This window comes from Phaseolus vulgaris, chromosome 2 (genome assembly GCF_000499845.2).
Source record: "Phaseolus vulgaris cultivar G19833 chromosome 2, P. vulgaris v2.0, whole genome shotgun sequence".
Classification (NCBI taxonomy): Eukaryota; Viridiplantae; Streptophyta; class Magnoliopsida; order Fabales; family Fabaceae; genus Phaseolus; species Phaseolus vulgaris.
The window spans coordinates 17,481,423-17,625,601 of NC_023758.2; the positions used below are offsets into that span (position 1 = coordinate 17,481,423).

The 144,179-nt window shown below is 34.6% G+C and overlaps 8 protein-coding genes across 13 annotated transcripts; 4 read left to right on the forward strand and 4 right to left on the reverse strand.

Moving 5' to 3' along the window:
- Nucleotides 1-1,127: 1,127 nt before the first annotated feature.
- LOC137809120 (uncharacterized) lies at nt 1,128-1,905 on the forward strand. The gene is made up of 2 exons (XM_068610259.1): nt 1,128-1,380; nt 1,523-1,905. Exons 1-2 carry the CDS (start codon nt 1,128-1,130, stop codon nt 1,903-1,905), a joined length of 636 nt encoding a protein of 211 aa, XP_068466360.1.
- Nucleotides 1,906-2,136: 231 nt separating this feature from the next.
- Nucleotides 2,137-2,661, forward strand: LOC137809121 (uncharacterized). Its single transcript, XM_068610260.1, has one exon. The coding sequence runs from the start codon at nt 2,137-2,139 to the stop codon at nt 2,659-2,661; it is 525 nt and encodes a 174-aa protein (XP_068466361.1).
- A 6,784-nt stretch (nt 2,662-9,445) lies between these two features.
- LOC137810827 (uncharacterized) lies at nt 9,446-10,887 on the forward strand. The gene is made up of 2 exons (XM_068612289.1): nt 9,446-9,879; nt 10,392-10,887. The coding sequence occupies exons 1-2, from the start codon at nt 9,507-9,509 to the stop codon at nt 10,511-10,513; spliced, it is 495 nt and encodes a 164-aa protein (XP_068468390.1). The 5' UTR covers nt 9,446-9,506; the 3' UTR covers nt 10,514-10,887.
- An 18,606-nt stretch (nt 10,888-29,493) lies between these two features.
- LOC137810828 (serine carboxypeptidase-like 50) lies at nt 29,494-31,268 on the reverse strand. Its single transcript, XM_068612290.1, has one exon. The coding sequence runs from the start codon at nt 30,992-30,994 to the stop codon at nt 29,675-29,677; it is 1,320 nt and encodes a 439-aa protein (XP_068468391.1). The 5' UTR covers nt 30,995-31,268; the 3' UTR covers nt 29,494-29,674.
- Nucleotides 31,269-32,928: 1,660 nt separating this feature from the next.
- LOC137810829 (uncharacterized) lies at nt 32,929-36,740 on the reverse strand. 2 transcript variants are annotated; one of them, XR_011080974.1, is made up of 4 exons: nt 36,308-36,740; nt 35,837-36,208; nt 33,601-35,272; nt 32,929-33,415 (listed from the first exon to the last, which is right to left on the reverse strand). XR_011080974.1 is itself a non-coding variant. In XM_068612291.1 (3 exons), exons 1-3 carry the CDS (start codon nt 36,515-36,517, stop codon nt 33,695-33,697), a joined length of 2,160 nt encoding a protein of 719 aa, XP_068468392.1. In that variant the 5' UTR covers nt 36,518-36,651; the 3' UTR covers nt 32,929-33,694. The 2 variants fall into 2 exon arrangements, 1 of the variants encoding a protein (XP_068468392.1); XM_068612291.1 differs by having other exon boundaries at nt 32,929-35,272; nt 36,308-36,651.
- Nucleotides 36,741-48,786: 12,046 nt separating this feature from the next.
- LOC137810830 (probable UDP-glucosyl transferase 73B6) lies at nt 48,787-50,438 on the reverse strand. Its single transcript, XM_068612292.1, has one exon. It carries the CDS (start codon nt 50,360-50,362, stop codon nt 48,944-48,946), a length of 1,419 nt encoding a protein of 472 aa, XP_068468393.1. The 5' UTR covers nt 50,363-50,438; the 3' UTR covers nt 48,787-48,943.
- An 8,885-nt stretch (nt 50,439-59,323) lies between these two features.
- On the forward strand, nt 59,324-88,667 carry LOC137810831 (uncharacterized). Of its 2 annotated transcripts, none has more exons than XM_068612293.1 (26): nt 59,324-59,864; nt 60,480-60,592; nt 60,708-60,834; nt 61,447-61,545; nt 61,622-61,690; nt 61,803-61,937; nt 62,012-62,080; nt 62,960-63,009; nt 63,137-63,296; nt 68,184-68,348; nt 68,780-68,864; nt 69,350-69,583; nt 69,690-69,784; nt 69,905-69,947; nt 70,479-70,630; nt 73,237-73,347; nt 74,155-74,223; nt 74,331-74,474; nt 74,944-75,018; nt 75,110-75,286; nt 75,401-75,486; nt 81,913-81,967; nt 87,000-87,125; nt 87,255-87,368; nt 88,131-88,247; nt 88,335-88,667. In XM_068612293.1, exons 1-26 carry the CDS (start codon nt 59,748-59,750, stop codon nt 88,398-88,400), a joined length of 2,853 nt encoding a protein of 950 aa, XP_068468394.1. In that variant the 5' UTR covers nt 59,324-59,747; the 3' UTR covers nt 88,401-88,667. The 2 variants fall into 2 exon arrangements, with proteins under 2 accessions (XP_068468394.1, XP_068468395.1); XM_068612294.1 differs by having other exon boundaries at nt 59,523-59,864; nt 60,713-60,834.
- A 1,439-nt stretch (nt 88,668-90,106) lies between these two features.
- Nucleotides 90,107-96,500, reverse strand: LOC137810832 (SEC12-like protein 2). 4 transcript variants are annotated; one of them, XM_068612297.1, is made up of 11 exons: nt 96,077-96,500; nt 95,643-95,743; nt 94,409-94,562; nt 93,687-93,778; nt 93,439-93,538; nt 92,156-92,231; nt 91,959-92,079; nt 91,680-91,796; nt 91,183-91,247; nt 90,334-90,415; nt 90,107-90,216 (listed from the first exon to the last, which is right to left on the reverse strand). In XM_068612297.1, the coding sequence occupies exons 1-10, from the start codon at nt 96,395-96,397 to the stop codon at nt 90,336-90,338; spliced, it is 1,227 nt and encodes a 408-aa protein (XP_068468398.1). In that variant the 5' UTR covers nt 96,398-96,500; the 3' UTR covers nt 90,107-90,216; nt 90,334-90,335. The 4 variants fall into 4 exon arrangements, with proteins under 4 accessions (XP_068468398.1, XP_068468396.1, XP_068468399.1 ...); XM_068612295.1 differs by having other exon boundaries at nt 90,334-90,418; XM_068612298.1 differs by having other exon boundaries at nt 90,334-90,418; nt 95,651-95,743; nt 96,077-96,446.
- Nucleotides 96,501-144,179: the final 47,679 nt, after the last annotated feature.

Here is a 144,179-nt window from a genome sequence, read left to right on the forward strand (position 1 = left end):
TTCTATGGTATGGTCGTGATGGCGGAAGGATAGGCATTATCGGAAGATGAGGAGGCAGCGAGTGAATCGTCTCCCGCTGCCGTCATCGTCGTGTCTCATACAGCTGTTGAAGCCGCTGCTTCCTATGTTAACCATGAAGAAATAAAGTTACCAAATTAACCCAACAAAGGATTTTTTTCAATTTTTTGTATTGTATTTTCTGGGTGGGATGCTGACATTTTTATGAAGATAGAGGAGAACAAATGGAAACTTGCAAGCTTTGACGACTACAATTGTACTACCAGACAATCAAGAAGATTGAGGAGGCCGAATGGTCGAAAAGGCTGAAATGACTCTTTTAAATTCTGCACAATCCGTAAACCTATAATTAAGTCAGGATTTGTCGTAAACCATAATTAAGACATGATTTGGTCCTCTGTTGGACCCACGAACAGGCTCACAACAACTAAGATCCATCCAAAAAGTATAAATATCATAGGAGACCCAGCGTCAAAAGTAATTTTTCACTCTCAACTCACCTGCACCTTGTACTCGGAATAACTTAGTCGTTGGAGTGCTTTGCAGGTCCCCCCCTCCCCTGCCCACTCATCTCGATGAAAGGAAGAACTGACAGAAGACCATTGTACCTAGAGGTCATGAAGACGAGAAAATGAAGACAGAAAGAGGTACTCTAGGAGGAACCCAACCTTGTAAGAACATTTTGGCGCCCACCGTGGGGCTGGGAAGAAACCCTTTAAAGTGTCCACATGGTAACAACAAGGAACATGACAAGCAATGACAGGAATTCGCAAGCAGGAGAGACTAGCCAACCTGACCCAATGGTGTTGATTTTACAAATGAAGAAGGAGATGGAGATGTTGAAGAAGAAAAACGAGGAAGAAATCCAAGGGATGAAAAGGAAGAATGAAGAAGAGATAATGGCATTGAAGAGGGAAAATGCTCGAATGAAGCAGAAACTTAATGGAGGTCCAGCAGTCCAAGAGATTATAGAAGGGGAGCGTCCCCTAACCAAAAACACCCATCCGAGAACTGAGGAGGCCGGGAGTTCTTATCAAGAGAATACTCGGTCGGTATCAACCAACACCTTGGGAACGACACCTTAGAGGAGTCCTTTTGTGGAAGCTATCATGGAGGTGCCCTTGCCGAGTACTTGGAAAAACCCAACACTTGACAAGTATGATGGAACTACCGACTCGGATGAGCATGTGGACACATACCTAACACAAGTTAGTTTGTACACTGCGAAAGATGCACTATTATGTCGAGTATTCCCCACCTATCTTAAAGGAGCAACTTTAAGTTGGTTCACTCGCTTGTCAGCACACTCTATTGATTGTTTTGATACTTTGGTGGCAAAGTTTGGAGCTCAGTTCACTACAAGTAGTCCACACCACCTCACATCCATCGTTTTGGTAAATATTCGGCAAGAGAAGACGAAATCCTAGCGAACCTTCTTGGATAGGTTTGGCAAGGTGGCGTTGAATATATGCAACCTAAGTCCTGAGGTAGTCATGCATCACAGTGACTGCACTCAAGCCTGGTCCTTTCTCCGACAACCTTTGCATGCGGCTGACAACGAATTTGAATGAGTTGCGGCATAGGGCTACCAAGTTCATGCAGTTGGAAGAATTGAGGGAATTTCGTGCCAAAGCTCGGGCACCAGAAGAATCCAAAAAGAAGGTTGACAAGGGCAGATCGATGCCATTCGGAAGGCCGAGAGACTTTCCTAAGTCACCATGTTTCACTCGTTACACTCTTCTGACTGTCGACAGGTCGAGAATCCCGGAGGAGGCCCTTAACGCTGACCTCATAACGGTACCAAAGAGAGCAACTACTTCGCCAAATGCGGATCAGAAGAAGCTCGATCACTCTTACCGTAATTTTGGTACAACGGAGGATAGTTAGGCCCTAAATGATAAAACCGAGGAGTTGGTGCATGTTGGCCACCTCCGTCGTTTCGTTCAAAACAATCAAGAGGACAGAAGGTCGAGAGTCGACGAAGGGAGAGCACGAGACTGTTGTGATGAGAGGAGTGGAAGGGATGGCCCAGAGAGAAGAAAAGGACGAAATCATCGAGATGTCGCACCTGTGCGTGTTGTGATAAACACCATCGCATGTGACTTTGTTGGAGGAGGGATGACTTCCTCATCTTGGAAGAGACATCTTCGAGCTATTAACTCGGTATATTCCATTCATAAAAGAGGAAGAAGGAGTATGCCACTTATCCTCCTCAAGGATGCTGACTTCAGAACTATCGATCCGAAACACGATGATCCGATGGTGGTAACCATCAAAGTGGCCAACTTTGTGGTCATAAAAATGTTGATAGATCAAGGAAGCTTTATTGACATTCTTTACTGGAAAACATTTAAGAAAATGGCTTTGTCCCAGGATGTCGTGGAGCCGTTTAACGAGAAAATAGTCGGATTCGTGGGTGAAAGAGTAGATACTCGAGGGTACATTGATCTTGATACTAAGTTTGACAAAGACAATGATTTTTGTAAAATAATTAGGATCAGATACTTGCTAGTGGATGCAGAAACATCCTACAACATCCTTATAGGAAGGCCAATCCTCAACAAGCTAGGAGCCATAGTCTCAACTCCTCACCTTGTCATGAAATTCCCGCTAACAGTGGAAGCTGAGGTATGGAGGTCGTGACCCTCCATTCACATCAAAGGACTGCAAGAGAATGTTATACCGCAAGTTTGAGAATCCCCCTGCCGACACCAAGTCGAAAGCTAGAAGTTCATCAGGTTATCATCATGAATGACCTGGACCCCAGGCCGAATGATGAGCCTCGCGTGGAGCCGAGGGAAGAGACTGTCTCGTGGCAGATGGGTCAACCGGGGCAAGATACTCGTATTGGTTCAACCTTGAATGAAGAAGAGAAGGGTATAATCACTGCCATATTGGCTAGAAATTCTGATTTATTTGCTTGGACGACAACCGACATATCAGTCATAGATCCTAGAATTATCTCCCACAAGCTCACAATTTGCAAGGAGGAAAAGTCGATAGCCCAAAAGAAGAGAAGAATGGGAGAATATAAGAGGTTGATTGCAGAACAAGAAGTGCACAAGCTCCTGGATGCCTGGTTTATTTGGGAAATACATTACACCACTTGGTTGGCAAATATAGTGTTGGTCCAGAAGAACAATGGGAAGTGACAGATGTGTACCGACTACACTGATCTTAATAAGGTTTGCTCTAAGGATTCGTACCCGTTGCCTAGTATTGACCGACTGATGGACGGAGTTGCCAGTCACAAAGTATTGAGCTTTATTGACGCGTATTTTGGATATAATCAAGTACTTATGAATCTAGCAGACCGGGAGAAGACAACTTTCCTAACCGAAAGGGCTAACTTTTGTTATGAAGTTATGCCCTTCGGATTGAAGAATGCAGGAGCAACCACCAAAGGTTGATGAATCGGATGTTTCGGGAACAAATTGGGAAAACAATGGAGGTATATGTCGATGACATGATTGTAAAATCCGACAACACCGAATAGCATGCAATCGACCTAGCCGAGATCTTTGGTCAGCTTAGGCAGTACGATATGCGACTTAATCCGGAGAAATATGTGTTCGGTGTAGAGGGTGGCAAGTTTCAGGGCTTCATGTTGACTAGTCGAGGAATTGAAGCAAACCCAAATAAATGCCAAGCCTTGAAAATCATGATGAGTTCGAATAACCTGAAGGAGGTCCAACGTTAGTAGGAAGGTTGACATCGTTGTCCAAGTTTATGCCAAGGCTAGTGGATAAGATAAATCCAATTCTGAGGCTTATGAAGATAGCCGAAAGGTTTTCGTGGAATGAAAGATGCGCATAAGCGTTCAAAGCTATCAAGAAAACGTTATCCTAACCTCCCGTGTTAAGCAAACCTATCCTAGGACTTCCCTTACTGGTATACCTTGTCGCATCGCCGAAATCTGTGAGTGTCGCAATTGTTCAAGGCACAGCTGCCAAAAGCCAATTTATTTTGTAAGCCGAGTATTACAAGATGTTGAGACCAGATATCAAATGATTGAGAAAGTAGCTCTAGCCCTCATCCACGCGTCCTGAAAGCTCCAACCATATTTTCAAAGTACCAAAATTATCTTGCGAATTGACTGACCCATTAGTAAGGTGTTGCGAAAACCCGAGTTGGCAGGAAGAATGATAGGTTGATCAGTAAAGTTGTCAGAGTTTGGCATTAAGTATGAGGCGAGAGGGCTTATCAAGTCACAGTGCTTGGCCGATTTTACCTCGGAGGTGCAGGACAACCTAGAGTCGGAAGCACCATGGATTTTGTATGTTGACGGGTCTTCCAACAAAGGCAAAGGAGGAGCAGAAGTTTTTCTCGAAGGGTCGAGAAGTCTCCAGATAAAACAGTCTTTACACTTTGATTTCAAAGCGTCAAACAATCAAGTTGAGTACGAAGCCCTCATAGCCAGGTTGTTACTAGCTAAAGATATGGGGGTCCAGAAGGTCGAATGCAAGACAGGCTCACAACTAATAGTCGGTCACATTAGCGGGGAGTATCAAGTGAAGGATCCTTTGCTCCTGAAGTATTATCATCGAGTGGTCGACATCATGGCAGGATTTGAAAGTGTCACCATACATGACATAAAACGAGAAGATAACTCTCAAGCTGACATCCTGTCAAAATTGGCCAGTAGCAAACAGAAAGGCCTGCAACAAAATTTGTCTACTCCATCACTTGCCATCGAAGAATGCATGACGGCAAAGAAAGAAGGAGCAGATTGGATTTCTGAGAACAAGGGTGTGTTAGAAGACCGGGAGCCCATGATGGAATGTCGTGACTTCGCGATTGCGAAGAAGGCTTCTCGTTTTGCCTTAGTAGGTTATAGCCTATATAAAAGAGGTTTCTCAACTCCATTGCTTAGATGTGTACCTAAAGCTAAGGCCAAGTATATTTGGAAGGAGCTACACCATGATGTCTACGACTTACATTCGGGAGTGCGAACAATGACTACGAGAGTACTCAGAGCCAACTATTATTGGCCCTCCCTGAGAGTTAATTGTGTTGATTTTGTGAAGCGGTGGAAAAATTTCCAAGAGCATGGTCCGCTTTTATACCTCCACCCTCATGACCTACAAAATATCAATTCTCCATGGACATTTTCCTTATGGGGGATGGATATAGTAAGACCTTTCCTACCAGCTACTGGGCAAAGAAAATTCTTGTTGGTGGTAATGAATTATTTCACTAAGTGGATTGAGGCGAAACCCCTCGCGAAAATCACGATTTGACGGGTTCAAAGCTTTGTTTGGAAAGACATAGTTTGCAGATTCAGCATTTCGCGCATACTATCATCACCAATAATGGAAGACAGTTCACGGACCGAAAGCTTGTCGAGTTCTACAGCAACCTCAACAATCGGCATAAAATAAGTTAAGTAGAACATCCGCAGACTAACTGGCAAGTCGAATCCGCAAACAAGATCATACTGACCAAGTTGAAGAAAAGGCTAGGCATCGCAAAGGGAAGGTGGACAGTAGAGCTTGTCGAAGTCCTTTCGGCCTATAAGATGCACCCCGCACTCAGCTACAGGGGAAACTCCATATAACCTCACATATGGCACAAGTGCCATGTTACCAGTTGAGGTCGAAGAACCGACAATCCAATGGAAACTCGACAACCTCAAACTGAACGACGAATGCCTAAAAACCGAGTTGGATTTGATTCAGGAGTTGTGCGATAAGGCAAAGATACGAGAAGAAGCATGTAAATAAAGGGCGTCCAAGAGATATAATTCGAAAACCAAGCCATGAGCATTCCAAGAAGGTGATCTTGTATGGAGGATGAGAGGAGAAGCTCGCAAGAATCCAACAGAGGGTTAAATACTAACAGAGCAAGAGTTTTACAGGAAGCCATACAACCCTCACCTGGTTTCGGAACTCTCTTAGTTCCTTCATTTGCATAAATTTTGACGCTCGCTGCATTAATTCATCCAAATTAATCATAGGTTTTTTGCAAAGGTTGTCGGCAAATGGTCCCAGTTTTAATGTTGTTATCATATGATGCATGGTAACCTCTGGACTGAGATTTCAAATACCTAAGGCAACCTTCCCAAACCGTTCTATGAACATCCTTAATGACTCCCCTTTTTCTTGTCTTATATTTACCAAGGCAATGGATGTTAAATGATGAGGACGACTAGTCGCAAACTGAGCACCAAACTTTTCCACCAATGTATCGAAACAATCAACACTCAAGGGTGGGAGACGCGTGAACCAACTCAGTGCTGCCCCTTTCAACGTCGTAGGAAATACCCTGCACATAACAGCATCATTCCATGTATATAAACTGATCTGAGTGGTATATATTGCAATATGTTCATCAACATCTGCGCTTCCGTCATATTTGTCGATGGTCAAATTTTTTCAATTGTCAGGCAGTGGAGTATCGACTATAACATCATAAAATGGATGCTTTCTAGAAGATGCTCCTGCAAAAACCCCAGAATTTTCAAGCAATCTTTTCTTTGTTTGGGAACTTTCATTATGATGAATCCTCTCATTCACCTATGCTCTCGGCTGAACGGTTTCAAATGATGAATTCAAAATTGTTTCTTCTTGTAACTTTCTCCTCATATGTGCGTTTTCGGCTCTTAACATACTCAATTCTTCTTCATTACTTTTTTTTAACATCTCAAACTATTTTTGTAACTGCACCAACATTGCCATCGGCATGCTTAGATTATTTGTCTACTCTCCACCTTGTTCTTCTCTTTGATTCATCTTATCTTCAACCTTTTTCAGCTACTTCTCGATCCCACGGCGGGCGCCAAAATGTTCTTACAAACAAGGACCAAGAACACTCAAACAGGTTGACAAGACAAACTCCTTTCACGGATCTTCCAATCTTGGGCTTCTCTAGGTATCTTCTTGGGTTGGACTCTCACGGCAACTCCTTGGGTTGGATACTATTGGTTTCTTCTTGGGTTGGGCTCTCTCGTCTATTCTTGGGGCTGGATGCTCTCGGCTTCAACTTGGGTTGGATGCTCTCGGCCTCTTCTCGAGTTGGATGATCTCGGCTTCTCCTCCACTCAGATGGGTGGGTGTACCTGCAAGGCGCTCTGATGCCAAAGTCAGAAATGGTTTTATGTTCATCAGACAAAAATCACTCTTACTTACCTCTTATGTTGACCTTCTATTTATACAGTTTTCTTAATGGACTTTCACTTTACCTTTGGACTTTCTTTCTCCACCGTTTTATTATTTACGCACCTCCTAACGCAAGTTTCTTATCTAATTTGGGTCTTGTTATATATGTTTTAGTTTTATTTTATATATTTATTGTTATAACCGAAAGATTATTTCGGTATTAGTTTTCGGCCTAACCTCTCAATTTTGGCCTATTAGTACAAAATTAATCATAAATATATTAATATATGGATATGACATATCTTTGACACATTTTTGAAAAAGCTAAAAAAAATACAAAAATGAAAAATAATTTACAATTATTTTTTCGAGTTTTAAATATTTAAATACAACACCATCATTGTACATTTATAAATTTAAGATTTGTACAATATCTAAAAGGTAGTTTAAATATTCTCTCAGTTTTTCTATAAAAACAGTTTAAATTTTTCAGATGTTTCTCTTTTTCTCCAATAATATAAGTGGGTAAGATTTGTAATATATTTTAAAAACAATAAAATCATTCAAATTATTTTATTAAAAATATTTATAAAAAAATTAAATAAAATTACTCTTCACTACATAAATCTATAAAAGTAAAAACAAGTTAAATAATATAATTAGTCTGCAAGTGAGATTTTTCCTCTATTTTTATTTCTCCATGACTGTTTTTATTTTCCAATCTATTACCCTTTTATTTTTATTTTTCTATCTATCACCGTTTCAAAAGTAAAAACAAATTAATAAATTAAAAAGAATTGAGAATTTTTATTTATTTCTGTTTTTTTTATTGTTGCTATTTTTATTTTCTATATTTATTTATTTTTGTATTTTTTTCTTCTCATTTTTAAGCAAGTGTAGCATTTGCATTAATTTTTTAATAAATTTAAATATTTATAAAATTGAAATAGAAGAAAATTTAAAATTTGAAAATTAAAAATTAAATATATAAAAATTTATGAAGAAATATCAATGCAAAGAGAATGAAATAAAATATTTTATTGGTATTTTGATGTAAGTAAATATTATAGATAAAATAAATGTAAAATTGTAACATTATTTTGCTTTTTTGTATTTTTATAGTAAATTTGAATAAATTATTTATTTATTATAATTTTTTCATCCAAATTTTATTATAAAAATATATTTACAAATATATTATAATTTATTCTCCAAAATTTAAAATCATTATAAAAATACTAAAAAAAAACAAAATAATGTTACAAATTTCCATTTATTTTATTCATAATATTTACTTACATCAAAATATCAATAAAATATTTTATTTCATTCTTTTTTATTGATATTTTTTCATATACTTTTATATATTTAATTTTTAAATTTTTTTCTATTTCGATATTTAAATTCACTAAAAAAACTAATGCAAATAAAAACAGTAACAATAAAAATAAAAATAAAAACAGAAATAAATAAAAATTCTTTATTTTTTAATTTGTTAATTTTTTTTCACTTTTAAAACAGTAATAGATAAGGAAATAAAAATAAAAAAATGATAAATAAAAAAATGTTAAATACAGAAATAAAAATAGATAGAGAAATAAAAATAAAAAGATGTTAAATATAAAAGTAAAAAAATGTTAAATAGAGAAATAAAAATAAAGGAAGCTAAATAAAAAAATGTTAAATAGAAAAATAAAAATAAAAATAGTGCTGAGAAAAAATCTGACAACTTGTAGCCATGCATGATTTACATGCTCATCTGTTTGTAAGTTACGAAAAGGAAAAAGTCGTTTAAATTAAATACAAATATTAATTTAAATATGTGTTTTTTTATGTAAAAAAAATGGTATTTGTAATCTTAATATCTGAATAGAGAATATGCTGATAATTCTTTAGGTTCACTAATCGAAATATCTAGATCCATAGAGTACAGACTGTATACATTAAAATTTTAAATATAAAACGCTTTACAGAACAGATTATTTGGCAAAAACGATTTCCTTTTACGCAAAAATACGGAATCAACAACTGTAACTATTTTTCTAAAATAGCCCTTAATTTATATTCACCAAATTCATTCTAAATAATTAATATAATCATTATATTTCCTATTATTTGAAAAGGAAATTCCACATATTCTGACTACAACAAAATTCTTCTTCATGCACTGATTCAATGACATCACAGTTTCAATTATTTGTTTCAAAAGAAAGTAAATAAAACAGTTTCGGTTTGATAACAAAATAAAAACAAATAAGCCGTCAAATTAGAATAAAATAAAATAAAATAAAATATAATAAAATAAAATAGAAGAGAGGCGTCAACTATAATTACGTATCCACCAGCCACAACCAATAGTGGCACAAAGAAACTTTTCCTCACCACTGAACCATGTCACGGCGTACTCACGCGCCGCCGCGGCCACTTTATAAACAGCAGTCTTGGTCGCCGGACATGCTCCGGGATGAGGCGTGGCAGCGGCGGAAGGATAACCACAACGTGAGCGGCGAGAACTGGCGGCGCCATCGGCCGAGCAAGAGCCTCTCGGAGGACGACATGGACGAACTGAAGGCGTGCATCGACCTAGGGTTCGGATTCGGTTCGGTCGAAATTGACCCGAAACTGTCGAATACCATCCCCGCTTTGGAGCTATACCTTGCTGTTAATAAACAGTACAACCACCACAGCCTCTCTAGGTCATCTTCTTCGTCTTCCCTTGTCTCCGATAGCGACATTTCTAGCCCCACCACCATTTTCGATGCAGGTAATTCCCCTCTTAGTAAATTCATATTAGGTAGCTCTTCTTATCAATTCAATCATTTTGTCATCACAATTGCTTGTCATTACACAAATTTAATTCATAACAGTTTTTTCATTCTACAAATTCATTGATAGCTTTTTTATGACTAATTTTCGTTTGAAATTTGAGTTGGGTATCACTCCCCAATGACAAGTTCTTAAATTTAAATTAGTTCGAGTAGTCATCATTCATAGTGTCCTTTTTGTATGAATGTGTGTGATCGAAGCTAGAATTTCATTCAGTGGGCAATTTTTATTTTTTTCGGAAAATTCCATGGAGTTTTGAAGTTTGTAAAGTGGTTGTAACTGGTAAAATTACAATAGTTTAAAATTGTTACCGATATTATGGTTTCGTTGTGATTCTCAACCGTGAGGAAAAAATGCGATTGATGTGGCACTTTTGTGAGGGGAAAAGATTAGATAAATTTGATTTCATGGTTAAATTATTCAGTTTTTGTTATGTTGATTATTGTGTAGGGGATGATTTGGCTTTGAAGAAGACTCGGTTGAAGCAATGGGCACAGGTTGTTGCATGTGCTGTGCGGGAATCTTCTTCATCTTCATCTTTGGGTTCAAACCCTTCCGACCATGTTAATTAGGAGGAGTTGAATAACTGAAGGCCGCAGCAACAACAGAAGACCAGTGTGAATTAAATTGAACTCTAATTTGTTCATAGATAGTTTTGATGGTTTCTTTCCAGATTTTTTATTTTAATGTTTAGTGTTTATGTTTCGTATTTTGTTTTTTGCTAATGTAATTGTAGCATGGATCTGTTGTATGCATCTCCAGACTCCAAACATGAGTTGTTTTTAATTTGGGTTCTTAGGAGATGGCTAGATGTTCTAGAGGCTGAATTTAGGTTGATTGACTGGTTGGTGATTCTTTTCAACATTTTCTTGTTCTGTTGTAATGCTATCCTTCAGGTCCAATAGATCAGACACCAATTCTTTTCAATATAAATATTGTTAATAAACGTTCAAGTGTTTTACTGTTCTTCTAATTCCTGTTTTTTCTTTAGAGGCTGTTCTTTTTGTTTGGACAGTTTTATCGATGTTCACGTGAATCACTAATATGTTCATTGGTTGCATAACAGAGGAAAGCAAAACAGACAAAGCTCTTTCTTTAGAGGCTCTTTCTCTCATACACACAAGATCCAACAAAATTTCATTAAAATTTAAAAATTGGTTTAATAAAATCCAATCTTGTAAGGACGTTTGATAGTAGAATCTTGTATATCAGTAACGATCTTCTCATTTAATGCATTGCATCTTGAAAATCTGTATGGTGGAAAAGTATATTTTTCATGCAACTGTTTCTACTACTAACTAACTAGAGTGTTTAATGTGTTCTGCGGAAGTAGTTGAGTGTTGAAATACATATTCCACGTTATATTTTGTTGCCTGACATGTGTCACGATTCACGAGGACTTTGTTACCGTTGTATCCTATAAATAGACACATTAATGAGAGAGTAACGTTTTAACTTGTAACCTTTGTTTTTTTTTTCTTTTCTGAAACTAGTGAAAGGAAAATGAGTTTATTTTTAGTGAAGTTGGTCCATAGGAGTTCATTCACATTCTAATTGAATCAAGTATTTTCCTCTTTGGTGACTTTTTTATTTTGTTGTTTATGTGATAGATGATTTCTCAATTTTCCAGTGAACTTCATTTATTTTATAACAAAAACAAAACTACCAATCAAACTTCTTGAAGCCTCTCTCATGGTGAAAACATAAAACTCATCATTTATCATATGAGATTTACATGCTACCTTTCATGCCTCTTGCTTTTGAGCTTTTTATTTTCAAGCAAGTTCAAGGATTGCACTATCACAAAAATGACTTCACTCAACAATGTGTAACATGAACCATAAAAATTATTGTTTAAACTTTAGAGAGTGAATTCCTAGTCATGGTCTTAGTAGTCGTGGACTACATTAATAGGCATCAATTTTTTTTACGTCATATACTTTTAAAAACGTTACTTATAAATATATAACAATTCCACATTCGTAAAATTATTTTTTTGTATATTTTAGGCAACATATTTTTTAAGTGTTGATTAGAATCTACAACAATAATAAGATTATATACCTATGGCCTATATATTTATGTCATTATGTCATTCATTATACGGAACATTTTTTTTAAGTCTAAAGATATAAAAAAAAAATGCAATCATTTAAATAAATTTTGCAATATTATGTAAAATTTCGTTTATACATTTAGGTCATTCTATTTTTAAACAATATATTAATAGGATTCTTTTAAGACGTTAAATAAAATGAACATTTTTTTTATTAATGTAATAGAAATAAAAAAAATTGAAATTTATAATTAAAATATTTTTTATATATGATGACATTCAAAGTTTTACAACATAATCCAAATAGTCTACTTATAAAATCGCAATGTAAAAAGCTATAAATCTTTTTAAATTAGAACTATTATCAGTTAACAAATCATATAACATTAATTGTTTCTACACTACATTTTAAATTCTAATATCATCCTTCTTCAAAATGATTTTCATCTCCAAAATGAAAAAATAAAAAAAAAATTGTAATTTTAATAAAATAAAGAGAGTCATCTTATCACTTCAATGGGTATTATACAATAATAAAAATGTTTAACTAGTTTTCAATAAGAAAAAAACTATATCTTTTAGTAAGATTTGCAATTCTAATGTCTAGGAATTCATTATCGTAAAGTAACTCCAAGACTATATATTTTACTAAGATTTGTCGTGAAATAGAATTATTGTGGCAACATCTAGACATTTAATAATAAGTGACAATGGCTTAATCCCATTAAATAGTAATTTAATTTTAATTATACATATTAATTATAATCAAAATGATAAGTTGATGCAAATGAACGGGGTATTATTGCACTACTTTCTTTACCTAAAACATGTGTCATTAATTCATATTATATCATTTACTTCTAGATTGTGTTGTTTTTTTGCATGAATTTCATCATTACCTATATATCTTTCATTTGATGTTTTCCCATGGTACTCATTTAAGCTACATATTCTTATAACAACAATTTCTTTTTCTTTCAATGTTGTAGGTGTCATATTCCTTCCATAATAATGCAGTCAGTCGAGGTTTTTCTTTTCCAAACAAAATTTCAAATGTTTGTTTTACATATTGACTTAAATTTTGAATGGAACCTTAAAGTTTAGTCTAATAAAAAAAATACAATAAAGACTAAAAACTAATATTTTATACATAATAATAAAATTAGAAAGTACTTACAATAGATTTTGTTTTCCTTCATCCGCAACTGAACATGGGTCACTTCTTTTCCAACTTTTTATTTTCAAGTTGCATTCATTAAAGATTGAAAATTAATAAAGAAATATGAATTAAAATGCATTTTCAAATTAGATGTAAATAAAATAGACATAGCAACATATTGTGATATTAATATCAATTTACAACGAACTCTAGCAAGTTTATTGAAATTATACGATGCATATATTTTTGTTTGGTTCCAATTGTTATGTTCGCAGATGATCCAATATCCATCAGATGATCCAATATTCATCAGACGATCTCATGATTTGAGCGTCTACATGATTTCATGATAACAAACACAATAAGGTATGTTGTGGTATATCGAAAACTTATTCATGTGTAGAATAAGTTTAGAAAAAAAAAAGATGGGTAAGACTCACTAGATCATACAAGGAAAACAAAGCGTTAGACAAATGCCCACGTTCTCAGCAAAGATTATATTAGATGATCCTAGTGTTGATGAATCCATTAGAATATCATATTTGTACTGGTACGACCGGCCGAGTCACCAACTCGGCCAGCTCGAGTATCAAACCGTGACCCAAACGATAGAGTCAATCACGTCGCACACGTGACCGACCGACACATAAGGCTCAAGTCAAAGGTTGACCGGATTAGCGAGACTAATCCATGGTTAAGAGTGACCTAACACAACCCTAATCGCAAACCAACCCCCTAACCTGGCCCAACAGTGAATGCTCATTGAGGTAATATAAATAACACACATTTCAAGAAGAAAGATACGTCATTATCTACAGTACTCTGACAACCGAGTGTCGATACTCCACTGACTTGAGCGTTGGAGTGCCTTCTGCAGGTATCCCACCCGCCTGAGGAGTTGGACGACAAGGAAGGCGAACACATCGAGGAGCGTCAAGAGTGTGAAACTGACCGGACACGTCAGCAGGAGCAATCGTTCTCCAGGTCTCCAAACCCGTTCGAGAATAATATCAAATGAACCCGTTAGGCAGCATAAGGCATATGCACAAACTTACAAGCATTAGACGAATGTTGAAGATTGCACATATCAGACGTTGCAAGCATCTTCAACGTGTTAAACGAACCACTACGTCAGGGAAGTTTCATATTAACCATCTTATTATCTGAATGATTTATGAAATTTCCTATACAATTATAAATCTTATTTGATATTCTTGAATTATATTTTTCAAATAAGATTATTGGAATTAAATTACTATTGAGAAAAAATTGAGTAAACAGTATTTTACAGTTTTCAAAAAACAGAATTTGAATTATTTCTATATCAAAGTTTTTCAAAATATGATTAAATGAATAATATCTAGGTTATAAGTAATTATGCCTCAAATGTTCTGATTTATTATTAACTAGGAAACAATTTGAAAATGATTTAAATGTGATTTGAAAATGATTTAAATGTGAAATATATATAAAGTCTTGAGTATTTGAAGATATTGAAAGATATTTTTTCAATGATGCCCATAAATCAAATAATAAATTATAATATTCACATACACTTATTTTGTTCCTATAAATTATCAAAGAATATTAAATACGCGAGTTAAAGTCGAATGTCAAAGTTTTCATTCCCAACATCTAATGGGAAAATAACAAAGAAAAGCAACAAGAATTTTGTTGGCATTGATTGTAGAAGTTTAATAATAATTCAAACAAAGGAATACAATAGACGGAGAACTCTGAAGATTTTCAAGAGATTAAATACGAAGATCTGAACTTTCCTATTTCAACGTCTAATACAAAAGAGAAGATGAAGAATGCAAAATTAGAGAGATCCAAGTCCAAAGATGATCAAAGCTCAATGGATAGAGTTCATATATATGCAAAAAGCATTTGAAACAAAGATTTCATCAAAAGTCAATATTTTCATATTGAACGTATACTACGTGGAAGATCAGGAAAATTGCAGAAGAAGAAATTATTTAAGATAAAACTAATTAGAACTTCAACATTATAATCAAATACAATTAAAGAAACATCTTGAAATGTTTATAAAGACTCAAGAACGTGCATATTACTTCAGAGAAAAAGTTTCCATATTTAGCGTTTAACGCATTAAAAAAGAATAATAATGTGACAGATTGAGCTGTTACTCAAAGTTATGAAGATCAAAGTGTCAATGTTCATATTAGAGGAAGATAAAGAAAGTTTTGAAAATCCTTACACACAAAGATCAATCAGAGCAATAATTTCCTTATAGCATCTAATAGCTACATGAAGAATGAAAAAACCCTAAAGTCGCAACACACACATTCAGAGGCCTGTATAAAGACCTTAACGGTGAAGAACACAACATCGAATTGTATAGAAACAATATACAAAAGTGTACAAAAAAATGTTTTGTAGAGATGTTTTATTGATCCCTCTGAACAAGAGTTTTTCTCATTGTATTGAGAGGTCCTTAATCTCATGGGGAGATTAGGATATTTAAGCTGGAGAGGTTGAAATACTTTATGTACCTGAAGAGGTTAGAATACTTGGTGAACCTGCAGAGGTTGAGAATATAATGTGTGAACCTGAAGAGGTTCAAAATATTTTTGTAACCTGAAGAGGTGTAAGAATATTGTGTTAATGAAAGGTTCTTGAATGGGTTGCTCAATGAGACTAGATGTAACCTTTGTTGAGGGGTGAACCAATATAAATTTGGTGTCCACTTCTCTCTTTATCTTTATCTATTAGTTGTTGGACTTTGTGCTTGTTTGTTTTACAAGTTTTTATTAGAGTTTGAACTCTATTCAACCCCCTTCTAGAGTGAACTACACCTTCCCTATTGACAATATTTTTTTACTAATGCTTCTAATTCGTACTTCTAAGAAATAATGCAACATGAATGTGCATCATGACTTTTGTAATTATATATTTCTTAGTACTAACTTACACACAATTTGATATATTTAATAATTTAGCCGTCTTCAAAACACTGCAAAAAAAATTACTTTCATGTGCATTCACTGGAAAATGGACTGTTGTAAATTTTGCACAACCTCCACCCATCTCACATGGATGAAGGTTCTTTCTAGTCCACATTGTTGAACAAGGTGCTTTGATGCTTCCACATCTTCTTTGAAGACTTGAAGAATTTAGTGTTGTATTTGTGTGTGTTATTTAGTAGATTTTGAGTTGTCAATTAATATCTTGTATTAATCAAAGTTCACTTGATTCTTAATCTCTTTTGAAAGAGGTGTTTTCTAAAAATTGTGTTAATTTTAGTCAGTTGTTTTGAGCTTTCAATCAGTTGAAAAATATGTTGTTCAAAATCTGGTGACTACAACAAACTTTTCATCCAAATGATTTTTCATGACAACCGATTGAATTGTACTTAGTGTTTTTCAAAGGTTTTGAAATAAATTGGTTTTGTTTCTTCTTCTCTGTGAGGCAAAAACAGTTAGTTATTTCGATAAAAGAAATGACTGTTTTATGTAAAATCTTTAACAGAAAAGAAAAATTAATCTGTTTATTTTAAAATCAATCAACTGTTTTCAAACATAATTCTATAATGATATCCAAACTGATTTTAAATGTTTCTAATTGCTTTCAATTAATATCTAATAGTTTTAACAACTTCTTAAAATTCTATATAAAGACTATTTTGTGATCTTTTGAAAATAAAGAAAATGAGTTTTATCAAAAACATTTTCAATAGAAGATCAAGAGCTTTTGGATTATTGCTTGTGTGTGAAGTAGGATCTAGGTTTTCTATTCAATTCTTCTACTACTTTGAAAAACCCAAGTGTATTCAATTTCCTTCTTTGAATAATGTAATTGTGTGTAAGACAGTTTCAGAAAGTGATTCTAGAAACTGTGGTGTTGTTCTTGAGGGGTTCAAGATCCACATTCTTGGTGTGTTTTGTAATCTAGTTTTAATTGCATAGTAAATTCTCAATGGTAAACTGAGGATTGGATGTAGCTCTTGGTTAAGAGTGAATCATTATAAATCTCTTTGTGTGAATCTTGTTGAACCAAGTGGTGTTCAAGCTTTGAAGAATCCAAATCCTTTGAAGGATGTTGAAGCCTTCGTTGTGTTTGGTGTTGCTGTGCTGGTTTAGTATAGTTCTAGGGTAGTTTGAGTTTTGTAATCCACCCTTTGATTAAATCTAAAGCATAAGCATCTCAATCTTTGTAAAAGTAAAATGTTTTCAAACTAAGTTAAAACAAAAGATTGTTTTGTCGAAACAACCGATTGTTTGTACTTAGGTGTTTTGAGAAAAAGATTGAAAACTGTTTTTCAAATGGTTGAACTGTTAAGAACCAAAAAAACCGATTGATTCGAGGAAACAACCGATTGTTTGTTTTGGGACCATAATAGAAAAACTGTTTTATCTTTGACTGAACTTTAAATGATTTAACTGCTTACGCTCCAGTCCTTAAATGCTTTGACCAATCTTTTAATGCAATTTAAGAGTTTGTTAAGATTTGATAACAAACTACATCTTTGAATAAATTCAGAAAAACAGATTTGACAATCAATCTTTGACAAGTTTTCACTAAGAGTTTTTGAGTTTTTCAAATAGCTGAGATTGTTAAGAGTTTGTGATTGATCAAAGTCTATGGAATAGGATTCTGCTTGTATTGATTTCAGATTATCTTCTGTAACAAGTGTAATCCTTGTTCTCTGAAAAACAAGTTTCGTTTCTGTGTTTGCTAAGATTGGCTGTGTGTTCTTGAGGGGATCAAGATCAGCAATCTTGGTGTTGTTATGTTGACCAAGGAGAGTGTGTTTCTTGAGGTGTTCAAGGTCATTCTCTTGGTTGTTGTGTAAGTGATCAAGTTGTGATTTCTTAGTGGATTTCCTCAGGGTTCTGAGAAGACTGGATGTAGTTCTGGGTTTGGAGTGAACCAGTATAAACATCTGTGTACAATCTCTCTATCTCTAACTCTTTAAATTCAGTTTTAATTGTTGTTTGCTGGTATAAACAACCGATTGTTTCTGTGAAACAACCAATTGTTTTTCTGGTTGTGCTTATTTTGTTTGCTGTTTTTGGTAAACTGAATTTCTTATCAATAGTTTCCTGAGATAAATTCATTCTTGTTTTAAAAGTTTACGAAAATCCTCTTTAAACAATTCATCCTCCTTCTAGTTTAAAGCCATTCATTCTAACAATTGGCATCAAGAGCTTGGTTCTTGAAAGTTATTCAAGTTGATCCTAAAAATATTTTTTAATGGCTGATAAACTATCTTTTGGGGAAGGTGCTTCAATTAACAGACCACCTTTGTTTTGTGGTTTGAATTACCAGTTTTGGAAAGTAAAAATGAAAATATTTATGGAATCTCTTGACAAAGGAATTTGGGATGCAATTGAAAATGGTCCTTTTGTCCCAAAGTTTAAAAATGATGGATCTGTCATTGAGAAACCATGGTCTCAATGGACTGATGCATAATAAAGCAAAAAGGCCAAATTCGATTGCATTGCCAAAAATATTATAACCTCTGCTTTAAATTCTGATGAGTTTTTCAGGGTTTAGGGTTCAAGCTTTGAAGAATCCAAATCCTTTGAAGGATGTTGAAGCCTTTGTTGTGCTTGGTGTTGTTGTGCAAGTTTAGTATAGTTCTGGGGTAGTTTGAGTTTTGTAATCCACCCTTTGATTAAATCTAAAGCATAAGCATCTCAATCTTTGTGAAAGTAAAATGTTTTCAATCTAAGTTAAAACAACCGATTGATTTGTCGAAACAACTGATTGTTTGTACTTAGGTGTTTTGAGAAAAAGATTGAAAATTGTTTTTCAAATGGTTGAACTGTTAAGAACCAAAACAACCGATTGATTCGAGGAAACAACCGATTGTTTGTTTTGGGACCATAACAGAAAAACTGTTTTATCTTTGACTGAGCTTTAAATGATTTAACTGCTTACGCTCCAGTCATTAAATGTTTTGACCAATCTTTTAATGCAATTTAAGAGTTTGTTAAGATTTGATAACAAACTACATCTTTGAATAAATTCAGAAAAACAGATTTGACAATCAATCTTTGACAAGTTTTCACTAAGAGTTTTTGAGTTTTTCAAAGAGCTGAGATTACTAAGAGTTTGTGATTAGTCAAAGTCTGTGGAATAGGATTCTGCTTGTATTGATTTCAAATTATCTTCTGTAACAAGTGTAATCCTTGTTCTCTGAAAAACAAGTTTCGTTTCTGTGTTTGCTAAGATTGGTTGTGTGTTCTTAAGGGGATCAAGATCAACAATCTTGGTGTTGTTGTGTTGACCAAGGACAGTGTGTTTCTTGAGGTGTTCAAGGTCATTCTCTTGGTTGTTGTGTAAGTGATCAAGTTGTGATTCCTTAGTGGATTTCCTCAGGGTTCTGAGAAGACTGGATGTAGCTCTGGGTTTGGAGTGAACCAGTATAAACATCTGTGTACAATCTCTCTATCTCTATCTCTTTAAATCAGTTTTAATTGTTGCTTGCTGGTATAAACAACCGATTGTTTCTGTGAAACAATCGATTGTTTTTCTGGTTGTGCTTATTTTGTTTGTTGTTTTTGGTAAACTGAATTTCTTATCAATAGTTTTCTGAGATAAATTCATTCTTGTTTTAAAAGTTTACGAAAATCCTCTTTAAACCATTCACCCCCCCTCTAGTTTAAAGCCATCCATTCTAACAAATCTTTCTTTCCTTATTTTGATATACTGCTTTAAACTATGTTCTTTGTTTTCTGCTGCAAATAGTTAGTTGTTTCGATAAAACAACTGGTTGATTTTTCATAAAGATTTGTTAATCTGATAATTTATCCAGTTGAACAGAAAAATCAATTGATTGATTTTATAGATCTTTTCATTCTACTTCCCATCTTTGCGAAAATCTTGTGAAAACAATTGACCTCCCCTCTTGTTTTGTCATACATTCTAACACACATATCTTCCAAATCATAGTAAGCATTAACATTATATTATTTTCTTCCTCAAAAGGTCCAAAAGGATGCCAATAATATTGTCACATTTTTTTTCACTGTACATTCATCAAAATTGTGACATAATGTATTTTGAGCCCAACAAGGTAGTTAGAAATTTTGTGACATAAACCATCACTTTTCTTTTTGTTATTCTTTCCAAATTCATTCATGGAATCTTTTAAGATTTTTAGAATGTTTTTTCCTCTTAACACATATGGTGTAAGCCTTAGTTCTTTCTTTACATTAAAGAACTTTTTCTTGGTTCTTTAATAGTGACTCATTGGTAAAAAAACATTATGATATACATAACACATCTTATATGTTTTAGGTAGGATGATTGTGTGTCATAATTGCAACGCACATGTGATAAGTTCTGTTTAATACTCTAAGCTTACAACATAACATATACAAAGCAGTCTACCAATATGTTACATGCATTTGACATGTTTTATTTTTTGAAGCATCATATGTCTCTACCCCTACATCTGACAAGTCTTTTAACTCCTCAATCAATGATTGATGTTAAACATCAATATCATTTCCTAATGATTATGGACCAAGAATCAACAATGATAACATTGTATGTTGAGGTTTCATGTACAAGCAAGGTGGAAAGTTATACTACCATCGTGACAAACCATGTATGGTGTGATATGACAATAGTTAGTTCTAAATGGATTGAAACTATGACTTACTAAACCAAGTGTTCATTGTGTGGTGCAATAGAAAAATCAAAATAAAGTCTATCAAAGTCCTTCTAAGTTTCACGATTAACGAGATGACTCATTTTCCCATCCTTTGAATGTTCTTCTTCATGCCACCCCATTGACTCTATTTTTTTATCACATAAATATCCTTTGAAGTCTAGGAATCAATGGAAAACGTCTTAAAATTTATGCAAGGCCTTTATTATCGTATTTTGGTTGCTAAATTTCTAAATTGATCTAAGCGAACTCCTTCCATTGGGAAGCTTTACAGATATTGCAAACATTGTTAGTCTCACGCTCTTTCTAACATGCAATCATTTGGACATGCATCAATCTTTTTATAATTGAGGCCTAAATCACTAATCAAAGCATTTCTTTTGTTGAAAGATCCTAGAATATCTAAGTTGGGCATGACTTCTTTCAATCATTGTAAGAGGTTGGTGGATGAATCATTGCTCCACCCGTTAAAACACTATAATAAATATAGTCAAATCATGAAAAATTGAGTGAAAAATCTTTCACGACCAGCGTAAAGTTCATGTTTTGCCTCACGAATAAAATTGTAGAAAATTTAGGCTTCCTCATTTGGACCCTCACTACTTGTGTTTTTCTTTCACATTTCTAAATGTAGTGCTAGTGCATTATTACCTACTTGACAAATGAGTGAAAATTTAATTCATGATGTTGGATTTGGCCATTTGTTGACATTTATGAATATTAACTTCGGCCACCATTTGTTCACAACAATATTGTAGAGGTGGAGGATAGAAACCCATACCTTCCCTTTTCCACTTAGAGAATCATTAATTACACTAGAATATGTGTCAAATTATTGGATTACTTGAATTATGTGTCAAACTATATAGTTGGGATCAACTATATTGGCATGTTTGTATCATGTGCTAGATAATGGAATTGACTTCAATCAGGACAACATCTAAGGCTACATGTTAATTTTGTAGTATTAGACTTGGGAACACATTACATGCATTTGTTCGACTATTGAGCCGTTAAGTGCTAAAGATATTGTCGCAGGACTTGGTTTCCCACTTGAGAAAAGGTTATTTATTTGATTTATCCAATATGTGTTAGAATATATGGCCTTAAAAAAGATGAGGGTGAATTGTTTATAAAAGATTTTCACAAACTTTGAAGGTATAATGAAGTTCAAAGTAGAATCACAGATATAAAAATCCAGAAAGCAATCAATCAAAAATTGTTTAAGTTGATTATCAGAAAATCAACCGGTTGTTTTTGCAATTCAACCGGTTGTTTATATCAACAGAGTTAAAAACAACTTAAAAGCATAATTTAAATGAGTTCGGAGTAAGAGAAAAAGCACAAAAGCAATTTATATTGGTTCACTCTTATCCGAAGAGCTACATCCAGTCTCTAAAAACCACTGGTATCTACTATGCAATCAAAATCCAGATTACAAACACACCACCAAAGAAGTGACCTTGAACACCTCAAGTCACACACTTCCTTTGGCACACAAACACCACAGAAATCAGAACACCCTCTGATTCTGCACTTACACACCAATATTCAGAAATACAAGAGATATAGAAAGGATTACACCTGATGAAGATCAAATCAAAAGATTACAACAATCATATTCCACTTCTTTGAGAAAACCAAAAAGCTTGAATGCAAATCTTGAAAACTCAAATCTTGGTTAGGATGTTGATGATCTTCAAATCCCGGTGGTTGTTCAACATAGACTTCCTCATTGATGATTCCATTGAGGAAAGCACTCTTAACATCCATTTGAAACAATTTGAATCCACTCATACAAGCAAAGGCTAGCAGCAACCTTACAACTTCTAATCTTGCAACTGGAGCAAAGGTTTCACCATAATCTATGTCTTCTTCTTGATTATAACATTTAGCCACAAGCCTTGCCTTGTTCCTTGTAATTACTCCAGATTCATCCAACTTGTTTATGAAAACCCATTTGCATCCAATGATGTTCATCTAGTCAGACCTTGGAACAAGAAACCAGACATCATTTCTTGTGAATTGATGCAGTTCCTCATGCATGGCAGCTACCCATTTATCATCCTTGAGAGCTTCTTCAATTAACTTAGGTTCAATTTGGGAGACAAAAGCCATATGCTTGCAGTAGTTAGAGACAACACTATGTGTAGAAACACCCTTTTGTATCTGCCAATGATGTTCTCCACTAAAAGATCCCTTGGAATTTTCCACTCCTTTGGCAGCTCTTCCTGTTGCATAATTTCAACTGGTTGTTTCATAGAATCAATCAATTGTTTTTCTGGGCAGGATTCCAGCTTCTGCATAATGATGTTCTGCTCATCTTCTTCTGCATAATTCTTTGTAGAACCCTGATCTGTATGATTGATTTCATCGAACACCACATGGACAGACTCCTCCACACTCATGAGTCTCTTGTTGTAGACTCTATAGGCATGGTTAGTTGAAGAATAACCAATGAAGATGCCATTGTCTGCTTTTTCATTAAACTTGCCCAGACTTTCTTTCTCGTTATTCAAAATAAAACATCTGCATCCAAACACTTTTAGGTGACTATGGTTTGGCTTCCTTCCATTGAAAAGCTCATATGCAGTTTTCGTCAAGATTGGCCTTATAAGCACTCTATTCATCATATAACAAGAAGTGCTCACTACATCAGTCCAAAAATACTTGGATAAGGAATATTCACTTAGCATGGTTCTTGCTAGTTCTTCAAGAGACATGTTCTTCCTCTCCACTACCCGATTCTGTTGAGGAGTTCTTGGTGCATTAAAGTTGTGAAAAATTCCCAGCTTTTCATAAAAAGGTGCTGAATTTTTCATTTTAGATGTTGCTGCAGCAAGAGTTTTGCAGTCTTTTGGCAAACTTCTTGAATGCAGAGAATGCCTCACTCTTTGACTCCAAGAATAGTGTCCATGTGTACCTAGAAAATTCATCAACAACAACAAGTGTATAGTAGTTTCCACCAAGACTCGTGGTTCTTGAAGGACCAAATAAATCCATGTGCAGTAGCTCAAGGGGTTTTGAAGTAGAAACAATATTTTTCAATTTGAAAGAATGCTTAATTTGTTTCCCTTTTTGGCATGCTTCACATAAATGATCTTTTTCAAACTTGAGTTTGGGTAATCCTATTACAAGATCTTTAGATATCAATTTATTCAAATGATGCATGTGAATATGAGTTATTCTTCTATGCCATAACCAAGATTCATCATGTTTTGAAAGAAGACAGCCAATAGATGTAGGATAAGAGATATCTAAAAAGATAAACATTGTTGATCCTTTTACCAATCAACATTATTTCTTTTGAATTGGGTAGGCATATCTCACAAGAGTTGGGCTTGAAGGTTACTTGATAACCCTTATCACATAACTCGCTAATACTAAGAATGATGTGCTTGAGACCATCCACATATAGGACATCATGAACCAAGAAGTTGTTCTTGTCTCCAATGGTGCCTCTTCTAAGAATCTTTCTTTTATTGGTGTCTCCATAAGTCACATGTCCTTCTTGCTTGAAATTGATGTTCACAAACTTAGATTTATCTCCAGTCATGTGTTTAGAACAACCACTGTCAAAGTACCACATCTCCATTTTTTCCTTCAAACTTACCTACAAAAGAGAAATTCAAGCAACAAGATTTGGTGCCCTTACAAATGTGGGTCCTTTGCCATTAACTTTATCATGAGGAACCTCAAAATTCTTAGGAATCCATCTCATAATACCTTTAGGAACAGAATATTTCCTAATATTGCAGAATCTAACTGAGTGGCCTCTCTTCATGTAATAAAAACATGTAACAACCGGTTGTTTCGATTTTTCAATCGGTTGTTTTTCTGGCAGTTTTGAAAAAAGACTTTGAAAACTCATTTTTCTTGCTCTGTGGATTAAAACCTAAACCTGCTTTTCCAAAAACACAATTTTGAGATGCCAAGACATTCTCAACGTTGGATTTACCCTTTGAAAGCCTATCCACAGTTTTCACAGGTAGTGAACCTTCTTTTCAAGAGATTCACAATTTTCACAAACAAGTGACTCACACTTGCAAGAAGAGTTCTTGTAAAGCATTTCTAGATTTTCAAAATCAATTTTTTAATTCTCCAACTCTTTTTCCAGTGCCTTGAATCTATTTTCAAGCCAATTATTCAACCCTTTCAATCGGTTGTTCAAGAATGTCAATCGGTTAGCTTCATCATGTGTTTCTTTAAAAGCTTGAAGAAGTTGACTATAATTTTCAGCACTTAAAGAAGTACAAGAACTTACACTACTTACATCATCCTCTTCCTTGGCCATCAAACACAGATTAGCTTCTTCATCTTCACTTGATGAGGAACTTGATGAAGAGACATCATTTTCATCCCAAGCAATGTAGGCTCTTTTATATTTTGCTTTTTTTCTTCTTACTTGACTTCTTCTCTTTATTTGGGCATTCGGCCTTTATGTGCCCTTATTCTCCACAACTATAACAAGTATAATTGTTAGCATTAAAATCACTAGTTTTCTTGTTACCATACCTTTCTTTATTGGAGTCTTTGTTGCAGATCTTCTTCAAGAATTTGCTGAACTTTTTTGACAACAAACTAAGAGTTTCTCCTTCACTCTCATCACTTGAAACTTGGTTGTTCTTGTGCTTGGTAATTTTCAAAGCAATGTTTCTCACATGCTTATCTTCACTCTCTTGAATGTTGAGTCTATTCATCTCCAACTCATGCTCCCTAAGCTTTCCAAACAAGGAGGTTGTAGTCAAAGATGTCAAGTCCTTTGATTCTGAGATAGCCATGACTTTAGGTTGCCAAGATCTATCAAGACATTTTAGAATCTTGATATTCAACTCTTCTTTGTCAAAGACCTTTCCAAGACTCATGAGGTGATTGATAATATGAGTGAACCGTTTTTGCACATCCGCAATTGATTCTCCTTTAAGCATTCTAAACATCTCATACTCTTGGATTAGAGTATGTTTCCTTGCCATTTTTACATCATTCGTTCCTTCATGAGTTACTTCTAGAGTATCCCACATCTCCTTAGCATATCCACATTGAGAGATCCTAAAAAACTCATCAGAATTTAAGGCAAAGGTGATAATATTTTTTGCAATCCAATCAAACTTTGCTCTTTTGTTTTCTGCATCAGTCCATTGGGACCAAGGTTTTTCAATAGAAACACCATCATTTTCAAGCTTAGGAATAAAATGGTCATTTTCAATTGCATCCCATATTCCTTTATCAAGAGATTCAACAAAGATCTTCATACGTACCTTCCAAAATTGGTAATTCAAACCACAAAACAAAGGTGGTCTGTTTATTGAAGCACCCTCCCCAAAGAGTATTTTTTCAGCCATAAGAAAAATATTTTTAGGATCAAACTTGAATATTTTTCAAGTACTAAGTTCTTGATGCCAATTGTTAGAATATATGGTCTTAAACAAGAGGGGGGTGAATTGTTTATAAAATGTTTTCACAAACTTTGAAGGTATAAAGAAGTTCAAAGCAGAATCATAGATATAGAAATTCAGAAAGCAATTAATCAAAAACTTTTTAAGTTGATTATCAGAGAATCAACCAGTTGCTTATATAAGTAGAGTTAAAAACAACATAAAAGCAAAATTTAAATGAGTTCAGAGTAAGAGAAAAGCACATAAGCAATTTATATTGGTTCACTTTTATCCCAAAAGCTACATTTAGTCCCTAGAAACCACTGGTATCTACTCTGCAATCAAAATCCAGATTACAAACACACCACCAAAGAAGTGACCTTGAACACCTCAAGTCACACACTTCCTTTGGCACACAAACACCACAAAAATTAGAACACCCTCTGATTCTACACTTACACACCCGTATTCAGAAATACAAGAGATACAAAAAGGATTACACCTGATGAAGATCAAATCAAAAGATTACAGCAATCCTATTCCACTTCTTTGAGAAAACCATAAAGCTTGAATGAAAATCTTGAAAACTCAAATCTGTTTTCACACTTTCACAAATGTCTCAAAATTGTTATCAAACTTTAAGAATGTATAACAAACTCTTTAAATACTTCAAAAGTTTGTTAAAACATTTAAAGTAGGAGTTTGTTCAGTTAGAAAACATTTAAAGTTGATTTGCAAACATAAAAGAAATTTTGTTATGGATTTTCAACAAACAATCAGTTGAATTCTCGAAACAACCGATTGAATTGGTTTGACAGCAAAGTCAACCAAGTCAAACAGCTTCAAACCCTTTTCAAAAACCTCTAAGTATCAAACAACCGATTGAAACGATAAAATAATTGGTTGTTTTTCCACTTCTTTATAAAACATTTTTTTTCTAAAAGGTTTTGATTCCAAACTGTTTTAGATTCAAACAAAGAGTGGATTACACATTAATCTACCCAAAACCCACCCACACAAGCAGCAACTCTAGCCTTCCATCAAACACCATGGATTTGGAGACATCAAAGCTTCAAGATCATCCTTGATCAATAATATGTTTATAAAGTTTGAAGTCACCTTATATTTTTTTTACTTTTATGTTTGAAGTCACCTTACATTCATGTTTATGGTAGGTGGTATTGGACAACACAAAGGACAAACACAACTACAAGTACAATTAACCAAATACATAAAACATGTGATCACCTACAACCTAAAGAGGTTCTAAAGGAAAACACAATTACATATAATTTTTCGTTACTGATGTTAACGACATTTTTTGGGAGCTTTTGTGGACTCCTTATTAAAGTGACGAAATAAGACACTTAATTATTGTTGATCTTTCACTAGTAAGTTGGTGGTTGTTCCTTTTATTTGTTTTGCAATAGTAGAATTTCACCAAAGTGATCGGGTTATGCGACAGTTTAGGTTTCGAAAAAGTATTCCAATTGACCAATTAAATCTTGATCAGCTTCACTAAGAAGACATAAGAGTAAGAACTAATAAATATTGACCACAATATCATGAAAAATGGATAACAATATAAAATGGCTGACATAACATTCTAATTCAAGGAATTTAGTTCAACATATGACAGTACAACACCCATGCAATGGTACATCCGACATATTATTTGATAGCATTGCCTTCATTTCGTTTGAATTTTTGTGGTGGATTGCGGAAGCTCAATGAAAGTGACGGACAAGGATGGCTCCAATGGAGCTATGGTTTCCTTGAAGGTGCATGATAGGTAGGGAGAGTGATTGATTGGGCCATATCAATTGGAGAAGGTGAAGAAGAAGATTAAGGTGGCTCCAATGGAGCTATGGTTTCCTTGAAGGTGCATGATAGGTAGGGAGAGTGATTGATTGGGCCATATCAATTGGAGAAGGTGAAGAAGAAGATTAAGGTGTCTATCCTAGAGAGGCAAGACAAGAGAGTGGGAAAGCATGCAATCTTGGCAGCAATTCACTCTTTTCTTTAATCTTGAAAATTCATGAGTCAAGCACCCATTTATGTCGCTTAGCGCTCCGGCCATTGTACAAGAGAATTGGTGGGAATTTAAAAAATAAAGGGTTTGAAAAGTGACGCCTATTTTGGAGTCACAAGGCAAACATGACTTAACCTAGGTTGGTTTTTAGATGTCTTTTTCAACCCTAATTACAATTAAAAAATATTACAAGTATTCCTATTCTACTTTTGACAAGAAAATAAATTCTACTTTACACTAGGTTTATGGCATTTTTGAACGTGTATAGGAAAATTTCTCTGTCATCAGTAGCAGAGTCTCAGTCTTCTTGTATCTTCCTTGCCATGGACCTAGTAGTTGGGCCTGAACTTAGGCATGAGCTTAGCCTTCTTCTATCATTATCTACTACATATCACCTTTACAACCAAAATTTGACAACGATGTTAGTTCATTTTTCAAATTATTTAATATTTTTCCTTTATTTATCCTAAATTATCAATTATTTTTGCAACAAAATAACATGTCACGTGAGACTGAACAGCCACATTCACAACCATATCATCATCATGTTGGATCTTTTTCTAATGTTGAACAATTTCAACAATAATCTTTTGGTCAGTCTAGTCTTTAACCAACTCAATTGTTCATATATATGGATCATCACCACAACATGTCATCTCAGCCAGATATTTTTGTTGGTCCATCAAAATATTTGCCACTTTCACAATAACATCACCCTCTACATATCCAATATTATTCATGCATTGTTATCAGCTCACAATGACTTCACAATGATCTGAAAATCCAAATGAGTACAACCAAGTTAAAGACAACGATGATGATAGTCCACCTGCGTCGTCTCCTAACAGGTGATTAACCAAATTAAATCAAAGTCATACTCACTGAGCACAACTTCTTTACGTTCACAATTTGTATTTTATTTTAATATTGAAGGTAAAATTGTGTTCAATAAACATAACCTTCTTTATTTAAAGTTTTATTTACATAAGAGAAATTATTAGTTCTTGCAAATATTTTCAAATCAATCAATTCCCATAATTTCATCATAAATTGCACATAATGGTAAAAAAAACACAAATGTACATCCTTTCTAAAATTCTCTCTAGAGTTTATAAGTTTATTTTAGCATTAACCCAATGGCACTCCGCCTCATTTTTTCTTTTACAGACATTTTTTCGTGTAATTTTTGTCCTTTAATGAAATTGGAAACTCTCCATAGCTAAATATTGTAGAATCATCACAAAGAATTAAGGGGGAGGGGGGACATTTGAGAAGAAAAGAACAATTACTAAACTTGCTTAAAAGCAAAGCCTGTCAAGCCATTCGTCTGGACTATGAAAAATCACTTATTCAGTAGGAAATACAGTTCTTGCAATTATATTCTTCAAGGTCATAATTTAGTATTCGCACTCTCACTCACTAGTGAGTTTCGTTTAACTAAGTGGAATTTTTTATGCATTTTCCTGCTACACGCTTTTAAAGAAACCCGTTTGGAGAACCCAGTCTTCTATCATAGCTTGAGAGTTAAGAGGCTGGTCTGTGGGCAGAAGATGACCAGCTCCCAAAACCACAACATTGGTGAGAGACTTCCAATTCTGTACATAACCAGCAAGCTCTCCATTCACCTTCCATATCTTCCTTTCAGCATTCAGAAACTTCTCTATCCCTTCCCATTGCATTGTCTTCACCCACACCTCTGTTTGAACCACACCATCCCTCAAATCATACAAACCTTCATACAACAACACCCTGCTCCTCCTCACCAAGTATTCCACCATATCTTTCACACTTTTCATCACATCATCATGCAATTCCTCCCCAACAACATCACTACATATCTCATACACAAACGATTCATTCACCCCAAGGGCCTTCTTCACCTCCCCTATGTTCAACAATCCTTCCACCAAATCATCCTCGTACGGTCTCTTCTTTGTATAGTCATACAAAGTAGCTAACCCTGTCATCTCTTGCAACATCCCCAACACCCTGCTTCTCGCATCTGTTGCTTCACTCCAATTCCTCATTTGGGTCAACGCAACTGCTTCCAATTGAACTTTTTCCAACTCTTTCTTCTGCCTCTCATTGATCAATCCAGCATAATAAGCATTCACTGCATGAGACGCAACTTGAGTTTCGGGGTCAGTTAACCCATCCCCAATGGCTACACCACCCAGATTCACTCTTTCGGAAGCCTCCAACTTTTCATTTTTCTTCAATATATAGTACCCAATTGCAGGCACATACTTCCCAGCATAGCTTTCTCCAGTAATATAAATAGGGCGATGCTTGAAAAGAGGATCCAGTTGAAGAAAGTTGGTTATAGCAGCGAAGAGGTGTTTGGCAACGGCGTTTTGATCTTTTGGGATCTCTTGTGGGGTTGAGGCGACACTGAAGCCAGATCCAATGGGATTATCAAGAAAAAGAAGGCCAAAAATTCTGTTCCAAGAAGCAGGGTTGCGTTGAAGGGTGAGGGATTGGGTGACTCGCCAGGGTCCAAGCTCATAGAAGTTGGCAAGCATGGAGGAGCAGCCAGGGCCACCTTGGAGCCAAATGAGAAGTGGGGTTTGGGAGAGATGCAGAGTGGAGTTTTGGGCTTCATAGAAGGCGTAGAAAATTGCAGAAGCAGAAGCAGGGTTGACTGGAAGGTAACCAGACCTGCTGGGGTGGGCTTCTTTGGGGAATGAATAGCTTGATTGTGAAGCAGACAGGCATAGAAATAAGCAGAAGAAGAGAAGGAAATGGTTTTTGATGAAGTGGGACTTGTGGGTTGCTAAGTCCATCATCTGGTGGCGTATATTTCAATGTGCAGTCTTGGAGATAGAATTGGTAATGTAGACAATTGAAGGGCTGAACTTATAATAGCAATGGCTATAGTATGGAAAAACGTTGGGTTTGATACCGACAGAAAATAAAACAAAACCGAAGAAGAGAGATAGATAGTGGCTTCAGGAATAAAGAGGTGGGGGTCGTCGAGTTGACTCCATGTGTGTATGCATTGACCGCTATGTTACTTATTTTCTATAGACCTTCATTGGATTAAATGAAATAATTATATTAAAAAATCGGAATATTTCTATAGTGCTATTTTATGGAATTATCTTTTAAGTATTTTTATGGTGTAAATTTATTGTTTAACATAATAGATTATTGGATCACTGTTTACTTGAGAGATTTATGTAGTAGTCAAGAACATTAAGGATAAAATTACTTTTGGTCATAATACATTTATAATTTATAGGGGATGACTTATCTTTTGTCAATCCAAGTGTTTAGTTGGTTAAACTTTTTTTTCTATATTTGTGTGTAATGTCTTTCTCATCAACAATTTTAATACAAAGTGGAAAATCGAGTAGATGTTTTCTAAAACTCGATAGTATGTTACTACGGTCCATAAACTTCATGTGCTCAAATCGAGACGGTGTAGAGCCTAGTCATCATTTTATCCTGAAGTTGAAATGTTATTCTTCTTTGGCAAACTATCCTTAAAATTCCAAACGTTTTCTTAACTCAAGTGACATTTGAAATGACCTTTGAAGGGTCACTCCTAGTCATTCAAACATCATATCCTTTCAAAACTCATTAAATATCCATCCCTAACACCGTTGTGGTACAATTTAGCCTTTACAGCCACTAGTAAAGGGTATTTTTGAACCTAGGGGTACGTATAGAACTTATGGAGCCTAGGTCAAGTAAATGTTTGTTTCTTTTAACTTAAGTACGTGTGTTCTAGGACACATAGTGGTTAAGTGACATTCGTGACAAAGATAACGTTGCACCATGAGTAGGGTGCTCACGTAAGCAGAATATTCCCATGTTGTTGGCGCATGAGTTGATGCCTTGCTGGCAGGTAATTGTCCTGTTATTATTTTGTGCACTCCTTAGAGATAAGATTTCTTTTTGTTAAAGCATCTTGAAAGAAGCGCCTCTAAACAAAATGTTGCTTTCAGTTGAGATTAGATTCTCATGAAACAAAGCTATTACAAGAGATAAACTATAAAAGGGGCTTGAGTCCCCAGGTAAAAGTTGTTTTTAAGACTGAAAATAAATTATTTTTAAATTCTAGTAAGCCTTTTACTGAGGTACCCCCGCTATTTCAACAGAGCTGCATTCAAGTGCAACAAGATGTAGAACAGATTGCAAAAGAGACAGATCAAAACTAGAACTTGTCACTAGAGTCAACTGACAACAAAGTCTACCAGCAAGAACAATTATAAATTACATTGAACCCACATCTAAAAAATTATTAATTATGAATGAATTTAGATCTAAAGCAGGTTTATTTAATTAAGGTAAAAAATATAAAATAAAATGATATTATCATAAAAGTGGTTTTTTTTTTAAAAAAAAATACACCATATAAATGGTAGTTCATATGTCCCACACATATATAAACGGTTCAAAATTGTCATTGAAAATTTCATTCCACTAACAAGTTCACCATCATTAAAAGAGTTTTTAAGTATCTTCAAAACCTCATTTTCTTGTGGTGAAACAATAAAAACAAAATAGTACTATAGAAAATAAATACAAAGTTATATAAAAAAATACACCGTTGATTTTCAATAGCATGACTTCTTATAAAGTTATGTATGTGAAAGTATTCACGAGGGCAATTTTTTTAAATATACCCATTTCGGAAATTTTCAAAAAAAAAATTACACAAAGGTGTAAATTTTTCTAAGAAAAGAGAAAAACAACCCAATAATGAATACAAGGATAATAAAATTTCAGATCTTACTAAGAATGAATTGAATACTTGATCAACCAAAACACCTATTAACCAATTGTTTATCACCAACTTTACTATGAAAAGGAGACTTCACTTTACTAAGAGTATCCTTCAACAGATCAAAATGAATTAAAGATTGGAAATTGAAACTCAGGTCGGGGAACTCTTACCCTCCCCTGCCCGTTAGCCCGGAGAAAAGGTATATGGCAAAATTCATTTATTTTATGTATACAAAAAACAAAATTCCGTAGTTAACATGCTTTAACACACAAACACACCGTCTTCTACCTGCCCCTCAAGCCACATCGATCACAAGTACCTTAAGTTTTTGGTCAATAGCAATCTTCAGCAGCTTTATTGTTCCTCATCGAAACATAGGGTGATAGAGAACCGAATTCTAATGATGGTTTTCATGACTCACGTTTGTAGATAGGTTCGTCTAAAAGAGAAGAAGCTTTTACGCCGGAGGCCCGGACTGATATGACATAAGAATATTTAAAAATATTACTTCCACTATCAATACCAAGGGAAAAAGACACGCAGAGCTACAAGAATCTATCAAACTTGCATGTAACAAAATATACCTACTGAGAAAAGGGATCAGCTAGAGTAACTTTTCCCGACAGACCCAGACGGTTATCATGAGTGGTTTTAAATTACCTGGTTTTTTATGCTTCCATAAACTTGCAGAGTGAATTAGGAGACCCTGTCCTGATATTGTCATGCTTGTATTTGAAGTACTGATAACTCGATTCTATTTCTGATATTGCCCAAGTGGCCAGCATCCACCACTACCTTGAACTTGACGTGCTACTGGCACTAACCGCCAAGGGTTCTCGTTTGCTTCAACGTTTGACGGGAACAACTCACCCGACCCATATTTTGATTCCGATACCAGCCTTAACCCTGCAGGTGACTTTGACTCTCCTAACTCTGATTCATGACGCCTAGCCGGACTTTCTACATTCAACTGCTTCTGCTCCAAACTTTGGTTATCATTCCTCGCTGAACTAGGAGAGTTCACCAAACCTTGAGCTTGGTCTTGAGATTGTAATTGCTCCTCAAATTGATTTCTATGTTGATTTGGCTTAGGACGCCTTCCGCGGCCTCGACCTCGAACTTGCTGCTGTTTAGCTTGAACTTCTGATAATTGTGCCTCATTGTTGATTGTATTCCGAATCAGTTTAGGGGCACTCCCCCTACCTCGGCCATGCTGCTGCTCTTGATCTTCTTGTTGTGACTGCTTCTCACATTGGATTGGATTTTCATTAAGTTTTGGTGGCCTGCCACGACGACCTCTACCTCTACCTCGACCAAGCTGCTTAACTTGGCCTTGTTGTAACTGCTCGTCACATTGATTAGCTTTTTTGATAATTAGTTTAGGAGGTCGGCCCTTACCTCTACCTTGACCAAGTCTCCCTAAACCTCTACCCCCGCCATACTCATCCTGCTTCTCCATGTCGTTTATATTTGACTTATCTTCGTGAAGATTGCCATCATCTGAAGGCAACAATGACACTACTGCACGGTTTGCTACAGTATGAAACTTTCGAGGCCTTCCTCTGGGACGTTTGGGAGGCTTCTGCTCATAATCCTTGGACATAGGGTCCTCGTCTAGGTTCCCTTTAAAACTTCCTTCATTGTAATGCTGGGGTTGATCATCGTGAACATTTCCTAAAGTTGACGAAGCTTTGCTTGTGGACAATCTACCTAAATCAATATCTGAAGAAACTTCATGTTGCACCTGTGGTGGAGGTAATTTTATTTCTGCAGACATTATGCACTTCGGATACCCTTCTGAAGTAGGAACCAACAATTGCTGCCCAAAATCGTACAATGGATTAACTGGAGATTTAGGTGCTGCTGACTGGGATGAAGAACTAGGTTCTGTTTTGTTTAAATGTGAGGAATACATCAGATTTTCAGCTTGATCATGTGCCTGTATCCTCTCATTGAAGCAATTGGCATTTCTGCGTAGCCTACAACCCGGACTTGTACCTCGACCTCGGGGTTGTGATGGGCACCTTTCATCAGTTTTCTCTTCATTTGGATCTTGCTCGGCAACAGTAGTATCACATGAGGGCAACAACGACTCCCCCTCGCTGGATTGATGATGATGCACAGTCATCAGGGTCTTTTGCTTGCATACCTCAACATTCAAAGATAATGAACCCGAAATCTTGCCTACTGCATCCGAATTACTTTCTGAAGTCCAATTACAAGCCCTTTGCAGTTGCAATTGTGCAGGTGATAAGGGGTTAGCAGCTGCTGGTATGGACTTCAGTGCTGTTGGCTGGGAGGAACAAGCTGTTTCCCAATGCAACCTGGAATCCTGTTTTGACAAAATCTTTTAGAACTTATATAATCCACGGACAAAGGATTCGCATTTACTGTTACCTTTCAAGAATAATTTAATAAACTATTGACATCAATGACTCTCACAAGGTTAAAAAAACGAAGGGAAACAAAAGTAATAAAGCGGGTTTACAATGTTGAAAGGAAGCATAGCTTGGAACATGTTTTAGGGGGATTTTCTTTTAATTTGTGTTTATATTATGACTCTCAGCAAGCTAGCCATTATAATATAAATTGCTAGATTGAGTAAAACAGATTGAAAATTGAAAAAAGAGAATCATGGACTGGTTTGGAACAGGGGTTGGCATTAGCATGTGACCATGCAGAGACAAAAGGTCAAGAGATTCAAAAATGACCTTTCCCAATTAAAATATAACAAGACAGCAAAAACACAAAAAAATAGTACTACCAAATGATCATTTGAAAAAGAGAGTGTATAATCCGTTCTATAAACACAGATAGTGGGTCACACCCTAAACCCTCCCCAAAAAAACAAAAACCAACCACATCAAAATCAAGATTCTACCAAATACTGCATTACCTGATTTTGTGACTCTGTTAAACTCTTTTGCGGTTCTATTTCCTGGTGTTGTTGACTTTGTTGTCCAACCACTAGAACCAGTCTCTTTTTACATTCTTCTTCAGCACCACGTTTATTATTTTTCCGTTTGTCCCTCTTCTTCTTCTCGCTACCCTCACATTGTTCATTCACTTCATCCTCCACCTTGAGCACATACCTCCAACCCGAAACGCGCGCAATCTCCCCTAACTCACAAAGCTTTCCCAATTGGAGAGCCAGAATCCTCGCATGAGCCCACGGTAAATCACTGTACTTCCTCTTGATGAAGTCCGATATCGCCTCCTCCGTCGACCCAGTCCCATCCTCCAAGCCTAATATCGCACTACGTATCATCTAGAAAAAAACACCGCACACACACATAGTAACGTAAATGTAGAGCATTACGATTCCGAAATGCGAAAAACAAAACAGAAAAAGAAACGATAAAGATACCAAGGCATAAGGAGGGTGCGTTGGGGTGTGGAACGCGGGAAAAAGATCTCCGAGGCGGCGTTCGATGAGGGAGGAGTGGCGCACGTGGGGGGAAAGCGAAGGGTCGAGTTTCTTGAGTTGAGAAATGACAGAGTCTCTGAGGTGAGCCATGACGCGCGTGGTTCTGGAACCTTCTTGGTGATTTCGTTGGGGATTTGTTTGCGTCGTCATGAGTGTCGTCTTCGGAATTGCGTTGGTCCCAAGTTTCTGCGACAATTCACGTAAAGTGGCTTGCAGGTATATTATATCTTAAGCTCAAAAGGTGCATTTCAACGCGACTTCTACGAATTAGTTCCAATATAATTGGTCCATCCGCGCAGGTGAACCACTAGCGTATGACGGCGCATTGGAATTCGTAGGTTTATCAAATACTACTCTCACTTCTTCTAGGTTCACTTCCTCTGTGCTCGTCGCTCATGCTTCTTTTATTATTTTTTTAATTATAAATTATTTTTAAATTCCATAAATAATAAATCAAATATATTAATATCCTTCCTAAACTCTAACTTTCTTCGATATAAATAATATTTTGAATCTTTAACCCTTCACATAACTAATCAATCAAAATTACAACAGTAAGTATATAAATGATAACTTATTATTGTACAAAAATATATAAATATATGAGGCAGAATGTTTCCTTACATACTTCTCTCTCTCTTTCTTACATGTTTAGTTCTCTCTTTCTTTCAAGATTTTTTACATATTTAGTTCTCTTTTTCTTTGTAATATTTTTACATGTTTAGTTCTCTCTTTCAAGATTTTTACATGTTTAGTTCTCTCTTTCAAGATATTATCTTTATAATTTCTTACATGTTTAGTTCTCTCTTTCAAGATGTCCTCTTTGTAATGTTGATGGTCTTCTTCTATAGAGGATGGTTGTGTAAGAGGAAGATACTTCAATCCTTAAGTTAGTCTTTTTGGATAGTTGAAAGTGATAAATCTTAAACTCGAAAAAATCAAAGTCATCCAAGAGTGGCTAACCTCGTAAAATGTAAGAGATGTTATGAGCTTCCATGGTTAAGCCAGTTTTTATAGAAGATTTGTTCCCAACTTCTCAAATCTAGCTTAACCACTCAATGAGTTAGTGAAGAAAGACACTACATTTTGTTGAACAGAGAAACCTGAGCAAGCCTTTCAAAATTTGAAAGTTCAACTCACTAATGCACCCATTCTAGTTTTACCAAACGTTTCAAAATCTTTTGAGCTAGAGTGTGAAGCATCGGGAGTAGGCATAAGTGCAGTGTTATTGCAGGATTGGCACCCAATTGCATAAGTGAAAAATTACATGGTGTAGCTTTCAATTATCCCACATATGATAAATAGCTCTATGCACTTGTGAGGGCTCTACAGACTTGTGAACATTATCTAGTTTCAAAAGATCTCGTCATACATAGTGATCATGAGTCTCTTAAATATTTGAAGCGTCAATACAAGTTGAACAAAAGACCAACAAAGTGGATGGAATTTCTAGAACAATTTCCATATGTTATCAAATACAAGAAGGGCAGTACAAACATTGTGGCAGATGCTTTATCTCATAGACATGCCCTCTTTTCTAAACTTGAAGCCCAAATTCTTGGATTTGAAAACATACCTGATGTTTATAAAGATGATCCGAATTTCGCACCCACTTTTTCTAATTGTCAACATAGAACACATGGAGATTTTTATGTTTCTGAGGGGTACTTGTTTAAAGAATGAAAACTTTGTATACCTCAAGGAACACATAGAAAACTCCTTGTAAAAGAGTCACATGAAGGAGGACTCATGGGTCATTTCGAAGTTGATAAAGCTCTCGAGCTTTTAAAAGGAAAATTCTTTTGGCCACACATGAGGAAAGAAGTTCAAACACATTATCATAGATGCATTTCATGTTTAAAAGCTAAATCTAAGACAATGTCTTGTGGACTTTACACTCCTTTACCTTTTGTTTATGCTCCATGGGAAGACATCGACATGGATTTCATATTGGGTTTCCTAGGACACAAAGAGGTTTTGATAACATCTTTATGGTAATGGATAGGTTTAGCAAGATGAATCATTTTATTTCTTGGCATAAAGTGGATGATGCTAACAACATCTCTAAGCTCTTCTTTAGAGAAGTGGTAAGACTTCATGGTTTACCTAAACCATAGTTTCGGATAGAGATCCTAAATTTGTTGGTCATTTCGGAGAACTCTCTGGGAAAGGCTAGGAACTAAGTTGAACTTTTCAACTTATTGTCATCCTCAAACGAATGGACAAACAAAAGTTGTGAATAGATCTCGATCAACTATGCTTAGGTCAGTCATGAAAGGGAACCACAAATCTTGTAATTAGTACCTTCCTCATATTGAGTTTGCATGTAATAGAATGGTCCATAAGACTACTAATATTTATCCATTTGAGGTTGTATATGGATTTAATCCTCACACTCCTTTGGATTTGTTACCTTTACTTAATCCACAAGAATTTGTGCATAAGGAAGGGGTAACAAAAGCCAATTTTGTAAAGAAATTGCATGAGAGTATTAGAGATCAAATACATAAACAAACAAAAAAATATATAAAACATAACAACAAGGGGAAGAAAAGGATGATTTTTGAAGAAGGAGACTAGGTTTGGCTTCATCTTAGAAAAGATAGATTCCCAAGTCAAATGAAGTCTAAGCTTAGTCCCCGAGAGATGGTCATTTCCAAGTCCTCAAGAAAATCAACAATAATGCATATCAGTTAGACCTGCTTGAAAAATATGGAGTGCATGCTACCTTTAATATTATAGATCTAACACTTTTTGCAAGTAGCACAGATGAAGAGGTAGAGACATGTGGTTTGAGGAAAAATTCTCTTATAGAGGGAGGGGATGATGGTAGAAGGCCTAACTCAGGACCAACTACTAGGGCAATGGCAAGAAAGATTCAAGAAGATTAGGACTTTGTTACTGATGGCAGAGACATCCTTCTATACATGTTAAAAAATGTCATAACCTAGTGTAGTTTTTCTAGAGTAGAATTTAAATTTCTTGCTAAAAGTAGAATAGGAATTTTACTTATAATTTTTATTATTTGAATTAGGGTTAAGGTTAGGCATATAAAAACTAACATAGGTTGAATTATGGCTTCGTTGAGGCTCTATAAGAGTCACATGAAGCACACCTAGGTCATGCTTGCAATGTGACTCCAATTAGGCGGCACTTTCAAACCTAGAGCATTTGAATTTCCCCTCTCAAATTTGTGTAACATTGGCGGACATTTATGTTATTTAAAGGGGTGCTTGGCTCATGAATTAATAAGATCAATTTTGAGTGTTATGCTGCCAAGTTGCTAGCCTACTCACTCCCTTGTCTAAACCTCTCTAGGATAGACACCTTTGGTTTTCTTCTTCATCTTTTCAAGTGATATGACCCAACCAATCACTCTCCTACTCTTCATGCACCTACAAGGAATCCATAGCTCCATTGGAGCCATACTTGATCCACTTCCTACACCAAGTTTCCGCCAATTCCTCCAAAAACTCCAAGCAAACAAGCATTTCGAATGAAGGAACCTATGGGAGTTAACTTGCAAAAGGTTTTCCGGTGATCAAGTAAGTGCTTTGTATAAGAGTGAATGATATATTGATAAAAGCGTACCTTACTTTTGTATAGCGATGCTTATTTATAGTGTTAAAAGTGGATTATTTCGTTTATGGATCGTATGTAATGTGTATCTTTAATAAAATAACATTCCCTATTTATCGCATGTATATCAAATTTACAGGATATTACCTCATTTATCGCGTATCTCTTCATTTACTATTAAGGTAACCAATTAGTCTGAAATTAATCTGATCGGTTAGTTACTGATACCAAGTGACGTGACTCACTAGGTCCTGACTAGTAAAAAAGCAAAACATGAATATTAAAATATGAAAAAAAAATCAAATTCTTACTTTTTTATTTTAAATTTAAAATACTGTAATTTTAAATAATTCAATTACTCTAATTACACAATTTTATTTTTTAAAAAATTTCTTATCCAAATATCATATTTTATCGTAGATCATTTCGAATTCTTTAAAAAATATTACACTCGCAATTAATTAAGTAATGGCTGCGCGTTTCATGGGCGAGACTAGAATATTATACCTAGTGACTGAGCAGATTGTTATAGGTTCTGTTGTACGACCTTTTTCATCGATATTCCTGTTTGGCGCAAAGTTTTTTAAGAAATTTGCTTACTCAATAGTGAGTGGAGGGAAAATGGGTAGTTGTTGTTCCTGCCAAGAACTTGAGCACCTTCGTGCGTCTCTTCAAACGGTGGAACGTGAACCTTCGAACTTGCTCCCCCTCCCGTGATGATTTCCTGCAACACAAAGACAAATGGCACGCTCGCGACCGTTTGCACTCCGACGCTCAAGTCAGTAAACGAGGCAAAAAACACCGTGCACCTCCGTATCAGAGCAAGACAAACACTGTGCTCTTGGAAGTGTGTAACTGAATTCTCTCCTATTCTCTCTCAAGTTCACAAGTGCGTGCAGTTTGCCAGAATGACAGAGTACTTGGAAAACATACCTTGTGTTGTTTCTCTTTGTGCCTTATATACCTTTGTCTGCGCTTCTTGTTGAACCAAGTGGTGTTCAAGCTTTGAAGAATCCAAACCCTTTGAAGGATGTTGAAGCCTTGGCTGTGCTTTTTGTTGCTGTGCTGTCCTAGATAGGTTCTGGGGTAGTTTGAGTATTGTAATCCACCTCTTGATTGAATCCAAAGCATAGGCATTCTCAATCTTTCTGAAAGAAAAATGTTTTTCAAACTAAGTTAAAAACAACCGATTGTTTTGTCGAAGCAACCGATTGTTTATACTTAGATGTTTTTAGAAAAGATTGAAAACTATTTTTCAAATGGTTGAGCTGTTAAAACCAAAACAACCGATTGATTCGAGGAAACAACCGATTGTTTGTTTTGGTACCATAACAGAAAAACTATTTTATCTTTGACTGAGCATTAAATGATTTAACTGCTTACGCTCCAACCTTTAAATGCTTTGACCAATCCTTAAATGCAATTAAGAGTTTGTTAAGATTTGATAACAAATAACATCTTTGAATAAATTGAAAAAAACAGATTTGAGTAACAAGTTTTGGAATAGAGATTTTGAGTTTTTCAAAGAGTTGAGATTGCTTAGAGTTTGTGATTGATCAAAGTGTGGGGAATAGGATTTTGGCTTGTATTGATTTCAGATTTTCTTCTGTAACAAGTGTAATCCTTGTACTCTGTTGAACAAGTTTCGTTTGTGTGTTTGTTGAGATTTGCTGTGTGTTCTTGAGGGGATCAAGATCAACAATCTTAGTATTGGTGTGTTGGCCAAGAGAAGTGTGTGTCTTGAGGGGATCAAGGTCACTTTCTTGGTTGTGGTGTAAGTGATCAAGGTGTGATTGCTTAGTGGATTTTCTCAGTGGTTTCTGAGAAGACTGGATGTAGCTCTGGGTTTAGAGTGAACCAGTATAAACATCTGTGTGCAATCTCTCTATCCTTAATATCTTTAAATTCAGTTTTGATATTTGTTTGTTGGTATAAACAACCGATTGTTTTTCTGGTACTGCTGTTTTTTGCTTGCTGTTTTAGCAAACTGGATTCCTTATCAATTGTTTCTTGAGATAATTTCATTCTTGACATAAAAGTTTGCAAAAACCCTCTTTAAACAATTCACCCCCTCTAGTTTAAAGCCATCCATTCTAACAATTGGCATCAAGAGCTTTGTTCTTGAAAGTTATTCAAGTTGATCCTAAAACTGTTTATTTTTAAATGGCTGAGAGACTACCTTTTGGGGAAGGTGCTTCAATCAACAGACCACCTCTGTTTTGTGGTTTGAACTACTAGTTTTGGAAAGTAAGAATGGATATATTTATGGAATCTCTTGACAAAGGAATTTGGGATGCAATTGAAAATGGTCTTATTGTCCCAAAGTTTGAAAAAGATGGATCTGTCATTGAAAAGCCTTCGTCTCAATGGACTGATTCAGAAAGCAAGAAGGCCAAATTCGATTGCATTGCTAAAAATATAATAACCTCTACTTTAAATTCTGATGAGTTTTTCAGGGTCTCTCAATGCAAATCATCAAAAGAAATGTGGGACACCTTGGAAGTCACTCATGAAGGTACAAATGAGGTAAAGAGAGCTAGGAAGCATACTCTAATCCAAGAGTATGAGATGTTCAGAATGCTTAAAGGTGAAACAATTGTTGAGGTGCAGAAAAGATTCACTCACATCATCAATCATCTCATGAGCCTAGACAAGACCTTTGAAAAGGAAGAGCTGAACATCAAGATCTTGAAATGTCTTGATAGAGCATGGCAACCAAAGGTAACTGCTATTTCCGAATCTAAAGATCTAACATCATTAAGTATGGCTTCTTTGTTTGGTAAGCTTAGGGAACATGAGTTAGAGATGAATAGACTCAATGTTCAAGAAAGCGAAGACAAGCACATAAGGAGCATAGCCTTAAAAGCATCCAAGCACAAAGGAAAACAAGAATCCAGTGATGATAGTGATGAGGAAAACCTTAGCTTGCTGTCAAGAAAGTTCAGCAAATTCTTGAAGAGAAATCGCAACAAGGACAACAATAAAGATAGGTATGGAAACAAGAAATCCAATGATTTTAATTCCAATAACTATACTTGTTTTGGTTGTGGTGAGCAAGGTCATATAAAGGCAGATTGTCCAAACAAGAGCAAGGAGAAAAAACCTAGCTACAAGGAAAAGAAAGGCAATACAAAGAGAGCCTACATAGCTTGGGATGAAAATGAGGTATCATCATCAAGCTCTTCATCAAGTGAAGATGAGAAAGCAAACATCTGCTTGATTAATGAAGATGATGATGAATCTTGCAGCTCAAGTGAGGTTAGTTCATGTGCTTCTTTAAATGAACAAAATTATAGTGAATTGCTTGAAGCTTTTCAAGAAAACTCATGATGAAGCTAATCGATTGGTTCTTTCAAACAACCGATTGAAAGAACTTAACAGCTGGCTGGAAAAGAGAGTGAAATCACTTGAAGATGAGATTGAAAAATCTAAAAATGATTTCAAAAATCTGGAAAATCATTTCAAAAATTCTTTTTGCAAGTGTGACACTCTCATTTGCGAAAATTGTAAAAATCTTGAGAAAAAGGTTCATTATCTTGTTGAAACTGTGGACAAGCTTTCAAAGGGGAAATCTAACTTTGAGAATGTCTTGGCATCTCAAAGCTGTGTTTTTGGAAAGGCTGGTTTAGGTTTCAATCCACATAACCAACTAGATAAGTTTTCAAAAAAAATTTTAAGAAAGCCAGTAAAACAACCGATTGTTAAATTGAAACAATCGGTTGTTACATGCTTTTATTGCATGAAAATGGGCCATTCGGTTAGATTCTGCAAAATAAGAAAATTCTTTGTTCCTAGAGGCTACAAGAAATGGATTCCTAAAGGGTGTGAGGTTCCAAATGAGAAAAAGAAATCTATTGGACGCACATTTGTGAAGGGACCAAATCTTGTTGCTTGAACTCATGCTTGTGCAGGAATTCTAAAGAATTGTGAAGGACTAAGTCATGTGATCAAGTTCTTGGAAGAAAAAGACCATCATTGAAGCTGAATCAATGCTCTGCATCTGTCCAAAGGCCCTCAACAGTGAAAAGAGGCTTCTTGATCATAAAGCACATGGCTCATTGAAGAAATAACATAAGGATAAGACTTTCCTTTCTTTGTTCTTAATTTCTGTTTTGAAGTTCTTTCTCATGGTTAAAAATCTTCTTTAAAATGCTTAATGTCATTTGCTTTGAACTCTTTCTGCTCATGGTTAAGTTTCAAAATCAATTTTAACTGCTGCAGAAAAACAACCGATTGTTTTGAGTCTGACAGCATTGTAAAGAAATCAATTTAATTTCTATTTTGAATTTCTATCCGTTGCAGATCAATTTAAAGAGAGAATCCTTGGTCAAAAAACCTGTATTGAAAGTTGATCACGTTCAGAGAGAAGTTACAACAGTCATAAAGGAATATATTCCAAAATCTTAGAAATTCAAGAGCCTTAATGACTAGTCAAAGATCACATGTGAAGACCATGTGATTTTCAGCTTTTTCTCACGTTTTCTGTGCAGGGCAGGGTCAAGTACTCTCTCTCTGAAAATCTGGTACCCACTCATATCATTGAATGCTATTTGATTCTTTTACTGCTATAAAATCTGTTGCAGCTGATTTCTTCCTCAAGAACAACCAATTGCAACATCTATTGCAACATCTCTTGCAAAATCTTTGAAGTGAGCTTTTCTCTGTTTTCTTCTCTGCCATCATGGAATCAACTCCTCCCACCTCAAAGAGAGTCAAAACCAGAGGTGTAAGGTCTGGAGGAAGGCTAGAAGGCTGGTTTTCTGGAGACAATGATCTTATTGAGAGGTATAGGTATGAAACAAGTATCAAAAAGATAAACAACCCTAAGGTTGTGTGCTTTGATTGGTTGAAAAGTCAAAAGCTTGATAATGTAAGGAGGCTGCTCAAAAATCAATCTCTCAGAAAGTTCCTGGAGATGAAAGGAAACATCTACCCAGATTTGATAAGGGTGTTCTACACAAATCTCAAGTTTGAGGGAAACAATCTAGTTTCTCATGTAAAAGGTGTAGACATGGAGATAACCCATGAGGTATGGGCTGCTGTTGCTGGTCTCAAGTTCTCTGCCCTTAGAATCAACAAGGGAAACCTTGGAGTAGTGGAGGATTTCAACAAAATCCAATACTACAAGAGTTGCTTAAAGAATCAACATGCTCAAGTTAGAACATGCTCGGTTGGAGGTCTAAAGCTTGATGAAAGGTTGCTAGCCCTCATTGTGACTTGGATTCTAACTCCAAGGGGGAGCAATCATTCAGTGCTTACTAAGGAAGATCTGGTGTATATCTTCTGCATCATGAAGAAGATCAAAATCAATTGGATCCACATCATCAAAGAGCACATGCAAAAGGCTATGAGGTTAAGTGACTATCACTATCCATATGCTGTTTTGGTATCTAAATTTCTACTCTATTTTAAAGTGAACCTTGAAGATGAAACATCTGAGTTTGTCAAGTCAACTCAAGAGTTGAACAATGGATCACTCAGCAAAATGGGTTTTACCAAAGTAGGTGGCAAATGGATTAACAAAGATGGTGACCTTGGTGCCTCATCTAGTGCTGCTGCTGATATGGATGTTCAACATGAAGATCCACCTGAAGATTATCAAGATGTTGGACCAAGTGCTGGTGCTAGAAATCAAGAAGAAAGGATGCAAACCATGTCTCCTTTTGAGAGACTCATGGTAAATAGGCTTGATAGCTTTGCAGAGAATCAAAGGAACCTACATGATCTCTGTGTCAGTAATTTCCAAAGGATTGACAACAGGTTTGACAGCATGGATGCACGCTTCATGACTCTAGATGAACAGATCGAACCTGTCCAGAACCAAATCTTTGATCTTCAGTTTGCTGATGATGATGAATTAGGAAAAACAACCGGTTGATGTATCGAAACAACCGATTGTTTTTTATGGTTATATCAGTTTTTTCAATTTTCTTTCTTTCTGCTGTTGCTGTTTTAATTCTGATGTAATCAAAACAATTATCTTGTTTTATCTCTTCTTTTTGTCTATTTGTGAAGACAAATAGGGGGAGATTTATGCTGTTTGTGTGTTTGATTTCAGTTTTTATGTTTTTCTGCCAAACAGTTTGCTATATTTTTTAATGTTGTTTACCCTGATATTATGCTATGAATTTCTGTATTTGTTTCTGTGCTAACCAAATATCAGAAGTTCTATGCTTTGCTTAAAATTGTATCTTGCAGGAACTGCTTCAGATTCAATCAGGTACAACACAAGCATCAGGGATTTGTCTTCATCAAATAGGGGGAGATTGCTGAACCAAGTGGTGTTGAAGCTTTGAAGAATCCAAACCCTTTGAAGGATGTTGAAGCCTTGGCTGTGCTTGCTGTTGTTGTGCTGTCCTAGATAGGTTCTGGGGTAGTTTGAGTATTGTAATCCACCTCTTGATTGAATCCAAAGCATAGGCATTCTCAATCTTTCTGAAAGAAAAATGTTTTTCAAACTAAGTTAAAAACAACCGATTGTTTTGTCGAAACAACCGATTGTTTATACTTAGATGTTTTTAGAAAAGATTGAAAACTATTTTTCAAATGGTTGAGCTATTAAAACCAAAACAACCGATTGATTCGAGGAAACAACTGATTGTTTCTTTTGGTACCATAACAGAAAAACTGTTTTATCTTTGACTGAGCATTAAATAATTTAACTGCTTACGCTTCAGTCTTTAAATGCTTTGACCAATCCTTAAATGCAATTAAGAGTTTGTTAAGATTTGATAACAAACAACATCTTTGAATAAATTCAGAAAAACAGATTTGAGTAACAAGTTTTTGAATAGATTTTGCTTAGAGTTTGTGATTGATCAAAGTGTGTGGAATAGGATTTTGGCTTGTATTGATTTCAGATTATCTTCTGTAACAAGTGTAATCCTTGTACTCTGTTGAACAAGTTTCATTTGTGTGTTTGCTGAGATTTGTTGTGTGTTCTTGAGGGGATCAAGATCAGCAATCTTAGTGTTGGTGTGTTGGCCAAGAGAAGTGTGTGTCTTGAGGGGATCAAGGTCACTTTCTTGGTTGTGGTGTAAGTGATCAAGGTGTGATTGCTTAGTGGATTTTCTCAGTGGTTTCTGAGAAGACTGGATGTAGCTCTGGGTTTAGAGTGAACCAGTATAAACATCTGTGTGCAATCTCTCTATCATTAATCTCTTTAAATTCAGTTTTGATATTTGTTTGCTGGTATAAACAACCAATTGTTTCTGCGAAACAACCGATTGTTTTTCTGGTACTGCTGTTTTTTGCTTGTTGTTTTGGCAAACTGGATTTCTTATCAATTGTTTCTTGAGATAATTTCATTCTTGACTTAAAAGTTTGCGAAAACCCTCTTTAAACAATTCACCCCCCCTCTAGTTTAAAGCCATCCATTCTAACACTTCTGTCACGTGGCTTCTCTGACTTAAGCTCGCTAGCGAGCGCACCTCACGACGCTGTATCCCAGACTTAGGAGTATCCCAACGCGTGTTGTGGCCCTGTTGGAGTGCTGGCGCGCCCATTGGAGACTGCATGGGAGCCATCTGATGCACCCGTCTTTGAGTCACTTCCCCTGCGAGTCCCCTGAGTTGCTCACGTACCCTGCATGCAGACACCCCTCTGGGGCGTGGCCTCTTACAAGTCGTATCAGCCCTAGAGGGCATCAACGGTGGTGTGTTCTGCCGCATTCCTACACCTCATGCGCGGATAAGTCGTGGATAGGGGTTCTTACTACTGGTACTGAAGGTGTGGCTTTAAATCCACCTTCCTCAGCTATGTTCACTTCCTGACATACCGAGGCCCCCAGGCCCCTACCGTGCCGCCTCCTCCACGGTCACTCCTACCTGTGGGTATCGAGGGGTGGCACCATCTAGGCCAAAGCACGTTCTCAGGACAATTGGCTACGTCCTTGAGGTGGGCGACGCCCGTGACAGTCGAGGCCCAACAATGGTCGACGTCCAAAGCTGGCGACGCCCAAGGCCTGTAGACACCCGAAACGGTCAACACATTGACTTTCTTCTTGGAGACCCTGGTGGGTCCTACCACATGTTGACTTGGGTCAACGCCCGAGTTGTGAATATCAGCGTCTACACATTTTCTTCTTCCCCTTCTTGGCTCATGGCCATACGATACCATTTATAATGAGTAAGAAGAAAACAGACTTGGTGAAATTGTTGGAAGAAGCAAAGGAATGAGAGGAGAGGAGTTATGGGGTTGTTGTTAATAGCTTCTACGAACTTGAGAAGGTATATGCAGATCATTTCAAGAAGGTGCTTGGTGTTGATTCTTGAACATGAGGCAATTGGAGCATTTGTGACTCATTGTGGATGGAATTCAACTTTGGAAGCAGTGACAGTGACTGCAGGGGTTCCTATGGTCACTTGGCCTGTTGCTGCTCACCAATTTTTCAATCACAAGTTGGTCACTCATGGTGATCTTAATATAGATACTGACATCATCAGAATTATTCTTAAAATATGTACTTTTTAATATCTCATTTTCTGATTAAAAATTGGTAAATTTTAGAAGATAAATTTATTTATTAATTATATAATTTTAATTGTTAATTATGTAAAATTAACCGTCTAGTACTTTTATCTTTTACACGTTCTATCGCTATACATTATGTAAAAAAATTATAACTATAGTAACTCTTCTCTTCAATCATAAACTTAAAATATGTACTGAATCCTAAAATTGAATTTAACTTCTTACATCTCATCAATATTTTTTATATTCAGTAATAAGTACCTTTCCAATGAAACAATAAAACTACAAGAATTCAGAAAATTAAATTGCTATTTTGTATAAAATGAAAGTTTGAAGTGAAGAGCAATAATGTAAGATTTGAAAGGAAATATAGAAATAAACCGCAAGTTGAAATTAGGAGTTACAAGCACATGGTACTTCACTCACTTGTGAAAAACTCTCTCTAATATCACTCTTATTTAACATGAAATCTTATTAAGCACACACAACTTAATGAAATGTAATAGGAAAGGAAATTACATTATTTTAGTTGGTGAGTGAACCCAAGTCAGCAATTAAAGCATTCAAATCTGAGTTTGAAGATCCTCCTTCTGCCACAGCTTCCCTAGCTAGACGAGAGAGCATCTTAGCTTTGTTCCTCATTTGATGAGCTTTTTCCCCACTCATTATCCTTTTCACAGCCTTCTCCACGGCCTCCCATTTAACAGTATCCCCCACCCCTGCAGCCCATTTTTTAGCTCCAATAGGCACCCCAATTTTAAGGATCTCACTCACCAATTTCTCATTGAAAAACTGCTCATAAGCAATAGGCCAAGTTACCATAGGTACCCCAGCAACCACTCCTTCCAAAATTGAATTCCATCCACAATGAGTCACAAATGCTCCAATTGCTTCATGCTCAAGAATCAATACTTGAGGTGCCCACCCTCTTATAATTAATCCTTTACCTTCCATCTTTTTCTCAAATTCATCAGCTACCCATCCAACTCCATCTTCTTGTCTTTTCCCCATCACCCAAATGAATTGTTCCCCTGAAGCCTCAAGACCCGTAGCAATGTCCTTAAGTTGAGAATTTTTCAACTTTGTGGTAGTTCCAAAACATACATAAATAACTGAATTGGGTTCCTTTGTGTCAAGCCATTTTAGACACTCATGCTCATCAATGCATGCCTTTTCTTCTTTAACCCTGTTGGAAAGAAACATGGGGCCTATATGCCATGCTTTTCTTCCAAGAACATTCCTCAAATGATCTGCATAAACCTTCTCAAGTTCATAAAAGCTATTAACAACCATCCCATAGCTTTTCAAGTCTGATTCTTTTACTTCATCCAACAACTTTGTCACTCCTGAGCTTTCATCACTCATGGCATGAGGTGAGACCTGCATCCTTGTCATTTTAATCTCCCCTGGAAGGTTGGGAATGAGAAAGGGTTCTGAATCAGTCGAAACATTCTTGTAGGGCTCATAGAGTCCCATGCACTGGTTAGCACATATGGAGAAGAAGCTAGTCCCGTCGTACACAAGGCTAGGAACTCCAAGTTTGGCTGCTGAATCAGTTGCCCATGGGAACATAACATCAGCAACGACACAATTTGGACGCTGCTCAAGCAATAGTTGCTCAAATGGATATTGTAGTAACCCACAAGCCCTAAAGAATGCAGGAAATAAAGTCCCGGTAGTGAGGGAGTTAGTGTTTTCACACCCATTAGGTAGACCAGCCTCGGCACATGGGAGCTCGATTGTTTTGACATGAATCATGGTGCTGCTGGTTTTGGTTTTTCCTATGGCTTTGGTGATGAAAGGTGCGTTGAGGGGTGTGGTGATGATAGTGGCCTTCACACCCTTTTCAGCAAATAATTTGGCCATGTCAACGGTGGGAATGAAATGGCCATAAGCCAAGAAAGGGATGAAGAATACATGTAAAGAATGAACTTCATTGCTCATCTTTTTTAGTAGTAATCAAGTAACCACTATAACTTGGTAAGTAATAAGAATGAAAACACTAGGAAAAGAGTATGCCTTCTGGTTTTAGAGTGTGAAGTTTTTATAGTAGCACTCAAAAGTCATACCAATAAGTGTTGACTTTTGAGTTGTGACTATGGAAAGTATATGGGAAGAGGGGTTAGAAACGTGAAGTGGAATGGGGGTTGCGTGCAGCAATTGTTTCCCGAGATTTTATCATTGAATTTAAATAAAGAAAATTGAGGGCAGACATTTATAACTTCAAATTGTCAGAAATAAATTGAGGGGAATAAAAAAAAGAGTAAAACCAAGTTTGATATAGTAGATAAGTAGACCTCATTAAAAAAACAAGTGATGTATAACATGAATAATGTCCCACTTAGACTAGCTAGAAATTCATTAGTTGTTGGATTAGATATATGAATAATCAACTCTCTTTCTCTTTTCTATTTTTGATGTGTTAAACTTAGCTTCATAACTTCATTATCGTCTCCAAAACTATTGCAACCATAGATTCTTTCTAGATTAGTGGTCGAGTTGTCAAACAAGTGCTTTGGCTTGCGGACAACATTACACAGTACAACCTCAATATTATCGTCCCGACAATGTTCAATATTTCATTGGAATACTACATTTTATGCAATATTTAGTTACATCCAACTGTCACAAAACAAAATAAAACAGTTAGTTGTGGAAAATATTAGAATGATGGTTACAGATGCGAAGCATGTGAGAATTATCTCTCAACACCAATCTATCTTTGAAGAAATTTGCATATTAATTGCTCAGTGATAAAATTGTTTGTTTGGGTCATTCTGTTTGGGCAGTTCTATTTTGTTTGCGACGGTTTCTTCTTGCAACTCCATATGTTCTTCTGGCATCCCATATAAAACATGAAAATATTTTTTTATTCTTCTCGTGTCACTTTCATATTTTGGATTATATAATCCAGAATGGTATTTCAGATTATATAATCTGGAAGTTTGGATTTGATAATAGCTTCCGAACATGCATTTAAAAAAAGGTTTCTGGATTACATAATCCAGAAGTCTTTTCTAACTTTCAGATTATGTAATCCGGAAGCTAATCATGTATCTAAAAAAAGACTTCCAGATTATGTAATGCAGAAGCTAATTATGAATTTGAAAAATGACTTCCAAATTACATAATCCGGAATATTACATAGGAATATTTTTGGAAATACGAAAATTTATGGAGGTGGGAGAAGAACATATGGAGGTACAGGAAGAAACAGTCTTTGTTTGTTAGGCAAATTTTATTTTCTTTTTGGGCTTTTGTTTTCTTTCAATATCCATCCTTTGTAGCTTTTATATATCGTTTCTCTACTTTTGTTTAGAGCATTGTACACTCTTGTCGAATTGTCCTTTTTCTTCAGAAAACATATTTTCTTTTGCATTGTTGATGCCTTTCTCTTGAACCTTCTTGCTTCTTCCACACTGTTGTTTCATGTTCAGGGGTTTCATTCTTCAATTTTATTGTTCTTGAATCTTTATTTTTCTGTTATGGTATAAGAGCTCTTTTCCGTGAAGAGCTCTGTTGCATCTACTTTGATTTTTCTCTTTGTTCTTGCTTCTTTATTTAGATCTTTTTTTATTTCTGCAGTTTCTTTTAAGCAAGACTGACAACAAGTGATTTATTTTTGGGATTTTCTCTTTCTCTTATCCCTATTTGGATCATGGTTCAAGCTTCGTCTTTTATGGATGACGAGGAACTTACTCAAGGTTATATGTACTTCCATACAAATGAAAATCCAGCAACTCCTCTCGTTTACCCTATTCTTGATCCTCCAACTATCATTCTTGGAGTAGGTCCATGGTCATTGCTCCCAACGCAAAGAACAAGGTCGAGTTCATCGACGATACTCGTCCGTAACCAACAAAGTTCGATGAGGCCTTTTCATCTTGGACCCGTGGTAATGACCTGTTCATATCATGCAGTCTATGTTCCTATGTGACAAAGCCTTTTATGGATGGATAAAGCGGTGGATATATGGAATGACCTAAAAGTATGTTTTTCACAAGGGGATCTCTCCTGGATTTCTAAAATGGAAGCCTCAAGGTGATCTTCCTATTACCAAATACTTTAGTAAATTGAGAATCATTTTGGATGAATTAGAAAACTTTAAACCCGATCCCATTTACATGTGTCTAAAGAAATGTTCTTGCAAAGTTTCTTCTACTATAAAATCATTTCCTTTGTTGTTCAACAAGAACACCATCTAAACAGTAATGTCTTAGTAGCTAATGTCAATGTCTTAGTAGCTAATGTCAGAGTTCATTCCAACATTTTATTGAAGGGTTGTGATGTATACTAAGGTCTTTGGATTAAGCAATCCACCAACTCATTGCAGCCTCTTGGAAACTAAAGGTTTATAGGGTGACCTTTCTCTTTATGATCTACCTGATGGCCTTCAAACATATGGTTGAACTTCATCTCCTAGCTTAAGTAATCATCGACACCGATTGTCCCGTAGAAAGGGGGAAAGGTGATCTTAGGTTCCCTAGGTATATATTGGGATTTGTATTTATGATATCTAAGAAGTTATTGGTAATATTTTGTATTATGATGCCTACTATAGTCATCATGACTATGAGGAGGACTATGATGGTGAACACTTGGATGTATATGAGAACCCTCTCCATGTTTACTTTTATAACAATGAGATTTTCAATTTCCATCTATAATAAAATTGTTTTAAATGTCTTTTATTTCAGAAATATTTATTTCATGTTGGTCTAGTCTTAAATGGATATCTATTTGATTTTGATCATTAAGATTTCCATGAACACTAGAATGATGAGATGAACCAAACCACTCATGGTTGAATATAAAATATTTTCACAAGTGTTTGAAAAGTCAACTAGAGTGAATCCCAAAATTATTTTTTTAAAAAAAGATTTGTATAATTTTTGGTGATGTTAAGTAAAGGAATATAGAGTGAGAAGTTTTCAAGTTCACTCTCAACAAAGCGAGGTGAGTTACAATGGACTAATTAAGCACCAAGGTTTTCTTAGCCAAAGCTTACCTCAAATATGTCTCACAAAAGTTTCCTGAAGAAACTTCAAAACAATTTGATAGCAATAAAGTGTGTGTGTGGATGCGCAAATGAACAGACCAAAGAAAGGTCTATTAAGCACAAGAATAGGAAAACCATTAGTATCACAGAGACTTAAAAAGCAAAGAAAATAAAAGAAAGGAATAATACAAAAAAATAAAAGCAAAGAAATAAATGCAAGTGTAAATCTAGACAAGTCCTTTAGTGACAGTGCAATGAACACTTAGAGCTCAATAACACATTATCACACTAATGCATGAAAATTATTACAAAGTTTATTGGGATTTCCTTTGGAGCATTTTACCAAACACAGAAAAGTAAAGACAATTAGAAAACTACACAAAGTTTTGTGATATTAAAAAAAAATATTACAAAAATTGAACATAAGGTGTTTGGTGAAAGATCTTGGTTTGTATGGCTCGGTCTTTGAAGTGAAGTAATCTGAATATTTCTTCTCTTTGATCCTTCTTTCTCCTTTTGACAAAGAGTCTTGAAGACCAATGTGTGACCCAAAAATGGTTGAGCCAAAACACTCCTTTGTGTACCACTTGTAGCACCACCAATTCACCAAAACGTGTACCAATAGAAGCCAAGAAAGAAAGCAATAAAAGCTAAAAAAATTAAGTTAAACTCAAGAGGAATAATTTGTGACAAACAACAAGGAAAGATCAAGAATGACAAGCAAAAATTAAAGTTATTAATAAAAGCAAGCACAAGCAAAAGGAACCTATGAAATGCTTTAGAAAAGATTACAAAACAAAAAATTTAGAGTTGACTAACACAAACTGTTCTAGAATTTGTATAAATTTTTTCACAAAGTTTGAGGCTGAAACTTTTATGGTATATTCTCAACTCAGCAGTGATAATATGCACAAAAATTGAGGTTTATTGGATATGTATTCATTGAGAAATAAATGAAACAAGTTTATATAACCGCAAACAGATTGGCAGCATATATGCAATCTAGTTTCAGCACTGGCAAATTGTATTGTAAGAATTATGGTAATTTTTATACAACGAGTTTGAAGCTGAAATTGTAATCAGTGATAGGTAACATATGAAGCATAATATGGTAAAAGTTTCAAGATAAAACACCACAAGAATTAGGTGCAGAAAATTGAAAACCAAGAGCTAAAATTGCACTGAAACTATGTGTCAACAGTAAAAATATCCTAGCTTTTGTGATTTTAACTTTTTTTTGTAGTTGAGATTAGGATGTGCATTTTTTACTCGATGTTGTACATACAAAAAAATTTACACAAGATTTGGATGCTTGATGAGATCACAATAATTTCTCAAGACTAGATGAAAATCATAAAATTCTGGAAGCTGAGAAGAAACCTAAAGAAGTCAAAACACAATTGAACAAAACTTTAAGACAATTATTGGAAATGCATGTAGAATTTTACTAATCAACAAATAGCAAGTAGAAAGACTCAAGAATAGGAAAAATGAAAAGGTACCAAAGCATATACTCATAAATACATAAGAAACTTTTTATCAAACACTAGGTGTGTATTAGAACAAATGATCAAACATTTATCATGTAGCAAAAACACTTAAAATATTTGAACAAAATTAAGCAAAATTTGGACGTGACATTTGACATGCAAGGAGTATGAACATTAGACAACACCTTATGTACTTAGGTTCTAGTAACTAGAAAGAGGTGAGGCCAACTACATTACGGATTAGCCCTACCTTACGGTTCCACTGAAATGATATGTTGATGATGATGTCGCCGAGTTAGTCCGACCTTAGGGTTCGACTAAATGGTGTGTATAGTAGATACTTACCAGACACACCCCACCTTACGGTTCTTAATTGAAATAGAACTTGAGGTTTGCTGCATTCAACGTTCGTGGGATGCTTTCACCGTTTAGAGTTTCCAGCCAATAAGCTCCATTGCTAAGTAATTCAATTACTCAATATGGGCATGTCCACTTTGGGGACAGTCTATTCTCAATTTGATAGGGATGGGCTTTTCGTAGTACTAGGTTGGCAACCCTGAATTGTCGAGGTTTTGTTTTGTTTTTCTACCTCAACTTCACCCTTCTTTTCAATGCTTCAGAGTTTATGCGTGCGCGACCGCGAACTTCCTCAAGCAAATCTAAAATCATCCTTTTCCCCTTGTCAGATTCTTCGGGAATGAAGTTTAGGAGTCTCGGGGAGTTCTCTAACACTTCTACTGGTATCATAACGTCTGACCCATACACTAAATTGAAGGGTGTTTCTCTTGTTGTAGACTGAGGAATGGTGTGATATGAGCACAATATTCTAGGGATTTCTTTCGATCAACCCCCTTTTGCTTTTTCCATCCTTCTCTTTAGGCCCCTTAATAGGATTTTGTTGGCTAACTCGTCCTGGCCGTTAGTTTGGGGATGTTCAATGGAGGCGAAGATCTGCTTGATTCCCAATTCCGTGCATAGGTTTTCGAGTTGCCGACTTGCAAATTTGGTTCCATTGTCTGATACCAAGTGCTTGGGAACTCCAAATCGACATACAACATTCTTCCATACAAAATGTTGGATTTTGTGGGCAATTATCTGGGCAATCGGCCCAGCTTCGATCCACTTGGTGAAATGATCTATGGTGATGATGAGATACTTCATTTAGCGTAAGGCTAAAGGGAATGGACCCAAAATAATAATTCCCCAAGTATGGAAAGTCCATGGACTGGAGATGGACCGTAGTTCTTTTGGGGGCGCGTGGCTCCATTCGGCATGTTTTTTACATTGTTCACATCTTTTAACATATTTCACGCAATCATCCTTCATATTCGGCCAATAATACCCTGCTTGGATGACTTTGAGAGAGAGCTTGTCTGTCGATATTACTGCCACATATAACTTTGTGTAGTTTGGACATTATACGTATGCACTGGTCTCCACTTATACAAGTGAGGAGCGGATGAGTATAACCATATCGGACAAGGTGACCATCCACCAACGTGTATTGGCTTGCATTCTTCTTGATAATCTTCGCCTTCGTGGGTTCGAAAGGGAGTAGTCCATCATCAAGATATCGAACATACGGTGTTAACCAAGATATCAAATATAATTTAATATTAATATATTTGGTATAATTTTAATTTATTTCTCTCTTGTAGGATATATATCGTAAGATCGCCTACACTTTGCAGTTGATGATTAATGAATGTCATATTGTTGAGGATACCCCTGCTTGGGATGTGACACACATAACACTCATGTTAGCACGGGGAGCTACAAAAGAAAGGATTGTATATGTTAGGAGGTCACAACCTATTATTGAAGATGACCTTTTTTTTAGTTATGTTGTTTGTTATTAGTTAACACTTTAATGAATTTTGATATATAATGATTTGGTTGATATATATTCTATTTAACATTTATTTTTTGTTAATATATTTATGTAGTTTAATTTTACGTATTATGTTTGTTCCTTTTCATTACATAGTTGATAATCAATTATCAACAATTACAATTATTAAAGATTACTAAAATCTCACAACAATAATAAACATGTTAACAATTACTTAACATGTAAATAAAATTTGTGAGTTATATATGTCATTTAATGGTTATTATTTACAAAAATAGTTGCATACAAATAGTATAAAATAATGACAAAGATTAAGTACTTGGATAACAATGTGTAGACAACAAGAAATGTATTTGGATGGGACAATCATCTTGCAATATTACTTGCAATAATTAATAGTTAATATAAGTTATTAATATCATAAGATAACCTAATTAATTGAAAAATTATCATTACTATACCTGAACAAAATGATTTTCACATACGTTCTTCATGGAAATACTACAATGATGTCTTATATCAGATGGAGTTTGGGCTCTTAGTGGAAAAATAATGATTGATTGCTTAAGGAATAAAGAAACAACATAATGTTATATTGATTGACAATAACATATCCTATATTTGGTATATTAATCCACTTATATGTTGTTGCATGCAAATAACAAAAATAAAATGAAACATGATATATTATGTTATAGACAAACATAAGAAAAGTACTATAAATAGATTAGCATATTCATAACACAACTCACTAAGTTCTTTAAGAAAGTTCATGTGAACAACAACCCATGACCCCTTTCCCATACCCAACAATGTTTTACATGCACCACATCAAGTATATATGGATGGACCCTAAATGTAATTGATCTAAAAAGGGGATTGATTTCCTTACTCAAATGTCTTTCAATTGTCTTTTGCTAAATTTCCAAGTAGACGAACTATCATGTTGATAATGCATGACTTCCACATGCTCAAAATAAAATGAGTTACGCTTTGTTGATCTTGCACATTTATTACCGCACCCCTTTTTCTTCACCCTTTGTTTTGACCTTCTTCACGAGTGCACAAAATGATGTCATATATGACATTCAAATTTAACGGAGCTTACTCTTTTTATTAGCCTTGCTAGTAATGTCAACCTTTTTAAACCAATTCAAGATACATCATATTATGTTGAATAGAAAAAAATTATAAATGACTCCTCACATGAAATATCAGGAAAGTTTAATCACATCCATATGGCATGCATTGAATCTAGTGGTATGCTACCAACACCATATGAAGCAATTCATAAGCCTAAGGAAAACCATGAGTAGACCTAAGTGTACAACCACAACATACTTTATCAGTATAAGCTTGACTGAACTTTTTGTCTTATCAACAAACATCAACTTCTTATTATGTGTTAATCTATCAACATATAGATGACTTAATAATGTATTTGCCAAGTTGTGATTATGAGAGACAAAAACAAATTTCACAATCTATCATTCACCATCTTTCACAGGTTTCTCTCATAGCCCACATTTCATACTTCCACTAGCAGTTACTTTTAAGTCCTTTTTGTATCGTTTGTATTTACCACCTCTTTGACAATCTAACCGTGTGTATGTCTTCCTTATTATCTATTTTCTCTATCTAACCTTAATATTACAATAACAAATTCAAGATTAAAATCAACATTTTTTCCCCATTCCAACAAGTCAATCCGAATACTATAACATAATACACCATTACTATATGCTAATAACTTTACCGTATAAAAATAATTATATAATAATTACATTACTTTATTTGTTATGAATACATAATTACAATTTTATTGCCAACATTCATTATGCAACATCATAAGAGAATGAGAGAACGTAGTACATATCAACATTGTCTATAAAAAAAAATATAATATGGAAACAAACTTTAGTCTTCATAGTTAATATTGAATTTGAAAAACTCACTTAAAAATATATCATTAATTCGGTTTTGATATCGTCTTTATTCTTTCCAATGTGTAAACTTTTTCTATGAGGACCACTAACTTTTAAATTTCTTTACATGGTTCTTCTTTTTCAAACGAGTGAAATTTCATAGATTTTTTTTTTCAATTTTTTCTCACCCCTTTCAACTTTTTCCACTATTCTTACTGTGATAAACAAAATATTAGAGACAACTACGTTTTAAGACGACGCATATTCACATTTTTCAATAACTTATGACAACAAAAGCCATCTCTAATATAATTCTTTACTAATTATCTATAGAATATCTCATCTTAAGCAACATTGTTTAACAAATTTTATTACTAAAACAAAGACATTGTTCGTATAAATACCATTACTTAAGAAAATCTTGCTTTGAATAAGAAAAATAAATAAAAAGAGTATTTTAAGTATTTATCCAAGACGTTAATCTTAAAACTTGTAGCATTAATTAAATTAAGTATTCACAAGTTTGTGATTTTTTTACAAAGCACCTAAAATTGAGTAACATTATAAAACTTACAAAATTGAAAATAAAATAGATAAAATTCTCTTTTATTTATAGTTCTTTGCATCCCTTTCTTTACCAAAGGAACCGTGAGAGAAAAAAAAGAGAGGAGAGGACTACGAAAAGACTGAGAAAGAAAAAAGCAAGGAAGCATGTTCAGCAAATGCAGTGAAAAAAGAAAAGAAAAAAAATAAAAAGCGTGCACGAAGGGAAAGACGTGCAGTAGAAGGTGAGAACCGGGTAGTGCAAGGCACATACAGCCACTCTCACACGAAAACTGAAATTCCAAATTAATTATATATTTTTATTTTCCGGCACCAACCGAAAAACAATAACAATCAAAATAAGAAATCGTATTCTCCTTTTCGGAGAGATTCCATCGCAATACACACTCCACCAAACCAAAGATTGATTCCTCTCTCTCTCTCTCACACACACACATAAGTAACAAGGTGCTTTGAAAGAAAGAGATAGTGTGATTGATTGATCGAGAACAGAACGAAAATGGATGATGAAGTTGTTCAGCGAGTGTTCCATGAAGGAGGACGCGATTACTTCCAACAACAGCCTTCAACTTCTTCGTCTTCGTCTTCCATCCTCCAATCTCTCCCTCTCCATGTGGTATATATATAGCATGCAGCAATCTCATCTTCGCCTTTTTCTTATTCTTGCTTTCTCCATTTTCTCTCTCATATTATAGCTTTTGCGCGCAATTGCTTGCAATTTGGATTAACGGAGTTTGGTGTGTATGTATTTGTCCCTTGGAATTTATGTTTTCCCTCCTTACACATTTTTAGGGTTCGAAACTTGATTTTTTAGGCTGTGTGTTTTTTTAATCACGTGATAGTTTTAGTATCTGTAAGCACACCTAATAGCTGAAAAGTAGAACTGGTATCATCTTACATAATCACTTCACTTCACTGTCATCTTATTTTAGGCGAGAGAGAAAGAGAGAGTTTTGATTGTTATTTTGACAAAATATATATTTTGAATGGTGTGCTGTAAATGTAGTATTATGTTGAACTTTTACATATTGGCGAGGACGCCTAAAGTTGAGTGGTACAATTGATTTTCATGATGGTAATCAGTTGACTATTATCACGCATTTATTTATTTGTTAGTATAATTTTGAAGTTTGAATGGTATTGCAATTCATGTATGTTGAGCTTTTTGCGTGCTTTCATGATTCGTGAAATTTGTGGTAAGTGTTGCTAATACGTGGATGAAATGGTGCAGTCTTTCGATCATGGATATTATTTGTTGGTAAAATCTATTCAAGAACTCCGAGAGAAAAAGGATGGCCTTGTTACTGTTGGCATTGGTGGTCCAAGTGGATCTGGTAAAACAAGGTAAGGTGTTGATAGTGTTGTCAATGCATTATTTTGAATATGTTTTGCTAGAGTAATGTGTATGCTGCTGCCTTAGTTTTTCTCATTTGTTTTCACAATTTCATGGTTCCTGAAGCTTAGCAGAAAAGGTGGCATCTGTTATTGGGTGTACTGTTATATCAATGGGGAATTACCGTCATGGGGTTGATGAAGGGAATGATGTGGATTCTATAGATTTTGATACGCTGATCAAGAATCTTGAGGTTTGCATTTGCTTCTCTATTACTTTACCATGCCTAAAATGCTGATCTGGCTATCCCTTATATAGTTGAGAAAAATAAGAAAAGAGAGAAGTTATATTGTAGAGAGCTTGTTCAAGACTCTCTTAGGTTCTCATATTTATATGTATAATTTGTAGATATACAACGAGAGAGAGAGAAAACTGTAGAAAACAAGAAAAGACCCATCTAGGACCCTAGGTACAGATAGGTACAACTTAAAAAATCTTTTTAATTAAGCCTATTCTAACAGGTCCTGATGTTTTTGCAAGGCTAATCTTATGATGCCTTTAAATGCTTTACTTTTTGGCCTTTTCTAGCTTTATGTTATATATTGGTGAAATTCAGCATTCCTAAGATCTGATTCTGACTGAAACAAACAACACCAAAAGATGAAAAAAAAGGATTGTTGGTGAAGTAATTATTTGCCTGTTTTTGTTTTTGGAATGAAACAGATTAGATCATGTGTCAATTTAACATGTACTTTCCAGGACTAGCTTATGGTTAGTAAGCAATGCAAATGAGTTTCGTGTGTTGCTTTGGGCTACTTTTTATTTTATTTCTGGTTTGTTAATGAGCTTCTCTGTTTTTAATTAGGATTTGACTAAAGGCAAGGATACATTAATCCCCAAGTTTGACTATCAGCAAAAGAAGCGTGTTGGCTATAAAGCAATAAAGAGCGCTTCATCTGGGGTGGTAAGATATGTTAATTGTTGTTTTGGAGGAGTTCTGTGTTTCATTTTTTTATTCCTTTTTATACAATTGGTTTCAGGTAATAGTTGATGGCACATATGCATTGCATGCAAAACTGCGGTCTTTACTGGACATTCGAGTTGCTGTGGTAAATTGTTTTTTTCTTTTCTTAATATTGCAATGACTTTATCCCCATCATTGTGTTATCAATTGCTTAGAAGTTTCAAAATAATACAGAGCATATATTTTTGATTAATCAGGTTGGTGGTGTTCATTTTAGCTTGCTTTCTAAAGTTCGCTACGACATTGGAGATTCTTGTTCGCTGGATTACCTTATAGATAGCATTTTTCCACTGTTTAGAAAACACATTGAGCCAGATCTTCATCATGCACAGGTTGGTCCTGTTCTTATTCTCAACTCTAAATTTCACAGATAATATTTTTATTTCCTCTGCCCTTTTTTTGGCAGATCAGAATTAATAACAGCTTTGTCTCATCATTCAGAGAGGCAATCTACAAGGTTAAATGCAGAAGGGAGGTGTGTATATGATCTATACATTAGTAGTAATGATTGTATTCCTATAAGTGAATTTTATTTTCCAATTAGTTGTCCATTACTAAGGGTGCAAACAAGTCCTTCTAGCTAAGTTGAGCACTTGAAGCTGAAGTTTGGTTTGTGAAAAAGAGGTAGCTCATGCTCAATTTATTTAAATGAGCTAAATTAAAAGTTTGAGCATGACCTGTTTAAATAATATGAAACTTGAAGCTTTACTCTTTCATGGCTTGAAGATTTTTTTCCCTTTATTAAATTTATTTTTGAATTAGTTTTAAAGTTTAATAAAGATGAGTGGAGAGGATATATCTTTTTGAAAGTTTAATAGAATAACAATAATAACTTTATCTTAGCGAGGTCAGCTAAATGAAATCCCTTTTAATTATTTTCTCCAATGTCCACACTCTCTTGTTTCCTATGCTTTTCACAACATTAGAAACCATGCGGTCTACGCTTTTCGCTTGTGCATCTGGTGATCTCCTTGCACATGTCCAAAACATCTGAATTGATTTCTTGTCATCTTTTGTGGATGGATACTACATTAGTATTTCCCCAACTACAATAATTCTGTGTCTTGTCCTTTCTAGTGTGACCATTCATCTTTCTTAATATTCTCATTTAGGCTACTTGTACTATTCTCTCGTCCATTTAAAGCCTAACATTCACAATGAGTATAACTGGTCATTTGGTAGTACAAAAAAATTCCCTTTGAGCCTGATGTTATTAGATTAGTCCTCTTATATTATAATCTTCTATATCAATTTAGAATAACTTTTGCAAATATCTTGTTGGTCTTATTTTTCTAGTATTGTGTGTGTTTGGCATACAGACTCTATGTTTTTAACTTAAATTTTTTTGTGACAGTCTACAGATCCAGGTTCCGCTTTTCAAGGAAATGAAGCCCAAACAGACAAGTTAGTATTTTGATTGTGGAAAGAATGAGTTTGGTGGTAACTAGTTAATTTTATTTAGATATTTCTAACTACTGTTCTAATATGAAGAATTTAAAATATTTTTACTGGAAATTTGCCTTGTTTTCAGTTTTATTGAAATGTACCTTAGACCACCTTCATCTAGCGAAGAAGCAAGGATAAATGATTGGATCAAAGTGCGGCAGTCTGGAATTAGATATTATCTATCACTTGGTGACCAGAGGATTGTTGACAAGAATTTCATTATCAGGCCTAAAGCTGAATTTGAGGTATGGATATTTTCCATTTCCTTTTTACTGAAAACAAAACGATAAGCAAGATGAGTGGATGTATCTCATTTGCACATTACTCTAGAAGTGCTGATTCCAAAATTTATGCAAATTTATCTAGAGCAAATTATGTTCCCAAATTTTTATCGCAACTTGCTAACATGATATGTAATCCAGTCGCAAGAATTTCAGATCAAATTACATTTTTAATTAGTTGAAACAAGCCAAACACCGAGAGCAAATCAAACTGTTTTCAGATTTTTTTCTGCACTTGACACAGCTCTGGCAGTTATACTTTAAGAAATTGTGTCAATTTTTCTAGATCGATTTTTGGTCCCAAATTTTAACCACAGCTTGCTAACACAATAGGTAATCCAATCACAAAATTTTAGCTCAAAATATGCATTGAGTTAGTTGCAGTAATTCAAAATCCGAGAGCAATTACAAGGTCTTGCTCAAACTTTTTCAGTCCTCAACATCCAAGCTTTTCCAATTTATCATTTTTTTCTACTTCGTTTTTGGATGTGCCTTTTTTACACAAGATCACTAACACATTAAAGTTCTTAGATCTAAAAACGCTTATTTAGCTCGCAATAATTTTTTCAATCCAGTACTATCTCAGAATCCTGGCAGCAAGAAGAAACCTGATGAATCCAATGAATTAGAACATAACTTCAAGACACAATGGAATTGATGTAATGAGACTCACTACTCATCCATTAGCAAGTCAAGAACTCAAAACATAAAAAAGAAAAGGCAACAAAGGTTTAACACACAAAAATTGACTCACATTTTATCAAATAGTTTGTGTGCATTTCAGCTAGACATTTTAACAAACACTTAGTAAACTAGTTTCAGCTGGAATTTTATGTCAAATTAAGGAAACACATGACTGAATTGGATTATAAATGCAAAAACAAACTGTTCTGAACAAATTCTACCAATTAAAAATGTTCAAAGACCTAGAAACACCAATGCTGGACAATCCAAGGAGATTAAGGCTATTTGAATTGATTAAATTGCAAACAAACACAATTAAACAGTGGAAAACATCAAGACATGGAAATTAATCGGTGAAACAACAAGAAAACAGTTTAAACACAGTTTTAGAGTTTTAGAACGAAGAACACTTAACTTTTGGATGAACCTTGTCTCTGAATACCACTTGATGTAGTCTCCTTGGCTCCTATGATAGGAGAATGGTGCTATGGTAGGAGGTTAGACCAACCTTCTAGCAAGTTCTCTAAGCTTTTTCAACTAGGAGAATGAGAGCAAGAGATAAAAGAGACTTAGAAAGATATTTTGACACCAATTTGGCAGAGGTTCATTGCACAATCAAAGTCTGAATTTTCTGAAAAGGGACTCTTATTTATAGGAGAGGAAGCTTGCAAAGCAAGTCTCAAGCCCTAACCCTAACCCAAACTTGTGGAGCAAGCTTCTCAAAATCCTCTCCACTCAGAAGTTGACATGTGGCAAAGGTAGCTTGCAACCCAAGCTTCAAATCCTCTCCATTGAGAGAGTGACAAGTGGCACATGGGATATGGTGCCACCTAGCCATAAGCTAGCACTAACTTGATGCCCAAGTTAGCTTTTCTACCCTAGCTTGGTGCCAACTCTATCTCTCCCAGGGTTAGATTATTTAGCCTAAACTATTCATGGCCCAAATACAAGGCCTAAATAATATTTTACTCTTTGCCCAAAATACAAGGCCCAAAATAAATTCCTAAACTACTTTGTACAATTATTTACAAGGCTCAAAAGAAGGAAGACTCAAATGTTGGATAATTTCCTTCAATAAAGTTCCATCTTCTCTGATCTTCTCAACCCAAGTTGTGGTGGCTTGGATGGACCTCCATCACATTAGGTAAAGGATATATTACCTAATTACTGTATATTTAAACCTTTTACAATAAACGTCACAATATTGTGATACATGAAGTCTTACCAAAATATCATACACTACAAAACAAAAACAAAAACATAATCAATTATTAATTTATTAGTAAGACCAAGTTTATGAATAAAATGTGCAAAATTTATTGACAAAATAAACTGTACCTGCAGTAGGAGTGATCCTAAATTTTAATATTTTCAGTCCCCACAAGGAGTAGTCTCAAGAGTGATAGTATTTAATGTCAAACCATACAACTCTAACAATTTAAACATTTGGAAAAAAATATATTAATTTTTATTAAAATTGTTTGCACTTGCATTATCACCTGTTGTATAACCAATTTTTTCAATCCCCCATTGTTTTAAGCAATTCTCTAGTGTTCTCGATTTCACCTTTGTGGTTAGCAATCAAAGAGAAATCTAATATTTTCTTTTGTAACCTAAATGCAATATCAATATAATGAGCTATAACACAATTCACATTTTGAATTGATGTCCATGTATTAGTTGCAATTGAAACCTTATGTTTATTTATGGATAACAAAGATTTTAACTTCATCTTTTCATTATTAAATACAAACATGAAATATCTAGCCCTGGTCACAGGAGAAGGAATTTTAAAATAAGGTTGAGCTTCTTGCATAAACTTCCTAAACCCTTCATGTTCAACAGATCTAAAAGGAAGTTCATCAATTAATATCATCCTAGTGCAATAAGAGTTTTCTCTTGATTGAATTCAACAAGTTTCAAATTCATGGCATTAGTGCACCTTCATATTCTTTTCCAATGCCTAATGTCCTTTGTTTCTTATCAAAATCCCTATTAGCATTCATATAACAACCATTGGAATGTTTAATCAAGTTAGTGGATCCATATTTTTTACTATTGGGCTTATATGGCATGTCACAGTACTTGCAAATTGCTTTGTCATCTACCCAACTATAATGAATCCAAACCTTTGAAGGAGACTTGTTGGTTTTCTTGAGTCCTTGGCATGATTCAAATGACTCTGCCTGTAGGAACCTTTGGCATTGTTGGTATTAAGCTTCAAATGGTGTAGATTGAGTAGGACCTTTAGAGGATGTTACTGGTGACATAGGAATTGAGGCATTCATACATCTTGTGCTAGTGGTAGGCCCACCCCGTACAACTAATCTTTTCCATTTGTGTGGACATTGGAACCATGGTTATCATACTCTATGGTTAACATGTAAACACGTTCGAGTTTAGGAGTCCACTGATGGATCTCGAGTGAACTTGTAAATAGACTTGTTTTTGAGCAGACTCAGACTAGGCTCGAACAAATTTGGTGAACTCGGTGCAAACTTGTAGTTGGAGGTTGAGTGAACGAGTTTCGAAGAAAAGCCCAAAACGACCCATACATGTGTTGTTTCGCTTAGTGTCAGGATTTAGGGTTTGTTTCATACTTGGACTGGACCTGTTGGATTCGCAGTTCACTTGGGTTCGTCACCTTGCCGTTGTCTCGCCGTCGTTGCCTCGCTGTCTCGCATCACCTCGGTTCGCGCTGCATTGTGTCACCACACCTCGCCGTTGCCTCACCTTGGTTCACACTGCATTGTATGGCGACACCTCGCTGTTGCCTCACCTTGCCAAGCCTCGACGTCACGTTCTGCCTTCATTTTCAGGTAGGCTCTCCTCTGGTTTGTGAGTTTAGTTTTGCAATTGGAGTTGTGGGTTTTGTGACTAGGGTTGGTTGGGTTGAATGTGAAATAAACTTTTTGATTTAGGGTTGGGTGAACCTAAAACAGAAAATGGCAGATTGGGTTTCCTTCATGATTATTAAGGTTATTTTAAGTTGCGGTTGATTTTTTTATTTAGGTGGATAAGACACAATATCAAAGACTTGTGGGAAAACTCATCTATGACATAGCCTATGCAATTAGTGTGGTTAGCCAATTCTTGCATGATCCAAGAGAAAGACACTTGCATGCTGTAAATAGAATTATTCAGTACTTACGAGCCTTTCCGGGGAAAGGATTGCTATTTAAAAAAGGGGGAAACTTATCCATAAAAGTATATACTGATGTTGACTATGTAGAATCACTTGTTGAGAGGAGATCCACCACAGGTATTGCATTTTCTTGGGTGGAAATCTGGTGACATGGAGGAGAAAGAAACAAAATGTAGTTGCAAGATCAAGTGCAGAGATAGAATTTAGAGCCATGGCTCAAGGGGTTTGTGAACTATTATGGATGAAGATCATACTTGATGACCTTAAAGTAAAATATGAAGCTCCTATGGGACTGGCGTGTGATAATAAGTCCGCCATCAGTATTGTGCACAATCCAGTTCAACATGACTGAATAAAGCATGTAGAGATAGACCGACATTTCATTAAGGAGAAGTTGAATAATGGTCTTATAGGCACTGAGTACATCCCTTCAAGACTCCAATTGACAAATGTGTTCACTAAGGGACTTCCCACGAAACAGTTCAAAGATCTTACTTGCAAGTTGAGAATGATAGATATACATTCACTAGCTTGAGGGGGAGTGTTGTGTAATATAATTAGTGCAGATTTCGTTTTCTATTTATTAGGACAAATTTGGTATCTTTTGGAGTTTTGATTTGTATAGCTTTAATTACCTATTATTTTTTTCCTTAATTAGGTTGTAAATAGTCTATAAATTCAGATTCTAATCACATTTGCAAATACATTCTGAAAGTACATTCAACCTTTTGCTTTCAACTGTAACTAACAAATGAAAGAAAATATTATAGATCATGATCCTAGCTGTACAAATTTGAAATGCATGATTCTGATTGATCTTGATTACCCAAGAAAAATGCATGATTATGATTGATCCTGATTGATAAACACATTATTCTAATTGATCCGGATTACCAAAAAGAACTGCTGACACTTCTTTTGGCATTTTATTCCATTAAACATGGTATCCATCATGAAAAAAATAAACCTACTCCTCTTTGGCTGATTTTTGTTTGCTGTACATGGTTTTAATGTTGGAACAGGTTGGTCGAATGACATTGGGTGGATTGTTGGCTCTTGGGTATACTGTTGTGGTTAGTTATAAGCGTGCATCCACAACTATCAATAGTGGCAAGGTTACCATGTCTTTTGAGACCATTGATGTTCTTGGTGAGACATTCATGGTGATGAGAGGAACTAATAGAAAGGTATAGTTTTTTTTCTCATCCCATTAGACATGCTCTATTTAAAATGTTATCGTTTTGATTGCATTTACTCTTTTTCTTTTAATGACTCACCTGTCTCCATGTTTGTTTTATGTAAATCATCTTATTATAGATTTCATTATACTTACTGTTGTTTATTTGTTTGATCAAGGATCTAGTAATAGTTAGTAGTATAAATAAAGGTCAATCCTCTGTATCACATTTAAAATACCTTGTTTTCTCATTTTTTGAGGATCTTTTATCCTTGCACTGTGAACTTTTTTTTAACATTCTTATATGAATAGCTTTCCATGGTTTCTTCCATTTTATACTAAATAGCATTTTTGTTTTTACTTTCTGCTCAGTCTGATTAAGCCTTTTTTGGTTGATAATATGGTGAGTTACTTATCTGAAAAATGGAAAAAAAATCTCAGACAGTTGGAACAGAAGCATCAAGGATGCGTATTGATGGACCTTGGATTACTAAATCATATCTGGAAATGATTCTGGAGAGAAAAGGTAGGGATTGGGATTCTCTCCCTGTAATATAGCTTATGTACATTTAATTAATTCAGTTGTTTTACTTACCAGTGATGATAACTGCTACAACATGAAAAATATTGTGGTTTTGAAGAGTGTGAGGACAACATTTGCCCAATTACTTACCTTCACGACTATTTGAAGTGTCTATTTTCAGTAGATTATCTTAATTATCTAGACTAGTGCAAATACAGTCACAAAGTGTCAGTCTGTACACATTTAATTTTTTTAAAAGCAGTTCAATATAATTAATTTGACAAGAGAGTATGAAAGAAACAACTATCGTGTAGTGGGTGGTTTAGAGAGTTTTCAAAGCATAAAGGGGTCCAACAAAATATGGGGACAGGAAAGGGATATTCCCTTTATTGTAATTATATATATATATTATAGTTATAGATTACAAATTAAAAAAAAAGATTTTATGTTGCATTGACTTGTATTCAACTTCTCACTTTCACTTGCAGGTGTACCTCGTCTTAGTACTCCACCACTTGTGTCTAATACAATTGTGGCTGGCAGTCAAGAAACAGCAATCACTGCGCCAAAGCCAATCCGTGTTACTCCTAATGTTGTTACTGGGCTTGAGGATTTACCTCAGCCATGGACTCGATCCCCGACAAAATCTAAAATGGAACCTGTTGTTGCTGCATGGCATTTCTTATCTTCCGATTCCTCCCAGCCTGACAATTCAGTCCTAGGTATTTTTCCTTGAATTGGAGGATGGAAATAATTTTGTAGATAATTTATTACATGTTTGCGTAAAATTTCCTTTATTTCAAGACTTCTCTCATGAAGCAACCACAGATCCTTCATCTTTCAGGGATAGTATTAGGCTTGCTCCAATGCCTGATTCATTTGACTTGGACAGGGGATTGCTTTTGGCTGTTCAAGCAATACAAGTAAGGAGCAAAGGCTTGGAAATTTGTTCCGTGTCTTATCTTTTGAAGATTACAATTACACAGGACATTCATATTTATGTGTTTGATGGAATCATATTTGCTTATTTATCTTTGTTCCAGGCATTGTTGGAGAATAAAGGTGTCCCAGTCATAGTTGGAATTGGTAATATGGACATTTCTTGATACAGCGTCCTCCTTCCTTTGTGTGTGTTTGTTGCGTATCCCTGTTAGCATACAAATATCTAAGAGGAAAAAGACTCCAAACTGATATAATTTATATAAGGAGGATGTAAAAATAAATGTAAGGTCACTTTAGCTATTATCGTTTTAGAAATACCAGGTTGGTTCTTCACGTGTTTGCTGGTAAAGCTGGAAACTAATTAAGCTGAATCAAAATATTCCTATCTCAAACTTAACAGGAAAGGGAGTCCATTAACTTGACTCAAATGCAGCTCACCTTTAGCACATGACCCACTCAAGTTTGATAAGCCAATATTGAGCCTTTTATTAGTTAAATATTTTAGTCCAATGATTTCAGCTTGCTATGTATGTAAAAATCATATCAGACTTTTCTTTTGGTTACTGATGTATTGAATAATGCTGAATCAATTTTGCTTCATCTCAGTCTCAACATGCATTTTTACAGCTGTAATTCTGGTAGAATAACTTATCCTGGAGAAGTTGTGCTTTTCAGGAGGTCCAAGTGGGTCTGGGAAGACTAGTTTGGCTCATAAAATGGCAAATATAATTGGTTGTGAAGTAGTTTCCCTGGAAAGCTATTATAAACAAGTAAAGGATTTTAAATATGATGACTTCAGCGCACTTGATTTATCTCTGCTATCGAAGGTAAAGTAATTAAACAGTTTAGATGCAGTTGATTGGGTCACTCTGCATGATATTGATTGATGCTGCACCTTCACATACATTACTTTTTCTGTATAAAAATCGATTTATTTCTTCTGAAAAATGAATCTTTTTTTGTACTTATTTTTACCATGATTTGTCAATCCAGTGTCACTACTTTTAGTGCCCATTACATACCCTACTTCTTGGTTTGAAGTAATGAACAACTTAATATGAGTCATTTGCTTTAGAAGATATAAACCATTGCATAGTTGGGACAAGCTCTGGTTAGACTTGATCTAGTTAAGAGCTTTATAATTTGACAGGGAGTCTACACGTCCTGTCAATTGCTCCAAAACTCTTATCCCTTGATCTGAATGATGTGACAATCCAACTCAGTAACACAATTCCATTAATTAAATCTAAAAATCAGTAGAAGTTAAGGATTTGAAGCAAAGGAAATACTTCTTTAAAAAAAGCTGTTTTTGGTTTTGAATAATTTTCTCACAGTTTATTTTATATTTTAAATTTTTTAATTTAATATAAATATTTGATTGATACTTGGTGCTAATTTGGAGTTATTAAGGTTCATAGAGTTTCAGAGAATTGAAACTTGATTTTATTGCTGGAGGGAAAAAAATTATTACAACAACATTGATTGTTGCGATATATAGCTAAGAAAGGAAATTAACTCCCAGCAGACATCAAACAACTAACACTGACAGCTGTCAGATAGATAGATGAACAGCTAACTGACTTAAAACTGAAAATACAGCTCTTTGAAGTGAGCGATATATTGATAAAATTTACATTGTTCTTTTAAAAATCAAAATTCTAATAAATTCATTATTGTGAAAATGTCATTGTGGTCCAAGAATGACAAGTGTTATAAAAAGGCTCTATTTTCCATCTATAAAGCACAAGAATGGCACATAGACTTTATAATATCTCTGGATCCACATGAGGACACGACAAAATAAAAAAACATAAGACATGGGAACGATGTGTGTGTGTGTATGTATATGACAACAATATTATATTTTGATAACTAAAAGTTTTAAACAAATTACTAAGAGGTATTGCATTCCATCATTTGTTATCTTTTAGTGGTATTAAAATCAAAATAAACTCCTTTAAATTAGTAATTGTTTTTTGTAAAAACTATGGAGAAGCAGTGGAAGGGAAATAAAATAAAATAATTCAATTGGAGCATAGGGAGAGCGAATAGAGAGAAAGAAAAGAAAGAAAATGAAAGTTGATTACAGGAGTGGAGAGAAAAGGCGTCAACAAAAGTTGCAATTGTCACCCCAAAACACTGTTTGGCTGTGTGGAATTGTTCACTACTTGCCAGCATGGAATGATGTGAACGTGAAGAGGGAAGAGAGAACATTTCTCTCTTTTCTTTCTTTTTGTAACATAATTTATTTTTTGGACCGGGCCATCATTGGTTTGTCCGGTGACTGGGCAATGCAGAGGTTTGGTGGGCTGTGTTCAGCACCGCCTCCATGCCATGTGTATATCCTACTGGGTTCTCACACATAGAGCCACATCTTTTGGGCGAAGTTCGAGCTTGACAGTTTATGCATCATGGACACAAGGATATGTATGATAAAGGTGGAGTATGAACACAGTTATTGTTTAATGTATTAATTTAACATGAAAACAAATCTTAAATTAAAAGAGAGAATTGATGTTTTAGAAATGAGCACGATTCAATGTAGACACAATAATATGCAATATGTTATCTAATTATTGTGATATTCCAATATTTGTCGGTATAGAGTTCAATAATTATAAGTTAAATTTAAATAATTAAGCTAGGAGTGTCTACATGAATGTGAAGCTAGGAGTTTCTAATATGAATGTGTCTGACAATGGGTATGATTATTATTTTACATTTTTTTCAGGCTGCTTTCCTGTTCGCCATACACTAATTAATCTTTCTTCTAAAGTAACTACAAAGAATCTTTATCCTATTACATTTCAATAAATTTCTTTATAGAACTTGAAAAGAAGAATAGTTGAAGTTAAAAGGAAAAATAAATCGAACTTCTTCCCTAGGATGAAATCAACTTGTATACCTTAACTTTTGTTTTATCTTAAAGAAATGCTCAATTCAATTTACTTTCTTATTTTCTTTTACAAGTGTTTATAGAGAAATTTATTCATATGGAGCCTGAGTGAAGCTAGTTCTTGGATCAAAAAGTAACATGGGGCACTATCGAAAACCAAAACTATAATAAATTCATTTAGTGATTAAAATTGTCATTCTCGTGCAGAGGCTCTATTTGTCATGGTCCAAAAACTTTATGGACAACCCTTTTCTGATTCCTGCTGCAAAGTTTGTTGGTATTAGTTACTTGTTTCCTAATTGTGTCTTGAAACAGTTAAAATAGCATTTTTTTTTACATTATTGTAAAATTCTTGATTTCTTTGCTTTCTCCATTTGTTGCTCAAATAAGATGATGGTAATATATCTATATTCACCTGGAAAAAAGTTGATGGTAATATCTCTTTGCCTTAAGTGCTTGGTTAGTCTATGCTTGTGGATATTTTCAGACAAATTACTGATGGATTCTTTAACATTCTCGTTCTTGGGTTCCTTGCAGAACATTGATGACATAAGAAATGGTCAAAGAACAAAAGTACCTATATTTGACTTGGAAAGTGGTGCTCGAAATGGTTTCAAGGAACTTGAAGTTTCTGAAGATTGTGGAGTGGTCAGTTATTAACTAGCGCCCCAAAGGCCTAGGATTTTTTCTCTGTACTGACTTTTCTTGTGAGATTTAATAAAATAGCCTGAAATTGAAAAGTAATTTCTTCATTGCACTTTAGTTTTCATGAAAAGATAAGCTAGTAGATTTTGAATTCAGTGCCAATCTAAATATTAACATGGTACTGGATTAATGCTCCTTGAGCTTAAAGTTCGAACAAAATGAAAGCTTGCTTAAACCCTTTGCTGATATATATTTTAACTAGAACATTGGAAAGCAATATTTGGTGTAGGCCTTGGAATGGTCTTATCTCTAACGTGTGTTTGGTAGTATGCCATGTTTGACCTGCCTATTTCTCTGAAGTTACCATGCCAATAGCTACTAAGGAGTTTCCATATGGTTTAACCCTTCATAGCTTGCAGGCTTTCGTGCTATGCTAAAAGTGACTCCGTAGAATGAAATCACTATTAATCTGGTAAAGGAAGTCATTGATTTACTGTAATACTGACTGCGATACAGTGTGCTTTCTGCTTCCTTTACATCCCATGTCACACTGGGGTAGGGGATATAGCAATTTATTTGTCCACCATTTACACTTCATATAAAAGTTCTGTACCCACTACCCACTTTTGCTTGTTTCTTAGTTTTTTCAGAAATCAAGGACACCTGAAAATTGTTTGCATGATAGCTTGACATTATATATAGTTTATCTGTATGCTAAAATCCCGATATAGTTTGCTTGTCCTGTTATGCTAGTTCTTTATGTGATTGTTTCATTGTGGTTCTTGAGAGTCCATTTGTTAATTTGACCAGATTATATTTGAAGGCGTCTTTGCTTTGCATCCTGATATCCGAATATCACTTGACTTGTGGATTGCTGTTGTAAGAATGAGTCTCCATCTATGAACGCCCTCTTCTGTTTCATTTATTTCTTTTTGTTATTGTGGGGCTAAGAAAGCCTCTTACTTTGATTTTCTTATTTGAAACAGGTTGGAGGTGTTCATTCACATTTGATTTCACGAGTTCAAAGGGATAAAAGTAGAGTGGGATGCTTTATTTCTCAAAATGAGATCATGATGACAGTGTTTCCTATGTTCCAGCAGCTTATTGAACCTCATCTTGTTCATGCACATGTTAGTGGATAGTATGCCTTCCCCCCTATATTTTAAAACTGCTTTGGAATTAATGGTTAAACCATTAACGATTCCATGCAAACTGACAAGGTTTTATATTTTAAAAGCCTGCCTTGATGATTTTAGATTTTTCAGTTTAACCACCAATGATTCCATGAAAAGAAGTAAACTTCCTTGCCTTTTACAATGCTCTCTAACTATGCCTACTTTATAATATGTATTTCTGTTAATTTTGAGAAAAACTTTGGCTTCATGCGGGATGACTGACCTGTCCCCCTATGTGTGAATAACAATGAATAGGTTGGTTATTTCAGTTGATATTTGTAGTCAACTCTTTCTATTTGCTGCTCACACCGGTCACCCTTTTGTTGTAGTAGTGTCTCAGTTTTCTTTTATTATGGTTAACAAATTGTTGCTTTTGGATAATCGATGACTATATGACACATCATCATTTAATGTTGTCTTGCAGCTTAAAATTCGAAATGATTTTGATCCTGTGCTTTCTCCTGAGAGTTCATTATTTGTATTAAAGAGTAACAAAAAAGTAAGTTTCAACTCCACACACACTCATACATACATATATTGTGAGAAGGTTTTGTTCACATGTTTGCTGAAAATATAGTAATAAATTACAGGTAGCATATCAAGATATTGTTGCAATTCTTGATTCAGCAAAATTTTGCAGTTCGGTGCAGAAATTCATTGACATTTATATTAGGCTTCCTGGGATCCCTTCTAATGGACAGTTGAGAGACAGTGATTGTATTCGAGTCAGAATATGTGAAGGCAGATTTGCTTTGCTGATACGAGAGGTTGGGAACATTATTTGCTTGTTGATAGCTTAACATAATTATACACATTGCTGATACTGTGGCATTTTCTTGATTTATTTTATTAAAAAAATTGTTATCTTGTACATGCGTCAGCCCATCAAAGAAGGGAACTTTATCATTCAGCCCAAAGTGGATTTTGATATTAGCATTAGTACGGTTGCTGGCCTTCTTAATCTTGGGTAAGCCACAATTCAATGCAAAAAGATATTCTTATTTATAAATCCCCAATAAATGTATGACTACTATGTTTGATGGATTAAGTTTTTATGTTCATTAATAGTGCGAGAAATGCGTGTTCGTAGAACCTGGATTTTTATTGATGTTGTCCTGATTCTATATTTCTATATTAAAGGAAAGGGTATCCAATTATCATTGCTGTTAGTCATTTTTATGTTTTAAGCATTGGGTAAAGATAAAATACGCTATGCTGCCATCAAACTTGGTAGGCAGAAGGAAAAAAATAAATAAAGAAGTAGTAAAGGAGGATAAAACACCAATAGTAAATGATATCTCTATGCTATGAGAATTGTGAACAAACTAGGCCTTAGATAACCACAAAAGCTAGCTCAAAGAGGGAAGGGTTACTGAAGTCATCATATGCAGTACTATCTCCATATTCTTAATGAATGTGAGATTGATAGTACACTCCTTTTATGCCTAATATAGGACATATAGAGTGTGAAATTTGTAGAAGTAGGCATTTATAAGTGACCTGAAACAGTCTTAATTATGATCAAATAACATATTCTAAGTGAGATATACTAGAAGAGACTTTGATAACATGTTACAATATTGAACTAAGAATAAACTTGCCCATAGTAGAACTTGGCCTCACCCTCCTATCACATGCCTCTTATCCTAAAATTTTGGGACCAATCCTTTCTCACCGCCATGTACCTTATTAGCGTATTACCTACCTCCCCCCTTAAATTGCAATTCCCTACATGAACCTCTTTCTTCTTCACCTTGATTGGCCATATAAGAAATACAACATGGAGTTCCAATCACAAGAATGTGTTTCTTTGGCTATTCTACATCTCAAAAGATGTCAATTTCAAAAGGATTAGATTCCGTACCATTGTGTTTCCCACCAAATCCAATCATCTCCATCTTCTTTTTCCTTGCCATATGTTCCTACTTTTTCTCCCTCTTTGTCTCTTCCTCTTGGTCTTGTACATTCTTTTTCTAACTTTTCTTCTTTTCATGTTGCTCACTACAATTTTTCATGGAAGGACCAATCATATAGCGATTGACTATCATTTTTAATTAAGAAAATGTTCCTTTTAGCAATTTGATTCGCTTTGTCTTCACTTACTATTAAAAAATGTTTACTAAATCCTTTAGAGGACCTCAAGTAAACTCTATTTGTAACAAGCTTTGTACATGATATATTTGTATACGCATCAACTGGAAGGAGAATTTTAGGATTAAACACATGCATCATATGCACTTTGTATTATTTTTTCATGTTGGAGATCTCACATTGACTAGAAATAAGGTCAAATTATAATATATATTAAATAAAAGAAAAGAAGAATAGGATAAATTCCTTGTGTATATTGAACACATAGCCCATTACATAAATAGAAATATCTAACAATATCTATAATATCTCATAATATCTTATAATATTTAACACTCCCCCTTAAGTTGTATGCACCTACCTAGCTTGTCACAAATGTAATCAATCCTAGGCCCTGGTAATGGTTTAGTAAAAATATCTGCTAATTGATCATTTGAATTAACAAACTTAGTCTTGATATCTCCCGATATAATATTTTCTCGAATGAAATGACAATCAATCTCAATATGTTTGGTCCTTTCATGAAAAATTGGATTTGAGCTAGTGTGAAGAGTAGTCTGATTATCACATATAAGTTTCATTTGAGTGACATCTTCAAATTCCAATTCTTTAAGTAACTGTTTAAGCCAAATAAGGTCACAAGTAGCCGAGCCCATAGCTCTATATTATGCTTCTGCACTAGATCTCGTCACAACACTTTGTTTCTTGCTCTTCCAAGAGATTAAGTTATCACCAAAGGAGACACAATAACTGGAAGTTGATCTTCTATTAGATGGAGATCTTGCTCAATCAACATATGAATAACAAACGACTTTAGTATGATTATTGTGACCATATAACAAATCTTTTCCAAGAGAGCCTTTAATGTACTTCAGTATACGAATTACAACATTCCAATGGTATTCGCATGGAGAATTAAGAAATTGACAAAAAATAATTTGAATCTTAACCCTATGCTATAGATACCATATTAAATAAAAGAAAAGAAGAATAAGATAAATCCCTTGTGTATATTGAACACACAGGGTTATGTTTATATAGAATCAATATTATCACTTTTCGATTATGGCGGCACCATGGTGGAAGACGGTGGCGTATTTTTTGACCACTACTACAACAAGGCAGTGGCGATGCAGTTTTTCCATGGTGGCCCATGGTGGCCGCTTTTGGCATCTCGGGGTGCTAACGGAAAACGGAAATTCCCAAAAAGGCAAAGAAAAAGACGATGGTAGTGACACAAGGTGTGCAAGTGCGATGGCGGTGATGCCACACGTTGTGACAACAACAAAATGAAGAAGATAGAAGACCTAAACCTCATTTTTAAAAAACATAGGCCTTTGGCCCATTTCAACTTTTACCTAATAAAACCCTAATTAAAATTTGAATGTTGAATGTGCTGTGTGTGTGGCTGTATGTGCTGTTAAACCCTAATTAAAAGATCAAAACTTAAAATTAGGTTTTTTGGGCCTATTTTTGGCCCATTTAAAACGTTATAATTATTACAATCCACAATACATTTTTTTTATCTCTACCACAACACTTTCTCTAATTATTTCTCCCTACCACCACTGCCCGTTGCCACCAGTTGCTGTCGCCTTTCAAGTGATTTTTTTTTCTCACTTGTTAATTTTTTTTTTCTTTTTCTTTTTTCACTTCCACTTTTGTTCCACTATAATTATTTTTATAAAACTATTCCTATTTTCTAGCATAATGGCCAATGAACAGGATACTTCAAGAACTGGAAACATTGTCATGCAATGGATGAAACAAATTTAAATACAATTGTTTGTAACTACTGTGGGAAAATTATGAAAGGGGGAGTTACTAGGGCTAAAAAACATTTGATGGTAAAGAAAGACAATGTAGCTACTTGCACCAAAACTCCAAAAAATGTGAGAGAAGAGCTTTGAAAATTATTTAAAGAAAAAGCAGTCACTTCTTTCGTCAATCCTGTATATGGTGTGACACATGATAATATTGAAAGTGAAGATGAAGTTGAAATTTCCACTGCCAGTAATGATAAGGGGAGAAATAGTGGTGAAAAAAATGACCAATGGATGTGTGTTTTAGAAATCCAAATGCTGCAATGGAGAAAAGAGAGAACAATTCAAGCAAACTAGTATTAATAAAGAAGCATGTGACAAGAACTTAAAGGCATCAGTTCATCAATATATTGCTTGATTTTGGTATGAAGCAGGCTTGTCATTCAATCTTGTATGATTGAAGAGTTTTCAAGATATGATTGATGTTGTAGGTGCTTATAGACCTAATTTGTCAGCTCCTACCTATCATGAGATTAGAGTTCCACTCTTTAACAAGGAAGTTGAGTAGATCGAAAAGTTGTTGAAAGATTATAAATTGCAATGAAGCAGACATGGTTGTTCTATCATGTCAGATTCTTGGACTGATCAGAAGCAACAGTGTTTGATTAACTTTTTCGTGAACTCTCATGCAAGGACAATGTTTGTCAAGTCGATTGATGGTTCTAAATTTTTGAAGATAAGAGAAATTCTCTTTGAGATGATTGTAATTATGTCTTGGCTGGTAAATTATTGGAATAAAAAAGACATAATCCTTATTGGAAACCTTGTGCTGCTCATTGTATAGATTTGATGCTTGAAGACATCAGAAATATTCCTTTAATAAAGAAGACAATTCAAAGAGGAGTTAGTCTTGTTAGCTTTATCTATAAGACAATTTACAAATAAGAGAGAATTAGTAAGACATGCAATTACAAGGTTTGCTACCTCTTATTTATCATTACAAAGATTGTATCAAGAGAAGGAAAATTTGAGAAAAATGTTCACTTTAGATGAATGGAGCAAGATGAAGTTGTATATGGAAGCTAAGGGGAAAGAAGCTACAAAAATTGTTCTTATGCCTTCATTTTGGAATCATGTTGTATTTACACTCAAAGTCATGACTCCTCTTGTTCATGTACTTCGTTTGGTTGATAGAAGAGAAAAACAACTGAGTTATGTATACGTGTGTATATATATAAATAAAGCAATGGAGAAAGCCAAAGAACAATAACAAAGTCATTCAATAACCATGAAAGTAAATACAAGGATGTATTTACAGTCATTGATAATAAATGGACATGTCAACTTCATCCCCCCTTGCATGCAGCTGGTCACTTTTTCAATCTAGAGTTCTATTATTCTAATTCAGAAATGGAATATGATTTGGAAGTTATAATGGATTGTATGCTTGTATCAAGAGGTTGGTGCCAAGTAAAGATGTGCAACAAAAAATTTTAGCTGAGTTGCCTATTTATAAGAGTGGAGGTGGACTGTTTGGTGATGATTTTGCCAAAGAACCAAGGAAGACCACAACCCCAGGTGAAACAGTTAAACACTTTCTAAATTGTGTTAACATATAAATTTTATCATACATTTTAAATTACTTTTTTTTTTTTACTTTTATAGCTCGCTAGTGGAAGAATTATGGGCACGCAGCTCCCAACTTACAAAAGCTAGCAATCAAGATTTTAAGTTTGACATGTAGTGCACTAGGATGTCAGCACAATTGTACTGTATTTGAGCAAGTAATAATTATTTTTCATGACAAGACTCATTCCATTATTATCTTGTAGGATGTAGAAAGAAATTAATTCACATTATACTTGCAGATTCATTTCAAAAAAAGGAATAGGTTGGAGCACAAAAGGTTGCATGATTTGGTTTACGTAAAGTATAACCAACAACTTGCTCAAAGATGCAATATTAGGGATGAAATAAACCCTATTGTACTCAATGACATTGATGAGTGCAATGAGTGGTTAGTGGGACAAGTAGATGATGATAATGAAGAGGGGGGAAATGAGTTGGTTTTTTGATGATGATCCCACTCTTAATTGGGCAACTGTTTATGAAGTTTCAGGTGTTGGAGAACCAATAATTTACACTAGGAGACAAGCAACCAATAAAAGAAAGTTACCATCAAGTGGTGATGGTATTGTCATTGGATCTTCCCATGCTTCTAAGAAAGGTCTAGCTACAACCTTATCCTCAACAAGGAAGGGCAAAGACAAGATTCAAATTGGGGTTGGGAATGAATTGCATGATAACTCTGATTCTGAGTTTGAAAAATTACTTAACTTCGACAAAAGTTTCTCTGAAGGGGAAAAGGAGGAAGAATATCCTCATTAGATAATATTGAAGACAATTATGTTGTGATTGAAGAAGAGTCGGATAGTTAGAAACATAAGACAATTTCTTGTGTTTAATTGTTACTTTATGTTTTGAACTTTAAATTTGTGGTGTTACATAAGATGATTTGATTATTGTTATTTGAATTTTTAGACATAATATAATCTTTAGTTATGATTGTCGCTTTCATTATTTTTGTATTTTTTTAAGTTATTTATATGTATGTATTATATTTCTTTGGACTGCAATGCTTCCGCCATAACACGTTATGGTTTTCGTTATACCTCTACAAAGGATTTATGGGGTCTCCGATATGATCTGTTATCCGATATCGATAACATTGTATAGAATAAGAAATATATGGGCTAAGCCCATTACATAAATAGAAATATCTAACAATATCTATACTATCTCATAATATCTAACAATATAGAAATGGAGTGAAAACTTCACTTTACAAACTGGTTTTGTAGGGTTTAGTTAGGTTTAAAATTCACTTCTTAAGGTGATATCAAGCTATTTAGAACCTATCATAGTCAAGTTTGTTTGGCATCGTAGTCTCACGTTTGAGATGTTCACTCCTCAGCATGAGGGGTTGTGTTTTAGAGTCCACATCGACCAGTGATAAGGCCAAATTATAGAATAAGTGGATGCAAATCTTACAAGTCGATTTTATGAGGTTAAATTAGGTTTAAATGCATTTCTTAACATGGTGTTAAAGCCATTCAGAGTCTATCATTGTCGAGTTCATTATGGTTGTTGTGCTACTACTATTGGACTCCTATTAGACCACCCACAAATTTCTAATCTCATGCTTGAGATGTTCATTCCGTGATATTAAAGGGTGTGTTGGAGATCTCACATCAGATAGGAATAAGGCCAAATTATAATATACAAGTGGGGTGCAAACCTTACCTTACAAGTTGGTTTTGTAGGGTAGAGTTAGACTTAAAATCCACTTCATAAAACTTTAAACTACTTGATATTATAATCTATAACAAATAGGAAATAGTGCATATAAATAGTTATGATTACTACCGTCCTGTATTATTATTTTTCACTCCATCACTTGTCTTTTTTGTTTATTTGTTTCATAGTTGGTATAATTGTTTATTATCGATGATTTATTGATCAGTGGCATTTTCTGTCAGGTATCAAGCAGTTGCTTATATTGAAGCATCTGCATTCATCTATCAAGATGGAAAGGTTAGTTGATTTATCTTGTGACTTACATTTGATTGAAAATATAGTATTTCCATTAATTATACGATAGAATTTACGAGGCTGAGATGAACTTGTTCCTTATTTTCTTTTTTCCCAAACTTGGCTGAATTTTATTATTGTTCATGTTCACTAGAACTTTAGATTAGATTTGTATTTTATTGGTATTTAACAACTTTGTTTGATGTAAGCATTGTGAATGTCAACCTGGCAACTGAAGATTTTGTGTCAATTTATCCAAGTATATATGAACATCATTCTCTTATTATAGAACGAGATTTTAATGTAAAATTTATCGTTGAAAAACAAGAGAGATGCAAGATTTAGGGGGATGACCCTAATTACTTCAAAATGGTTATACTAGTTAGACCTCTATTTACAAAAAGGCTATGACTAAGCAATGGCCCTTATTCTCCCTTCAATTTTGGTGTTTGCGTACAAATAATTGTACTTTGCGGTTTTCCTAATTGCTGAGCAAGTTAGTAATAATACCATATTATATTTCTTAGCATAATTATAAAAGGATTCACCAAGCTTTCACTACTTGATGGTGAGAAGTTATGGATTTTAATTTAAAAAATGACAAATATTTACTAAAAAGGTGTATTATTTACTAAATTGTTTATTACATAAATTTTCCCTTTACATATAGTTGAGTACAAGAAGGTAACAAACTAAATGAAATTCTAACAAACTACACAACACCCAAATAGTGACACGTGCAACTAATTAATTATAGTTAGAGAGGACTTTTGTAATTGTGTGATTTATATGAGTACTCCTATTTATAATGAAGAAGAGGTACAATAATAAGGAACAAAATAATACCTAATAGTGAGAAATATTTCCCTATCAAATTGTATGTCTTCTTGTAATGTTGAAGATCCCACATCAACTACAAATATGACCAAATTAGAATATATAGGTGGGTGCAAACCACACCTTACAAGTCAATTTGTAAGGTCGAGCTAGGTATAAACTTAATTATTGAGATGGTATTAGAGCCATTAAGAACTTATCCTAGTTGAGATTAGTTGGGCCTATCGTGTCACTTGCTATTGAATCCCCCTCTATTCCCACGCTTGATGTCCTCGACGGGATGAAGTGTGTTGTTGATCCCACATTAATTAGAGATATGATCAAATTATAATATATAGGTGGATGCAAACTTTATCTTACAAACTAGTTTTTTGAGGTTGAGTAAGACAAATTCAATTATTGAGATGTAGCCCTTTAAGGATTTAGTAAATATTTTTTACAAATTGTTTAGTGGAGTTAACAAAGTCTTCTTAGTAGACGATATCATCTAGGGTCTTTTAATGGTTTCCCCTCACCTAAAAGAAGTTTCACATTAGTGTTGGATTGAACACTTCTCATAAGGCTAAAAGTTCTAGCAGATAGTCAGGGTGCAACCTTTTCTATTTAAGAGTATAGCCATTCAAGTTCTACAATTCAAATGTGACTAGATGCACTTGGTCTCTCCACAAGACAATTGATGGTATTTGTGACAATCTACCCTTAAGCAATTGCCTCCCTGGTAATCAAACTTGTAATCTTGGCTCAGATACCAATGTTAGATCAAGTGTTTACCATTAGGTCAAAAAAAGCTATAGGTGATAGTCATAAAAGTGTTGCTTGGGTAACAATCAAGTATGCCATATTTAGTGAGAATGTGTAAGGAATATTTTCACCAAGAAAAGACAATGTTAGTGAATGATTGGGAAACTTCAATGCCGAGAAAATACTTGAGTGGACCAAAGTCTTTACTTTGAAATTGAGTGTGGAAATGATACTTGAGACTAAGGATCTCGTCGTAATCATCCTAAGTGTTGAGGATATCATTAACATACTTGGTCAAAATAGATGCTTGAGGTGAAAGATGGAGTGATCAATTTCACATTGAATCAAACCAAACAAAAGCAAAGTGAAGTTGGAATGACCAAACCATGCTTGAGGCGATTACTTCAAACCATAGAGATAGCAACAAAGACTTCAAACGAGGCTTTTTACGTCTTATTGGAGTTTGCCATGAAAGAAGACATTTTTTTATGTCTAATTGATGAAGAGGCCAATGACGAAGGACAATCATTGTGAGAAAAACATGAACATAGGTGCTTTTGGTTACCGAGGAAAAATGTCACTATAATCAAGTCATCCATGTCATCCGCAATGGACGGGGACTGCTCCTATCTATGGTTCGACACTTTGGTTTAACATGTCTCAATTCTTACAATAGTCATAACAAAGACCATGTCCATGGCCACTACGTCATCGAGTAGATGTGGAAGAGGATCCAAAAGTATGTGGAGTGGAGAGATGCAACAACTGTCATAAGTAGCACTAGTGGGTCTCTATAAAACCTAATTTCAATCTATAGTAAGGTTAAGAAGAGCAACAATGATGAAGACCATCAAGTGTGTCTAGGTATGTCTGCATGTCCATGTTTTGCAACTTAATGTTCATTAAGCTATGAGGACATTGTATAAACGATGAACATTATTAGAATGTAGTTTCTTGGATTAGTCCACATATCAAAACAAGTATTAAAATCCTGAATTGTGCTTAGAGGTTGAGAGCACGGGAAAACTAAAGAACACTACATGGAGAGGTGTCAATCCTCTTCAAACATTCTGGATTGACAGTTGGAATGTTCATGATTTTAGTTGTCAATTGGTTATTCCATTGAGTTTTTCACATTACATAAGGGGATCACTAGTGAAGATTACAACAGAGTTAACAAAACTTGAGTAGCCCATTAAACACACCAAAACATTCATGAATAGGGATAGAAAATCATGCTAAACCAAACAACAATAAAATAGCCAAAAATTAAGTCACTAGAGGTGGATCTCAGGAGGAGAAGGATTGTTGGAGGAAGGCTCACGTCAAAAGTGAAATAGGGTGCCAAAACATATGGAATGTGAATTACATGTGCCGGAGGGTGGTGGCATGTGGAACGGATGACTATGGCAAGGCAGGGGCATAATTGGTTGTTGAGGATGGCGATTCTAGTTGTGTGATGTGTTGGCGGCAGATTGGATGATGACTAGGCATTGGGTGGGGTAAAAAAAGTATAAATATGATACCATAAAGAGGATTGCTTCCAATTATGTGATATGTACAAACATGACTACTCTTATTTATAATAAAGAGATACAACAAGGAACAAAATCAAGACCTGACAATGGAAAATATTTCATTATCAAATCACATTGTATCTATATAGTCGAATCTAATAGTTATAACAATAGCATACTATACTATATTCTAGCATCCCCCCTACAAATGTCTAATAACTTATGTTTTTCTATAAGAGTAGTGAACCACAAACTATTTATACGAGGTATTGTGAGTATATTAGTAACTTGATCTTGAGATGGAACACGAAGAACAATGAGGAGGGAGTATGCTTAAACCTTATCCCTTGCATAAAACATATCCAATTGCGAATGTTTTGTCCTAGAGTGTAGTATTGGATTGTGACTAAAAGGAACAATGCTTTAGTTGTCGCAATGTATGTGTGGAGTAGAACATTGAACTTGTAACTCTTGAAAGAGTGAATTGAACCTAGAGAATTTGAGGCAGCAGCTGCAAGGCTTTAGTGTTCGGCCCTATCACTTGAATTAGCCATCATTGTTTGTTTCTTGGACCACCAAGAAATCAGATTGGGTCCAAAGAATAGTTAGGCACGAGATGTTGACTTGCGGTCATCAACATATGAGCCCAGTTAATAAACATATAGGGGGTAAGGGTTTTTCTAAAGACTAGGTTGAAGGAGTAAGCCATACTGAGAAATGCCCTTGAGATATCTTAAAATACACTACAAAACTTGCCAATGAGAAGTCAGAGGTTGATTCATAAATTGACATACTTTATTGACACTGTAACTGATTTCAGGGCAAGTGATGACAATGTATTGTAATGCACAAAGCACAGATCCATATGGAGTGTGGGATTCTCCAAGCTTTCGCTGGGAATTTCTTACCCATGTTTCGAGTAATTTGCTTCCTGTTGAGAATTATTCCTCATGCTTCTCTTATCTCTATTGTCTCACTTGCTCCCACGAACATCACCCAACTCCTCGCTTTCTACTCTTTCACCGTCTCCCAACAAAAAACCAATTTCCAGTCAGTCTATTCCATCAAATTTATAGTCACCTCTATCTCCCAAATTTATAGTCACCTTCAAATTTTGTTCATCCTCCAATTTTGTCCATCTAGGTGCAAACACCCTCCAATTGTCAACGACGCTTGGTCTTTGGTTCCACTTCCATCTGGTAGGAAAGCTAATGGGTGTAAGTGGATTTTCAGGATTAAACAAAATACTAATTGAACCATAAAAAATTATTTGACCAGACTTGTTGCTAAGGGATTCCATCAAATTTGTGGAAGTGATTTCTTTGAGACCTTCTCACCAGTGGTAAAACCAGTTACCATTAGCGTAGTTCTCACTCTAGAGGTTCTCCCACCTAATAGACTAGTCTGTTGAGTTGGACTCTTCTCTTGTACTTAAGTCCTAATAATCTCTCTCTATACAGATCTCTATTTGGTGCTTTACAATACATCACCATCTCTCACTCAGATACCTTGTTAGAAATGTAGAGAAAGAAGAGATCATAAACTTAAAAGTATATCATTTACTAAATTTATGAACAGAAAGGCTCTATCATTTACTAAATTTTTTATAACAGGAAGGCTCTCTATCTAAAGCTGAATACTAATGTAACAGACTAACTGAAATTCTAACAAACTACACAGCTGTCAGTTAGTGACAGGTGTAAAATAATTACAGCTATAATAGTAGCCTATTATACTATACTGGACCTGCGTAATATATGCGTGCATAAATCCAATGTAATAGATGAGCATGATGCAACTACAAAAGTAACTTTCTAGTTAGCTATGTCACTGTATGGGTTCTTTTACTTCTGTTTGCCGTGCTAAAATTTGCTGCATATGCATATTGGAATAAGTTATGGTTCTTCTATCTTACATTATTTTTTCTTTTATTGAGGTAGATTTTAATTGAGGTTGATCACCTTCAAGATGTACCTGGCCCATACATTCAGATAAAGGGTGTTAATAAAGATGCAGTAGCAGCGGCTGGTTCAATGCTTAAATTGGATACTTCATATACGACTAAGGTATTAAATTTCTTGCTTTATTGTAGTTAATCTTTTGTGTCTGGTGCAGATTGCATGTCCTGGATCAATTATGTCATGGATGTCTATAAGGCAGTTACTTACTATTGTTCTAATTTGTTACTTTGGTAGAGTTATCTTGAAATAATTTTGGAAAGACTACCGGTGATTGAAAGAACTTCTGGTGGGATTAATTCTCAACAATCAGCAAGGCTGCTAGAGATTGTTGAATTTATTCAATCTCAGGTAGGCCTTTACTCAACAGATTTCAGTCTATTTATTTATGGCTTCATCAACTACTAGCCATTTAATTTAAGTATTGAACTTGTTGAAGTTTTAGGGATATAGGTAAAGATGGTGTAGGGATAGAAATTGTGAATAATATTCTCATGTAGTTTTTTGATATGACGCAATAGATAGTTATTTTGTTTGGATAATCTTCTCTACAAGCCAGGTTTGTAAAACCAGATAGGACTCGGGAACCCATCCCTTGTTCCGGGTTAGTTGTGGTGCACAAAACCGTTATTAAACTGGTAAAATATCAGCTCAACAAAGAGTTAATAAATTTTAATTTTAATTTTTTTTTCCTTAAAAATATAAAAATCAACCAAAAGTATTAGTTATTTACTATTCTACAGTAAAGTTATTATTAATAAATATTGATGTATAGTGTTGACATTTCAATTTAAGTGTGATACAAATATTTTTCTTAAAACTTTTAAATGTGACATCAAAATGTTAGTGCAGCCTATTTAAAAAAAGTGGATGCTTGATATTTTGATGCGTGAAATGTTTACCATATATAATAGAATGAAAATCCGTACCTAGTACTTTCTGTTGGACACATCCAAGTCATGTTTATCGCGTTCACAGCATCAGATAGTCGTTAATGAACCATTGATTTCAAACTACTGCATATTGAATGTACTGAATCTTTTCTGCATTTTTTAAGCTTGAAATATCATTTCTAGGCATTATCATATAGCGGTATTATGTTGACACAAACAGGGGAGTAGCTCTGCTTCGGAATCCTCATCAGGTAGGGTAGTCTCTCCAATTGAAGGGATTATTGAGGAGATGCAATCAAGGATTAAAAGACTTGAAAAGTGGCTAGCGATAAATACGGTACTCCCAAAGCCCTACTTCAAAGTCTTTGAATTCCCTTTACTTATCTTGTTTTAATTATTTTGTTTACTTTGATACTGTGGGCAGGTCCTATGGACATTTCTGATGTCTGCCCTTGTTGGTTATTCACTGTATCAAAGGAGGCGTCAATAATGGTCTTGTGGAAATTTTCTGCTTCATGCACTCACGTGTCTATACGGGCCCCATTTTTTAAAGTGGCTAATCTATAAACTAACTATTGCCACTAATCCAATCCATCGATTTTAGGTTACATTTATCAAAGGTTAATTGTTGATTAATCCATGCTTACATAATTTAGTGACCAAAATGAGGGAGATATTCAAATTGTAAACAATGGAAGTATTATGATTCAACACGCCTAAAGACGTTAATAACCACAAGCAAGAGAATTGTCTGCCATTCAGCAAATGGCTTTAGACTGTTCGATGTTTATTGGAAATTAATGAGGTATCTGGGCTGTAGAACTGTGAATGCTCATAAGATCAAAGATTATAATTTTAAAGTTTTCGCATTGAGAAGGCCTATTATAAAAAAAACTTTTAGAAGAGCTACACCTAATTTCCGTCTTCTATTTTCTCTTAAATCTAATTGTTAAAGTGCTATATGTTATAATCGTTAGATTAAGAGAAAAATGTAGTGTTATTTTGAGAATAAATTGATCCTTATTATATATATATATATATAAAGAATGCTTTCTTATAAGAAAAGAAAATATAAATCTAAATTGTTTAAGAGATACTCAAAAAGTCACTACCTTTTATCTCATACTCCGATTATTTAAATGCAATTTTTTTTACAATAATGAAATTTTTTCCTTAATATTTTGCACATGCAAGTAAGAATTTCCCTTTGAAATATAATATGAAATAGCACTTTATCCGTTTATTCTTTTTAAATATTAGTTAAAGTATTTAACCAAATGAATTTAATAATTTGAGTTATGAAAATTTAACTGGAGAGGACCTCAATCTGCCGTTCACATGTTTTACCACTATCTTTAGATTCCTCATTTTTTTATAGGAACAAATTTATTTTACACTAAATTTTTTTTCTTCCACTTTAGAATCCCTTTTAATAATAAAATACATTAATTTTACAATCCCTTTTAATAGTAAAATTTATCAATGAGTAGGCAACTTACGGGAGGTGATGGATCTTAAATTTATCTTTATTAAATAAGTTACTCTTTTTTATACAAGAAAACAAATAATACATTCATCAAATTAATTTTAAGCAATTCAATTAATAATCCTAAGTTTATATATTTAAATTTTCAGCAAAAGTCAAGTTTACATATTTAAAAAATGTCTATAAATTGTTAAATATTTATATTAAATAATGAAAAGTAGTTAAATATTTATATTTATCCATTTTCTGAGAAATAGTTTACATTATTAATAGATCAATAAAAAAACATTTATTTACAATAAATTGAGAATATAAAAAAGGCAACTACTCTTTATTCTTTCTTTGCGTTTTTCATGCTACATTCGCTATACGTAATTGTGAATATCGGATAAGCGAACTTTATTTAACGTACTATCTGGTAAGGAAAATTGTACCACCGTCATCATTCGTTAATGTTTAGCTCGATAAAAGTGAAAGTAAATAATTTACCAACAAATAAGAAAATATATGCTTTCATTACAATTAGAAGTTGCAGTAAAAACTCAGCCATGAAGTCTTCTTTATTGGTTGAACCATTTGGCAGAATTGGTAATCGGTAATCACACTCCTTATAGCAAATATTTTTAGTTTATGGACTATTGACTACACCCGTGCCCTTGGGGTATTAATCAGTGAAAAGCTACATAAATAACATCAAAATAGCCAGCAAGTAATGAACAACAGCTCAATTCTACCAGGAAAAATTGTACAAAACAGGTAATGTAACGATACAACCCATGTTACAAGGCGTGTTTTAGGGAGAGGTTTGTGTCCAAGAACTCTTCATGAATATGCCAATATAGAAAAAAAGTATCAGTAAACCCCTCAAAAAATGAAAATGCATCAAAACTAAAAAGATGCTAAATATTTCATATTGAAATAAGCAAAATCTTGGAACCTTCATTTTTCAATTCCTTGCTGGAGAAAGTACGCAGCAATAGCAAGTAGGATGATAAATACTGCAATCCACAAGCTCAGCCCTCCTTGAAACAAGGAGAGAAAAAAGTTAGTCGAATGCAAAATTGGCTTTCTACTTGATAACATGATCAAATACAACATCCATTTAGTAAAGTAAATTATATATTTTCTTGAACGGCGAGTCTCTAATTTCTTTTGTAAATTACTTTTTTTCCGGTGGTACGGTTAGTCAAATTTGGAAGTTGTTACCTTCTTTGCCCAAATCCAGCAAGTTTTTGGATAAGCTAAATCTTTGTGAATTATCTATTTGAACAGAACTCTCAAGACACACGACTGAAACATGAAAAAGGGGGGAGGGGGATCTACGGCGTGAATGGTGAATATTCCACCAACCACGCTACAATACTATTTTATATTACTTATTTTTCCACTTTAAGCTAATATGGCCCATTTTCAATTATAGCAGGAATTGAAAATTTAGACTGGTCAGATGTTTAAACAGACATGTTTTCGATACCTAACAGTCTAATTCCGAGTGTTATTGATAGTACAGCATTGTACCCAATGCACAAAACATAGTTATATAAATCTTCACTTGCAGGAAGAACACATCCTTCACAAGCAGCGTGCTAAACTTTCTAACTTTTCTGAAACGTTGTCATTTCAACAAAATCTTGGCCCCCTAATGTTCCAGGTTAATTAAGTTAAAGATGGATAGGCTGAAAGGACTATACACTAAGTACAAAGAATTCTGCAAAAACAATTATGTATCTGTACAGCAAGAACATGTAGAGTTAATCTGTGAACAAACTATGAAATATACACATACCAGTTGTCTTCTCTTCAATTATTGTTACCCTTGCACTTGAATCCATTGATACTGAAGCCAAAGCCCTAAGTACAAAAGCACAACTATGACTACCCTTAAACATGGCATAAGACAGCAAAGGTAAATCCATTTTGATATTTCAATGTGTAACTTGGTCACTGAAAAACAACAATTATAATTTAGCCCTGAATTGTAAACTGTACAACAATTGTGTTTTGTCGTTAAGTTTTGTGGAACCATTTTGTCATTAAGCTGTAATGTTTAAGGACAAATTTGACAGAGTGGTATCTTTTGAACGTCAATTTGGCATTAAGTTGTAAACTTCAAGAATCAATTTGTTAATAGAACTGTCACAACTTTTATACATTTTGAGACTAAATAAGAACATTCGCTCTTTGAGGAACTAAATTGTCACCGGTTTACATATTTAGGAATCAAAATGGTCATTTATAGAACAGAAAAAATTCGAAGGGAAATTATATATACATAGTTCAAACCTTGAATCAGGGGAGAATGCTAAAGCAGTTACTATGCCAAGGTGAGCCTTTTTTATCATTGTCTGAATCCGCATATTTGTTGAATTTACAATTACAATGTCTCCTGAAGGTGTTCCACTGCATGGAAATCCATCAAAACAGATGAGATAAGTTAGTCAAAGTGCACCCTGAGGGCTGAAGGTAAGCACAAAAATTAAGGCACCATTTTCTTCGAGGTAGCTTAAGAAACGATGGGGTTGCCATCATAAGTACTAGAAAAATACAGATTACAATATGTACCATGCAAGAATCTTTCCATCAGCTGAGACATTAAATGCAGAGATTGCATCACGAATAACATACTTTGAGCCCATCCTTTCCCATGTTTGTGTATTCCAGGTAAGGATGCTTCCACCTTTATCTATATACAACAATGAAAACTTGTGTCAGTTAAGAGATACAAAAAGGAGATAATTTTTCTCTGCAAAATTATTTACCTGTCATGGCAGCAATATACAGGACCTGAGTCTTGTCATTTGTTTGAGAAAATCTGCAAGAGCTAAAAGTTTCACGCTGCATAATTCAACAATATATCATTAGAATACATAATTATTGACAAAGCAATCACAAGTCAAAAGTCAAACATGTGAATAATATTGTAGCACCGAATATTCCATGTTTAGCCTTGGTGTTAGAAAGCAGTCTTAATAATGATCATCGCCCCTAAAACTGCCTCAGTTGCGGTCTCTGTGGAGGTTGCCTTCATTGTAGACTTAAGGGAAGTGTTTAGTCACATCTACTAGAGATGTAACTTAAATAGAGTTTATAAAGTTTGAAGACTCCTCATGTAACAAGTTGATTTTGTGGGATTGAGTTAAGTCCTAAATCCGAATCCTAAAATGATATCAAAATCTATCTTAAATTCATTGTTGGGCAACCTTCACTTCCATGCATGCTCCATGCTGAGTAGCCCTGGACATGAGCTGCTCTAATTACAGTCCTTTCTACCCTGCCTTAGTAGTAACCTATTTAGAGGTTGTCTTAATTGTGGTATCAAGGGTAGTCTTTAGTCTAATAATCCTAGAAAACTAACTTTTAAAGTGAGGATTGTCCAAGCTTTAATTTAAGTCATATCTCTCATTAATGTGGGATAAACACCACCCTTGAGGGCCCACAACTAAGGCGGGCTAGGGATAGCTACCATTAAGGTGACATTAGGCAATAGAGAATTTTCCCCCATTTAACATGTTGAACCAACCTGAATCTTCTAAAAGGAACATTTTATTTATAAAAAAATATCTTAAACTGGGCTAAGACATATATTACTGAGAGGGAAACAAATGTATAGCACATGTGATCTTATGCTATTCTCAGAAACAAATGTTTTTAGTCTTTTTCTCCCCTTACTTTAAGTAATAGATGAATAAACATGTAGGTCCGGGATAATAATTGATATAGGAAAATTGTAAGCAAATGAATATTATACAATATATAATAAGTAAAAAGGTTTTAACACGACTGTATGAAACAAACATTATGTATCATCTAGAGTCTAGAAAAATAAATATTAAATATAAATTTTACTGGTTAATTGTGATTTATACATTTTTTATATCACTAAATATTATGTCAGTATGAAGCACAATCCATGACATAACCAAATTTCGTCAATTATCAAGAAGGAAGAGAAAAATTAAAAAATGCACATAAAGCTATCAAGCCCGTGCAAAGTTTAAGTCATATTAACTTTCTGTTCCGGTAAGATTTATCAATTGCTCACATTTTCATTTGGTAGAGAAGATAAGACCATTGATGAAGAAACGTCCCAAACCCTGCAGGGGCCACCACTTCCCAAAGAGGCAAGAAATTTACCATCAGAACTGCAATACAAGTAAAACCAAACTGTAAGCACAATCCTTTGCAAATAATAGGGTTTAAAGAGGTCTTTGTTATGTTTGTCGTTTTTCTTTCATGAATTTAAAAGAGTAACATATCTTTGAAATGCTTATGCTCCTATGCACATCAAACCTGAAATGCAAGTCCTTCACAGAAGAATGAGCATTAGACTCGTCGAGAATAACTTCCATGCTAGGCCACTTGAAAACCCTTAGATTACCATCCTGTACTGCACCAAATTACAATATCATACAGCATTCCATTCCTTGATCAACAAATAAATTCTCTACTATTTAATGCTTATTTTTCAGAAGAATGAAAGCATTGTAATTCTGTAATGCAGAAAATTTAAAGCATATGTATGACGTGCAACCATTCCAACAAAACAAGTTCCTCATCATTTAATATTAGTTAGGAAAAAGTGAAAAAACAAACAGACAACGTATCACACCATAAAATAAAATTGAAGCAAAATAGGGAAAGCAAAGGTTACATTTTTGACAGCTTTTGAACCAACGTCTGACAAATAAATTTTGATATTTGCCATCCCTTCAAATTGGGTTTTCAGTAAACATAAACAACTCTTTGATTGAATGCATATTTTCATTTGACTTTGTAATACCATTTACTTACATCAAATTCTTCTTTATGAGGATTTCACATTGGTATCCACTTGTATGAAGCACAGTAAAACAAGTTTGGAATTTGGATATTAATCAATTTATATATATTCCTAAGTTGAAAATGAAGTGCAGAAATAGTTAATTGGTGGAAATATTTTATGTTGCTAAAAGTTAACATCAATCTTATAAATTGTTTCTTTTGACTTAAGTAAATATAAAGGAAATCCATACCTCCCCACCAGCAGCTAGTGCAGTACCATCATTGTTGAATGCTAATGCTAATTGTTGTCCAACATCCTCCAATTGTGTGAGCACTTTATCTGACAACTTCAGACTCAACTTATGAATTTCAGAGCTCTTGTTTTGATGATCCCAATCAAACCATCTGCATGAGCAAGGAATAATACTGATCATGGTATTCTATAGCTAGATGTAATGTAATTATAGAACAAAATCAAATCAAAGTTTGTTGTTGGTCTAAAATATCAGTTCAGCATGCAGATTATGGACAGACAAAAATATTGTTACTTCCCTCTTTTTACATTATTCTTGTTTACACTTCATTAAATGAATCACTACTTTCCTTTAGTTAGGGGAAACACTAGGGAAATGTTTGGAGAATTTACAATGGCATACACAAAATCGAGCTGCCAATCGCCAAAAAAATTGATAAAAAGGAAAAGAAAATGATAATTTTCAAGATATTTTTGTACATTGATGCAACAATGTGCTTTTTTTATTTTGCCTTTATTTTTTTCTGAGGTAAACAAATTTCCCCAAAAATAAGAACTAAACAATAGAAACTCCCAAAAATCCCAATAGTTAGCAGTTCTTTCATTAAAACTGTTGTCCAGAAAATATGGCATTTTCATATGCTGATTTTGTCAATCTAACTTCGTACTGATACTAACAGTAGCAAAATTCAAGTTATCAAAGATTCTCTTTCGTCATTTCTATGGTCTTAGATAGAACTACTAAAATACCACACTGTCTATTGGGTTTCTCATCTTCCAGTTCAATATTCTGTAATAGACGATAATACATAATGTATTTAATTAAAAATTTCCAGAGATAGAGTTGTCGAATTAAACGGTTGAATTACTTCAATCTATTCGAAGCTAACGTCTTTACATAGTTGGTCAAGGTAAAAAGGGTTATATGATATACATAACTAAACTATATAGGGTTCACACAGTCCTCAACATTCTAGACAGGTCTTAATACTTCTGGAATTGTATCTCTTTGTTGAATCATAAAGCATGCAAAGCTGACAGTTTCGAAACTGTAATTGTATTTCCTACCTTGTATTTCACACCGCTAGGTTGGGAGCACGAAAATGAAAATTTCTTTGCACATGGTAAAGTATAGATGAAAGATGCTTTCATTTTCCAATTGACACATGGATTTAAACCTAGAAATGAATTCTATACAGATATTAAGAAAAGAGGTGATGAAAAGCAAAGACCTGCAAACCTTTGGCGTTTCCATTGCACAAATAAGGCCATCACCCTGAGATTGAAGTGCCATCCTATAAGGCAACTCGGAATCAGTTCCTAACTTACACACCTGAAATATTGATAAGGTTTCTCAAACAAGAAGGTTTAGCATGATAAACACATGAACCGCATCTCCGTACAATCTTAGACGAACAACAAAAAATTAATGAATCTACTTCTAACGAATCTACTTCTACAAAACGTCACAGAATATCAAAATCAAGCAACTAGAGCAGATTCCTCACATTCTAACGAAAAAACAAAGCAGTAATCTACATTGCATCACACGAAGAAGATCCCAATCCAAACCAGATCCAATTCCTCTAGCTTCGAAAATTTCGCCACAAAATTAAAATTCATAAGAATTGCGTAATCGAGTGAGAAGCAAAAGGAATATTCGTACCGGTTCGCTAGAGAGAGAATTAGACTCAATATCGAAGTGCGCAATCACCAAAGCATTAGGAATACCGCTGCGACCTGCTCCACCGCCACCGGCGAACAGCACGTAGTTACCGGCGATCGACGAAGGCTCCAACTCCGCCTTAGTCGGCGGCTCTGACTCCGGTTCGGTTGAGGACGCAGAGTTATGATCGGAGTCGTTGGAATCATCGGCAGTTTCAATTTGGCGCGATTTGATAAGATTTTGGGGAATCCAAGCAACGGAGTAGAAAGGAACGCCGTACTTCTTCAAGTTAGGAGGGTCTGGGATTTGTCTTTTCCCCATTCTCTCTCTCAACTTTTTTGTTTTGGCGTGAATTTGATTCAGCTGCGTCACGTTACTTGTTTTCTCAAAGGGTTATTTGCTATCACCATAGACACGGTAACACTTATTTCAATCTTTCAAACGCGCTTTTATACTCAACTCAAACATTAAGCCTATCTTTGAAAATAAAAGTAAAACATTATGCATTAAACATAATTCTACATGTATTTGAAAAATGGAATATATATTTCCTTTATAACCTTTTCATTTTCATGATACGTATGCGTCCAAAATTATAAATAAAAAAATACTGAAGACAGAAAGCACAAGAACGAAATGCTTAAAGTATTTTATTGAAAATGAAATTATTGAAACAATAATTGTAACAAAAATATAAGAAATGGATAAAGCATCTGAACATAAATTAGTGAAATGAAATTACTAAAAACAATGATTAACTTAATCATGACTTAGGAATTTAAGTAGGTGCTTATAAGTATAAAACCTTATTACAACATACAAGAATAATATTTACAGAGTACAACGTTTAACTACTCATAACTTCCAACAATTTTAATCATTGATAGTTTTCTTTTTATATTCTGATATTTATTCTTTAAAATTTGTCATTTAATAATTTTATTTAAAACCCTATTTCGATTATATTGAAGTAATGTGAATGTTAATAATAAATAATATAATCTATTATGGTCACTGTAGGATTAATTATGTCCATTGTTATTTTTGATAAAACAATTAACTTGAATTTCTTTTTCAAATAAACACTAAAATTGTTCTTTTCATAAATGTGTTAGAGGATGTTTTGATGAGATCTTAAAAAAAAATTCAATGCTTAAGTAAGTAATAGCACCTAATGGTAACATGTGCTGGTAAGATTTGCGTATATGATATTATGATAATCATTAACTGACTTAATATTGATTAAATGACGGTTTAAGGATTCTGTTTAGACTTAAGTTGGTCGAGAGGTTGTCAACCATTTGACAACCGACAATACATATGTAATTAGAGGTCAGTTTTAGAATATGCATAGTCACTTTTTTTTGAATGGTAGACATTTCCAACTTTATGACAGATAGTACACCAACAATCCATAAATTCTTTTTATTTAGATTAACAATTTAATGATTTTTAATTTTTATGTGGCAAAATAATTTTTATAAAGTAAAAAAAATGAATTTAAACAAAGGAAATATTTTAATATTCACTTTTTAAAATTAATTGATTTTCAAAGTTGCATAAGCACATAATTTATACATATTTTCTAGGTTTTGTGATTTTAAATTAAAGAAACTTTGCATAAATACAAACAATATCTTAAAACAACTCATCGAGAAACATTTGAAAAATGAATTGGAATTGCTAGAAATTGTGCTTAAAATTAAAATTTAGAACCAACTAAGTTTTTTGAAATTTTTTTACTCAAAGGCTTGCAAGAATATGTTTGAAATTTAAAGTTAAGAAGAATAGAAGCAAAATTATCAGAGTCAATATTCAAGAAATTAAAACAATAACATTGAATATGTAGATTGCTACAGAATTAGAGTACTGTGGCTCCAATTGCCATTTTCACTTTTAGTGGTACATAAGTATGAATACTTTTAGTGGTACATCAAATCTTTATATACATAAAATAATTTTCAATAATTATATTTCCACGTAGCACCTATACTATATTTGTGGAAAGTTCACTCATTATTATTATTTGAAGAAAATAAGTTGATTTAACAGTTAGAACCTACATTATAATTTTAAATTCAATTTAAGTAACTCTCTCTTCCAGCATATAACCATCATTTGTAGTCTTCAAACAATAACTTCTTTTTCATTTGTTATCGAAATAAGTATTTTAAAATGTTAGGTGATTTATCTTTGAATGTGTTTTTGTGAATTACTAAAAAGACATTATTAGACTTAGAATAGTCGATTATCAACATAGTTTCTAAGATTGGAGTTTTCACTATACGTGGGAGATATTAGCATGAAGCGATTGTTAAAGATTTTGGTCATATCTGTGTTAGCACTGAACTGCAGGGTGTCGAGTTTTCCCACAAATTTAGCATGTTAGTCTTGGAGTATTCCAAGAATTTCTTAAAGAAGAACTCCAAGAACTACGTGAGCTAGGTCTAAAAGACGAAGAACGAGAAAAACGAAGAAGTTTGGTGGTCTAGTGAAGTCATGACCACCATGATTGATAGGAGAGTTGAACTTTGTGTTTATCAGTATTAAGGTATGAAGGACTCCAGGTAGTAGCAACAACATTGGTCTGAATAATAAGAGATCAACATATGGTGTTGTCAAAACGTTCTTTTTATGTATGAAAAAGAGTCTTGATTTCATCCATAGTGTAGAGTCTCTAAGAGACATATAGAGGTGATGAAAGAATCATAATCTTTGGAATGGTCATTAAGAATTACCTCAATGCATTCATCATTGAGATAAATTCTTTAGGGACCAAAATGAAAGTTTATACCTAACATCGTAACAAGTTGTTGAACTTTTTAAGAACCCAAATGAAAGTTTATACTTATCACCATGATAATTAATTAATGATGTGGATTTTTATTAACATTTTCACTAAGAGAAAGAGTGATATGTTACACAAATATTTATTTCAAAGACTTAAGTGCAAATTTCTTTTTCAAGGACTAATCAACAATGCATAAGTCTTTTTAAGGATCAAATTGGACATTTACTCATTTTAATTTCCTTAACAAAACAAAGCATTTGAAGAATGAAATAGTAAATTGTAATAAAAATAAATGTATTTTAGTTTCTTTAAAATTTGTTAAATTTCATATCCAATCACATTTGTTAAATTTATTGCTTAATTTGTGTTTTTCTATATAATGTGAGATTCCAACTCATTTGAACTCTAACAATGTTTCTCTCAAGTGTGAATCCCTTTTAAATTGTATGTTAACCTCGTGAAAAAACTTTGATAACACTTAAGAAAAAATCAACTAATAACAAATCAATAATAAAATACTAAAAATGTTAAATAAATTTCCCACCACTTACAAGAGTATGATAAGACTATGAATGCAAATCGAACACATAATAAAGAAAAATTCAAGAATAAGAGAAAAAAAAACCTACTGTGAAAAATTATTTAATGTAAAGATAAGATTTAATTACCTTTCATTCCTACATTTAGGGCCAATATTCAATTTAGTATCGTGGTTTTTAAAAAAATCAATTTCGTCCATATGTTTTTTAAAATGTATCCAAAATTATTCTTTTTGTTAAGTCGCACGAAACGACATTAAGTGGTGCTTATGTGACAGAGATAAGGGATTATGTGGATTGTCAAGTAGGTGTCACATCGTTTTGGGTGATTAGGGTTTCAAGCATTAGATTGGATAGGTGGAGATTCATAAATTGTGGCCTTTAGGGTTTATGTGCGTAAACGTTTTTGGTTGCTGCCTTGTTCACAGAAACAAGTGAGTTGACATATAGGAGGCTCACCGTTTGTGGTGGAGTCCGGTGATTGAGGATTCGTTGGTTGGGGAGGAGTAATTAGCGTTTGTGATTCGTTCGTGGGTGTAGGTCTGTTTGTGGTGGAAATGTGTGCCTATAGGTCTGCATCTGTATCATCATGCAACTATAATCAAATGGAAGTGCAACAACAACAATCTAATTCTAGCCATGATGGAAGGAGTAAGACGACTTTTGTTGCTCCCATTTGCAATTGTGGGGAATTTGCGGTTTTGAGAACAACAACAACTGTCAAAAATGGTGGGAGACAATTTTGGGGGTGTCCAAAGTACAAGGTGAGATGTATTAAACTGTGGTTTATGAAAAAAAATGCATTGGTATTGATTTTTTGGTTATCGTTTTGTCCAATACAGAGTAGGAGTGGCGTAAGTATGAGATGCAATTTCTTCAGATGGTGCATTGAAGATACTGGGGATGACAAAGACAGAACTATTGCTAGACAAATAAACAAGATTTGTAGCTTGGAAAAACGTCTGAAGATGTCAAGAAAGTGGATTAAGATGTTATTAGTAGGGTTGTGTGTTGTAATAAACATTTTAATGTTGACTATTTTCTTAAAATTCCCATGAGTGACGTCAATGTATATTTTGGTTGGGATTATGATTGAATGAGTTAATGTAATATGTACTAGTGTGTTGAGTTTATTATGTCCATTGTGTAATATGTATCCCAAAATCTGTATCAATGCAAAATGAATTTTAATGAACGAAATATTTGATGTTCTGACAGACACTGGATGCATCTTGAATAGTAGACATCATTTAGCAAGTGGTAGACATCAATATCTAAACACTAATTTAATAAAATAATTGAGTGCAGATTTTAGTTTAAACAATTAAATATTTTTTATCCAAATGAAATAAGTTTATTATCAATTTGATTAAGTTGAAATGTTTTTAGGAACTATTTACACAATTTATAGATGCACAACAAAGCAGTTTTGACAGCTAGCAAAAGTGATTACTAAGTTTTACATTAGTTGAGCAGGAAGGAGAATAATAAATGTTCAATACAAATTTGTCCATCTTAGAGTAAACCAAGAGTCCACTATTCAAAGGCTAATCTATAGCAATAGGAATATAAAGTGTAACAAGCACACACAAAAACTTAATTATCATAGATTTGGAATGAAGCAAATTTAATTATCATAGAACCTGGTAACATTAATGTACTCAAAAAATTACCAAATACATTGAGTACATGATACCTTAACAAATTACCAAATTATCATTCCAAAATACATTAGTAGGAGCCTACCATAATTGTTTTTCAAAATACACATGTATAAAAATGAGTGAGTTCCAAAAGCATTCATGGCTTCCAAAAATGGTCTCTGATGGACTGTAACTTAAGCCTCGTGTTGAGTCTTGAAAATTTTGCACTTGATCTTGTTGTCCTTCGAGCTGCCTGAGATGGTTTTGAAACTTTTGGTTGAGTAGGGGGAGATGGTGGAGAGGGTGCGGTTGGAGCTGCCTGACTTGGAGCTTCCTGAGATGGCCTTGGTGCACTTGGAGCTGCCTGACTTGGACCTTGCTTAGATGGGCCTGGATGAGATGTGCTGGGTTCAATAGTGTCAAAGTTCAAGAGGGGGGTGAATTGAACTTTTAAATTTTTTGCACAGATTCAGATTTATCACATGTCAGAGAGAAATAAATCGATTTATTTAACAATGAATAGATTTATTTTTTATACTGTTTATGTATTAAGAAGATTATATCAGTTAAGTAATTTTTTATTTTAAGCAGATTGATTCACAAGCTACAATCACATTGTTTTTAGAGAGGAACAATAAAAACAGAAGCAGTCATCTTCAACTTTTAAATCCAGTGATAAACGTTCAATTACAAGCTTGATAATTAAATGGGTAAACTTTCACAAATCAAACGGTTCCAGTTGTATTCAATAGTTCATATACTTTTTAAAAGAACCAAACAGATTTTCCAGAAATCAAGAACATGAACGAACAAGCCCAGAAAGAACAAATTTATTTCTAATTGAACAAATTCAATTCCTGACAGATTAACAAATAAAGCAGTAAAAGAGTGCAGAGATTAATAGAGATTTGAACACAGCGAGATTATACTGGTTCACTCAACTGAGCTACATCCAGTCTCACCTAATCCAAGGTGAAATCCACTAAAACACAATTCAAAACACTTACACAACCACTGTTCTTGAACCCTACAAGAACTTGGCACACTTTGCAGAAAAACACTATTCCAGCACACACAACTCTTCAAGAAACCCTATCAAGAAGAGTTTTAAAAATCATACTTTACAAGTAATTGAGATATGAAACGAATACACCAGATAGAGAATGCAGAAATCTACCTAAGTAGAACAGATTGCTCACACAGTGACAACACCTCTAACCAAGTCTTAGAACCAACCAAGAACAAACACACTTTGTAATTTGAAAAATCTTTCAAGAACCCGTGCCAATCCTCTGAAATCTCTTTTGTCTCAGTTGTAAAATCCCATTTTCTCAACTTTTCAACAACGTTTTAAAGCCAGAACAAACTCTCTTTTTATAGGAAACATTTTATAACAAACTTTCAAAAAACAGTTAAATTTGTTACAAAAGGAACAAATTGAAAATAAAATGAACAGATTTATTTTCAAAGGTAGTGAGAGATTTTGTTAGATGTAGGAGACTTAGTCAAACACCCTGGAGTAAGGATAAAGCTGTGAAAAAAACTTTTAAGAAAACATGGCACCAGACCAAAAGTAAATCTATTCATTTACAGAAGAACAAATTCATTTTCCAAAATGATAATAAGAACTCTTTAACAAGCGAAACACAGTCGTTTTAATGGAATGAAGACTTAGTCAAAATACTTGATGCATAAAACATGATTTTCAAAGAACACTTAATCAAGACATCAGTTTAAGAAAATAATCTATTCATTTAGAGAAGAACAAATTCATTTTTTTTATGCAGTAAAGGATATTTTTGCAAAACATGTGAAAAACATTTTCATAAGACTTGTGCTTGCTCTTATCACATGATCAGGGTTTAAGAGGTGAGTTACCCAACAAAAGGCCTACTTTAAAAACCTCTAATATATACCTAAGACATCCTTAAAGCAAGTACAAACACTAAGGAAAAATACATTTGGCTTCATCAAACACTTTGTCTTGAAGGGGTAGCATCCATCTTCAACAATCTCCCCTGTTTGATGGAGACAAATCCCCATGGCTAAGTTGCTTTGAGAGGAGGACACCACCTATACTGCACCAAATATCAAACTACAAAAGTTGAAACAATTCATAACATGAAACAGTTTTAAGGTGCAGAGTGTAACTCCCTGTATGGTGAGCTATTTTTCTCCCCCTTTGGATTCATCAAACAACATGGAGAAATATAAAACCAGATGATAATCATACATAACAGTCTAGAAAAAATTACAAATTGTTCAACAGAAACAGAATGTAAAAGCATAAACTAGAAGAAAGATAAGCATAGAATCAAGGCACTTTTAATCCTTGTAGTACAGTTCTGCCAACTGCAACTGAACACCCTCAATCTGATCATCAAGATGCTGGAACCTGGCATGAGTTGTCTCGAAATAGGCCCTTTGTTCCACTGACATAACATCAAGGCGATACAGAACCTGCCTCTCAAACATGGACATGGGTTCACCCCTGTATTCTGGAGCTTGATAGGCAACAAGAGCATTTTGGGGAGTTTCAGCAGCATCTTCATTCATTGATTGTGGTGCAGGTGAATCTCCTCTGATTTCTGTAGATGGAGAACTCATCCTTTGACTCCCAGCATGATCAACAGGTGACTCTTGTCTGTATGAGTGATGAATTACATAGCATGACTGTTCTGTAGCTTGAACAGTATCATCTTCCATAGGAAGAACATCATCTCCATCTTCATTGTTGAGATTTGAGGCTTCACGTTCCTCTTTGTGAGTCCTGCTCTCTGTGACACCAGATTTTTCCCATCTAGAGTCAGATTGATGTAAAACACCTTCACTAGATCATGGTATACATTACCAGTCATTTCAAGAAGCTGCTTCAGCCTTTGATGCTTCAGAGCAGATCTGGTTTCAGCCAGATTTTTAGTTTTCAGCCAAGAGAACTCTAGGACTTTAGGGATCTTATTTGCTTTCTACTCATCTCATGGATGTAGGCGCTTATCCCTTCATCATCTCCAACAAACCAATTTTCCAGCACTCCTTGAAAGTTGTTCTGCTTGTTCTGTTTTTTTTTTTTTACGTGATGAAGAAGACATGGTTGAACCAGAATTGGGTCTGGAAACACAACTTAAAACCGAATTAGTGTATAGTAATAAGCATACGGTAAGAATCACCAAAGAGAGAACATTACCTTTTGATTTAGATGGTGAGCAGTGAGTATGAGCAACACATTTACACAAATTTATATTGGAAAATTGAAATGGGTTGATGAAGTCGTTAAGACCAGATATGCACGAAGATTTTATTCTCTGTATATGTGAAGAGAATCTTTGAAAAGTGGCAACAAATATTTTGAATCACGATGCATGCATATCACACCACAATTTTGTTGAAGATGGATGAAACTCATCTCTACCTTGCCTTAGTGTGTTTGATGTAGTTTTTAGCTAAGTTTGCTTTGAAGGTCGCAATGTGTCTTAGATGATCTTGTACTTTAGGTTTATGTGTATTCAAGGTTGCCTTTTGTTGCATGACCCATCCTAGATACCAAATCAAGGTAGTAAGATCAAGCACATAATGAGGTTAAATGGTTTTCGAAAAGATTTTTAAAGTTTTTTTAAAAGGTTTGATTCAGTACAAAAATAAATTTGTTTACTTGAGAAACAATAGGTTTATTTTTGCTTTGTTAAAAGGCTTTTCGAAATTCTGTTAGGGCACCAAAGGTAAAGCTCAGTCTGTTATTTCAGTTAAGTTGAGCTGGCAGTTTTGTTAACATTTAACCTGTTGTTTTTAGAATCAATCTGTTGTTCTTATAACTGCTCTGAAACTGTTTTTTGAAAAGTGGTTAAGAACTGTTCTCTATAAAATAAAATGCTTTTCTCTCATGAAGATACGCTGAGTAATCACAGTTTTAACAGAGATAAAACATTTCTTGTGTGAGAAAGAGAATTGGAAAGGTTTTGCAAAGGTTTTTCAATAGAAAATAGATGTGTGCTTGTTCTTAAAGAACCTTGTGCTGGATGAAGGTGTTGGTACTGTCTTGGAGCAAATAGAACAGCTGGTTTATGTTCTTGCAACACAATTTCAGGTGTAATCTTTCCCTTATTCATTCTTGTAATAGGTATAAGTGTTAGTCACTCTTTGATAGGGTTTCTTGGAGTGCAAGGCATGCTGAAATAGTGTTTTTCAGCCTTGTTTGTTGAAGTTCTTGAAGGGTTCAAGAACTGCTGTGTATGCTGTAATTGATTGTATTTGTTTTACTGGATTCCACCTTGGAGTAAGGTGAACTGGACGTAGCTCTTGATGAGTGAACCAGTATAAAAATTCTCTTGTGTTTCTCTTATCATCCCTGCACTTATTTCTGAGTTCTCACATAATCTGTCAAGAAAGGAATCTGTTCTTTTGAATCTAAATCTGTTAACTCTGGACCTGATTAATTCTGCCATTCTAATTTTCTAAACATAAATCAAGCTGCTGTGTGAATCTGTAATATGGCTAAAGTGTGAATTGTTTTCCTTGACTGAACTGTGAAATTTGTTCATTCCTCTAGATGCTTTGTGTTAAGTAAAATTGATTAATCTTGTGATACAATATGCAACTTTATAAGTTGTAAAAGTTAATCAATTTGTTTCTGCTATTCCTGCTGGTTGATCTAAACCTTGTTGATCAAGTTCAGTTTGTGCTAAAGTCATCTATAAAAAAATCTGTTACATTCAAAATCAATCTGGTCTTTTCACCTCTGCTACACTGTAAATCAGTTTCTTTTGCGAAAATTTGATAAACTCAATTCACCCTCCCCTTTTGAACATAAACACTGTTTAACTCTAACAATTGGTATCAAGAGCTAGGGCTTGTATTTTTCTCAAGTGTATGCATGATGTTTGAGTTTAAAATGCCTTTTGCTGAAGGTGCGTCTATTAATAGACCTCCTATGTTTGGTGGTGTTAACTATTCTTTCTGGAAAATTAGGATGAAATTTTTTATGGAGTCTATTGATATGGGTATTTGGGATGCAGTGGTCAGTGGACCTTTTATACCTATGCAGGTTGTCAAAGAAGAAACAGTAAAGAAGCCTTGGTCTGAATGGAGTGAAAGTGAAAGGAATAAGGCTCAATATGACTCTCTAGCCAAGAACATCATCACATCTGCACTGAATATGGATGAATTCTTTAGAGTTTCTCAATGTAACTCAGCTAAAGAGATGTGGGAGGTACTGGAGGTAACTCATGAAGGGACAGATGATGTGAAACGAGCAAGGAAGCATTCACTCATTCAAGAATACGAACTTTTTAGAATGCAATCAGAAGAGAGTATTGCAGATGTGCAGAAATGATTTACACATAATGTAAATCACCTCACTGGCCTTGGTAAAGTCTTTGACAAGGAAGAACTCAACATAAAGGTGCTGAAATGCCTTGATAGAAGCTGGCAGCCTAAGGTAACAACAATCTCAGAATCCAGAGATTTATCCAAGATGTCCACTGCTGCACTCTTTGGAAAGCTGATGGAGCATGAACTAGAGCTAAAAAGATTGAAAGAACAAGAAACTATGGAGAAGAGAGCCAAAGGAATTGCCTTGAAAACTACCATGGAACATGATACAAGTGAGGAAGAAGAGAATCCTGAACATGATGAGACATTGAGTCTGCTCACCAGAAAATTCAGCAGATTTCTTAGAAAGAAAAACCGTGACAGAACTCAACAAAGAAAGAGGTATTCTAAATCCAATGATTCAAATTCTTCTAATTACACTTGCTTTGGATGTGGTAAACCAGGTCATATAAAGGTTGATTGTCCAAACAATCAAAATAAAGAAAAATCAGCAAGCAAGAAGAGTGAAAGAAGCAAAGGCAAAAGAGCATACATCTCTTGGGAAGAAAATGATGTATCCTCATCAAGTGATTCCTCAACCGAAAGTGAAGAAGTAAATCTGTGCTTCATGGTGAATGATGAAGAATCTAACTCTGATTCAGTAAGTGATTTTTCCACTGATTCTGAAAATTATGATCAACTGTTAATTGCCTTTAAGGAAACACATGATGAAGCAAACAAATTAGCTGTCATTTGCAACACATTGAATAGAGTAAATAGGGTACTTGAACCTAAGGTTAAAGCTCTTGAGGAAGAACTGCACAAAGCTAAAACTGAATTGGTTAGCCTTGAATTAACATGTTTGCATGCATGAATAAAAACCTGTGATAATTGTAAGAGGCTGAAAAACAGGTTGATTATTTTTTAAAAACACTATCAAATTTCACCAAAGGAAGAGAATATCTTGAAACTTTATTAAGTTCACAGAATGCTGTTTTTAATAAAAATGGTCTAGGATATAATCCTGGAATGAAAAGCAATGTGAAAAAGCTGTCCAGTTTTTTTGTTCCTTCCAAAACAGGTTTTTCCTCTTTTAGCTGTTCAAATACAATGCATTCTGCAACTTGTTTTTACTGTATGAAGTCTGGACATATATCTAGAACATGTAAAGCTAGAAGGTACCTTGTTCCTAAAGGATTGGCCAAATGGCTTCCTAAGGAAAGGTATTAATCATGCTGGACCCTAGACTAAAAGGGGTACCATATATGTTAAATCTGTTTTGCAGAAGAATAGTAGGAAAAATCAATGGTACCTGGACAGTGGGTGCTCGAAGGACATGACAGGTGATTTGACTCAATTCATAAGCCTAAAACTCAAAGCTGAAGGACATGTCACATATGGAGACAACAATAGAGGAAGAATTCTTGGAAGAGGAGATGTTGGTACTAAAGACTCAACCACTATTGAGAATGTACTGTATGTTGAAGGGCTAAAGCATAGTCTTCTAAGCATTAGCCAGCTATGTGACAAGGGATACAAGGTTAATTTCGAAGCCAACACTTGTACAATCTCAAATGAAATTTCTGGTAAGGTACTTTTCACAGGAAAAAGGGTAAACAACATCTATCTCTTAGATATTATGAATAGCTGTTCTGAAAATGAGTGTTTGTTGTCTAAAAGTGATGAGTCTTGGCTATGGCATAGGAGGCTAGCTCATATCCATACAAATCATTTGAATAAGCTGAAATCTAAGGAACTTGTTTCTGGTTTACCAAACATAAAATTTCAAAATGACAGATTGTGTGATGCATGTGTAAAGGGCAAACAAGTAAGAACCTCTTTTAAAACAAAGGATGTGATTTATACAAATAAGGTTTTGGATGTTCTGCATATGGATTTGTTTGGACCTTCTAGGACTGCTAGTTTGGCTGGAAACCTTTATGCTTTGGTAATTGTTGATGACTTCTCAAGATATACATGGACTTTGTTTCTTGCTTCTAAAAATGATGCATATAAGGCCTTTAAGAAACTGGTTAAGGTTCTGCACAATGAAAATGAAAATAGAATAAAACAGATTCGTAGTGATCATGGGAGAGAGTTTCAAAATGCAAAATTTGATAGGTATTGTGTAAAACATGGGATCACACATAGCTATTCTGCTCCTAGGACACCCCAACAAAATGGGGTAGTTGAAAGGAAGAATAGGTCATTAGAGGAGTTAGCTAGGACCATGTTAAATGAATCTGGTTTACCTAAATATTTTTGGGCAGATGCAGTATACACTGCCTATTATGTGCTTAACAAAACCTTGATTATACCCATTCTTAAGAAAACGCCCTATGAATTGTATAAAGGTAGGAAGCCTAGCATTAGCCATCTTAGGGTTTTTGGCTGCAAATGCTTTGTTCTAAATAATGGTAAAGATAATCTGGGGAAATTTGATCCTAAATCAGATGAAGGAATACATATTGGATATGCTATAAATGGACATGCTTTTAGAGTGTATAACAAAAGATTGCTTGCAGTAGAAGAATCTATACATGTGGTATTTGATGAAACAAATTGTACTGTGCCTAAACTTGTTATGGATGAACCTGGTATGGATGATTTAAGAACCATTTTGCAAAAGAGTAAATCTAGTGAGTTTGATGCAACTAATCCAAATACTGTAAAAGAATCTATTGTGAATGCAGGACTGCCTAAAGAATGGAAGACTCCAAGGGATCTCCCACTTGACAATGTAATTGGTAAAATTGAGAAAGGAGTCTCAACAAGGAATTCACTTAATAATTTCTGCAGAACAGTGGCCTTTGTTTCACAAACTGAGCCTAAAAGTCTGGAAGAAGCACTACAAGACAGCAATTGGATAACAGTGCAGGAAGAACTGAACCAGTTTGAATACAATGAAGTGTGGACCTTGGTTCCAAGAAGACATGAGATGAATATCATAGGAACCAAATGGGTGTACAGGAACAAGATGGATGAACATAGGGCTATCACTAGAAATAAAGCAAGGCTGGTTGCTAAAGGCTATAACCAAGAAGAGGGAATAGATTTTGGTGAAACCTATGCACCAGTAGCACGTCTTGAAGCTGTCAGATTACTCTTAGCATTTTCCAGCATACAAGGATTCAAGTTGTTTCAAATGGATGTTAAGAGTGCATTCTTGAATGGTTACATTAATGAAGAGGTGTTTGTATCTCAGCCTCCAGGGTTTGAAGACTACAAAAGTCCAAAACATGTGTACAAGCTCAAGAAGGCTTTATATGGATTAAAACAGGCACCTAGACAATGGTATGAGAGGCTAAATGAATTTCTGCTCTCTCAAGGATACAATCGTGGCAATTCTGATAAAACTCTGTTCATAAAGAAGAAAAGAGAAGACATTATACTTGTGCAAGTTTATGTGGATGATATCATCTTTGGATCCACAAATGAAGAAATGTGTGAAGCTTTTGTTGCTGCAATGAAGAGTGAATTTGAGATGTCAATGTTAGAAGAGATGAATTTCTTCCTTGGACTACAAGTAAAACAACTCAAGGATGGAATCTTCATAAATTAAGCAAAGTACTGCAAGGAGTTGCTTAAGAAGTTTGATATGGATCAATGCAAAGCAATCAACAGTCCTATTTCAACAAGCTGTCAGCTGGATCAAGATTGTGCAGGAAAATCAGTGGATCAATCAAAATACAGGGGTTTAATTGGTTCCTTATTATACTTAACTGCTAGCAGGCCTGACATTATGTTTGTCGTATGCTTATGTGCTAGATACCAATCTGATCCAAAGGAATCACACTACAATGCATCAAAGAGAATTCTGAAATACTTGCAAGGGTCTAAGGATGTTGGATTATGGTATCCTAACAATGTATCTTTACACTTAACTGGTTTTTCAGATTCTGACTTTGCAGGTTGCAAGGTTGATAGGAAAAGCACAAGTGGGACTTGTCACATGCTTGGATCAAGTCTAATCTCTTGGCATTGCAAGAAACAAGCTTGTGTTGCTCTCTCTATAGCAGAGGCAAAATACATAGTTGCTGGAAGTTGTTGTGCTCAAACCTTATGGCTAAGGCAGCAACTAAGTGACTTTGGGATTCTCTTAAACAAGATACCTATAAATTGTGATAACACTAGTGCTATAAATCTGTCTAAGAATTCTGTCATGCATTCAAGAACTAAACATATTGAAATTAGACATCACTTTCTAAGAGAGCATATAGCTAATGGAACTTGTGATATCAAATTCGTTGGCATTGAATTTCAATTGGCTGATCTTTTTACTAAACCTCTTGCTAAAGATAGGTTTTATTTTCTTCTAAATGAATTGGGCATCATTAGCTTAAATTGTCCTCTGCAGTAAAAATTTCAATATGTTATTTTATATTTTAACGTGTTCTCTCTCTGTTTCAGAATCACAACTGTGACTAGGAAAGAGAAATATTTACTTTTCTCTCTCTCCTTGATCTTTGACTGCTTTTACGGTTATTAACCAGCAAGTCTATGACAGTCATATGTGGATATTCTAACTGATTTGATATCTTGGATGTGCAATAGATTTGATTTGCTAAACTGAAATATGGTTTCAATATATTATTGCGGCAATCAACACCTGCACTTGCTGTACCACACAAGAATAAAATCTGTAGTATATCTCATTGAATTGATTTTTTTTTTTAAAACTCCTGATTCTTGAAATCTGATTTAAGTCCTATATAAATCTGGTATTGATCAATTGTTTTTTCACACTCTCTCATTCCTACTACAAGCTGTCCAGGTTCAAAACATTTACAGTATTAATTTCTGTTTTCCTTGATCATGTGAATTGTTACTGATTCTCTCTCTAGCTGGGATTGTCTCTTGATAAACAGGTGCAGGTAACAACAGATAAAGCATGGCATCCTCATCACACAGAAAGAAGAAGTCCAAAGAGCAACCTAACAGTACCCAAGGAATTCTGGAAAATTGGTTTGGTGGAGATTCTGAAGTTATGACAAGGTTCATACATGAGACAAGCAGAAAGCAAGTCAATGTGCCCAAGGTGTTGGAATTCTCATGGTTAAGAGAAGAAAATCTGACTGAAGCAAAAACTCTGCTCAAGCATCAAAAACTGAAAAGCTTCTTGGAAATGACTGGAAATGTCTATCCAGACCTAGTGAAGGTGTTCTACAACAACCTTATTCAAGATGGCAAGAATCTTGTTTCCCATGTGAAAGGAGTGAAACTGAAAATTACTAGGGAAATATGGAGCATTGTAGGTGGGATCAAATATTCAGGATTGAAAGTGAGCAAATGAAACACTGTTGGGATTCAAGGATTCAATAAGATGCAGTTTTACAGAAGTTGTGTAAGAAATCCTACTGAACCAGTAGCTAGATTTCATGCAGGAAATCTGACTTTAATTCCAAGACTCCTAGCTTACATGATTGCTTGGCAACTTACTCCTAGAGGAAGTAACCATGCTGTTCTTCATGAAGAAGATTTGATTCTGCTATACTGTATAATAAATCAACTCAAGGTAAATTGGGTAAGTACAATGGTAGAGCATATGCTCAAATCCACAAGGCTTCCTGATTATCGCTTTCCATATGCAATTTTTGTATCCAAACTAATTGACTATTTTGAAGTGGATACTGCAAATGAAAGAAATGACACCATTAAGGCAGCAAGTGAAATATGCAACTCCACTCTCATGAAAATGGGGTTCCAAAAGAAGGAAGACAACTGAATTTTTAGAAGGAATGCTGCAAATAGAGTTGAGAATGAAGCAGTTAATCCAGGAGATGAAGAAGAAGAAAATGTTGATGGTGTGCAACACATGGATGAGTCACCAGTTCACTCTTTCGTAAATGAGGATGTTGCTGCTACAAGCCATAATGCATTGGTTGCATATTAGGAACCTGTGTATAGAGGTGAACCTCTATCCATGTTCGAAAGGCAAGTTCTAAGCAGGCTGGATACACTCACATATGACAAAAAGGAATACTATGAAATTACTCAAGCCAGGTTTCAACATTTGGATGACCAAATTGAAGGAGTTCAGGAGCAGCTAGCTGAGCCCTACTGATGGAGATCAAGCCCAAGAGAACATGGAGGCCACTCATCAAGCTCAAGAAGAGGTGGAGGCACAAATAGAGGACGCCCATGGAGGTCAAAGTCCACCTCAAAGGATTACAAGAAGCATGTTCAAAGCCTTGGGAGCTAGAGGACATTTATTTTCGAATCTTGTTCTAAGTGGCTATTGGAATCACATCACCTACCACTATAACAAGTGATATTTTCAAAGTCTTTATCCTTTATGTCTTGTTGAAAAATTGGGTTTTCTATTTTTTTTCTTTTCTGCACTGGTTTCATTCTGTTTTGGTTTGTAATGAACCTATAAACTGGTTTTAGTTTGAATTGTTATGCATGTCTATGGTGTTCTTCTTTTATTCCATGTTCTACTCTGTTTGATGAACCCAAAGGGGGAGAAGGACAGATGAAAGATTGCTCACATAAGTTGATGATTTGGTTCAAGTTGCAGGGAGGTAGTACAAAACTCATATACTGCTATATTCTTGTTTTATTTCTAAATGTTGTTGTGTATTTTTTTGGAAGCTAGTGCAGTGCAGGTTTTGATCATCAAAGTATGCAAAGCAAAGAGGTTTTTGTCTCCATCAAACAAGGGGAAATTGTTGAAGATGGATGAAGCTCATCTCTACCTTGCCTTAGTGTGTTTGATGTAGTTTTTAGCTAAGTTTGCTTTGAAGGTCGCAATGTGTCTTAGATGATCTTGTACTTTAGGTTTATGTGTATTCAAGGTTGCCTTTTGTTGCATGACCCATCCTAGATGCCAAATCAAGGTAGTAAGATCAAGCACATAATGAGGTTAAATGGTTTTGGAAAAGTTTTTTAAAGTTTTCTTAAAAGGTTTGATTCAGTACAAAAATAAATCTGTTTACTTGAGAAACAATAGGTTTATTTTTGCTCTGTTAAAAGGCTTTTCGAAATTCTGTTAGGGCACCAAAGGTAAAGCTCAGTCTGTTATTTCAGTTAAGTTGAGCTGGCAGTTTTGTTAACATTTAATCTGTTATTTTTAGAATCAATCTGTTGTTCTTATAACTGCTATGAAACTGTTTTTTGAAAAGTGGTTAAGAATTGTTCTCTATAAAATAAAATGCTTTTCTCACATGAAGATACGCTGAGTAATCACAGTTTTAACAGAGATAAAACATTTCTTGTGTGAGAAAGAGAATTGGAAAGGTTTTGCAAAGGTTTTTCAATAGAAAATAGATGTGTGCTTGTTCTTAAAGAACCTTGTGCTGGATGAAGGTGTTGGTACTGTCTTGGAGCAAATAGAACAGCTGGTTTATGTTCTTGCAACAAAATTTCAGGTGTAATCTTTCCCTTATTCATTCTTGTAATAGGTATAAGTGTTAGTCACTCTTTGATAGGGTTTCTTGGAGTGCAAGGCATGCTGAAATAGTGTTTTTCAGCCTTGTTTGTTGAAGTTCTTGAAGGGTTCAAGAACTGTTGTGTATGCTGTAATTGATTGTATTTGTTTTAGTGGATTCCACCTTGGAGTAAGGTGAACTGGACATAGCACTTGATGAGTGAAAAAATATAAAAATTCTCTTGTGTTTCTCTTCTCATCCCTGCACTTATTTCTGAGTTCTCACATAATCTGTCAAGAAAGGAATCTGTTCTTTTGAATCTAAATCTGTTAACTCTGGACCTGATTAAATCTGCCATTCTAGCTTGTTAATCAATTTTCTAAACATAAATCAAGCTGCTGTGTGAATCTGTAATATGGCTAAAGTGTGAATTGTTTTCCTTGACTGAACTGTGAAATTTGTTCATTCCTCTAGATGCTTTGTGTTAAGTAAAATTGATTAATCTTGTGATACAATCTGCAACTTTATAAGCTGTAAAAGTTAATCAATTTGTTTATGCTATTCCTACTGGTTGATCTAAACCTTGTTTATCAAGTTTAGTTTGTGCTAAAGTCATCTGTAAAAACAATCTGTTACATTCAAAATCAATCTGTTCTTTTCACCTCTGCTACACTGTAAATCAGTTTCTTTTGCGAAAATTTGATAAGCTCAATTCACCCCTCCCCTCTTGAACTTAGACACTATTTAACTCTAACAAATTTAAGCAGCCAATGCATCAAATCAGTTACAAGACCATGACCAAAACCGTCAAAGATTTAGTGGTTAATACCCACTAAGTCAGTCAATCAGTCAAAGATTAGATATTAAATTTTCTCTTTCCTAATCATCAATGTATACCAGTACCAGGAAAAAAATAAACACGTTTAATTGCGAATAAAAAAATTTAATTTTTCACTGCAGAGCACAATTAACATTTATAATACCCAATTCATTCAGCAGGAAATTAAACCTATCTTTGGCCAAAGGTTTTGTAAACAAATCTGCAAGCTGTAAATCAGTACCAATGAACTTAATCTCACATGTTCCATTTGATATGTGTTCTCTTAGAAAGTGATGCCTAATTTCAATGTGTTTCGTCCTTGAATGCATAATAGGATTTTTAGTTAAATTGATGGCACTCGTGTTATGACACAACAAAGGTATATTGTTAAGAAAGATACTAAAGTCATTCAATTGCTGCCTTAGCCATATGATTTGAGCACAACAACTCTCTGTTGCAATGTACTCTGCTTCAGCAGTAGAGAGAGCAACACACGCCTGCTTTTTGCATTACCATGAGATCAAGCTTGATCCAAGTAAGTGACAGGTACCACTGGTGCTCTTCCTATCAATTTTGCAACATGCAAAGTCTGAATCAGAGTAGCCAATCAAACTTAATGAAATGTTACCTGGATACCACAAACCAACTTCTTTTGTTCATTGCAAATATTTCAGAATCCTTTTAGCAGCATTGAATTGTGATTCTTTAGGAGCAGATTGGAAACGAGCACACATGCACACTGCAAACATTATGTCAGGTCTGCTGGCAGTGCGATACAATAGGGATCCAAGTGACAACTAGTTGAGAAGGGTGTGCTGATTGATTTGCACTTGTCCATTTCAAATTTTCTCAGTAGATCCTTGCAATACTTAGCTTGATTTAAGAATATGCCATCCTTGAGTTGTTTGACCTGCAAACCTAGAAAATAATTCAACTCACCCATCATAGACATTTCAAACTCACTCTTCATGATTCCCATAAAAGTTTCACACAATTCTCCATTGTTTGATCCAAATATGATATCATCCACACAAACTTGCACTAGAATTGTGTCATCCTCTTTCTTCTTAATGAACAAGGTCTTATCTGATGTGCCTCTGTCATATCCTTGTGAGGTAAGGAAATCACTTAGCCTCTTATACCATTGCCTAGGAGCTTGCTTAAGTCCATAGAGAGCTTTCTTGAGTTTGAACACATGTCCTGGATGTTGATGGTCTTCAAATCCTGGTGGTTGTGAAACAAATACCTCTTCATTTATATAACCATTCAAGAAGGCACTCTTCACATCCATTTGGAATAGCTTGAATCCTTTGATGCAGGAGAAGGCAAGGAGCAATCTGACAGCTTCAAGCCGAGCCACTGGTGCATATGTTTCATCATAGTCTATTCCCTCTTCTTGATTATACCCTTTAGCCACTAGTCTAGCCTTATTTCTGGTAATCACCCCATGCTCATCCATCTTGTTTCTGAATACCCACTTTGTTCCAATGATGTTCATTTCAGGTATTCTAGGAACAAGAGTCCTTACCTCATTCAGAGCAAATTGATTCAGTTCCTCTTGCATAGCCAGAATCCAGTTACTCTCCTTGAGTGCTTCATTCAGATTTTTAGGCTCCACTTGAGATACAAAGGCCATTGTCTCACAGAAATTACTCAGAGACTTCCTAGTTGAAGCTCCTTTCTCAATATTCCGGATGACATTATCAAGGGTTAGATCTCTTGGAGTTTTCCATTCTTTTGGCAAACCTGCAGAACCAGTAGATTCTTGGATAGCATGTGAGTCAATAGTATCAATATGAATAAATTCATTTTTATTTAAAATGGATTTTAAATCATCACATTCCAGGTCATCTATAACAGTTTTAGGCATGCTATGATCAGTTTCATCAAATACAACATGCATTGATTCTTCTACTGTGAGCAATCTTTTATTGAAGACTCTATCTGCATGACCATTCAAAACATAGCCAATATGAATACCTTCATCAAATTTTGCATCAAATTTACCCAAATTCTCTTTGCCATTATTCAATACAAAGCATTTACATCCAAACACTCTAAGGTGACTCACACTAGGTTTTCTACCCTTATACAATTTATATGGTGTTTTCTTAAGGATAGGTCTAATTAAGGTTCTGTTTAACACATAAGTTGCAGTATAGACTGCATCTGCCCAAAAATACTTAGGAAGCTTAGATTCGTTTAACATAGTTCTAGCAAGTTCCTCTAATGATCTGTTTTTCCTTTCAACTACACCATTCTGTTGGGGAGTCCTAGGGGCTGGAAAGCTATGTGATATCCCATGTTTTTCACAAAACCTTTCATATTTAGCATTTTGAAACTCACCTCCATGATCACTACGAATGGATTTAATACAACAACCATTTTCAGGGTTATAACAATTCCATTTTTGTTAAAAACAACATTCTGTGAACCTAGAATAGACTCAAGATTCTCTCTTCCCTTAGTGAAATTAGATAGGGTTTTCAGCAAATACTCCACTTGTTTTTCCAACTTTTTACAATTTTCACAGGTTTTAATAGAAGCATGCAAGCATGTTAATTCAAGACTTACAAGATCAGTTTTAGCCTTATGCAGTTCTTCCTCAAGTGATTTTACTTTAGGTGCAAGCACAGTATTTACATTTTGCAACTTACTACATATTACAACCAATCTATTTGCCTCATCATGTGTTTCTTTGAAAGCAGCAAGCAATTGATCATAATTGTCAGATTTCATAGAGAATTCACTCACCAAATCAGAGATTGATCCTTCATCTTTCGTCATGAAACACATATTGGTTTCCTCACTTTCAGTTGAAGAGCTACTTGTTGAAGACACTTCATTATCTTCCCAAGAGATGTAAGCTCTCCTCCCCTTGCTCCTTTTAACCTTCTTGCTGGCTGATTTGTCCTTTGATTGATTGTTTGGACAGTCCATCTTGATATGCCCGGTTTTACCACAACCAAAGTAAGTGTAGTTAAAGGAATTGGATTCATTCGGTTTATGATACCTTCTTTTCTATTGGTTCGTATCTCTGCTTTTCTTCTTTAGGAATCTACTGAACCTTTTTGTGATTAGGGTGATTGTTTCATCATGTTCAACATCTTATTTCTCCTCATTGATGTCACTCTGTGCACTTGCTTTCAGTGCAAGTCCCTTGGGTTTTCTTTCCACTGTTTCTTGCTCTTTGAGCCTTTTGAGCTCCAGCTCATGCTCCATTAATTTCCCAAATAGTGCAGCAGTGGACAGCTTTGATAGATCACGACTTTCTGATGTGGCAGTCACTTTGGGTTGTCAGCTTCTATCAAGGCACTTCAACACTTTTATGTTAAGTTCCTCTTTGTTAAATACCTTTCCCAGTCCAGTAAGATGATTCACAATGTGAATGAACCTTTTCTGCACATCAACAATGTTCTCTTTAGGTTGCATTATGAAAAGTTCATACTCTTGGATGAGAGAATGTTTTCTTGATCTCTTCACATCCTCAGTGCCTTCATGAGTAACTTCCAAGACTTCCCACATCTCCTTCACTGAACTGCATTGAGATATTCTGAAGAATTCATCCATTGTTAATGACGAAGTTATGATGTTCTTGGCTACAAGATCATATTGAGCCTTCTTCTTTTCACTCTCTCTCCATTCAGATATTGGTTTCGCCACTTCTTCATCCTTGACAACTTGCATTGGCACATAAGGTCCATGGACCACAACCTCCCAAATACACAAGTCAATAGATTCCATGAAAATTTTCATTCTATTTTTCCAAAAAGCATAATTCATCCCATTGAACATTGGAGGTCTATTGATAGACGATCCCTCAGCAAAAAGCACTTTAAACTCAGATATTATTGCAAACAAACTTGAGTCAAATACAAGTCCTAGCTCTTGATACCAATTGTTGGGTTCAATAGTGTCAAAGTTCAAGAGGGAGGGGGGCGGGGGGTGAATTGAGCTTTTAAAAATTTCGCACATATTCAGATTTATCATAGGTAAGAGAGAAATAAATCGATTTATTTAACAATGAACATATTTATTTTTTATATTGTTTATGTATTCAAAAGATTATATCAGTTAAGTGATTTTTGATTTTAAGCAGATTGATTCGCAAGCTACATTCACATTGTTTTTAGAGAGGAACAATGAAAACAGAATCAATGATCTTCAACTTTTAAATCCAGTGATAAACGTTCGATTACAAGCTTGACAATTAAATGGGTAAACTTTCACAAATCAAATGGTTCCAGTTGTATTCAACAGTTCATATACTTTTTAAAAGAACCAAACAGATTTTCCAGAAATCAAGAACATAAAAGAGTGCAGAGATTCCTGACAGAACAAATTTATTTCTAATTGAACAGATTCAATTCCTGACAAATTAACAAATAAAGCAGTAAAAGAGTGCAGAGATTAATAGAGATTTGAACACAACGAGATTATACTGGTTCACTCAACTGAGCTACATCCAGTCCCACCTAATCCAAGGTGAAATCCACTAAAACACAATTCAAAACACTTACACAACCACTGTTCTTGAATCCTACAAGAACTTGGCACACTTTGCTGAAAAATACTATTCCAACACACACAACTCTTCAAGAAACCCTATCAAGAAAAGTTTTACAATCACACTTTACAAGTAATTGAGATATGAAACGAATACACCTGATAGAGAATGTAGAACAATTTGCTCACACAGTGACAACACCTCTAACCAAGTCTTAGAACCAACCAAGAACAAGCACACTTTGTAATTTGAAAAATCTTTTAAGAACCCGTGCCAATCCTCTGAAATCTCTTTTGTCGCAATTCTAAAATCCCGTTTTCCCAACTTTTTCAACAACGTTTTAAAGCCAGAACAAACTCTCTTTTTATAGGAAACATTTTATAACAAACTTTCAAAAAACAGTTAAAGCTGTTACAAAAAAAAAAACAGATTGAAAATAAAATGAACAAATTTATTTTCAAAGGTAGTGAGAGATTTTGTTAGATGTAGGAGACTTAGTCAAACACCCTGGTGCAAGGATAAAGCTGTGAAAAAAACTTTTAAGAAAACATGGCACCAGACCAAAAAAAAAATCTATGCATATACAGAAGAACAAATTCATTTTCCAAAACGATAATAAGAACTCTTTAACAAATGAAACACAGTCGTTTTAATTGAATGAAGACTTAGTCAAAATACTTGATGCATAAAACATGATTTTCAATGAACACTTATTCAAGGCATCAGTTTAAGAAAAGAATTTATTCATTTAGAGAAGAACAAATTCATTTTTTTTATGCAGTAAAGGATATTTTTGCAAAACATGTGAAAACATGTTCATAAGGCTTGTGCTTGCTTTTATCACATGGTCAGGGGTTAAGAGGTGAGTTACCCAGCAAAAAGCCTACTTTAAACAACATCTAATCTATACCTAATACATCCTTAAAGCAAATACAAACACTAAGGAAAAATACATTTGGCTTCATCAAACACTTTGCCTTGAAGGGGCAACATCCATCTTCAATAAGATGGTCGTGGTGGACTTGGACCTTGTTCAGATGATTTTTCAATGCAAAACTTTCTATTGTGGCCAACCTTATGATAGATCCCACATTTTTTCTTTAATCCAGTTTGGCCAAAATGAGTCTTGTTCTTCATTAGCTCCCATGCCTCCAACCTTCTCTTCAGTTTTGGTATTCCAGGCATCTTCTTTGTGGGAGATGGCATAACATCTAGAATTTCAGTTTTTTCCCATACTTGTTCACCATTCACTGGATAGATAATTGAGTTGTACACCTCTGCATATGCTTCCTTCTTGTACCAAAATGAAATGAAGTTGACATGGAACGACATTGACAAATTTTGTTGCAGAAAGTGCATGACAACATGGTATTCTCGTTAACATCCATTTTTGGCAACTGCACTCATGTATGTCCAAGTTAACCACAAACTTTTCTCCAATGTTAGATGTATGTCTCACTTCAAATAGGTGATCTATAGAAGAGTTGTGATGATGGAATTGGTTAGACATATTTAACAAGTAACACAACAAGTTTTTAAAATATGTATCAATGTTGTCATCTAACTTGGGTATCCAATATTGAGTTTGATTTGCTTCCTTTTCTAACCCGCTTAAAATCTTTGGACATACTGATCCTTGAAATGAGACAATTTTCAATCTATTCTTTGCCCATCTATGCATTATATAAGTCCTGATGTCTTCTAGCATGGTAATGATAGGTTTTGCACGTGCAGGTACAAACACACTATTAAAACCTTCAAAATTACTGTTCACAAGTGAGTCACATTTTGGAGTGAATGTGAACCTTGATCTAGACCAAAACCTAGTACATGAAAAAAAATGATTTCAGAATCTAAGAATTGGTGTGCATAAATGATTTCAGAAATTAGTCAACTTAATATAAATGACTTCATATTAAGAAACCTAAGATTAATTTTGTTAGTGTTATATTAGAAAAGCAACTCTTGCATTCCTATCAATTAATCTTATAAAACCTCAAAGAAATTGTAACATTCTTAAACATGTATTTAACCATTATCATAACCACTTACTTTTAAAAAATTGTTATTTTAAAAAAAATTAAATTGGCCAAGTAAATTTTCTTTTAAACCCAACAAAAATTAAACAGTCTAAAAGACAGTGAAAATTTAAACATAACATTGTGTAGTCACACAATCTAACAAACTACACACCAAAACATAATGTTCAAAATCTTTATCCTGGTAACACATAAAACCAGGGATACCACCATCTCATTACTTTGAGCACAGAGGAAAAGTTGAAAAACTAGCTCGAGATTTTCTCACCTCGTCACTCTACCAATAGGGACCAATCACCTTCTTAATTTACCAAAGAGGAGCTAGGGTAAACTACCAGTAGTTTCTTTAAGTATAAATCTTTTTATATCTTTAAAATTAAGTAATTTTAGTTTGTTATTCATATTTCACCTAATTAGTAACAGAAAATACCATATATATATATATATATAAATGTGTAAGTGACTATAATATTAATTATTTATTTATGAAAGACATTAATAATAATTTAAAAACAAACTAAATATCATTCGTACAAATACATTAGTATTATTTTTGTTAATAATTGAATGATATGTATAAAGAACAAAATTTTGCACATCATAAAACTAAATGGGTAAGTGACTATAATATTAATTATTTATTTTTGTAAGATATTAATAATAATTTAAAAACAAACTAAATATCATTCCTACAAATAGATTAATATTATTTTTGCTAATAATTGAATCATATGTATTGCACCACCATCATCAACCAGAACCTCCAATCTATTTTCCAACTCTTCACAATCTCCATGTGAATACCACACCTCTTGTATAGTTAAAAAACCCCATCTCTTTTAGGATGCCAACACTTTCAAAGTAACTCCATCTATCACCGTCACATGACCATGTTGATGTATCACCACCAACATATCTCGCATCACAGAATGTCCCACTATGGTGGACCACAAGCTAAAAATAAGCTTCTTCCATGATAAGGAACTCAATGAGAAAGTAGGCACACAAAAGAATACTTAAAGAAAAGCACTAGAGTAGATGAAGAAAACAAAAATTAGCTACTGGAAAATATTTTTTATGCAAACTGTGCTTGATGTTCACTGATTTAACTGGAATGATATAAAGCGAACTGGATTATGAAATTTTAACCACATCAACTTGAAGATCTTAGCTCAAAAATGGCACTGGAATCACGCAAAAACAGTAAGCCAATTAATTGAGATAAATTTTTCAAAATCGCTGCCAGATTACCGTATTTTTTTCGGCAGAATTGTACACTTTTTGTATTTTATTTATCATTTTTTGTGTACTTTGAATTTTTGAGTAATTATTTTTTCTACTATTTTCTAACACTTTAAAGATCACAAATCCAGAATTTTAGAATTTTCCAGTGAGTAAATCAATTGCAATAAGGAAAAACAGTAAGCACGTTTTCAGAAAACATAGGAATCCTAATAGGAATGAAAATAGAATTATGAACTAGCAAAGACATAATGGAAAATGATGTATAGGAACTTGTATAGGTCTAGAATACAAGCATGAACTAAATCTAAAACAGAAAATGCACAAAGGATCAAATATCAAACTTAGAAAAAATTATATGACACCAAAGCAAGAAACAACAAATTCAATAAAAGTACTACAAGAAGTGATGACAATTATGGAAAAACAAGACTAAGACAAAACTTGTATGGATTCAAAAAGGAAAATACTCAAACATATGATAGGCAAAAGAAAGAAAACAGCAAGAAAACTCAAATAAACCTAAAACAGAACCGTAAATTGCAAGAAATTAAAGAGCTCTTGAAATTAAAGTGCAACACAACTCAAAAATTAAACAAGAACACACCTAAACTCTTGATACCACATGATGTGATTCCAATAGCACAATATGAATGATTCTTGACATTCTTAGGAATCATCTTGAGTTGGATATGAGATAGGCACTTTAAGATAGAATTGGATCAAGGTTCTATAATCAAGAACTCACCAAAACTAGTACCAAAACCCAAACTCATATGGAAGTTCCATGTATTGTCAAATTGGACCGAACAAAATGGAAGAAAAGGCAAAGGCACCAAACAAATAGCACAAAAACAGAATTGCACCGAACAAAAAGACTAGGAATGAAGAAGAAACAATGAAGAACAGCAAAGAAGCAAAAGAACCGAAGCAAAACTCCTAAGAACGGAAAATGCCGAACTGAAAATCAAAAGAAGCAAACTAAGACATGAACATTAAAAGAGAAGGAAGGAAGGAGAAGAGAAAGCTCATGAAGATGGAGGAATGGTTGGATGATCACGCCACTTAGAGGATGGTGACTCCAAGATGAGTGTGCAAGCCGCCACTTGAGGTAACCATAGAATTCTCAAGATAAGACTAAGTGAGGAAGGCACAAAGCTCTCCAATTGCTCTCTCAAAAATTGAGTATAGTTTCTCTAATCAAAATTCAAATCTGAATTGTACAAGCTAAGCACCTTTATTTATAGCCTAGAGGTGCTGAAAAATAGGTGGGAAAATTCAAATAAACTCATTTGAAATTCCCACAAAAAACAAGTCACATGGGAGGTGTGACCTTTTTCTACTATGACACCTCCTAAAACTACACCTACACCACTCTCCTAAGTCACATGGACAATGTGACTTTATTTTACATTTTCACACTCCTTTATTTAATAACCACACCTCCAAAAACTATACAAGAGTATTTCAAAGCTTGGCCTTGCCCCTCATGGGATGGACTTGGGCTCTTTGGGCTTTGGTCTTCTTGGGCTTGGGCTTGGGCTTGGGCTTTGGGCTTGGGCCTCATCTTTATTTTATGTCTTCTTTTAATTTTGAGAAGACTAGAAGGAAGAACTTCAAATGTGAGGGTGGATGTCCTCTTCCTCCATTAATAAAAGCCTCCTTTATTTGATTCTCATCACCACAAGCTAAAAATAAGCTTATTCCATGATATGTACTTTATAAAAGGTATTCCTGTGAAATATAAATATACATATGACCACAAATAACAAACAAATTACAAAGCAATCCTTAACTTAGTTATGTCAGAGACCAAATGTTGGACCACACATAGAATAATCTTGCACATGGTAGACCCTACATCATAAACTACTCTTATATTTTCTATAAAAGTAATCACAAACAAATTCACTCTGAAAGTAAGTCAAAAACTCATAACCTTATAAACGACCAAAACGACACCACGCTCGACAATGCCTTCGGGTTCTTCAATCGCTGCCCCTTCACGAGCTCTGGATCACACCACAGGATTGCACGTCAGAATTGACTCGGGATCGCACTACGGGAACACACTACACAATCGAACCACACAATTAAACCTCACGATCGGACATCGGGATCGCACCTCAAGATCCTTGTTCACAATCACACCTCGTATCCCAGAAACCCTAATTGTACTTACAATTAAAAATTCGTAATCCCAATCAAATTACTGTAACCCTAACCCCCAATTCATTTTTTTTATTAAACTAATGTAACCATCCACGTCACTTGACACGCCTCTGCCACATCAGCATCATTTAATGTCGTTTCGTGGGACTTAATAGAAAGGACCATTTTAAACATAGGAACCAAATTGATTTTTTTTAAAACCACGATACTAAATTGAATAATAGCCCTAAATGTAGGGACGAATAAGGTAATTAAATCTAAAATTTATAATTTATGAGATTCATAATTTTCAAGCATAAAAAAAATCTGTATACATAATGTCTCTTTAAATTAATTTGGAATTTAAAATATTGAACATGAAAGTTATAAACTGACAAAATAGTTATATTATTCATATAGGAAAACTTAATAGTATTTCTTATTGATCATTTATATCCTTATTTCTTTCTTTTTAGAATGTTAATAGGCATTCTTTAGAAGATTTTCCTAAATTATTGCAAGAAGTCCACAAAGTTTGACCCCGTAACCTGATTAATAGAGTACATATGCATATAATATACAATTATATGCAATATAAAAAAAATACTATCATCAAAAGAATCATAGAATTTACAAAAATAAAAGAAGTATTAAAAAAGAACAAAATGATGATATGGTTTATGAATTTCACAATCATTTATTCAAGAGGTTTCGTATGCATTCATTTGTATTTGACAACCCTTTTGCAGGGTTTACATTCTCTGTCAGCACCACCACAAACCTCTCTTGGCTAAATATGTTACATACAATCAATTATACTCTAATAAAATTTAACAAGCCATATTTTAGGGTGTTCCTTGTTTTAATAGTCTCATGAAGAAGGTAAAACCCTATAGAAGAGCTACCACTTATGTAAACATGCGAGATTTGTATTGTTCAATTGCGGGTGATACATGAGGTGTGTGTAAAGTGACCTCAATGGTGGAGACCGAGATACAATTATCTAATCTCAATGTTAATGTAGTTAGTCAAAGCAAGTGGTGACCTGTGTAGGAATAGGTGGTGACCCATGCTACCAACTTTTTGTACAGTTAATTAATTTTAGAAATTTTGAGGTTTGTGTTGTTCTTGTGTAGGGTGGTGCAATGCATGAGGTATGTGAAAAGTAACCCTAGTGGAGGAAACGAAGGTCAAATTCTCTAATCTAACTATTAATGTAGTTAGAGATAGTCATATTAAGTGGTGACCTGTGTAGGAATAAGTGGTTACCTACTACCAAGTTTTTCCATAGTTAAGTAATTTTATAAATTTTAAGTTTTATTTTGTTCTTGTGTGAGGTGGTGTTTGAGGTGTGTGTAAAGTTGTTGAAGATGGATGAAGCTTCTTCTCAACAAGTCTTAGTGCGTGTGTTTGTTGTAGAAAATTGTATTGTTTGCTTTGACGTTAGTAATGATATTATTAGTGGTTATAGTAGGTTAGAGTGAATTTAAGGTGGCCTATTGCTTCATGACCTACTTCATATCCTTAACCAAGCTGGTAAGATCAAGCATAAAAAGGTTTTTAAAAACTCTTCTTTCAACTACCTTAAGTTTTCTTAAAATCAGGTTACTGCATAAAAATAAATCTGTTGATTTGTAAAACAATAGAGTCTGTCAACGGAGCCATGTTCCAGTGAAACAAGACGTGGAACATATTCCAGAGGAGACAGACCGAAGCTAGAGCCTGTCACCTGAGTCAACCGGCGAGAACATTAATAATAATAAAAAACTAAATTCGGAATCAAATACAAAACAACATTGGAAAAAAAGGCCTTACACTACACAAAGAAAAAATTGCAAATACAGATGAAAGCTAGAAAAAAGAAAAAAAAAACTTCACAAAAAATTAGAAAAAAATTTCAACATATCTTTGTCGGTGCACAAACTATTAAAATATTAATATTTTTGGAGAGTTGTATGGTGACGCACGTTGTCAAAATATCGAGACCCTATATTTTAACATCCCCTCTCAATCTGGGAATAATTATTCTTCATTCCCAGCTTGAAATATAAGGTTTGAACGTTTTATGCATAAGAGGCTTTGTAAAAAAATCAGTAGTTTGCATGGAAGAGGAGATAGGGAGTAACTTGATCAATCCTTGATTGAGTTTTTCACGAACTACATGACAATCAAATTTCTATATACTTTGTTTGTTCCTGAAAAAACTTAATTTTGAGCAATTTGGATTGCTGACTAACTATCGCAATGCAAGAGAGCAGGTTGGATGAAAGGAATATGAAGATCTTGTAATAGGTAAACAAGCCATTGAATTTTGCAAGTGGTGCTTTGTACTCAACTTCAGAAGAACTTATTAAAATGTTTTGTTGTTTCTTTGATTTCTAGGAGTTCAACGTTTCACCCAAATATATACAAAAGCCCGTGATAGATTTTCTAGTTTCGGAGCAAGTAGCCCAATCAAAATCGTTGTATGCTTTGATCTAATTTGGGGTATTGTTGTGGAGGAATATACCAGCACCAGGAGAGGCTTTTAGATATTTGAGAACATGCAAAGTTGCCTAAGAATGAATGTTGGTAGGTGCAAATACAAAGTGACTAAGGTGGTTGACAACATAGGCAATATCTGGACATGTATTGGTAAGGTAAATGAGGCATCCTACCAATCTTCTGTAGAAAGTAGTTTCTTCTTCATTAAGCTTTCCTCCTTTATCAACAATAAGACGAAGAGTATGTGATGTGGATGTGAAAGAGGGTGCACAACCAAGCATACCAGTTTCTGTATGGAGATCTAAAGTGTATTTTTGCTGGCTAAGGTGAATACCAGGGCTGTTTCTTGCAATTTCAAGTCCAAGAAAGTATATAAGATATCCTAAATTCTTGATGCAGAAATTCTGATGAAGCAAGGTTATGATGTGATCAATTTTAGCAAGGTTGTTCTCGGTTAAGACTATGTCATCCACATTGACAAGGAATGTAATTATCTTTTCTCCATCATGTTTTAAGAAAAAGATAGTGGTCAGTAGCAGAGATATTATAGTTGTGTGATTTGAGGAAATGAAAAAGTTTGGCATACCATTGGCCCCCGACTTGCTTGAGAGCATAAAGAGACCTTTGAAGTTTGCATACTTTATTTGTATTTGCTGCTGGAAAACCAAGAGGAAGCTTCATGTAAACTTCTTCATTTAAGTCACCATGAAGGCATTGTTCACATCCAATTGCTTAAGATCCCAATTATGTGCTGCAACAAGAGCCAAGAGAAGCCTTAAAATAGTTAATTTTGTTACTGGAGCAAAAGTATCCAACAAGTCCAGGCCCTCCATTTGGTTGTAGCCTTTTGCTACTGTAGAGCATGGGAGCTTTGATGTTTCAAATCCATGATGAAGCTTAAAGTTGTGCTGCTTTTGGTTTGGGTTTAGATTATAATGTTTAGAATCTATGTAAAGATCAGTTCTTGTCACTTGCACAAAGCTTGCCCAATCAGTTTTAAAAAGCAAAGTGTTTTTCTAAGCAAAGAGAAAAACAACCGGTTGAATTATCGAAATAATCGGTTGTTTGTCACTTGGTTGGCTTAGAGGTTTTAAAATTGTTTTTGACTTGGTTATGTAACTGCCTAACTAATTCAACAAGTTATTCTATTTTGGGTGTGATCAAAACTACTTTAGGTCATTAATGTTGCCTTGAACGGCTAGATTTTAAGTGCTACAAATACAACCCTTCTTTCAAAACAAAAAGAACAATTTTTTACGCAGATTTGAGATCAAAGAGAGATTGAGATTAGTTTTTGGAAGAAGTTTTCAAAAGGTTTGCAAGATTGTTGTTAAGCTTTGCACTGGTACAAGATCTGATCATAGGACTTCCTGGTTTGTGTAATCTCAGGTATTTTCTATTCCTTTCAAGATTCTTGTAATTGTACTTTCGTAAACTTGTAAGTGTGTGTGAAATCCTGCAAAGTCAGAGGGTGTTCTACCTTGAGGAGTGTGGTGTTGCAAAGAGAGTGAGTGGGTCTTGTAGTTTTCAAGGTCACCTCTTTGTGGTGTGCTGGTGTAATCTGTAATTGATTACTAGTGGAACTCAGAGGTTGTTTTGAGAACTGGATGTAGCTCAAGGTTGAGTGAACCAATATAAAATTCTCTGTGTAAATATCTCTATCTCTAACTCCTTATAACTGTTTGTTTTAATTTTGTTTCTACTACTGATATAAACGACCAATTAAAACGAAATTTCAATCAGTTAAAATTCTGATAATAGTTTCTGTATCATTGGTTGATTGCTTTCCTTAATTGCTTATCTGTGATTGTTTGATAAAGGTTCATTCTTAAAAAATCTTTGCGAAAATATTTGACAAACAATTCACCCCCCTCTTGTTTAAGCCATCAATTCTTACAGCTACTAGATTGACTTTATGTCGTTCTATGGTACCATTTGAGAGATATTTGATCTTGTAAATCCATCTGCAACGAATGGTAGATTTTCCTGGAGGAAGATCTATAATACTCCAGGTTTGATTGGCTACAACAGTAACTAACTCATCCTTCATTGCATGAACCCAAAGAGGTTTCTGAATAGCAACCTCATAATTTTGAGGCTCGTCACGAGAAGAAATAGACATTATGGTATGTCTAAAGTTATAAGATAAGGAATTAAAATTAATGAAAGTTTGTTTGGGATACTTGGTTCTAACCTGATTACTGCTAGTCTGGAAATCTTGCAAATAGGTGGGCATCCTCCTGTTAGGTTAGATATTCTAAGGGTAGTAGCAGGAAAATCATTGTTATCAATACTGTTGGGTTTAATAGTGCCAAAGTTCAAGAGGGGGGGGGGGTGAATTGACCTTTTAAAAGTTTCTCGCAGAATCAGTATTTATCACAGTTTACAGAAAATAAATCGATTTATTTGGAAATGAACAGATTTATTTTGGCACTGTTTGTGTTTGAAAAACGTTTATGCAGCCAGGTTAATCACAAGATTATGTAGATTGATTTTCCAGATACACACACTGATATTAGAAAGAAAACAATGAATCACAAAACAGCAAGTTTCTATTTTAAGCAAGTGATTAAGGTTCAATTGACAGTTTGGCAATTAATTGAGTAGCCTATCACAATCAATCTGGTCCAGTGGCTTTTAACAGATTATATATGTTCTTTTCAGAATCAAACAGTTTTTCCAGAAACTAAGAACAGTATGTAACACGCCCAGAAAGAACAAATTTATTATTAATTGAACAGATTTATTTCTTGACAGTTTAACAGTTATGCAGAAATTTAAGTGCAGAGATTAAGGGAGATTATACTGGTTCACTCAACTGAGCTACATCCAGTCTTCACCTAAACCAAGGTGAAATTCACTAAAACACAATTCAAACAAACACAAATCCCACTGTTCTTGAACCCTACAAGAACTTAGGTACACTTGCTGAAAAACCCTATTTCAGCATACACACTCTTCAAGAAACCCTATCAAGAAGAGTCTACAACCACACTTTTACCGAAAATGAAATGTGAAACGAATACACCTGATAGAGGATGCAGAAATTTGCCTTAAACCAGTAGAATAGATCGCTAAAACTGTAGCAACACCTCTCACCAAGCTTTGGAACCAAACAAGAACAAGCACACTTATGATTTTTGAAATCTTTCAAGAACAAATGATAATTCTTTGTAAAACCTTAATTCTCTTATGCAAAACTTGTTTTCTCAATTGTATGATCGATGATTAAACTCATAAACAAGTTTTCTTTTTATAGAAAACCAACTTATAACCGATTTTTGAAAAGCAGTTAAAGTTGTTATAAAAAGAACATATTGAAAATAAAATGAACAGATTTATTTTCAAAAGCAGTTAGAGAATTTTTTATGTGAGGAGACTTAGTCAGCCATTCTGGTGCAGGGACAAAACTGAAAACCGTTTAAGATAGCCATGGCACCATTGTCAAAAAGAATCTATTCATTTACAGATGAACAGATTTATTTTTCAAAACGATAACAGAAAAAGCTTAAGTATTAGAACACAGTCGTTTTGAAAGGTAGAAGACATAGTCTAAATACTTGATGCACAAAATCTAATTTTCACAAGACTTAGCCAAGGCATCAGTTTAAAAATGAATATGTTTATTTAGAAAAGAACAGATTTATTTTTATGCAGTAAACGTGTTTTTTGTAAAACATGTGAAAAACAGTTTAAGAAATTTTGTGCTTGCTCTTATCACATGGTCAATGGTTAAGAGGTGAGTTACCTAGCAAAAAGCCTACTCTTAAACAACCTTTAAACTCTACCAAAGACATTCTTAAAGCAAAAAGAAATACACAAGAATTGTACATAAAAGTCTTCATCAAACACATGTCTTGAAGGGGCAGCAACCATTTTCAACAAATACAATCATCAGTAATATTATTATGAGAATCATGGTCAACATGCACATTTATGTCATCATAAGTTTGAGCATAGTTTTGTCGTATGGGAAGAGAAAGATTGTTGCGATCTTTTTTATTTTTCAAAAGATATGGATTTTTTTTTTCATAAAAGATAATATTCCTGGAAACTTCAATTTTATGACTTTTTATGTTTAGAAAGATAAAACCCTTGGTGTGCGATTTAAAACCAAGAAAGATACCAAGAACAACATGGTTGTCCAACTTCTTTCTATGAGCAACAAGAGTAGAAAATAACACAGACAACCAAAGATACGCAAGTCAAAATGTCACACAACTTTGTTTGCATTTTTTCATAAGGCGTTCCATTATTGAGTAAAGGAGTAGGAATATAATTAATTAAAGAAACAACATGTTGGACAACAAAATTATAGAAGGTAGCAAGGATTTTAGACTGAAAAAGGAGAAAACTTGTAATGTTTAAAATATGTTGATGCTTTCGTTCAACAATGCGATTTTGTTCAAGTGTTTCTATACATGAAGTTGGATGTAAAATTCCTTTTGAAGTAAAAAAATCTTTCATCACAAATTCAACACCATTATCAGTACGATTTGATTTTTGTTTGAAAATGGTTTTCAATGTAAAAAATAAAACTCATAGCATTAGCTCTAACTCCAGACTTATTTTGCATAGAAAAAACCCAAGTAAAGCGGGAAAAATCATCAACTATAGTGAGAAAATATCTATCACCATGCATAGAGATAACAAAACAATGACCCCATATATCCATATGAATTAAATCAAATATGTGAGTAGAATGAGAAGTTCTAAGAGGAAAAAAAAATTTCTTTTGTTTAGCTTGATGACAAGCATCACAAAAGTAGGACTTTTCAATAAATATATTAAGATAATAGGTTTGTAAAATCTTTAGTCTTTAATCAAAAGGATGTCCTAATCTTTGGTGCCAACGACTAGTAGTTTTAGTTATACAATTCAAGAAAGGAGAAACATGTTGTGTAATGGATCTATCTAAATAGTATAAGCCACTAATCAAAATCAGTTGAACCAATCTTGTCTTTGGTTCTGATGTCCTGTATGATAAACTTGTTAGAACAAAAAATTAAATCACATTGAAGGCAAGAAGTAAGTTTGGATATGGAGATAAGATTGAAAGAAAAGGCTGGAACATATAAAACATTTGTGAGACTAATTCTGTAATTGAGATTAACAATTCCAGAGTAATTTGTTGTAACATAGTGGCCATTATGTAATTTTATGGAAATAGAATTGATGCAATGATAAGTGGAAAAATCAGATAAAGTACAACATACATGATTTGTTGCTCTAGAGTCCAAAATCCAAGTATATTTATTTAGTAAAAGATTTTTTAAGGTATGTGTGTTACATGTAAAGGTAGAATCTTGGTCTTTTTGGTTTGTATCAGTAGCAAAAGAACCAACTTGATTCACTTGAACTTGTCCAGCAGAAGCATTTGCTTGCTTGGGTAGATTAGTTAGGATTTGATATTGCTGATGAGTAAAATGAGCATCACCATTCTCATTGTTGTTAGAACCATACTCCTCTTGAGCGACAATATTGTTGACGAAAAAGTCTTACCATTCTGGAATCTATGACCGGGTGGGTAACCATGCTTCTTATAGCATATATCAATAGTGTGACCAGTTCTATTACAATGTGTGCAAACCTTTCTATTACTGTTATGACTAACCGTTTTTCTATCTTGATTGGGAAAACCATGTTTCTTAAAGCACACATTGTCATTATGACCACTCTTGCCACAAAAAGAACAAACAATAGAAGATTGCACATTACTCTTATTTACCATGGGCTGAATATTCTTTATATTGGCAACTAAAACATTGCTACTCAATTGTCGTTCTTGTTGGGCTACTAAAGAATTTTTTTTGGTATAGGTGGGACAAGTTCCATAAAAAGAACATGGGATTTAACATTGTTATATTGATCGTTTATACCAAAAATTGCATGTCTTGGTCTTCCCTTTTTCGTTGAGAAATAATAAAGGAGATATTGCAAGTACAATTTTTACAAATGCAAACAGGTTCGCGTATGAAATTTTCTAACTCATCCCAGATGACCCTTAATTTTGTGAAATAGTCAGTGATAGAGAGCTCACCTTGATTTAGCAAGGATGCCTCCATTTGGAGGTTAGAAATGCGTGACACCTTGAGAATATCTTATTTTGAGATCATTCCAAATTACTAAAACTTTGTCCATCCAAACAATGCTTTGACGAATAGGGACGAAAATATAGTGGACCTGTTGTTAAAGTTAAGCAGTGTCTAAGTTCAAGAGGGGAGGGGTGAATTGAGCTTATCAAATTTTCGCAGAAGAAACTGATTTACAATGTAACAGAGGTGAAAAGAACAGATTGATTTTAAATGAAACAGATTGTTTTTACAAATGACTTTAGCACAAACAGAACTTGATCAACAAGGTTTAGATAAACTAGCAGGAATAGCAAAAACAAATTGATTAACTTTTACAGCTTATAAAGATGCAGATTGTATCACAAGATTAATCAATTTTACTTAACACAAAGCATCTAGAGGAATGAGCAAATGTTACAGTTCAGTCAAGGAAAACAATTCACACTTTAGCCATATTACAGATTCACACAGCAGCTTAATTTATTTTTAGAAGATTGATTAACAAGCTAAAATGGCAGATTTAATCAGGTCCAGAGTTAACAGATTTAGATTCAAAAGAACAGATTCCTTTCTTAACAGATTATGTGAAAACTCTGAAATAAGTGCAGGGATGAGAAGAGAAACACAAGAGAATTTTTATACTGGTTCACTCATCAAGAGCTACGTCCAGTTCACCTTACTCCAAGGTGGAATTCACTAAAACAGTACACAGCAGTTCTTGAACCCTTCAAGAACTTCAACAAACAAGGCTGAAAAACACTATTCCAGCACACCTTGCACTCCAAGAAACCCTATCAAAGAGTGACTCACACTTACACCTATTACAAGAACGAATAAGGGAAAGATTACACCTGAAATTTTGTTGCAAGAACATAAACCAGTTGTTCTATTTGCTCCAAGATAGTACCAACACCTTCATCCAGGACAAGGTTCTTTAAGAACAAGCGCACATCTATTTTCTATTGAAAACCTTTTCAATTCTCTTTCCCACACAAGAAATGTTTTATCTCTGTTAAAACTGTGATTACTCGGCATCCCTTCATGTGAGAAAAGCATTTTATTTTATAGAGAACAGTTCTTAACCACTTTTCAAAAAACAGTTTCAGAGCAGTTATAAGAACAAGATATTGATTCTAAAAACAACAGGTTAAATGTTAACAAAACTGCCAGCTCAACTTAACTGAAATAACAGACTGAGCTTTACCTTTGGTGCCCTAACAGAATTTCGAAAAGCATTTTAACAGAGCAAAAATAAACCTATTGTTTCTCAAGTAAACATATTTATTTTTGTACTGAATCAAACCTTTTAAGAAAACTTTAAAAAACTTTTCCAAAACCATTTAACCTCATTATGTGCTTGATCTTACTACCTTGATTTGGCATCTAGGATGGGTCATGCAGCAAAAGGCAACCTTGAATACACACAAACCTAAAGAACAAGATCATCTAAGACACATTGCAACCTTCAAAGCAAACTAGCTAAAAACTACATCAAACACACTAAGGCAAGGTAGAGATGAGCTTCATCCATCTTGAACAATCTCCCCCTGTTTGATGGAGACAAAATCCCTTTTGCTTTGCATACTTTGATGATCAAAACCTGCCCTGTACTAGCTTCCAAAAAACTGCACAACAACATTTAGACATAAAACCTGAATATAGCAGTATATGAGTTTTGTGCTACCTCCCTGCAGCTTGAACCAAATCATCAACTTATGTGAGCAATCTTTCATCTGTCCTTCTCCCCCTTTGCGTTCATCAAACAAAGTAGAACATGGAATAAAAGAAGCACACCATAGACATGCATAACAGTTCAAAATAAAACCAGTTTATAGGTCCATTACAAACCAAAACAGAATGAAACCAGTGCATAAAAGAGAAAAAAAAAACAGAAAACCCAATTGTTCAACAAGACATAAAGGATAAAGACTTTGAAAAGATTACTTGTTATAGTGGTAGACCTCTATACACAAGTTCCTGATATGCAACCAATGCATTATGGCTTCTAGCAGCAACATCCTCATTTACGAAAGAGTGAACTGGTGACTCATCCATGTGTTGCACACCATCAACATTTTCTTCTTCTTCATCTCCTGGATTAGCTGCTTCATTCTTAGCTCTATTTGCAGCATTCCTTCTAAAAATCCAGCTGTTTTCCTCCTTTTGAAACCCCATTTTCATGAGAGTGGAGTTGTCTATCTCACTTGCTGCCTTAATGGTGTCATTTCTTTCATTTGCAGTATCCACTTCAAAATAGTCAATTAGTTTGGATACAAAAATTGCATATGGAAAGCGATAATCAGGAAGCCTTGTGGATTTGAGCATATGCTCTACCATTGTACTTACCCAATTTACCTTGAGTTGATTCATTATACAGTATAGCAGAATCAAATCTTCTTCATGAAGAACAACATGGTTACTTCCTCTAGGAGTAAGTTGCCAAGCAATCATGTAAGCTAGGAGTCTTGGAATTAAAGTCAGATTTCCTGCATGAAACCTAGCTACTGGTTCAGTAGGATTTCTTACACAACTTCTGTAAAACTGCATCTTATTGAATCCTTGAATCCCAGCAGTGCTTCCTTTGCTCACTTTCAATCCTGAATATTTGATCCCACCCACAATGCTCCATATTTACCTAGTAATTTTCAGCTTCACTCCTTTCACATGGGAAACAAGATTCTTGCCATCTTGAATAAGGTTGTTGTAGAACACCTTCACTAGGTCTGGATAGACATTTCCAGTCATTTCCAAGAAGCTTTTCAGTTTTTGATGCTTGAGCAAATTTTTTGCTTCAGTCAGATTTTCTTCTCTTAACCATGAGAATTCCAACACCTTGGGCACATTGACTTGCTTTCTGCTTGTCTCATGTATGAACCTTGTCATAGCTTCAGAATCTCCACCAAACCAATTTTCCAGAATTCCTTGGCTGCTGTTAGGTTGCTCTTTGGATTTCTTCTTTCTGTGTGATGAGGATGTCATGCTTTATCTGTTGTTACCTGCACCTGTTTTATCAAAGGACCCCAGCTAGAGAGAGAATCAGTAACAATTCACATGATCAAGGAAAACATAAATTAATACTGTAAATGTTTTGAACTTGGACAGCTTGTAGTAGGAATGAGAGAGTGTGAACAACAATTGATCAATACCAGATTTATATAGGGCTTAAATCAGATTTCAAGAATCACGAGTTAAAAAAAATCAATTCAATCAGATATACTACAAATTTTATTCTTGTGTGGTACAGCAAGTGCAGGTGTTGATTGACGCAAGAATATATTGAAACCATATTTCAGTTTAGCAAATCAAATCTGTTCCAAATCCAAGATATCAAATCAGTTAGAATATCCACATATGACTGTCATATACCTGCTGGTTAATAACCGTAAAAGCAGTCAAAGATCAAGGAGAGAGAGAAAAGTAAATATTTATCTTTCCTAATCACAGCTGTGATTCTGAAACAGAGAGAGAACACGTTAAAATATAAAATAACATATTGAAATTTTTACTGCAGAGGACAACTTAAGCTAATGATGCCCAATTCATTTAGAAGAAAATAAAACCTATCTTTAGAAAGAGGTTTAGTAAAAAGATCAGCAAATTGAAATTCAGTGCCAATGAATTCGATATCACAAGTTCCATTAGCTATATGCTCTCTTAGAAAGTGATGTCTAATTTCAATATGTTTAGTTCTTAAATGCATGACAGGATTCTTAGACAGATTTATAGCACTAGTGTTATCACAATTTATAGGTATCTTGTTTAAGAGAATCCCAAAGTCACTTAGCTGCTACCTTAGCCATAAGGTTTGAGCACAACAACTTCCAGCAGCTATGTATTCTGCCTCTGCTGTAGAGCTATGTATTCCAGCAGCTATGAATCTGAAAAACCAGTTAAGTTTAAAGATACATTGTTAGGATACCATAATCCAACATCCTTAGACCCTTGTAAGTATTTCAGAATTCTCTTTGCTGCATTGTAGTGTGATTCCTTTGGATCATTTTGGTATCTAGCACATAAACATACAACAAACATAATGTCAGGCCTGCTAGTATAATAAGGAACCAATTAAACCCCTGTATTTTGATTGATCCACTGATTTTCCTGCACAATCTTGATCCAGCTGACAGCTTGTTGAAATAGGACTGTTGATTGCTTTGCATTGATCCATATCAAACTTCTTAAGCAACTCCTTGCAGTACTTTGCTTGATTTATGAAGATTCCATCCTTGAGTTGTTTTACTTGTAGTCCAAGGAAGAAATTCATCTCTCCTAACATTGACATCTCAAATTCACTCTTCATTGCATCAACAAAAGCTTCACACATTTCTTCATTTGTGGATCCAAAGATGATATCATCCACATAAACTTGCTCAAGTATAATGTCTTCTCTTTTCTTCTTTATGAACAGAGTTTTGTCAGAATTGCTACGATTGTATCCTTGAGAGAGCAGAAATTCATTTAGCCTCTCATACCATTGTCTAGGTGTCTGTTTTAATCCATATAAAGCCTTCTTGTGCTTGTACACATGTTCTGGATTTTTGTAGTCTTCAAACCCTGGAGGCTGAGATACACACACCTCTTCATTAATATAACCATTCAAGAATGCACTCTTAACATCCATCTGAAACAACTTGAATCCTTGTATGCTGGAAAATGCTAAGAGTAATCTGACAGCTTCAAGACGTGCTACTGGTGCATAGGTTTCACCAAAATCTATTCCCTTTTCTTGGTTATAGCCTTTAGCAACCAGCCTTGCTTTATTTCTAGTGATAGCCCCATGTTCATCCATCTTGTTCCTGTACACCCATTTGGTTCCTATGATATTCATCTCATGTCTTCTTGGAACCAAGGTCCACACTTCATTGTATTCAAACTGGTTCAGTTATTCCTGCATTGCTGTTATCCAATTGCTGTCTTGTAGTGCTTCTTCCAGACTTTTAGGCTCAATCTGTGGAACAAAGGCCACTGTTATGCAGAAATTATTAAGTGAATTCCTTGTTGAGACTCCTTTCTCAATTTTACCAATTACATTGTCAAGTGTGAGATCCCTTGGAGTCTTCCATTCTTTAGGCAGTCCTGCATTCACAATAGATTCTTTGACAGTATTTGAATTAGTTGCATTAAACTCACTAGATTTACTCTTTTGCAAAATGGTTCTTAAATCATCCAGAACAGGTTTAGGCACAATACAATCTGTTTCATCAAATACAACATGTATAGATTCTTCTACTGCAAGCAATCTTTTGTTATACACTCCATAAGCATGTCCATTTATAGCATAACCAATATGTATTCCTTCATCTGATTTAGGATCAAATTTCCCCAGATTGTCTTTACCATTATTTAGAACAAAGCATTTGCAGCCAAAAACCCTAAGGTGACTAATGCTAGGCTTCCTACCTTTATAGAATTCATATGGAGTTTTCTTAAGAATGGGTCTAATCAAGGTTCTGTTAAGCACATAAGAGGCAGTGTATACTGCATCTGCCCAAAAATATTTAGGTAAACCAGATTCATTTAACATGGTCCTAGCTAACTCCTCTAATGACCTATTCTTCCTTTCAACTACACCATTTTGTTGGGGTGTCCTAGGAGCAGAATAGCTATGTGTGATCCCATGTTTTTCACAATACCTATCAAATTTTGCATTTTTAAACTCTCCCCCATGATCACTACGAATCTGTTTTATTCTATTTTCATTTTCATTATGCAGAACCTTAGCTAGTTTCTTAAAGGCCTTATATGCATCATTTTTAGAAGCAAGAAACAAAGTCCATGTATATCTTGAGAAGTCATCAACAATTACCAAAGCATAAAGGTTTCCAGCCAAACTAGCAGTCCTAGAAGGTCCAAACAAATCCATATACAGAACATCCAAAACCTTATTTGTAGAAATCACATCCTTTGTTTTAAAAGAGGTTCTTATTTGTTTGCCCTTTACACATGCATCACACAATCTATCATTTTGAAATTTTATGTTTGGTAAACCAGAAACAAGTTCCTTAGATTTCAGCTTATTCAAATGATTTGTATGGATATGAGCTAGCCTCCTATGCCATAGCCAGGACTCATCACTTTTAGACAACAAACACTCATTTTCAGAACAGCTATTCATAATATCTAAGAGTTAGATGTTGTTTACCCTTTTTCCTGTGAAAAGTACCTTACCAGAAATTTCATTGGAGATTGTACAGGTGTTGGCTTCAAAATTAACCTTGTATCCCTTGTCACACAGCTGGCTAATGCTTAGAAGACTATGCTTTAGCCCTTCAACATACAATACATTTTCAATAGTGGTTGAGTCTTTAGTACCAACATCTCCTTTTCCAAGAATTCTTCCTCTATTGTTGTCTCCATATGTGACATGTCCTTCAACTTTGAGTTTTAGGCTTATGAATTGAGTCAAATCACCTGTCATGTGCTTCGAGCACCCACTGTCTAGGTACCACTAATTTTTCCTGCTATTCTTCTGCAAAACAGATTTAGCACATATGGTACCCCTTTTAGTTTAGGGTCCAACATGATTAATACCTTTCCTTAGGAAGCCATCGGCCAATCCTTTAGGAACAAGGTACCTTCTAGCTTTACATGTTCTAGATATATGTCCAGACTTCATACAGTAAAAACAAGTTCCAGAATGCATTGTATTTGAACAGCTAAAAGAGGAAAAACATGTTTTGGAAGGAACAAAAAAACTGGACAGCTTTTTCACATTGCTTTTCATTCCGGGATTATATCCTAGACCATTTTTATTAAAAACAGCATTCTGTGAACCTAATAAAGTTTCAAGATTTTCTCTTCCTTTGGTGAAATTTGATAGTGTTTTTAACAAATAATCAACCTGTTTTTCCAGCTTCTTATAATTATCACAGGTTTTTATTGATGCATGCAAACATGTTAATTCAAGGTTAACCAATTCAGTTTTAGCTTTGTGCAGTTCTTCCTCAAGAGCTTTGACCTTAGGTTCAAGTACCCTATTTACTCTATTCAATTTGTTGCAAATGATAGCTAATTTGTTTGCTTCATCATGAGTTTCCTTAAAGGCAATTAACAGCTGATCATAATTTTCAGAATCAGTGGAAAAATCACTTACTGAATCAGAGTTAGATTCTTCATCATTCACCATGAAGCACAAATTTGCTTCTTCACTTTCGGTTGAGGAATCACTAGATGAGGATACATCATTTTCTTCCCAAGAGATGTATGCTCTTTTGCCTTTGCTTCTTTCACTCTTCTTGCTTGTTGATTTTTCTTTGTTTTGATTGTTTGGACAATCAACCTTTATATGATCTGGTTTACCACATCCAAAGCCAGTGTAATTAGAAGAATTTGAATCATTGGATTTAGAATACCTCTTTCTTTGTTGAGTTCTGTCACGGTTTTTCTTTCTAAGAAATCTGCTGAATTTTCTGGTGAGCAGACTCAATGTCTCATCATGTTCAGGATTCTCTTCGTCCTCACTTGTATCATGTTCCATGGTAGTTTTCAAGGCAATTCCTTTGGCTCTCTTCTCCACGGTTTCTTGTTCTTTCAATCTTTTCAGCTCTAGTTCATGCTCCATCAGCTTTCCAAATAGTGCAGCAGTGGACATTTTGGATAAATCTCTGGATTCTGAGATTGTTGTTACCTTAGGCTGCCAGCTTCTATCAAGGCATTTCAGCACCTTTATGTTGAGCTCTTCCTTGTCAAAGACTTTACCAAGTCCAGTGAGGTGATTTACAATATGTGTAAATTGTTTCTGCATATTTGCAATACTCTCTTCTGATTGCATTCCGAACAGTTCGTATTCCTGAATGAGTGAATGCTTCCTTGCTCGTTTCACATCATCTGTCCCTTCATGAGTTACCTCTAGTACCTCCCACATCTCCTTAGCTGACTTACATTGAGAAACTCTAAAGAATTCATCCATATTCAATGTAGATGTGATGATGTTCTTGGCTAGAAAGTCATATTGAGCCTTCTTCCTTTCGCTTTCACTCCATTCAAACCAAGGATTCTTTACTGTTTCTTCTTTGACAACCTGCATAGGTATAAAAGGTCCACTGACCACTGCATCCCAAATACACATATCAATAGACTCCATAAAAATTTTCATCCTAATTTTCCAGAAAGCATAGTTAACACCACCAAACATAGGAGGTCTATTAATAGACGCACCTTAAGCAAAAGGCATTTTAAACTAAGACATCATGCATACACTTGAGCAAAATACAAGCCCTAGCTCTTGATACCAATTGTTAGAGTTAAGCAGTGTCTAAGTTCAAGAGGGGAGGGGTGAATTGAGCTTATCAAATTTTTCGCAAAAGAAACTGATTTACAGTGTAACAGAAGTGAAAAGAACATATTGATTTTAAATGAAACAGATTGTTTTTACAAATGACTTTAGCACAAACTAAACTTGATCAACAAGGTTTAGATCAACTAGCAGGAATAGCAAAAACAAATTGATTAACTTTTACAGCTTATAAAGATGCAGATTGTATCACAAGATTAATCAATTTTACTTAACACAAAACATCTATAGGAATGAGCAAATGTTACAGTTCAGTCAAAGAAAACAATTCACACTTTAGCCATATTACAGATTCACACAGCAGCTTGATTTATGTTTAGAAGATTGATTAACAAGCTAAAATAGCATATTTAATCAGTTCCAGAGTTAACAGATTTAGATTCAAAAAAACAGATTCCTTTCTTAACAGATTATGTGAAAACTCAAAAATAAGTGCAGGGATGAGAAGAGAAACACAAGAGAATTTTTATACTGGTTCACTCATCAAGAGCTATGTCCAGTTCACCTTACTCCAAGGTGGAATTCACTAAAACAGATACAATCAATTACAGCATACACAACAATTCTTGAACCCTTCAAGAACTTCAACAAACAAGGCTGAAAAACACTATTCCAGCACACCTTGCACTCCAAGAAACCCTATCAAAGAGTGACTCACACTTACACCTATTACAAGAACGAATAAGGGAAAGATTACACCTGAAATTTTGTTGCAAGAACATAAACCAGTTGTTCTATTTGCTCCAAGACAATACCAACACCTTCATCCAACACAAGGTTCTTTAAGAACAAGCACACATCTATTTTCTATTGAAAACCTTTGCAAAACCTTTTCAATTCTCTTTCTCAGACAAGAAATGTTTTATCTCTGTTAAAACTGTGATTACTCAGCGTCCCTTCATGTGAGAAAAGCATTTTATTTTATAGAGAACAGTTCTTAACCACTTTTCAAAAAACAGTTTCAGAGCAGTTATAAGAACAAGATATTGATTCTAAAAACAACAGGTTAAATGTTAACAAAACTGCCAGCTCAACTTAACTGAAATAACAGACTGAGCTTTACCTTTGGTGCACTAACAGAATTTCGAAAAGCCTTTTAACAGAGCAAAAATAAACCAATTGTTTCTCAAGTAAACAGATTTATTTTTTTACTGAATCAAACCTTTTAAGAAAACTTTAAAAAAAATTTCCAAAACCATTTAACCTCATTATGTGTTTGATCTTACTACCTTGATTTGGCATCTAGGATGGGTCATGAAGCGAAAGGCAACCTTGAATACACACAAACCTAACGAACAAGATCATCTAAGACACATTGCAACCTTCAAAGCAAACTAGCTAAAAACTACATCAAACACACTAAGGCAAGGTAGAGATGAGCTTCATCCATCTTCAACACCTGCCACGAGACCACCATGTTATTGCACCGATTCCATGTTGAGAAGGTGGAATCTGTCTTTGTTGGTTGTGTAGCGGTTCCATCTACGAACTCGAGTTTATTCTTGGCGCTTAATGCCGTGAGCATCGATCAACTCCATGAATGATAATTTTCAAAGTCCAACATCGGTGAGGAAAAAAGGAGTAGTTGGATTCTTGTTTAGATGGAGGTACAGATAATTTGGAGTTGATTCCTCTTCTTCCTTCTTCATGCTGAAAACTGTCCAGAAAAAATAAAGGAGTAAAAAGGGAAAAAAAGTGTTGAAGATGGTTGTTACCCCTTCAAGACATGTGTTTGATGAAGCCATTTGTGTAAATTTCATTTTATTTACATTTGCTTTAAGAATGTCTTAGGTTTAGTTTAGAGGTTGTTTATGTTAGAATGGATGGCTTTAAACTAGAGGGGGGGTAAATTGTTTAAAGAGAATTTTCGTAAACTTTTAAAACAAGAATGAATTTATCTCAGGAAACTATTGATAAGAAATTCAGTTTACCAAAAACAACAAACAAAATCAGCACAACCAGAAAAACAATCGGTTGTTTCACAGAAACAATCGGTTGTTTATACCAGCAAACAACAAATAAAACTGAATTTAAAGAGTTAGAGAAAGAGATATTGTACACAGTTGTTTATACTGGTTCACTCCAAACCTAGAGCTACATCCAGTCTTCTCAGAAACCCTGAGGAAATCCACTAAGCAATCACACCTTGATCACTTACACACCAACCAAGAGAATGACCTTGAACACCTCAAGAAACACACTCTCCTTGGTCAACACACCTACACCAAGATTGCTGATCTTGATCCCCTCAAGAACACACAACCAATCTTAGCAAACACAGAAACGAAACTTGTTTCACAGAGTACAAGGATTACACTTGTTACACAAGATAATCTGAAATCAATACAAGCAAAATCCTATTCCACAACTTTGATCAATCACACACTCTTAGCAATCTCAGCTCTTTGAAAAACTCAAAAACTCTTAGCAAAAACTTGTCAAAGATTTATTGTCAAATCTGTTTTTCTGAATTTATTCAAAGATGTAGTTTGTTATCAAATCTTAACAAACTCTTAAATTGCATTAAAAGATTGGTCAAAGCATTTAATGACTGGAGCGTAAGCAGTTAAAACATTTAATGCTCAGTCAAAGATAAAACAGTTTTTCTGTTATGGTCCCGAAACAAACAATCGGTTGTTTCCTCGAATCAATCGGTTGTTTTGGTTCTTAACAGTTCAACCATTTTAAAAAAAGTTTTCAATCTTTTTCTCAAAACACCTAAGTATAAACAATCGGTTGTTTCGACAAAACAATCGGTTGTTTTAACTTAGTTTGAAAACATTTTACTTTCACAAAGATTGAGAATGCCTATGCTTTAAATTTAATCAAAGGGTGGATTACAACAC

Excerpts from the sequence above, each read along its gene's own strand:
- LOC137810831 (XM_068612293.1), top strand. The coding sequence starts at position 59,748 with ATGGATGATGAAGTTGTTCAGCGAGTGTTCCATGAAGGAGGACGCGAT. Across the intron at positions 61,546-61,621 it reads AGAGCGCTTCATCTGGGGTG|GTAATAGTTGATGGCACATA; the intron begins GTAAGATATGTT and ends AATTGGTTTCAG. Across the intron at positions 69,584-69,689 it reads GCCTGACAATTCAGTCCTAG|ATCCTTCATCTTTCAGGGAT; the intron begins GTATTTTTCCTT and ends AAGCAACCACAG.
- LOC137810830 (XM_068612292.1), bottom strand. The coding sequence starts at position 50,362 with ATGAGCAATGAAGTTCATTCTTTACATGTATTCTTCATCCCTTTCTTG.
- LOC137809120 (XM_068610259.1), top strand. The coding sequence starts at position 1,128 with ATGGAGGTGCCCTTGCCGAGTACTTGGAAAAACCCAACACTTGACAAG. Across the intron at positions 1,381-1,522 it reads TGGAGCTCAGTTCACTACAA|TGACTGCACTCAAGCCTGGT; the intron begins GTAGTCCACACC and ends CATGCATCACAG.
- LOC137809121 (XM_068610260.1), top strand. The coding sequence starts at position 2,137 with ATGACTTCCTCATCTTGGAAGAGACATCTTCGAGCTATTAACTCGGTA.
- LOC137810829 (XM_068612291.1), bottom strand. The coding sequence starts at position 36,517 with ATGACGACGCAAACAAATCCCCAACGAAATCACCAAGAAGGTTCCAGA. Across the intron at positions 36,209-36,307 it reads CGCACCCTCCTTATGCCTTG|ATGATACGTAGTGCGATATT; the intron begins GTATCTTTATCG and ends GTTTTTTTCTAG. Across the intron at positions 35,273-35,836 it reads TAACAGAGTCACAAAATCAG|GATTCCAGGTTGCATTGGGA; the intron begins GTAATGCAGTAT and ends TTGTCAAAACAG.
- LOC137810832 (XM_068612295.1), bottom strand. The coding sequence starts at position 96,397 with ATGGGGAAAAGACAAATCCCAGACCCTCCTAACTTGAAGAAGTACGGC. Across the intron at positions 92,080-92,155 it reads GTATATTGCTGCCATGACAG|ATAAAGGTGGAAGCATCCTT; the intron begins GTAAATAATTTT and ends TGTTGTATATAG. Across the intron at positions 91,248-91,679 it reads GCATTCTCCCCTGATTCAAG|GGCTTTGGCTTCAGTATCAA; the intron begins GTTTGAACTATG and ends TTTTGTACTTAG.
- LOC137810828 (XM_068612290.1), bottom strand. The coding sequence starts at position 30,994 with ATGATGGACTTAGCAACCCACAAGTCCCACTTCATCAAAAACCATTTC.
- LOC137810827 (XM_068612289.1), top strand. The coding sequence starts at position 9,507 with ATGTCACGGCGTACTCACGCGCCGCCGCGGCCACTTTATAAACAGCAG. Across the intron at positions 9,880-10,391 it reads CACCACCATTTTCGATGCAG|GGGATGATTTGGCTTTGAAG; the intron begins GTAATTCCCCTC and ends ATTATTGTGTAG.